This window comes from Salmo salar, chromosome 21 (genome assembly GCF_965601325.2).
Source record: "Salmo salar chromosome 21, fSalSal1, whole genome shotgun sequence".
Taxonomy (NCBI): domain Eukaryota; kingdom Metazoa; phylum Chordata; class Actinopteri; order Salmoniformes; family Salmonidae; genus Salmo; species Salmo salar.
This window is the reverse complement of record NC_138311.1, coordinates 29,211,398-29,333,293: the sequence shown is the minus strand read 5'-3', so window position 1 is coordinate 29,333,293 and position 121,896 is coordinate 29,211,398. Positions and strand designations below refer to the sequence as shown.

General features: G+C 43.4%; 5 protein-coding genes and 1 long non-coding RNA gene across 10 annotated transcripts; 4 read left to right on the top strand and 2 right to left on the bottom strand.

The window, feature by feature from the left end:
* Window positions 1-802: 802 nt before the first annotated feature.
* On the top strand, window positions 803-24,413 carry LOC106582119 (putative G-protein coupled receptor 156). Of its 3 annotated transcripts, XM_045704635.2 has the most exons (9): window positions 803-1,142; window positions 7,735-7,887; window positions 19,482-19,609; window positions 20,095-20,230; window positions 20,318-20,428; window positions 20,527-20,748; window positions 20,881-21,117; window positions 21,548-21,706; window positions 22,027-24,413. In XM_045704635.2, exons 2-9 carry the CDS (start codon window positions 7,771-7,773, stop codon window positions 23,506-23,508), a joined length of 2,592 nt encoding a protein of 863 aa, XP_045560591.1. In that variant the 5' UTR covers window positions 803-1,142; window positions 7,735-7,770; the 3' UTR covers window positions 23,509-24,413. The 3 variants fall into 3 exon arrangements, with proteins under 3 accessions (XP_045560591.1, XP_045560592.1, XP_045560593.1); XM_045704636.2 differs by lacking the exons at window positions 19,482-19,609; window positions 20,095-20,230; window positions 20,318-20,428; ... (2 more) ...; window positions 21,548-21,706; window positions 22,027-24,413 and adding an exon at window positions 17,419-19,239 and having other exon boundaries at window positions 804-1,142; XM_045704637.2 differs by lacking the exons at window positions 803-1,142; window positions 7,735-7,887; window positions 19,482-19,609; ... (4 more) ...; window positions 21,548-21,706; window positions 22,027-24,413 and adding exons at window positions 16,770-16,932; window positions 17,419-19,239.
* Window positions 14,069-16,527, top strand: LOC145862574 (E3 ubiquitin-protein ligase TRIM39). The gene is made up of 2 exons (XM_082967089.1): window positions 14,069-14,514; window positions 14,739-16,527. Exon 2 carries the CDS (start codon window positions 14,741-14,743, stop codon window positions 16,274-16,276), a length of 1,536 nt encoding a protein of 511 aa, XP_082823215.1. The 5' UTR covers window positions 14,069-14,514; window positions 14,739-14,740; the 3' UTR covers window positions 16,277-16,527.
* Window positions 24,414-26,932: 2,519 nt separating the features above from the next.
* Window positions 26,933-65,823, top strand: LOC106582120 (glycogen synthase kinase-3 beta). Of its 2 annotated transcripts, none has more exons than XM_014164873.3 (11): window positions 26,933-27,802; window positions 47,642-47,835; window positions 53,884-53,967; window positions 58,638-58,748; window positions 58,853-58,983; window positions 59,194-59,300; window positions 59,441-59,538; window positions 59,753-59,860; window positions 62,146-62,332; window positions 62,567-62,653; window positions 62,822-65,823. In XM_014164873.3, exons 1-11 carry the CDS (start codon window positions 27,715-27,717, stop codon window positions 62,890-62,892), a joined length of 1,266 nt encoding a protein of 421 aa, XP_014020348.1. In that variant the 5' UTR covers window positions 26,933-27,714; the 3' UTR covers window positions 62,893-65,823. The 2 variants fall into 2 exon arrangements, with proteins under 2 accessions (XP_014020348.1, XP_014020349.1); XM_014164874.3 differs by having other exon boundaries at window positions 26,936-27,802; window positions 59,753-59,848.
* A 15,509-nt stretch (window positions 65,824-81,332) lies between these two features.
* Window positions 81,333-90,103, bottom strand: cfap91 (cilia and flagella associated protein 91). Its single transcript, XM_014164875.3, has 17 exons — window positions 89,866-90,103; window positions 89,684-89,760; window positions 89,156-89,313; window positions 87,731-87,814; window positions 87,275-87,331; window positions 86,993-87,177; window positions 86,634-86,811; window positions 86,324-86,481; window positions 84,974-85,156; window positions 84,624-84,757; window positions 84,427-84,540; window positions 84,233-84,304; window positions 83,967-84,113; window positions 83,661-83,882; window positions 83,355-83,503; window positions 81,904-81,995; window positions 81,333-81,693 (listed from the first exon to the last, which is right to left on the bottom strand). Exons 1-17 carry the CDS (start codon window positions 89,951-89,953, stop codon window positions 81,449-81,451), a joined length of 2,343 nt encoding a protein of 780 aa, XP_014020350.1. The 5' UTR covers window positions 89,954-90,103; the 3' UTR covers window positions 81,333-81,448.
* Window positions 90,104-103,835: 13,732 nt separating this feature from the next.
* LOC106582122 (cell surface glycoprotein CD200 receptor 1-A) lies at window positions 103,836-116,303 on the top strand. 2 transcript variants are annotated; one of them, XM_014164876.3, is made up of 7 exons: window positions 103,836-104,319; window positions 106,566-106,652; window positions 107,068-107,373; window positions 107,505-107,759; window positions 115,398-115,506; window positions 115,602-115,617; window positions 115,731-116,303. In XM_014164876.3, exons 1-7 carry the CDS (start codon window positions 104,250-104,252, stop codon window positions 115,821-115,823), a joined length of 936 nt encoding a protein of 311 aa, XP_014020351.2. In that variant the 5' UTR covers window positions 103,836-104,249; the 3' UTR covers window positions 115,824-116,303. The 2 variants fall into 2 exon arrangements, with proteins under 2 accessions (XP_014020351.2, XP_014020352.1); XM_014164877.3 differs by lacking the exon at window positions 106,566-106,652 and having other exon boundaries at window positions 103,846-104,319.
* Window positions 116,304-118,935: 2,632 nt separating this feature from the next.
* Window positions 118,936-121,362, bottom strand: LOC106582052 (uncharacterized). Its single transcript, XR_001323234.2, has 4 exons — window positions 121,135-121,362; window positions 120,632-120,651; window positions 120,481-120,524; window positions 118,936-119,772 (listed from the first exon to the last, which is right to left on the bottom strand). It is a non-coding gene; the product is annotated as an uncharacterized LOC106582052 (long non-coding RNA).
* Between the last annotated feature and the right edge of the window lie 534 nt (window positions 121,363-121,896).

The following is a 121,896-nucleotide window of genomic DNA, read 5'->3' as shown; positions in this document are numbered from 1 at the left end:
CAGCTTCTATCCCCAATCCTGAACAGCTTCTATCCCCTAGCCATAAGACTGCTAAATAGCTAATAAAATGGCTACACGGACTATCTGCATTGACCCTTCTATTTAATTTTTACACTGTCGCTATGCCCACTTACACACTCACTCTATTCACACTCCCCTTACAGAAAAACCACATAATTTCACATGTGTAGTTTCATGTTATCACATGTTGCTTTACATGTTGTCACATGTTATCACATTAACTTCACATAAGATCACATGTGATCACATGAAAACATGTGTTTTTGGAACACTACATGTGATCACGTTAAATTCATGTGGTTTTTTCATAAGGGTCTACACACTCACTCACACTTACAGTCAAACACCCTCAAACAAACAAACACACGCACGCACGCGCGCACACACACACACACACACACAATCATTTTATAAGGTGCTGCTGCTCCGTTTATTATATCCTGATGCCAAGTCACCTTAGCCCTATACATATTTAATCCTATCATTCCAGTATCCCAGTATATTGTAAATATGGTATTGGCACCCAGGAACTGACCCTGTATATACTGTACCTTACTTACTGTACTTTTTCTTGTTCTTATTTCTATTTCTCGTGTATTTTTGTTCTACTTTACTTTGTATTACATGTTTATAGTACTACTGATATTGATTAATGCATTGTTAGGAAAGAGCAAGCAAGAAAGGCATTTCACTGTATTTGTGTAAATAAAAGCTTGAAACTTCCGCAGCGCGCTACCCGCTAATTAATTACAGCGAAACACACACACACACACACACACACACACACACACACCTTTCCCTCAATCTCCCACTCTCTCACACTCTATCTACCCTGCTCATGAAAACTTGTTGCAGACTATACTTTTTCTCCCTGACACCAGGAAACATTTTGGGATAGGCCTACTTTGGAGAGTTCTCAGTTGTCATAAAAAGGATTATTATTCTTCTGGTTGGATTTTTGGAAGGGATTCACTATAGGTCCCAGTCGTGGAGTTAAATTTCCGGGACAGTTTGTTTCACTTCGTGAGACTCCAGCGATGGTGCGAGGACAGCGGCTAAGCGGAGGGACTCTCCGCGCACCCCTCTGACATCCCTCACCGGTTATTTAGGTGCTCCGTCAGGTTGGTCTGCTGTTGTGTTTAGTCGTTTCTCAGAGACCTCTGTTCATATGATTGATGCGGTATTATCGTGAGGAGGAATCATAGCCCTTTAACGCCGAAATTAGCTGCTATTCTGTGGGATCGTGCTATTGCTATTTCAAAATCCCGACACAGACGTGTTAATACAATAACGATTGATTAAGATGTGCGTTAAAATGACATATTTTGAAAATGAAAAGTGATTTTAAATGTTTTTCATGATAACCTATGATAAACCACTGCATGTGAAAGAAAGTAGACAATGCCATTCATTGAGTTAGTAGGCTTTTGAGAGTGAAAGTTAGGACTTGAACCCTGTAGGTTATAGTCAAGTTCAATTTGTTCTTTTGATTCATTGTTTTTAGTTGAGATTTAAATATGTTTTGGCAAGAAAGACAAAGCAGTCAGTTTGAAAACATGCTTATGTTCAAGCAGTTTAAACTACAACACATTTAGGCTTTTATTTAAAGTTTAATAGGGGAGACAAGGGATGAATGTAACACAAGACAGCTGTAACACTTTCAATATCTCCAAGCAGAAACGAGTGATGTAACTGCACATGCATGTCAAGAAGGAAAGTTATACACCAAAGTAGGAAAATAATAATTGGCAAAAATCTCATAGAAGAGAAAGTTATAGGGATAATTCTTAATAAGAGCCTCATATGGAGTGTGCACCATGTGGCTAGTATACTATGTCTAGCCACTGGCTTGAGGCAAGGGCAAGCTATGCCAATAACTGCATTCTTACACTTGATTTGATCATCTTAGAATAAATTGCTAAACGGATTACAGTGCGAGGTGGAATGTTTCAATATTGCCCCTGCAGAACACTGGCTGCGCTTTGTCCAGCTTTGCTAACCGCATGCAGTTCACCCGCTGCTCCCCGTGCCACCCCTCTAATCTTAAAAGGGAAAGAGGGGATTGGGCCAGGCAAACTGACAGGGACAATGAATGGATTAAAAACAATTGAAAGTGGTACTGGGTGGACAAAAGGAGGCTCAAAGCCACAGGGTTACACCTATCCGTGACAATCCTACTGGTAATTGGTCCCTGACTGATCTTGATACCACATAATCTCTCAGGTGAACGGAGTAGATAGTGAGGCCACAAGTGAAAGAAAATAGGCTAACTATAAGCTTTTACAGTAAAGTTGTCTTCTCCGCCTAAGGCCACAGGAAGCTCAGAAATGATTTGTGGTTAAGGCCACATGAGTTTAAAGGACACATGTAGAGACAAACACACATTATAACCATCATGCACTGTCAAAACATGTCCGTCAAACTGCTGCGGGGCCAGGAACAGGCCTCATGCTCGGTGCTCACACCGACCCCTGTGGCTAAGTGTTGACTGACCTTTGTTGGCACACGTTTCAATGTGGTTGAAACCGGTGGAGAGGATTTTGAAAAAAATGCGTAAACGCCTCTCTAGTCCGGTTGTGCCTGCAGGAATCCGTAAAGCTGTGATCTAAACTGGGAAAATTACGAAAGGATACGAGGAAGGACACTACAGACATTTCCCAGACCCCCAGAAAAGAAACGGAAGAAGTCATTGTTCATTTTGACAAGACAATTACAACTCGTGTCATCCTAACAGGCCTACGTACGACTTAATTAAATAGCTATTACTGAAGATTTTCTCCAGAAAAGATACATATGCTGTTTGATATAAGGTATGGGTGTTTGTAGGCCTGCAGGCTTTAGTAGCATTATAGTAACTTGTGTCTTAAACTGGTAGCTTCTCGGAGTTGTTGACTAGCGAGGAAGCATCTAAATGGTGATCATCCTTGTTTAACCACTGAGATTGAAAAACAAAGACCTAGGATTAAGACCAATCAAAGGCACACCATAGTGAAAGTGCTCTGTCATCAGCCTGCGACTGCTTATACTGTGAGACGGTTACAGCCCTGGGGATATCTTAGTCAGCCCACAGACAGTGACATGGTGTGACACACACACACACACACACACACACACACACACACACACACACACACACACACACACACACACACACACACACACACACACACACACACACACACACACACTACTACTGGGCACACATAAACACATTCATTTAGACCCAGGTAAAGAAGGGCAGACAGACAGACAAGCGAACGGACAAACAGACTTAAATACCCACCCCTTCGTAAGCTCTCTATACACAAAATATGACAGACAGACGTACATATACATGTAGCTCATGAGACAGTGTGGTTATTAAAATGGTAATGTAGAAGACAGATCGAAACATTGTATGATGTCATGGTCGATCGTACATAATTATATCAGCGACATGTCAGTGCAACCCATTGCCTAACGACTCAAACAGAACTTTTCCACTGCTCTATCGTTCGCTACATACTTCAGTCTGAGACTGCCATCATTGAAGTCGTTTGTGGTGATGTCAGAATAAGAGGTGTTGTACAAAACAAAGTCATCAGCGATTGGATCATCTCTAACCAATCAGAGTATCAAAGCCAATGACACATTTTCAAAAAAACGGCCGCTTTACTCACAAGTGTTCTGGCTCGGCCCAACCCAAAGGTTTCTAGGACCAATCAGACGGTCTAAAATTGATTTTCGTTCTAGTAATCGTCAGGGAGGTACTCAGATCCAGACTCATTGCGGAGAAGAAACTAACGGACGTGTGGCTGTTGCGTAGCATTTGGCCGGAGCAAGGAGTTTGGGTAGCCAGGCAATGCAACCCAGATGCAACCTCATAAAAATGCACAATATAAACCTATAGTGCTTCTAGGTGCTGTATATTGTGATTTATGTATGGATTTGTTGTTTATTTGTCAGGGACTAAACAGCTCACTTATATGCAGACCCACTGGCTTACACTGTAAGTTACCTGTCAAGCTCATTAACATCTGTGGTTTCCAGGCAGGTCACAAAAGCTCTGATCAACTCAACATTCTATGCAATACCTATAATCTCACTCAGATTGTCAACAGTGTAACTAGGTTGAATATAAAATATCCTCTGAAATCCTCTTTGATTGATTTGATCTTAACCAATACTCCTCATCGTTTTAATGCTTCTGGTATTTTTGCAAATGACATAAGTGATCACTGTGCTATTGCCTGTGTGAGAGATGGTAAAATTCCTAAGAAATCTCCACGTGTCATTACGAAAAGAAACTGGAAGCGGTTTAACATTCAAGGTTTTTTACATGATGTATCTTGCATCGAATGGAATAGAATGGCATTAATTCCTGATGTTGAACTAGCCTTTTCTTACTTCCACAACGCATTCCAGGATGTATGCAATAGGCATGCCCCTTTTAAAAAATTCAGGATTAAGGGCAGAGAGAACCCTTGGTTTACTAAGGAACTTACAAAAATCATAAGGGAATTAAATGCTATGTGGGCTAATGCAAGAGGGACTGGTTTGGCAGATGATTGGATGGCTTTTAAACGTCTTCGAAATATGGGTGTGGCTATGATCCGTAAATTGAAAGCAGACCACTACCTGAAATCTACTTCACATAATTTAAATAATCCACCCAAATTCTAGCAAATAGTGAAAGATTTGGAGTGCAAAAAAGATACACAGCTTCCCAAACAATTGTTGGTAGACACACAGATTGTAACTGAGAGAACCTCCATTCTGAAAGCCTTGAATCAGCATTTTTTAGATGCAGGCAGTTTATTTGAAAAGGTCAAAGGTATAATTGAGCCCCCTATGAATTTACCTGACACCCCTGTGCACTCCTTCACCAGGTTCTCCTTTTCATCCTTCTCTGTTTCAGAAGTGTGTAAAGCCCTGAAATAAATTTATGAAAAAATATCCCCTGGCCCTGATGAACTAGATCCCTGCTTCCTACACCTAGCTGCAGACATTATTGCTCCCCCTTAACATGTATTTTTAACCTCACGCTTGATGTTAAGGAAATCCCCAAGTTATGGAAATCTGCTTTTGTACTGCCTCTCCTGAAAGGTGGAGAACCTTTGCTACTTGACAACTATCGACCCATATCAAAATTGTCTGTACTGTCTAAGGTACTGGAGTCCTTAGTTAGTAGGCAGCTAAAGGCCTACTTCCAAGAAAACAACATCTTAAATGGAATGCAACCAGGTTTTAGGTCTGGCCACAGCACTGTTTCAGCAACATTGAAGGTTTTAAATGACATCCACTGTGCTCTAGATAAGAAGTTACATTGTGTGTCTGTCTTTATTGATTTGTCAAAGGCTTTTGACACCATGGACCATGCTGTGTTAGTGCAAAGGTTAAAATGTTGTGGAATTACTGGTCATGCTCTAGATTGGTTTATAAATTACCTGGTTGTAAATCTGAGTCCATAGAGGTGTGCTCAGGTGTTCCGCAAGGTTCTATTTTGGGCCCACTGTTGTTCATTTTGTATATCAACAACATTGGGGATCTTATTGAAACAGCGGGTGTTCATTTTTATGCAGATGATACTGTTCTTTATTCAAGTGGTAGTAGTTTATTTTTAGCTTTTGAAAATGCCCAAAGAGCATTTAACATCATACAACAGAATCTGTATGATTTAAAGCTGGTTCTAAATTTGGGTAAAACAAAATGCATGGTATTTTCAAATGCCAGGCATGTTACTAATCATGTCATTGCTACATTGGCTGGACATACTATAGAGCAAGTTAAAGTGTACAAAGATTTGGGTGTGTGGGTTGATGATAAGCTGAGCTTCACTGTGCATGTAGAGAACTTGATAAGGAAGCTCAAGCTGAGAATAGGTTTTTATTACCGGCATAAAGCTTGTTTTTCTTTTGAGGCCAGGAAGGAGCTGGTACGATGTACATTACTGGCGCTTTTAGATTTTAGTGATGTTACATATATGCAGGCCTCAACCACTACCCTGAGAGCACTTGATTCAGTATATCATGCAGCCCTCAGGTTCATTACAATTCAAAATCATCTAACACATCATTGTGATCTCTACAGCGCTGTTGGCTGGTCGTCATTGACCTTGCGTAGGCTAAACACTGGTATACACTGATTTATAAGGCCATGTTGGGTCAAATTTGATCGATGTATATATCATAGAAGAGTGTAATTGTCTTTAGGCCAGCTGTTTTTAGTCAAGACTCATGTTTGTTACGTAAAATGTTTTTGTTGTACTTTATGTGTGTTTATAGTTTTGTTTATTGTTGTGTTAGTGTATGTAAGTTGTTTTGTCTGAAACGTTGTTCCCCCTGCTGCTATTGGACCAGGTCTCTCTTGGAAAAGATATGTTATCTCAATGAGAAAAACCTGTATAAATAAAGGTTAAATCAAATTTAAAAAAACTAACAAAGAACATTATGATATTACAGTGAAATTGGTACACAATGAATACACTTAATATACTCTCTCTCTCTCTCTCTCTCTCTCTCTCTCTCTCTCTCACACTCTCACTTATTAATTCACTCACTCACTCACTCACTCACTCACTCACTCACTCACTCACTCACTCACTCACTCACTCACTCACTCACTCACTCACTCACTCACTCACTCACTCACTCACTCACTCACTCACTCACTCACTCACTCACACACTCACTCACACACACACACACACACACACACACACACACACACACACACACATTTTGTTCTTCTATCCTCGTGGGGACCTAAATTGATTTCCATTCAAAATCCTATTTTCCCTAACCCTAAACCTAACCTTAACCTCATCCCTAACCTTAATACTAAACCTAAACCTAACCTCTTACCCTAATTCTAACCCTAAGCTTAAAATATTCTTTGTCCTCATGGAGATGTCGTAAATGTCCCCATGAGGGAGACTATTCCTTGTTTTACTATCTTTGTGGGGACTTTGGGGGATTTTAGGTTCCCACAAGCATAGAAGAACCAACCAACCAACCAACCACCCACACACACACACACACACACACACACACTAAATCTAGATGATTTGGTCTGAAGTGTGGTCATGTATTGTGTTGTTCAGCTCTGTGCTGTCTTGTAGAGACTGAGGACAAGCAGAAGCTTGCAAGCTTCCTCTCAAATTGGCCAGATCCTGTGCTCTTTTGGGTTTGGTCAAACCTCGCTGTAGCCTTCTATGCATTGTCTTTCCCTGTAGCTTTCTTGCAGTTTCTGTGGGAATTGTTTGTCCAATCTGCCCTTATTAAACTTAGTCACGAGACTGGAATAGTTGTGTCATTTTTCTGTCACACTGATATATGAATCTTATGTTTTTATATTTTCCCCACTCCAAGTTCACTGTCTTGTGTTTTCCATGAGCAGTGTCACAGGCCCCTGCTAAAACCACTTCTGTTCACTGGGAATATTTGTAATGGCGCCACCCTGTGGTGAGTGCTGAACAGTGATCCTGTATTCTGTGGTGTGAATAGGAGAGACTTGGGTATAGTTGTTCTATCTAGACTTCTGCATTCCTGTATATTAAAACAATGTGGTGTTGGTGGGAGAATGGGAATAGAGAAAGAGAGTTTGTGTGTAATAATACACATGTAAGCGTGGTATTAAATATATGTCTGTATTTCTCCCCTCAGTGTATAAGTATCTGTATGTAGTATTGTAGTGTGCAGAGATAGTTCATGACAACTGTATCTTATTCTTCAGGATGTGTGTGTGAGGGCTGACGGTGTGGGTCTAGCCATGGAGCCAGAGTTGAACTGCAGCTCTCACTGTGACTCCGGACTCTGCCTCATCCACCCTGGAGTCAATACACAGGAGGACCTGGAGATACTGCAGAGACTATGTACCCTCAGCACGGTAAAGTAAACATGTAAACATGCACACATGCACACACATGCACGCAGGTTCAGGGTTCAGGGTCAGGTTTTGCATCGTCCCGCAACAAGCCATTGTTTACAGACAGATGGCTTGTTGCAGAAGCTTCCGTAGCCTGGCGTCCTTTATCAACTTGGGGGGACCGAGTGGCACAACGGTCTAAGGCCGTGACCGGGAGTCCCAGCGTCATCCAGGTTAGGGGAGGGTTTGGCCGGGGTAGGCCGTCATTGTAAATAATCATTTCTTCTTAACTGACTTGCCTAGTTAAATAAAGGTTAAATAAACAAATGAAATAAACCTTGGTTTGGTTTCAACAAAATAACATTTCCTGCCACCAGAGGCATATCCATTACGTCTAGGAACAATGCTTACTATTCGTCGGGTTGAACGTGTCCTTAAAACACGTTTTTATCCAGGGTCTGCTATTTTTTACCTGTGGGCTGCAATTGTAGTCCATTCCAGACTACACAGTTACGCGAGAGTAAGCTACCACGTAATCTCTCGTATCAATAAGTAACTTTCCACACACCTAGTTCCTCTTTACCCTTCCTTGACCCCGAACACACACATTCCTTATACATGTAATCAATAATATTCCCTCCTTTTTGAATAGTAACTCCATACTGTTCAACATTATACAAACTTATACAAAATGACTTATAAATGAACAGAAGAGAAAACATGATTAATATTCTCAATTGATTTGTATGTTTACACCTCCAAGACTTATGGCCTCTGACTATGTAGTCTTCTTCCATGGCTTATGGCCCTGGTCTCAAACTTATAATTATACTATATACACTCTCACCCCCCCCCCCCCCACACCTCCCTATCTGCCATTACCCCTCCTGTTATACTATAATAATGAAAATGAATTTCAGCTGGAGCTTGTGACTTTCTCTTCCTCCTTCGGGTTCCTAAGAGAGTGATAGCAAAAGTCTTGAAATGAACAAGAAAACACAAAATATGACAAGTATTAGTAATGCGTTAAGCTATGCATAAAATGTATGGCAATAACCGAAGTTTGATAACATGACGATTCCCACTCTCCCTTAGCCTGACTCTAGACCTTTGGGATACTATTCTGCTGGGGTCCACAAAAATGAAGGCTCTGTACATCTCATGATAATAGGCAGACTTCCCCCGTCAGGCTGCAGGTTTACAGGAGGTGTTCCCACGCGATGTCATCATCACTTTGCCCTCTGTTTTCCCAGACAAGTCCTACCCCCTCCTGAGTCTAGTATGTACAATGAATCTCTGTGGCTAGGCAGGTGGTGTTATCGTCCCATCCCGAGTCCTGAACCTTTGGTACTCCTCCACACATCTCCCGGTCTTCTTATCACTAGGTAGTATAAATTCTTGCACATAGCCTCAGTCCATTGTACATTTTCCGGACTCATACACAAAGAGTTATTTGAGAATAAGCAACCCATTCATACTCAAGTGAATATCATGATGCAAAACATAGAGAGAATACAATAATATAAAACAGGGAAGCTATAAGTGTCACGCCCTGACCTGAGAGAGGGTTTGTTTCTCTATGTGGTTAGGGCAGGGTGTAGGGTGGGCATTCTATGTTTTTGTATTTCTTTGTTTTGGGCCGAGTATGGTTCCTAATCAGAGGCAGCTGTCTATCGTTGTCTCTGATTAAGAATCATACTTAGGCAGCCTTTTCCCCACCTGTGTTTGTGGGTTATTGTTATTTCTGTGCGTGTACGGCATAGTGCGTTACGTTTCTTCCTGCGTACCTGTTTATTGTTTTGTTTTCGGTTTCCTTATATAAAGATGTGGAATTACCGGCACGCTGCGCCTTGGCTCCTTTATGACAGGGAATTTGAAGACAGCACTCGTGACAATAAGACCTATTATAAGGCAATAGTTCACAATATATAGTATTATCTCTATCATATGACTCCTATCTCACCCTTATGGAAACATTCTGTCTCAGAGACAGGCCCCCTTTGTACTTTGCCTCCGGCCACAAATACATTTGCACATAGATCATTCCATCTAACCCATAACACATTGATCACTACTGCTAGGCCACTTATGTAGTTATAAACATACTAAATTGTGCTCAAGTCAATTAGTCAGTCTCCAACAGTCCATCAAGTGGAACAGTGATCACCCCCCTCCCTCCCGGCTCTCATTTGTCTGGCGTCTCTTCATTTTCATCTTTGGATAGCTTTACAGTTCATACTCCCAATGGCACACATGTAACTCATGCCTGTCAAAGTGGATGGCCCTTGATAATGTCCCCGATTTCAATATCTGGGGAATAATCTGATTTTCCCAAGCAGACGAAGCACACGAATGTCTCACCACCAACGTTTACGGTCCATTCTGTCTTGTCCATTTCTGTCTTGACCATTTTCCAACCAGTACACCAGCAGCATGAGATAAGTTTGGACATGATCTCTCTCCATGCTCACTCCACATGGACGGTCTCAGGAATCATGCTGCGCTCCTGAGAGAAAAGGCATTGATAGCTTCGACTGGATGCTGTACACCGTTTGCTGGCTCGGACTCATGTCTCAGGTAGAGGTGGTGGAGGATAGGGTCATAGTGAACACCATTGTCACCATTTCTTCAGCCGGTTAGAGTGGGTAAGGCTCACACTGTTCTCGGTCGAATGATCCCTTCCATGCATCTAGATACAGACTGGGGTCGCTATCACCATAACCTTGAGAGAGGACAGACCAGAACAACAGTTTAGGGCATTTCTGATTCAGGAAATCCAGACAAACTATTCACTGTATGACTAATTATTACATTCCCAATTTTCTTAATATAAATGTCTAAGACAAATGTCAATGAGAATAACAACATACTGTTTTGCAAATTGGCTTATCATATTGCCGATCTCACCGCAGAGTTACAGGGTCAGGGAGTTAGAGGGGTAACCTTTAGAGAGAATTCCTGACCATACAGCAGACTCAATCTGGTGAGATTTGTATTGAAGCAAAGACAAAAACAAAACAAACAAAACAACAACAGCAATACACTTCTTCATATTTACCAACATGTACATATTATACTTAAATCTCAGGGTGATCACGCCTCACCAGAAAGTCAGAACAGAGGTCACCATTAAGTGAGTCTGTTCTTTCCCTTTTCTTTCCCTGTATTTCAGACTAATTATTTAAAGAAAGTTCAAACATTCTGTGTACCAGGTTTGTATTGGGTTTTTCAGTACATTTCTAATGTACTCGCCACCGAGTCTAACGATTAACTTCAGTACATGACTGGTCTCTCTTTTTCCCTATAATTTTGCGTAACCACCTCACTACAATGCCCTTCTTGCTCATGAACTAACATTTAAAAGGTAATTTTAGGTTTGGTAACCCCAATGCTGGCACTTGACACAATTGCTTTTTTAAAACTCTACAATTATAATTGTTTCCAATATTAACTACACTCTAATTTCTCGCAAGGACCCCTCCTCCCTTTTGTCAATTCTGTAAAGCTATTTCAGAATAAGATGGAATGAAGTGTCAAACGAAATTAAAAACCCCAATGTTTTTCTAAGCTTGCGAGGACTGTTTGGCCGTGCCAATTGTCATTTGTTACCTTTTATAATCCATTGCCCTTGCATTTTGCAAAGATTATCCAAACCCCAAATCGGTTCTACCACAGCTACCATAAATAATGAGCCCGGTATTGTTACTGGACCCATTGTACACAGCATGGGTAGTAATTGCATAGCTTTAGATTCTGTCCCTGTTACTCCACTGAACATAATGTTTTTTCGCCATACATTTTGCCAATTTGACGACCTCACAGAGGCCAAATAAACCTATGCGTTACTCCCAACTCCGGCCGCTTTCAGGAGTGCTTCCTGTTGCTCACCAGTCAGTGAAGAAAATGTCTGCACAGCCGCACTTACCCTGCAATAGCCGTTTTGATGGTGGGTTTCATCCCTGCCAGCAAAGCGGAGGTACAAATTCCCGCATCTTGATTCAAATGATCTGCTAGTGCCAGATTACTGCGCAATACATCTTCCATCCTATCAACGTACTCACGTACCCAGTCCTTTTGATGCTGAGTACATCTGCTAGTTTTGGTTCTATTGGTTTTGCTTTTCTGTTGATAGAACGCTGACATCAAAATGCCAGTTTATTGAGATTTTTATTTTGTATTTTATGTCATTGTGCCAACTCACAATAGCATCTTTGAATTCTTTATTGGATTGGAATTTTCTGTCAGCAGGGAAGCTGACCAATTTCATCAATTTTGCAAAAAATGCCCCATATTCAAGCCGAATTGGTAGATTGCTCATGCGTCTCTTTCAGCTCCTCTATGGGTTTTTTAAAGGGAGGATCGGGGCCGTCGGTCACCATTTCAATAGTTATTATTCTGGCGCTGTTACGTGGAGTGGAACAGGGAAACCCAAGAGCAGACTCAGACGAGGAGACTCGGATGAAGTAACTAAGGTTTTTATTGAAACACAGGGGGAAGATGGAGTGCAGGCCAGGGGAAGCTCGGGCGGGTTGCAGGAAACCAGGTGCGGAGGCTGAGGTTGGAGCGAGAGGGATTGAGACAGGGTAAGCAGGTCCTGAGGGGAATCCAAGGGAGCAGCAGAGTGGGGAATCCAGGGCAAAGTAGCAGGATGAGGAGATGTGAGACTGGAGACAGGGACCAGAGTCAGAGCGGGCAGAACTGTAGCGGAGCGGAAAACTGTGTCAGGCAAGGAAAACAGGCACAACAGGATAACAGGATCTAAATAGTAACAAACGGCTACAAACGTAGACTGACTGAGCAGAGATTATGATCTGGCAGTGTGGAAGTGGCAGGACTGAGTATTTGTAGAGGTCTTGATTATGGAACAGGTTGCAGCTGGTGGGGATCTGCTCTGACTCCAGCACACCTGTCTCTGCCCACACAATCACACACACAGAGAGAGAGGGAGAGGGAGAAGGAGAGAGCACTGGGGGAGTGGCGGCTGGTCAAGGAGACACAGGATGAGCAGTTGAGGTCGTGGCAGGAGCAGATGTAACAGACGCTTCTCCCGACGGTGTCTAGGGTGTTTAGATTTCCTCACCCACGGCTCTAATACACAACAATTTAAACTATTTTTCCAGGTAGTGATACCCACTTCCCGGAGAATACTTACAGTATAGGTGCTTAATAATTTGGTCACCGAACCTGATACCTTGTTTTAAAAATGATACTGAAGCGTCTGACATTTTACTACTGGAGAATACAGGAGACCTAATGCCTTATACCAGTGTCACGCCTCAAATATCACTGTTGTTGACAACACACACAAAATTACTCAGTTGTCCTCCTATTTCAACATAATCTGTCACGGTTCCCCGCCCCAGTAAGGCATTAAACCAACCTCTCTCCTTATTGTTACTGCTAATACACACAAATCACTTTAAAACAACGTTCTAATATCCCTTTGCTTTTCCAACCATGGATGAGGCTATAGGAAACCTTCTATCACCATCCACATTCCCACTCACTGACAATGTTTCATCTTTAAGCACAGATATCCTCGGATACCTCCTATTCTCCACCGAATGCACTTCCTGCCTTTGTTCTTCTACATGGACTACTTTTCTACAATCTATCATACAAGCATGCCAATTTCTCCATACACTATGCAGGTAATAACAAATGATTAAACAGACATGTCATAGGGATGGCCACTTCCCCCGACCCTCCTAAGGGACTTCCACCCCCTAGTCTAATCTTCTGGTGGACAGAGTGCCTAGTCGAACATTCTGGTGGCTAAACCCCCCTAGGGGCCCCAGCCCCTAGGTCTATCAGTAGTACATACAGTGGGTCTACTGAATAAACTCAGGCTTTCCAGATCTGTATCCTTTCATTTGTATTAGAATCTCACCTCCCCAAGATGTCAGAATGAGTAGTAACAGGTAGGATCTTTACCTACCTTGTTTTTAGGTTCCGGCTCCTGTTCCACTGATTTGGACTCTCCAGTTCAACTATACATCTTGGTTAATCCTGCCAACATTGGCAACTGTTAGGGTCTGTACAAACAGAGTAAAAACTCACGGATGACTAGAAAAAGCTCAAACCAAGTTTATTCAACCACTGGGTCATACAGCTGCAAAGACAACATACAAGTCACACAAGCACATCTTTATTCCTTCCAAATATGCGGAGTCATCTCCTATCATCTCCTATCTAAGATAGACACTCCTTCTCTGTATATAGGCAGAAACAGAGTAGGTTCCTCTTACTGGTATTGTCATGGCCATGGCTAAGACTAGGACCCTCATGGGCGTGGAAATGTGCATGTGTGTGAGATAGGACTATAATCAGATGGTCTTTGGGGTGGACCCCTGTGGCCCCCCTCCCAGCAGTGTCTTCTCTCTTCATCTGTTGACCTTAATGTTTTGTACACTCAGTGTAGGAAGATCTGCTCCTTTAAGAGATGGAGAAGAAAGCTCAAAGTCTTTCAATATGGTGCTGGGAGGAGCCTGTTTCTGAAATGAAACTAAACAGCAGAGCTGAATGTTGAAGACCTGAAGACACTTTCTCCTTATACATTTTTCTGAACACTTGCCAGTCCCCTGAACTCAGTCTTACTTTGGGATTCAAGAGAAAAAAAAGATAATTCAACAACACACATCATCTCAGGTAAGAAGAGATAGAGAAAATCTTAGAATTTTTGTATTTTATCGTAGCTTCTCTTGTTTGTAGTGTATGTTTGAAGTTTATTTTTGTTAAAGAGTATGTTTAGAAACGATAGCATTCAAGAATTGAAAAGAAAATACATAAGCATAATTCTGGTATGAATGCCAAGATAACACAGATTGTTGATTCATTCAGGAAAGTTGGTTTCACTTTCTGTTTGTTCCCAGGCATGGCATCAGCTAACAATCCACAGTCTGAAATGCAGTTAATATGCAGTATCTGTGAGGAGGTGCTCAAGAAACCAGTCACAACCCCATGTGGGCACAACTTCTGCATGGATTGTATCAGAGAATACTGGAAAAGCAATGTCCTGTGCCAGTGTCCACAGTGCAAGGAGAAATTCCTTAACATATACGAGCTAAAAGTCAATACTCAATTATCTAAAATGGTTGATGAGTTCTGGAATCCATTCGTGGTAAATAACACAAGCCCCCAGGACCAATGCCTGGACCATTCTAGAGAGGTGTCCCATGATATCTGTGTTGGGAGGGAGGTTAAGGCTGTGAATTCTTCTTTTGAGGCCTCTTACTGTGAGACTCCCCTGGAGCCCAATCAGAGAGTCGCAAACTTGAGGAGACAACAGCATGTAGAGAATCCTGAAGAACATATGTGTGAGAGGCATGGGAGATGTCTAGAGTTCAAGACCGACTACAATACCCACAACACTGTCCCTCTTGAAGTGGAAACCAGAAAGAATAATGTACAGTTAGGAAAGGCTGAAGTGCAGCAGATGATTCAGGGCAGACAGCAGAAAGTTATTGAGATCAGAAATAGACTACAATCTAGCGGAATAAATGCAGAGCAAGAGGTAGAGAACAGTTGTCAGATCTTTAGAGCTTTAATGCGCTCCATTGAAAGAAGCGAGGCTGAACTCATTGAGGTGATTTCAGAAAAGCAAAAGGAAACCAAAAGGCTGGCTGAAGGGCTCATTAAAGAGCTGGAGCAGGAAATCACTGACCTAAAACTCCTCCAGAGCTCACCATCCCTGTGCACCTCTCCACCCACCAAGGACTGGTCTGAGATCAGGGTTCAGAGTGTTGAGAATGTCGGCATGGTGAGGAAAGCTGTGAAGAGAGCTGGCTCTCAGTTTGAAGACGCACTGAAGAGTGAATTGAAGGGGTTGTGGGAGGCTGAGCTCAAGGTTATTCAGCAGTGGTCAGTGGATGTAACTCTGGACCCTGATACAGCTCATCCCAATCTCACTCTTTCTGAAGATGTGAAACAACTTAGACATCCCGGTAGACGACAAAACTACCCTGGCAATCCAAAGAGGTTCTTCTATGTTGCCAGCATCCTGGGAAAGGAGGGCTTCTCCTCAGGAAGATTCTACTACGAGGTGCAGGTGAAGGGAAATACTCTCTGGAGTGTAGGAGTGGCCAGAGAGTCCATTAAAAGAACGATTCATACAGCAAAGCCTGAGAATGGACTCTGGACTATCCAGCTGGGGAAAGGGAACGTCTACAGGGCCTGCACCACTGACCCTACCACCCTCTCCCTGAGTGAGAAGCCCCAGAAGGTGGGGGTCTATGTGGACTATGAAGATGGTGAGGTCTCCTTTTACAATGCCCAGGCCAGGTCTCATATCTACTCGTTTACCGATTGTTCCTTCACTGAGAAACTTTACCCGTACTTCAACCTTGGGGTTTGTGGCATTGACAAAATGTCAGCACCGTTGATCATCTCTCATGTGAGCCAATCAGATTGAGATTTAACTTGTATTGATTACATTCTAAAGAAAACTGAAAATTCCATGCATTGATTTATATTGAATATTTAGAGAGGTATATATTGTATCTTACCAGGAAATCTAGAATCCCATTTGCTGGGCTGTATTGTGATGTCCTTTACGATTGTATGATGACATACTGAAAATGCAGCTCATTACTAATCCTGCCCCAATATGTCTCTGTATCTAATTTATGTGGAAATATTAAATTGAATCCTCTTTGCATTGAACTGATCTGAAATGTGCATACTTTTTTCAATGGCTTTGTTATTTGGGCAGGTCCTCAGTAAATCTTCTGGGCTACAGCACAATAAAAGCTTTGTGAACTCCTACATAATATGAACAGGAAGTGTGAATGTATTAGATGCATGGCAACCATAGTACATGGTTCAGCTGAGAGATTCCTGTCATGTTAAGGGTTAATTCAGCCATGTACTGTACCTTTAAGAGCAGCTGCATTTCAGCTTAGCAGTAAGGGACCGGGACAAGCCATGGTAATGTCACCTTCTAAAATGAGACTAAACTAGAGAACTTTGTGCTTTAGCATGACAAAATTCCCTCACAAATCTCTCTACACAGCCTAATAGAGTACAAAATATATCGTCTTTGACATTGCTGTTCTTCTGAATACAGAGGTGAGTAGAGGTTCTTTCATTTGTGCTGTGTTGTCTGTTACGTTAGGTTGTTTATTCAAGTTTCAACACCTGTCCCTCCCAGCCCAGTTATAAATATAATCAAGGGGAAGAATACAGTTATATATATTTAAAAAAAAAATGTATTACATTACTTTTAATGTGTATACAGTAGGCTTGATTTAGAGACAGATTGAATTTGACATGTGAGGATGTCATCACTGTCCCTTTTAATTTCTTTATCTGTTAGGCTGTATTAGACTTTTCATCATATGTTTATAAATGCATATTTCTGAATGAAATATAAAATCATATGATTGGTACCATTGGTTACATGTATTGAGAAAGCTATTTGGGTGTGCTGTAACTGCATAGAGCTTGGTGGTCTACTGTAAGCTAGAAAAAAACATTCCAGTAAAGAAATTCCAAGGTCGAGAGCCAACTGATTCCATGAAGTCCCATGTGGTTTATTTTTGGATCTCTTCCCAGACCCAGACATGGCTTCCGCCAGCAGCCTGCTGTCCGAGGAGCAGTTCCTGTGCCCCATCTGTCTAGACGTGTTCACCAGCCCAATCACCACCCCGTGTGGACACAACTTCTGCAAGGACTGCATACATGGCTACTGGCATGTCACCAGCCCGTGCCAGTGTCCCATGTGTAAGCAGAAATTCGGCAGAAGACCTGAGCTCAAAGTCAATACTTTCATAGCTGAGATGGCCGATCAGTTCAGAAGGTCAGTTGAAATTAGGGCTACTGCTACTAGTACACAGGACCAACCCCAAGCAGCCCAACCTGGAGAAGTGCCCTGTGACGTCTGCACTGGGAGGAAAATCAAGGCCTTGAAGTCCTGCCTGGAGTGTCTGGCCTCTTACTGTGAGACTCACCTAGATCCTCACCATATACTGGCCACCTTCAAGAAACACAATCTGATTGAGCCTGTGATTAACATAGAGGACAGAGTGTGTAAGCGGCACCAGAAAATTCTGGAGCTGTTCTGTAGAAGTGACCAGACGTACATGTGTCAGGTTTGCACTGAGAAAAGACATAAGAGACACAATGTTGTCCCTTTGGAGGAAGAAAGCAGAGAGAGGAGGGCTCAGCTGGGGAATATGGAAGATGTAATGCAGCAGATGATTCAGGGTCGACTGCAGAAAGTGAAGGAGATCAAACACACAGTACAATCAGGCAAAGAAAATGCAGAGAGAGAGATTAGGGAGAGCTTGCAGGTCTTCACTGCTCTGGTGCGCTCCATTCAGAGAAGCCAGGCTGAGCTCATTGAGGTGATTGAAGAGAAGCAGAAAGCAGCAGAGAGGCGGGCTGAAGGGCTCATTAAAGAGCTGGAGCAGGAAATCACTGAGCTAAAGAGGAGAAGCACTGGGGTGAAGCAGCTCTCACTCACTGAGGACCACCTCCACCTCATCCATAGCTTCCCATCCCTGTGCACCCCTCCACCCGCCAAGGACTGGTCCGAAATCAGAGTTCAAAGTGTTGTGTACGTAGGAACAGTGAGAAGAGCTGTGAGGAGAGCTGGATCCCAGTTTGAGGAGACACTGAAGAATGAAGTGAAAAGATTATGTGAAACAGAACTTACAAGAACTCAGCAGTGTGCCGTGGATGTGACCCTTGACCCTGATACAGCTCACCCTAAACTTATCCTCTCTGACAACGGTAAACAAGTGGCCCACGGCAATACAGCGCTGAACCTCCCTGACAACCCCGAGAGGTTTTACCCTGGTATCAGTGTCCTGGGGAGGGATGGCTTCTCCTCAGGGAGGTTCTACTACGAGGTGCAGGTGAAGGGGAAGACAGAGTGGGACATAGGAGTGGGGAGAGAGTCTGTCAACAAGAAAGGAGGGAATACCCTAAACCCTGAACATGGCTACTGGACAGTAGGCCTGAGGAACAGGACTGAGTACTGGGCTCTGTCGACCCCTCCTGTCCCCCTGCCACTGGTCGATAAGCCCCAGAGGGTGGGGGTGTACGTGGACTGGGAAGGGGGGCAGGTGTCCTTTTACGATGTGGATTCCAGATCTCATATCTACTCGTTCACCGGTTACATCTTCGCAGAAAGACTCTATGCATACTTCAACCCCCGAAAGAATAACGGTGGGGTCAACTCAGCACCATTGGTGATCTCTCCTGTCAGTGACGTTACCTCCTCACCTTAACCTTTCACCTATCACCTCTTCTTAAAATAGGACACTGTGTTGTGTCAGTTTTATTTGTTAAAGAAGCTTGTGCCAAAATATATTTTCTCTATCTCTTGTATTGTGTGGTTGATTTAATAAAGATATAATTAATATTAATAAAGGTTCATAAAAGTTGTCTGTATGCAATATATTTATGAGGCGATACAAAGAAACCACCAGGTTGAAGGTTTTGGGCCTACTCCAATCATTCCAGAATGCAAATGATAGCAACCAAAACACATACAATACTCTTAACATGATCAACACATACACAAACACACAAACACAAAGTTACTGTATTTACTCAAGTGTTTCCCATTAGTGTAGATATTCTAATTGAAATGTGATTGACATCTACTGTAGATGGGAGTGGAGCTGCAGAGGCAGTCTCTCTCCCCAGTGCTCTGTGCAGTGGTCTGGACTATTCTCTCCTGTGGCATCCTGCTGGCATTCTGCTTCCTGCTCTTTACCCTGCGCTTCAAGAACAACAGGTATACACATAGACACACTACAGTGCCTTCAGAAAGTATTCAACTCCCTTGACTTTTTCCACATTTTGTTGCGTTACATATATATATATATATATATATTTAAATAAAATACGTTTTTGCTCAAAACTTTGGGGGCAAAATAAAATCCCCTGAGGGCCGAATTTGGCTTTGTGTCGCCTATTGGGAACCCTGCTGTACAGGCTTCCTTCTTTTCACTCTGTCATTCAGCTTCATGTTTAATTAATTATAAAAAAAATCTAAAAACTAAATTCCACTTTGACATTATGGGATATTGTGTGTAGATTAGTGTCCACAAAAATCGGAATTTAATACATTTTAAATTCAGGCTGTAGCACAACAAAATGTGGAAAAAGTCAATACTTTGAATACGTTCTGAAAGCACTATAAAAGCATATATACATGCTCAAATCGATACACAGACGTGAACATTCTAACTTTTGTGTTTGTTCCTCTCTCTGTCTCAGGATAGTGAAGATGTCTAGTCCTAACCTCAATGTGCTGACTCTGTGTGGGAGTGTCCTCACCTACAGCAGTGGATTCCTATTCGCTTTTGAGGAACGCGCCCACCTACAAGGGGGAGGAGTGAGAGCTATACTACAGGTAAGAACACACACACACACATTGCTCTAACGGTGCCGTGCTGTGTGATATTATGGGATGTCCTGATGTTATTGTGGTGTATCCTAGGCCAGGATCTGGATGTTTTGTATCGGCAGCACTCTGGTATTTGGGCCCATCCTGGGGAAAACATGGCGGCTGTACAGAGTATTCACCCAACGCGTACCTGACAAGAGAGTGGTAAGCAGGCTGCTGCTCTCACTGTCTCTCTGGTTGAAGTGTGTAGTAGAGTAGGTGTGTTGCACGGTGTATTACTGAACTCTATGTGCGTGTTTCAGATCATCAGAGACATCCAGTTGATGGGCTTGGTAGCTCTGTTGATTCTGCTGGACCTGCTGGTTCTGACCGCCTGGAGTCTAACCGACCCGGTCAAATGTGCACTGTCCATTGGGGCTATGGTCAAGGTGGTGGAGAGGGAATTGTCCTACTCTCTGTCTCAGCTGGACTCCTGTTCCTCTCTCTATTCAGACCTGTGGGTTATCCTCCTCGCTGTGATGAAGGTAAAGCATACAACTGGGAGAAAGGCTCAGATAAACATGAGAGCACATTATAGCTGTTTCCTCTGAGTTTGTGTTGGTTTGTCATAGTAAACATGTCATGAACGTTATGTGGTTATGTTGCGTTCTCTCCAGGGTAGCCTGCTCCTGTATGGGACCTACCTGGCCGGTCTGACCAGCAACGTCAGCCTCCCTCCGGTCAACCAGTCCCCCACCATCATGACCGCGGTCAGCCTGGTCACCCTGTCCACGGCGGTGGCGGTCCCAGTGTCGCGGTTCCTGCAGGCCTGGCCTAACGTGGTCTATAGCGTGGTAGCTGGAGCCATCTTCATCTGTACCCTCGCCACCAACTGTATGCTGTTTGTACCTCAGGTGAGAGAGACAGTTAGCACACATCACAAAAAGACGGACAGAGCAGAAACCCCTATCATTTATGACAGGCCCAATTCGAGTGGCTACATGAGTGTTTCCCATACCTCACCGTAGTGTGTGTGTGTTAACAAGGCTGTGTGACTCATACAAAGACACACATTGATCCATGAGTCAACACGCTACAGCCTCCGCCAACAAGTTAATGACTCCCCATAAGTAACTGGTGGTGAGCTGATGCTATGATACAGGAATGCATCCTGGACAGAAAGAAAGGAAGTACTTGAACAATGAGCAACACACACACCTGGAGATTCAAGGGTATGCTCAAAGACTGGCACATTTGTCTGACAGTTATCTGACTATCCATCACAATCCCCCTCTTCCTCTCCCCTCTTTCCCCTTTCCACCCCTCTTGGTCCCCTCTTCCCAGTTAACCCAGTGGCGTCGGTTTGAGGAGGAGCACAACAACCTTAGCCAGATGGCGAAGTACTTCAGCAGCCCCAGTAAGAGTGTCCACTCTGTCTACAGCCAGGATGAAGTCTACTATCTACTGGGGGAGAACAACTCTATGAAGAGGCTCCTCAATGAGGTAGTCAGTGTGTAGGCTATGTATTATTTTAACCCTCACTCGCCCTCTAATGGTTATAAAAGGTAGTGAAATACTCTCCTTACTGACTAAAATGGTCCCTACATGGTCCTGTACTCAGAATAATCTCTGTGACCCCTCAACACTATAGTATATACCTAAACTTGTTTACTTTGTATTCTGAATACCCTCCTACTCATCACTAACTTCACCTATAACCTTTAACCCGGCACCAATCTTTAGGTTAACCTTTAACCTGACTCTTGTTGTTGATGTTTTTTGTTTTGAAGGGGATTTAAAAGTTTGTTGTTGTCATTTGGCAGAAGAATGCTGTAATTGACAGTCTGCAGGAGCAGGTGAACAACGCCAAAGACAAGCTATTGCGCCTCATGTCCAATACCCACCCCCACGAGGACCAGGAAATGGACTCTTCCACCACCAACCTCCACTCTTCCTCCACCCAGACCACAGTGGTGCCGTCCGACTGCTCTCCAATTCCCCTGCCACAGAGAGACGTAGCAGAACCTACCCTCTCTTCTCCTCCCTTCTCTCCACCTCCTCTGTCTGCTCCTCCCACTACATCTGCTCTCTGTACACCTCCTTCTGAATCGACCTCTGCTCCTCTCTCTTCTCCTCCCCCTCCTGCCCTCTCTTTCTCCCCAGGGGATTGGGTGAATGTTAAACCGTGCAGTGTAGAGTTTGGCCCATACATCCAGGGTGCAGGGATGGAGACAGAGGCAGGGGGGCGTAAGGTTGAGGGGACTGTGTCCCAGCAGCAGTGTGGAGAGGAAAGGTCTCACCTCCCAGTCTCCCCTCAGCCCTCTGTTTCTTTCAAGACAGGAGTCAGAACACCAGGGGAGATGGGAGGGACACAAACCACACCCTCCTGTCAGTCAAACTATGTCATTTCCTCATCCACTCTCCCCCCGGTGGGTTTGGCCCCTGCTCAGTCGGAACTGTCAGGTTGCCATGGCGATACCACATCGCCGTGGATGGCAGGTGTCAGGCAGGCAGGGTTTGTGAGCAGTGAGCAGCTGCAGGAGATACTCCAGGAACTGAGCGTGGACACTGTCATGGAAACGGCCCTCCGCTCACCAAATCACAGCAGGGGGTTCAGGAGACCCTCTCAGCCCTCCTCGACCAATCCCTCTGTCCTCTCTCCTCTCTCCCTCTGCACTCCTCATTCCCCCAATCTCCCTCTCCTCTTCCGCTACCCCAGTATCTCCCCCTACGTAATGAGGAAACGCAGACCTCCATTCCATTCCCCCAGAGGGGGGCCTCCGCCCTGTTACTACCCAGGCTCCGAGCCTCCTGGTTGGGGAAGGAGGAGGGACACGGGGCTCTCACAACCAGACAAGCACTCCTCAAAAACACAACCTCTGCTCAATCCTGTCGCCACAGAGACTAATCATCTCTGCCCCGACGACAGTGATGGAGAAGAAGGGGTAGAGGCGTGGCATAGGGTAACAAACAGGTGCGGGAGGCGCGGCTCAAGGTGGGAGCACCGGCCACCACCCCTTCGAAAATGCCCTCCAGATGGTTACGGGGGGGGTGAGGGAGGGCCAGGCAGAGAACATGGCAGGGACTCGTATGGTTACTGGGACTCAGACTCCAGCAGCTTGGCTGACTACTCCTACTACCATCGTCCCTACTGCGACGCCTGCCTGCAACACGGCTCCTACCCCTCCAGCGACAGCTCCTCCTCAGACTCCTCGGACAGTGAGTATGGCGGCTTCACCAGTCTCTGCCGCTCCACACATCCGGAGGTCAACTTCAAGGAGGACCTCAAACCGACCTTCGTATGAGCCTGTCTGGAACCTAGACTGAACCGGTGCTGCGGAAGAATCGTTTAAGTCAAACTGTGTTGTAATTTACTTTCAATGGCCAGTTCACGGCAGAACATTTGAGTTTACACACTGTTGTAACACTATTTAGAAGTGGTAAATTGAGCAGGAACTAATGCTAGAAAAGCTTGCCTTGTACCCATCCAAGATGGCTAATTTGAAGGCAAAACATCTGATTTTGAATTCAACAATGTATCTTCCTTATCTATGTGTGGAGTACGAGTACCCTAGCAACACATTACCTCACAGCAATCACATTACAGGCTTTTTAATTGGTTGCAAGTGCTTTAGAAATGGGACCAAGATGGAGTGTGTTGTTCAAGGGGTCGAGTTTGCTGTATGATGATTGGGTTCTGATTTTAATTTATTGACTTTGTCTTTAACTTATTGCACTGACTGCCATTGTCTCTAGGTCATGTTAAATAAAATGTATATTTGTAGCTAAATAAGATACAATATTTAGATCATATAGATTGTTGCATGTTACAAAAAAACACTGGATTTTATTGATCTGTTACCACCTCTTTTAATTCCCCCTACATTGAATAGAGCCCACCAGGGATGGAGTGCAGCGTCACCATTGTAAAGAATACTATTATAACCATTTTGTTTGAGTTTTTATGATCTTTATGCTTTTGTTTACCTTTTTATACATCAAAATCCCTCAATGCACTACGTTGGTAATGTTATTAATTTGAGTGTTATGTGTGTGTGAGTGCGTGCGTGCGTGCGTGTGTGTGGTGTGCATGTGTGTGTGCACAATGTACTGTATTCATTGCATTTTAATTGGAAGCTCTGCCTCCAATTCTATCAATTGTAATTCTCTGTGTGCTGATTGATTATTAAATTACCTATTGGCCTTTGCCCTCCGGTCCCCTCTGGTCCCAATTCACCCAGTCTGCCTGTAGATTACTTCTGTCTCCCTCTTCTGGCTCTCAATGCTTCTCATAAGAGGATGCAACTCTATTCATTTTCAGAATGAATGAGTTTATGTAATTAGATGTTTTTCTCTGGTGTTAATGATACAGTATGTACTGAAGACGCAGGGAGTCAGAAAGCAGGTGCAGTCGGTGAGTTTAATAGGAACGAACATAGAGTGAATACAAAAACCGGAGTAGCGTCTGAACATGTAAACAAACAATACTGCCTGATGGGTGATACAACGGGGGAGCGGGAGTAGACGTGACACAGTAACTGCATAGTATAAAAGCTGATTTGCTACTGTGTATTGTACCTTTTAGACTTTTGTAAGCGCTCTAAACTCATAAATCCAATGCTAAACAGTGAAAATGCCACCATAAGACTGTTCCCTGTTGGATTATTTGGCACTGAACTAGCTCATAAGACCATTAAGAATTAATAAATAACATTCTTTATGTTGCATAATTCCCTTATAGCACCAACCTGAGATAGACAAAAGAAGAGCAAAACATTTTGAGAAGTAGTGCTTTTTCTCCCCCATTCAATCATCTCTCGCCTTTCTTTCCTTAAGGCTCTTTCATCCCAGTTTGTCTTTAACACACTGATTTGTGTGTGTGTGTATGTGTGTGTGTGTGTGTGTGTGTGTGTGTGTGTGTGTGTGTGTGTGTGTGTGTGTGTGTGTGTGTGTGTGTGTGTGGTGTGTGTGTGTGTGTGTGTGTGTGTGTGTGCGCTCCAGCGCCCCGGGAAGTGTTTGCTTAAAGAGAAAGCAGCATCTCCCATTATTTCTGCACTACTGCCTCTGTTTCTGATGCTGGTCTTCTTTATCCTGCGTCATCACTGCTGAAAGACCACCCCGGGAAAAAACTCCCTTTGATACAGCATCCTCAGATGAACATAAATTACATAAAAGAGTACAAATAAACAGCACATAAGCCCCTTTAACTTAGACAGCAGATGACTTGAGTAGGGTTCTCCTGTGGAGCAACCATCAAGGATGACTCATTTCTATCCTTCTAGACGGTTTTATGTTCAAGATCACATATTGTGTATAATAGTGTACCAATCATGGTGACCTGGGCTCTACAGCCTTAATGAGGATAAGTATAATGTGTGTGTGTGTGTGTGTGGCTTCACATACTTTAGGCCTACTAATGTAATGACATTGTAATGACATAATAATAGCCAATGATCCCTTACCCTCCAACTACACACACACACACACACACACACAATGACAAACATTATGTGTGGAAATCAATACCCACAGCTGGAAAATCTGCACACCCAGTCAGAGAGAGATGCAGAGAGGGAGGGAGATACAGTGTGTGTGTGTGTGTGTGTGTGTGTGGGTGTGTGTGTGTGTGTGTGTGTGTGTGTGTGTGTGTGTGTGTGTGTGTGTGTGTGTCTGTGTGTTTCTGCAGGTGGCCCAGTCAGACCCAGAGCAGGTCTAATTGCTGTGTGTGAGTGTTGTCTTTTATCGGCATAATTACTGCTGTTTAATCTTTCCTCTGGCTGGCACACACACACGCTCGCACACACACACATATTAGAGAAATGTTTTAGTATCAACTGAGAGTAAAATGGAACCACTCTCATTTGACTGTCATGGGTTGTGTTTAAAAGTATCAGTTGTTGCCTACCTCATGCTATTGGGTAGATTACAAGAGTTGACATAGCAACAGTGAGGGAGATCTTTTACGTTGGCCCAACCAGTCATGTCATCTTGCGAAAACGGGGAGGAAGGAGCACCCTTCTCAAATCCAACAGTAATCTGCACCTGCTCGGTCATTTTGTCAACAATGCAGCATGGTGAATCCTCCAGAAACATAAAACATATGTTTTCCATCAAATAATGTTAGCATTTTCTAACTAGTTTTCATTGGGAAGGAAGATAAAGCGCTTTTATCAAAAGCATTAACTTTTGCATGGAAAAACACAAAATCCTACTCATTACTTTGCTTGTGCTTCAGCACTTCTGTTTTGTTCCGACTTCGTTGTTCGCTCACGCCCGGGAGGTAGCCCGGTTCCAAATCAAATGCAATCAACTTTTAACGGTGCTCATCTCTCGGGCGTCTGGTTGAGATTAATCGAATCCCCGCATTGCAAAAATGCTACCGGTGCACTGTCGGTAGCAGCGGTTTAGCCATTGGTGCAAGTAGTGTGTCCCTGAGTTGGATTGGCTGAGACTGCTATCAATCCCTCTGACTACACCCGCCCATTTCCCCAGTGCCCATAACGCACGGACACGAGCCTCTGAACACCAGGGACGGTGTCAGGGACATTATGCCATGTGTTTTACAAGAACAGCGTCCTTATTGGTCTACAGTACGGGCTATCTGCCCATCGCCAAGGGATACGCTTCGGATTGGCTGAATCGGCTACCCTAGATTCACCCTTGCGCGTGCACAATTCTCAGATTCTCTACAGTGGTTTATTTGCGTAACCCTGTCGCCACGCGCATCTACACATAAAACCAAGGCTCACAATTTACGCAAATAGCGTTACAAAGGTCCGTAGTGACAAAGACAGCGAGCTGAGGAGGAAGGAATAAAGAAGAATTTCAGGCTTGGACTGCCACTTCCCGAAGAACGAAACGCACAGGGTTTCCTCAAGACCCGATACTAGAAGATCCGTATTTGGACGTCGCCGTGTATGGAGTTGGGACAAATTTGAAGGGCCGTAGAAATCGTTCACGTATTGATTGGGCAACTGGCAGATTTTTCCGTTTGAATCGTCCGTAGGGTAGGAGAGCGAGCAGCCATGGCGGTCGGGTCATTGAGTCTTCACATCGGAATATAAAGAGGAACTGCATGGCCCTGCATCTATAGGAATATACAGCAACCATTCCCCATGTCTGATCTTCTCACTTTTGTCATTTTGTGTTCAACTGTGACCACGTTAGAGAAATCAAACCAGCAGTGCAGTGGGTTTATTCGGAGGCCAGCTTCATGATTATTTTAGTTGGAAGACGTGTCTCCAAGGCCTAACAACTGAAGGAAAACGAGGGCTCAATGGGAAATAGGATGCTTTGAATTACTGTTAGTGGACGAAAAAGGGTGATTGATAGACTAAATAACGGCTGTCAAGGCTCGTGGACAGAGGAGTTGATTTAAAAAATCATATTGTGAATAATCAAACATTCAGATTAAGGAACTGTTATTCTTTGGATGCAAAGGTTTAGAAAGATAAACCTACCAAGACATCTACACTCACGTAGCCTACAGTATTTGATTCGGGGATTGGATCATGTCTGGTCGGCCCAGAACCACCTCCTTCGCAGAGAGCTGCAAACCAGTGCCGCAGCCCTCGGCTTTTGGCTCTATGAAAGTCAGCAGTAAGTCTACCATTTTTAATCATCTAACTAACTTGCCAGCCTTTTGAATAAAACCAATTTTAAACTAACCTAGCAGTCTCATTGTTAAGCACATTGACTCGATGCTAGGTCTGAAAGGACAGGCAGGCTTTTCCTTCTGTGTCCTTGCTGAGATTCTCAGGCATAGAGTGACACCCTGGTTTCTGTGGGGAGGGAGCACTGTGACGTGGGGAAGAGGGGCAGGGCTGGCAGCCACGCAAACCAGCATCGTGGCAAGTGGGTCAATCTGATTTGCCTCATCATTTGCAGATTTTTCAAAGTGTCTAGTCCATCAGATCACCAGAATAATGCTAACCGATTACTGATCTCTCCAGATCAACCCAGCGCCAGGATAAAGTGACTAAGGGGGCAGTTGAAATTGCAAGGGTGTTTCTAGGATTTGAAGATATTTGGGGCTTAACCCAAAGCCAGTAGGAGGGTCCGGGGGCAATCTCCCATGTCAAAAAAGAAAAGGGAATTTCATCAGTAAAATGCATGAATGTGGTGCACTTTGAGATTAACATTGGGGAGAGAAATTACAACAATGAGAGATTAGATATTTTTTCAGGTAACTTGCACCTTCCCACCTGCCACAGCAGACACTGCCAGTACTCAGTTATAATAGCTACTGTGGGTATCTTCTCTGGAACACATACATATACAGTGTATTGCCAAAAAGCACTCAACTTTTTAAATTTATTTTATTTCACCTTTATTTAACTGGGTAGGCAAGTTGAGAATAAGTTCACATTTACAATTGCGACCTGGCCAAGATAAAGCAAGCTGTTTTACACATACAACAACACAGAGTTACACATGGAGTAAAACAAACATACAGTCAATAATATAGTAGAAAAATAAGTCTATATACAAAGTGAGCAAATGAGGTGCGATAAGGGAGGTAAAGGCAAAAAAGGCCATGGTGGCGAAGTAAATACAATATAGCAAGTAAAACACTGGAATGGTAGATTTGCAGTGGAAGAAAGTGTGAAATAGAAATAATGGGGTGCAAAGGAGCTAAATAAATACAGTAGGGGACGAGGTAATTGTTTGGGCTAAATTATAGATGGGCTATGTACAGGTGCAGTAATCTGTGAGCTCCTCTGACAGCTGGTGCTTAAAGCTAGTGAGGGAGACAAGTGTTTCCAGTTTTAGAGATTTTTGTAGTTCGTTCCAGTCATTGGCAGCAGAGAACTGGAAGGAGAGGCGGACGAAGGAGGAATTGGCTTTGGGGGTGACCAGAGAGATATACCTGCTGGAGCGCGTGTTACAGGTGGGTGCTGCTATGGTGACCAGCGAGCTGAGATAAGGGGGAACTTTACCTAGCAGGGTCTTGTAGATGACCTGGAGCCAGTGGGTTTGGTGACAAGTATGAAGCGAAGGCCAGCCAACGAGAGCGTACAGGTCGCAGTGGTGGGTAGTATATGGGGCTTTGGTGACAAAACGGATGGCACTGTGATAGACTGCATCCAATTTATTGAGTAGGGTATTGGAGGCTATTTTGTAAATGACATCGCCGAAGTCGAGGATCGGTAGGATGGTCAGTTTTACGAGGGTATGTTTGGCAGCATGAGTGAAAGATGCTTTGCTGCGAAATAGGAAGCCAATTCTAGATTTAACTTTGGATTGGAGATGTTTGATGTGAGTCTGGAAGGAGAGTTTACAGTCTAACCAGACAAAATCAAATCAAATGTATTTGTCACATACACATGGTTAGCAGGTGTTAATGCAAGTGTAGCGAAATGCTTGTGCTTCTAGTTCCGACCATGCAGTAATATAGTAATATAACCTAACAATTTCACAACAACTACCTTATACACACAAGTGTAAAGTAATGAATACGAATATGTACATAAAAATGTATAAATGAGTGATGGCCGAACGGCATAGGCAAGATGCAGTAGATGGTATAGAGTACAGTATATACATATGAGATGAGCAATGCAGGGTATGAAAACATTATATGAAGTGACATTGTTTAAAGTGGCTAGTGATACATTACATCAAGATGGCAAGATGCAGTAGATGGTATAGCGTACAGTATATACATATGAGATGAGCAATGTAGGGTATGAGAACATTATATAAAGTGGCATTGTTTAAAGTGGCTAGTGATACATTTAATTATATCAGATGGCAAGATGCAGTAGATGGTATAGCGTACAGTATATACATAAGAGATAAGTAATGTAGGGTAAGTAAACATTATATAATATAAAGTGGCTAGTGATAAATTGATTACATCAATTTTACCATTATTAAAGTGGGTGGAGTTGAGTCGGTATGTTGGCAGCAGCCACTCAATGTTAGTGATGGCTGTTTAACAGTCTGATGGCCTTGAGATAGAAGCTGTTTTTCAGTCTCTCGGTCCCCGCTTTGATGCACCTGTACTGACCTCGCCTTCTGGATGATAGCGTGGTGAACAGGCAGTGGCTCGGGTGGTTGTTGTCCTTGATGATCTTTTTGGCCTTCCTGTGACATCGGGTGGTGTAGGTATCCTGGAAGGCAGGTAGTTTGCACCCGGTGATACGTTGTGCAGACCTCACTACCCTCTGGAGAGCCTTCCGGTTATGAGCGGAGCAGCTGCCGTACCAGGCGGTGATACAGCCTGACAGGATGCTCTCGATTGTGCATTTGTAAAAGTTTGTGAGTGTTTTTGGTGACAAGCCGAATTTCTTCAGCCTCCTGAGGTTGAAGAGGCGCTGCTGCGCCTTCTTCACCACGCTGTCTGTGTGGGTGGACCATTTCAGAGTGTCCGTGATGTGTACGCCGAGGAACTTAACACTCTCCACCCTCTCCACTACTGTCCCGTCAATGTAGATAGGGGGCTGCTCCCTCTGCTGTTTCCTGAAGTCCACGATCATCTCCTTTGTTTTGTTGACATTGAGTGTGAGGTTATTTTCCTGACACGACACTCCGAGGGCCCTCACCTCCTCCCTGTAGGCCGTCTCGTTGTTGTTGGTAATCAAGCCTACCACTGTAGTGTCGTCTGCAAACTTGATGATTGAGTTGGAGGCGTGCATGGCCACGCAGTCATGGGTGAACAGGGAGTACAGTAGAGGGCTGAGAACGCACCATTGTGGGGACCCAGTGTTGAGGATCAGCGGGGTGGAGATGTTGTTACCCACCCTCACCACCTGGGGGCAGCCCGTCAGGAAGTCAAGGACCCAGTTGCACAGGGCGGGGTCGAGACCCAGGGTCTCGAGCTTAATGACGAGTTTGGAGGGTACTATGGTGTTAAATGCTGAGCTGTAATCGATGAACAGCATTCTTACATAGGTATTCCTCTTGTCCAGATGGGTTAGGGCAGTGTGCAGTGTGATGGCGATTGCGTCGTCTGTGGATCTATTGTGGCGGTAAGCAAATTGGAGTGGGTCTAGGGTGTCAGGTAGGGGTGGAGGTGATATGGTCCTTGACTAGTCTCTCAAAGCACTTTATGATGACGGAAGTGAGTGCTACAGGGCGGTAGTCATTTAGCTCAGTTACCTTAGCTTTCTTGGGAACAGGAACAATGGTGGCCCTCTTGAAGCATGTGGGGACAGCAGACTGGGATAAGGATTGATTGAATATGTCTGTAAACACGCCAGCCAGCTGGTCTGCGCATGCTCTGAGGACGTGGCCGGGGATGCCCTAGGTATTTGTAGTTGTCCACATATTCTAAGTCAGAACCGTCCAGAGTAGTGATGCTGGACAGGCGGGCAGGTGCAGGCAGCGATCGGTTGAAGAGCATGCGTTTAGTTTTACTTGTATTTAAGAGCAGTTGGAGGCCATGGAAGGAGAGTTGTATGGCATTGAAGCTCGTCTGGAGGGTAGTTAACACAGTGTCCAAAGAAGGGCCAGAAGTATACAGAATGGTGTCGTCTGCGTAGAGGTGGATCAGAGACTCACCAGCAGCAAGAGCAACATCATTGATGTATACAGAGAAAAGAGTCAGCCCAAGAATTGAACCCTGTGGCACCCCCATAGAGACTGCCAGAGGCCCGGACAACAGGCCCTCCGATTTGACACAATGAACTCTATGTGAGAAGTAATTGGTGAACCAGGCGAGGCAGTCATTTGAGAAACCAAGGCAGTTGAGACTGCCGATAAGAATATGGTGATTGACAGTCGAAAGCCTTGGCCAGGTCGATGAAGACGGCTGCACAGTACTGTCTTTTATCGATGGCGGTTATGATATCGTTTAGTGCCTTGAGCGTGGCTGAGGTGCACCTGTGATCAGCTCGGAAACTGGATTGCATAGCAGAGAAGGTACGGTGGTATTTGAAATGGTCAGTGATCTGTTTGTTAACTTGGCTTTCGAAGACTTTAGAAAGTTAGGGCAGGATGGATATAGGTCTGTAACAGTTTGGGTCTAGAGTGTCACCCCCTTTGAAGAGGGGGATGACCGCTGCAGCTTTCCAATCTTTAGGGATCTCGGACGATACGAAAGACAGGTTGAACAGACTAGTAATAGGGGTTGCAACAATGGCGGCGGATAATTTTAGAAAGAGAGGGTCCAGATTGTCTAGCCCAGCTCATTTGTACGGGTCCAGGTTTTGCAGCTCTTTCAGAACATCTGCTATCTGGATTTGAGTGAAGGAGAAGCTAGGGAGGCTTGGGCAAGTAGCTGCGGTGGGTGCGGAGCTGTTGGCCGGGGTTGGGGTAGCCAGGAGGAAAGCATGGCCAGCCGTAAAGAAATGCTTATTGAAATTCTCGATTATCGTGGATTTATCGGTGGTGACAGTGTTTCCTAGCCTCAGTGCAGTGGGCAGCTGGGAGGAGGTGCTCTTATTCTTTATGGACTTTAGTGTCCTAAAACCTTTTGGAGTAAGAGCTACAGGATGCAAATTTCTGTTTGAAAAAGCTAGCCTTTGCTTTCCTAACTGACTGCGTGTATTGGTTCCTGACTTCCCTGAAAAGTTGAATATCGCGGGGACTATTCGATGCTAGTGCAGTCCGCCACAGGATGTTTTTGTGCTGGTCAAGGGAAGTCACGTCTGGAGTGAACCAAGGGCTATATCTGTTCTTAGTTATACATTTTTTGAAAGAGGCATGCTTATTTAAGATGGTGAGGAAGTTACTGACGGGATGAGGTCAATATCCTTCCAGGATGCCCGGGCCAGGTCAGTTAGAAAGGCCTGCTCGCAGAAGTGTTTTAGGGAGCGTTAGACAGTGATGAGGAGTGTTTGTTTGACCGCGGACTCATAGCGGATGCAGGCAATAAGGCAGTGATCGCTGAGATCCTGATTGAAAACAGCAGAGGTGTATTTGGAGGGCAAGTTGGTCAGGATAATATCTATGAGGGTGCCCATGTTTACGGATTTAGGGTTTTACCAGGTGGGTTCCTTGATAATTTGTGTGAGATTGAGGGCATCTAGTTTAGATTGTTGGACTGCCAGGGTGTTAACCATATCCCAGTTTAGGTCACCTAACAGAACGAACTCTGAAGATAGATGGGGGAAATCAATTCACATATGGTGTCCAGGGCACAGCTGAGAGCTGACGGGGTCTATAACAGGCGGCAACAGTGAGAGACTTATTTCTGGAGAGATTAATTTTTAAAATTAGAAGCTTGAACTGTTTGGGCATAGACCTGGAAAGCATGACAGACCTTTGCAGGCTATCTCTGCAGTAGATTGCAACTCCTCCCCCTTTGGCAGTTCTATCTTGATGGAAAATGTTGTAGTTGGGGATAGAAATCTCAGAATTCTTGGTGGCCTTTCTAAGCCAGGATTCAGACACGGCAAGGACTTCAGGGTTGGCGGAGTGTGCTAAAGCAGTGAGTAAAACAAACTTAGGGAGGAGGCTTCTGATGTTAACATGCATGAAACCAAGGCTTTTACGGTTACAGAAGGCAACAAATGAGAGCGCCTGGGGACACGCAGGGCCTGGGTTAACCTCCACTTCACCCAAGGAACAGAGGAGGAGTAGGATGAGGGTACGGCTAAAGGCTATCAAAACTGGTCGTCTAGTGCGCTGGGGACAGAGAATAAAAGGAGCAGATTTCTGGGCGTGGTAGGATAGATTCAGGGCTTAATGTACAGACAGGGGTATGGTAGGGTGCGGGTACAGTGGAGGTAAACCTAGGCATTGAGTGATGATAAGAAAGGTTGCATCTCTGGACGCACTAGTTATGCTGGGTGAGGTCACCGCATGTGTGGGAGGTGGGACAAAATATTTATCTGAGGCATGTTGAGTGGGACTAGGGGCTCCGCAGTGAACTAAAACAATGATAACTATCCTGAACAACAATATACAAGGCATATTGACATTAGAGAGAGACATAAAGCGAGGCATAAAGCAATCACAGGTGTTGATTGGGAGAGCTAGCTAAGACAACAACGGGTAAGACAACAACAGCTAATCAGCTAAGACAACAACAACAGGTAAAATGGCGATGAATGGGCAGAGAGGGTCGGTTAACTACACACAGAGCCTGAGTTCGAGGCTGGGGCCGACAGATAAACAAAATGGAGTACCGTGATTAATGAACAGTCCAGCAGGCATCCGCTATGTAGCCAAGTGATCATAGGGTCCAGTGAACAGCAATAGATGGAACAGGGAAGCCGCTAGGTAGTCGTTACTACGCTAGCAAGCGGGAGACACAGCGTTCAGAAATTGCTGTTCTAAGTGCTCCATTGGCCTGCTGTTCTCATGTGTCCTCCTCCTGTCTCATTTTAAAGGTAGCACGTTGGAGGTGCAACATGTCATTAGTTTGATTCTAAAGGGAAACTGCACTTCCTGATATGGCCTCGTTTTAGGTTTGGTTCATTGACTGACGTGAGTTGGTTTTGGGGTGTGGTTTGATGTGCGTGTCTCGTGTGTGTTCGCAGGTGGGAATTGTTAGCCAAATTATTTAGCCAATTTCCTTCAGCCTGCTGGCGTGCGACCTGACATTGACTTTGGATAGCCTATCTCTGGGACTAGTTAGGGACCGTCAATAAATTTCACAATGTAAATGAGACAATATTTTCATGTTGCATGCTTTCAATATTTGTATATGAATTTCTACCGTTTATATTTGGTTTGGAGCTATAGTATTTTAACATATCGTCCCATGTACATTGTGTAATTTACAGATGGTCCCTATCCACAGGGATATCCAAAGTCAACACAAATTTACGACACGCATTACGATCAGGTCGTATGCAGCTGCACTCCGAATTGATGATTACTTGTGTTTGGTGGGCAGGATTGAAACAGACCAAGCCTTCATTTACATTGTGATGCAGTCACGACCACAAGTCTCACAAAACTCTGTTTTGGATGAGACTGACTTTATGACCAAAATTATTCTATTTACACTTTGTAGTCAATTTTGACAGTAGAATAAATGTTTCTGATGCATATCAATGCCATGTAGTCTGTTTTCTAAAGGATAAGTAGTTTTTTAGGGGCATTTGATCTTTAAAGATACTGTACAAGACCAGGGCAACCCAACTGTAAAGAAAAACTAGAGTGTCCGTATAACAGCGCAACACAACTCCAAACATGAGAGATAAGAAGCAACATAGCCCCTAAGGCTGTATGAATATTAAGAGATATGAGGAAAAAAATGTACCTGTATAATGGAATAAGTTATAAAACCTCTTCATTTAATCAGTTCTACCAGCTGTGAGATTTTTGGATTACGTAACATTTGAGGACAAATAATTTCAGGGCATATGCATTTTCAATGTTTGTTCACGTACAATCTAACCACAAAGCTGGCCATCTTTTCCTCCCATCTTCCTGGCTGCCCTCCCCTTCTAAGTTCATGTTTGTTTATTTGTCATATACATGTAGTACACTGTTTTAATGAAACGCATACTTGCAGGTTAAACTCTCGACAATTCAACAACAATAGAAAAGTAAGTAGCTAAGTGAATAAAATGATAAAATAAGAGTGTGCAAAGCTGTCATCAAGGCAAAGGGAGGCTACTTTAAAGAATCTCATATAAAATATATTTTGATTTGTTTAACACTTGTTTTGGTTAATACATGATTCCATATGTGTTATTTCATAGTTTTGATGTCTTCACTATTATTCTACAATGTAGAAAATAGTAAAAATAAAGAAACAACCTTGAATGAGTGTGTCCAAACTTTTGACTGGTATTATATATATATATATAATATATATATATATACACACACACACACACAAAGTTTTGATTTCAAAATGTCAGCATTCAAAAGAAAAAGCCTCTCATCAGGCAAAACCTGTCTCAACCAATAAAGCAGAGGTGGGCTCTACCATGCTCAGTTTTCTAACCACCCCCCTTACACACACACACTACCCAAGTTAATGGACGTGACAGCAAGGCAGAATGGCACATTCCAGATGAGCACTGGGTCATGATACATACAGTTGAAGTCGGAAGTTTACATACACTTAGGTTGAAGTCATTAAAACTCATTTTTCTACCACTATAGTTTTGGCAAGTCGGTTAGGACATCTACTTTGTGCATGACACAATTGCATGACGCGTTCTGTCTCCTAGAGATGAACATACTTTGGTGGAAAAGTGCAAATCAATCTCAGAACAACAGCAAAGGACCTTGTGAAGATGCTGGAGAAAACAGGTACAAAAGTATCTGTATCTACAGTAAAATAAGTCCTATATCGACATAACCTGAAAGGCCGCTCAGCAAGGAAGAAGCCACTGCTCCAAAACCGCCATAAAAAAGCCAGACTACGGTTTGCAACTGCACATGGGGACAAAGATCGTACTTTTTGGAGAAATGTCCTCTGGTCTGATGAAACAAAAATAGAACTGTTTGGCCATAATGACCATCATTATGTTTGGAGGAAAAAGGGGGAGGCTTGCAAGCTGAAGAACACCATCCCAACTGTGAAGCACGGGGGAGGCAGCATCATGTTGTGGGGGTGCTTTGCTGCAGGAGGGACTGGTGCACTTCACAAAATAGATATATTGAAGCAACATCTCAAGACAGTAGTCAGGAAGTTAAAGCTTGGTCGCAAATGGGTCTTCCAAATGGACAATGACCCCAAGCATACTTCCAAAGTTGTGGCAAAATGTGTTAAGGACAACAAAGTCAAGGTATTGGAGTGGCCATCACAAAGCCCTGACCTCAATCCTATAGAAAATTTGTGGGCAGAACTGAAAAAGCGTGTGCGAGCAAGGAGGTCTACAAACCTGACTCAGTTACACAAGCTCTGTAAGGAGGAATGGGCCAAAATTCACCCAACTTATTGTGGGAAGCTTGTGGAAGGCTACTCGAAACGTTTGACCCAAGTTAAACAATTTAAAGGCAATGCTACCAAATACTAGTTGAGTGTATGTAAACTTCTGACCCACTGGGAATGTGATGAAAGAAATAAAAGCTGAAATAAATTATTCTCTCTACTATTATTCTGACATTTCACATTCTTAAAATAAAGTGGTGATCTAACTGACCTAAAACAGGGAATATTTCCAAGCATTAAATCAGGAGTTGTGAAAAACTGAGTTTAAATGTATTTGGCTAAGGTGTATGTAAACTTCGGACTTCAACTGTATGTTTGTGCATGTACATTGATTGATTGTACTGTAGTGACCAACTGTATTGACCAACATGGTATGTCCATTTTGTGAATATATAGATTGGCGGAGCAAATAAAGGAATATCATAGCAGTTTCCCCCGAGGCAGATGAACACTTTGCCCCTAAACACTATCCACTAACCTTTTGGCGATGCAGGGGCACAAACTTCCCCACATGGGCCTTTGTTGAAGCAGGTAAGGGAGCATTCTCTCCCCCGAACAATGCAGTGGACACTGGGGTTGTATCCAGACCCCCCAGCAGTGACAACTTCTGTGCCACATCCAGGAACATTTAGCTGTGCAGTCATTTTCTCTCCAAGTCCGGGGAAAGTGTCAGAGCACATTCTCTCCATGCTCCGGAGAGAGCTCGGTCATAATCAATTCAGTGTCAGTCAAATGTCGGGATGAAAACCTCACACCTCATCATAGGGCAGACACTCCTGCAGAGCACCACCAATAGCAACAGCAGATGAGTAGTAAGGAGGGAGATGAGTTGTAAAGAGGCCTCCAACACTGCGTCTTCACCAGGGCCCGACGGGTAAACTTGGCCCTGCCCTAATAAATCAAATATTACAGGCGGAGATGTATCACATTATTCACTTACGTAAAAACAAAAAACAAATTGTTATGGGAAACCCAAAAGTTTTGTACCTAACCGCCTCAGTGGCTTTCCATAGCGCCCCCTAGACACACCGCGGCATAGCCCCCCCCAGACACACCGCTGGCACGCTCTGTCAATTATGCTGACGCAGCGGAGACACAGATTTTATCTTGCGCCAACCTGTCACTCAATCATTTGAACTTTTTTGCTATTTTTATATAGGGACATAAAACCAAGCCATATAGCTGAGAACCCAATGGGACAATATGAACTACAATCCCGATCTTCAGTTTTAAAGTTGAGAAACGTCAATCATCTCTTGCAGTACGGTTTTCGAAACATACGGGACTTGTCTTTCATGTCAGCGAGAAATAATCTGTCAAATTAAAAATATACTTACTGTAGGAGGTTTGCACAGATGCGTACGGCTGTGAGCCTCCAGCCGACGAGCTACACTTCCACTACACTTCCTCCTTAGTTACACTAACACACAGGTGTTGGAGCATGCTAGATAGAGGCGACCACCTGTGCTAATTAGTTGTCCATCGCAAATGATGTGTGTTACGAGCGTTGGGGCACTAAACAAAACTCCCACGGCCAGAAGATACCTTCATGAATAGACACTAAAGGCAGTTTGCGTCTATGAATGGGCTCAGTTGGAGTAGGCCTATGTGTCACAATGTATAAGACTGAAGATGCTGCAATACATAGTTCAACCCCAGCCTTGCTCTACATACAGTACCATTAGGCCTGTCACCTTCTGCACTTCTGTAAGTCTGTGTGTGGGCTACTCAGAGAGAGAGTGATGTGGCAGTGGTGACGGATCTCAGATACTGTTTCACGATGCAAGTTTCCCTTTCACTGGATGATTGACCCTATTAGTGTATGGAGAGTGTATGGAGAGTGTATGGTTGAGAGCGTGTGTGTGCGTGCAGATGGGAGTAGAAAGCATTATTTAGCACTTACAGCGCTGCAGAAGAATGCCTTTCCCTCCCCTCCCCCATCTCTCTCCCCATCTCACGCTCCCTCTTTGTGCCCCCACACCTGTGTTATAAATAGTGATGCGTGTTATTGGGGCGAGGCTGCAGGCTGAGACTCCTTTTAAGTCTCATCACAGAAAATCACCCACCGGACCATCAGGATTACACACAGCCAGACACCAGGCCTCTCTCTTTCTCTCTTTCTCCCCCCCAGGCACGTGCGCCAGTGTGTGTGACTAACTTGGCCGATGTTCTGAAGCAGCTGTAGCCAGAGTGTATGGTCCTAGAGTGAACGTCGCCCCCCCCAGCAGCTGGCCAAGAAAAATGGCAGCTGGCCAAGAACAATGAGCAGCTTGTTTAGCATTTCAAAGCTCTTTCTTTTTCTCTTTCTCATTCTCTCTTACTCTATTTCCTTCGGTCTCAATGAAGACCTGAACAAAATGAACAAATTGAACATGATGTTCAATTTAAATTGCCGGTTAACGTGCAAAAAAGGACAGAGCGTGTTAAACCAACTGAAGAACAAACAAAGAAACTGACAGACTGAGCATCAGAGAGAACTGAGAAGAAAGAGCGAAAGGGAGAGAGGGATGTTAAATATTGGGTCTGAGTTATTACTCTAATGTAATAGTTATTTCCTACATACTGACAACCCTTCTACTCCTCCCATTAAGGCCTGTGGTAGGTGATGACTGATTAACAAGGTGATATCTAGGGTTGATCTATGATTAAATCGAATATTGTGAGATTTGACATTGATGAAATTTCGTGACGTTCAAGATGATATATCGTGAAGACTACTCTATTTGAACTTTTACAAATCAAAACGATTCAGTTTTATCAGTTAGGCTGTATCAATATGTTGAAAATTAAGTCAAAATGTATGAACTAAACCTTATCTTTTTCTCCATACTAAGATTATTGAATGAGAATGTGACTATAATATCGTAAATAAGCACAAAAGTTGCACAGGCTGGATTTATCTAGTCAATAACAGCGCAAAAGGATTATTTGGGATATCGCGATATTTGGAGTAGCATATCATAGAAGAGGCCCAAATATTGCCCAACCCTAGTGATACCCAGATGTCTCTGCCTTAGGCCACACCCATTAGATAGTACTGCTCCACAGGTCTTCTTTAGGGGAGAGAGAGATTTGGATTCATTCAGAAAGTCTGCCTGCTTCCCAGACAGCCATACAATGGAGACTGTTGACCCACTCCCACACCACCACAGTGAGTGTGTGCTGTGTGTGTTTCAGGGTTTTCATTAGGAAAATGTGACGCCAGACAACATGACCGGGAAGATTAACATTTACCGTCCATTTGAGAAATTTACCAGACCCATATGCATTGTGTGCGTAACCCAATGATTGTCTGATTGTCTTAACTCACCACATCCACCACTAATAAGCTTAGCTTCTGTCATTTCTTTTCTTCACCTCACACAGTAAGTCACCAAAGTCCGTTTTTTTTTACATCCATTGTGAATGATAAATATTTCCAACAATCTCTGCCTCTTAATTACCAAGTCTTAGTGTGAAAGACCAAAATATCATGATCTGGTGATCCCATATAAATAACTGAACATTTTTCCTTGGTGCAAAAACAGCTGTCTGTCCCGAGCTCACTGATGCGGGAAACTCTGAGGGCCCAGAATAGGCTAGTTGATACAATGTTACAAGTACACTAGTGACAGCTTCGGGCCGGACCCACACTGAAAAAATATCAATTCTATTTAATATTGTGTGTTTTAATTAACTACATTTTAATAATATTTATTGTGGGTAATTTAACACTTTCAGACTTTCTGCTACTTTTACTCAACGTTATCTGCAAGTATATTTATATATTAGTATAAAGGAGTTTGTTGCGCTATGAGGTATAATGGATCATAATGAACGGATATCAAAACTGTCGTTCAACGATGAGACCCCCCATTCCCACCATCAACAAGGTCACGTGCACAACTGCTTGCAACCCTTAATGCTAGAGGCACATGCAGCATCATACAATGCTTGCAGTTCTACCTCTACTGACTGCTAGTGGAATGAGCACTGTGTTCAGCAATGCCTGCTAAAGTGGGTTAAAATGGCAAAGAATAGAAGACATCATTTTTTGGGGAACATTAAGACATGATCACCCAAAGTACCTGATCATGAATATTATAATAACCGTTTTGGAATTGATACAATTCAGATGGATTTAAGCCGTCTTTTAGATTTTGGAAGTAATATACTGCTCAAAAAAATAAAGGGAACACTTAAACAACACAATGTAACTCCAAGTCAATCACACTCGGTGAAATCAAACTGTCCACTTAGGAAGCAACACTGATTGACAATAAATTTCACATGCTGTTGTGCAAATGGAATAGACAACAGGTGGAAATTATAGGCAATTAGCAAGACACCCCCAATAAAGGAGTGGTTCTGTAGGTGGTAACAACAGACCACTTCTCAGTTCCTATGCTTCCTGGCTGATATTTTGGTCACTTTTGAATGCTGGCGGTGCTTTCACTCTAGTGGTAGCAGGAGACGGAGTCTACAACCCACACAAGTGGCTCAGGTAGTGCAGCTCATCCAGGATGGCACATCAATGCGAGCTGTGGCAAGAAGGTTTGCTGTGTCTGTCAGCGTAGTGTCCAGAGCATGGAGACGCTACCAGGAGACAGGCCAGTACATCAGGAGATGTGGAGGAGGCCGTAGGAGGGCAACAACCCAGCAGCAGGACCGCTACCTCCGCCTTTGTGCAAGGAGGAGCAGGAGGAGCACTGCCAGAGCCCTGCAAAATGACCTCCAGCAGGCCACAAATGTGCATGTGTCTGCTCAAACGGTCAGAAACAGACTCCATGAGGGTGGTATGAGGGCCCGACGTCCACAGGTGGGGGTTGTGCTTACAGCCCAACACCGTGCAGGACGTTTGGCATTTGCCAGAGAACACCAAGATTGGTAAATTCGCCACTGGCGCCCTGTGCTCTTCACAGATGAAAGCAGGTTCACACTGAGCACATGTGACAGTCTGGAGACGCCGTGGAGAATGTTCTGCTGCCTGCAACATCCTCCAGCATGACCGGTTTGGCGGTGGGTCAGTCATGGTGTGGGGTGGCATTTCTTTGGGGGGCCTCACAGCCCTCCATGTGCTCGCCAGAGGTAGCCTGACTGCCATTAGGTACCGAGATGAGATCCTCAGACCCCTTGTGAGACCATATGCTGGTGCGGTTGGCCCTGGGTTCCTCCTAATGCAAGACAATGCTAGACCTCATGTGGCTGGAGTGTGTCAGCAGTTCCTGCAAGAGGAAGGCATTGATGCTATGGACTGGCCCGCCCGTTCCCCAGACCTGAATCCAATTGAGCACATCTGGGACATCATGTCTCGCTCCATCCACCAACGCCACATTGCACCACAGACTGTCCAGGAGTTGGCGGATGCTTTAGTCCAGGTCTGGGAGGAGATCCCTCGGGAGACCATCCGCCACCTCATCAGGAGCATGCCCAGGCGTTGTAGGGAGGTCATACAGGCACGTGGAGGCCACACACACTACTGAGCCTCATTTTGACTTGTTTTAAGGACATTACATCAAAGTTGGATCAGCCTGTAGTATGGTTTTCCACTTTAATTTTGAGTGTGACTCCAAATCCAGACCTCCATGGGTTGATAAATTGGATTTCCATTGATTCTTTTTGTGTGATTTTGTTGTCAGCACATTCAACTATGTAAAGAAAAAAGTATTTAATAAGATTATTTCATTCATTCAGATCTAGGATGTGTTATTTTAGTGTTCCCTTTATTTTTTTGAGCAGTGTATATTATAGTGCAGGACTTCAACCCTGTTCCTGGAGACCTCCCGTCCTGAAGGTTTTGGCTCCAACCCGAATCTAGCACACCTGATTGTAATAATTAGCTGGTTGATAAGCTGAATCAGGTTAGTTACAACTGGGTTTGGAGTGAAAACCTTCAGGAGGGTATCTCCAGGATCAGGGTTGGAGAGCCCAGTATTACTGTTTGTGAAACACAAGTTAATTAACTTAAGGATCCACCCCTTTTTTTTTACATTTTCGCCTAAAATGACATACCCAAGTCGAACTGCCTGTAGCAAGGATATGCATATTCTTGGTACCATTTGACGGGAAACACTTTGAAGTTGGTGGAAATGTTAATGGAATGTAGGAGAATATAACACGCCGTCTATGAAGTCTTTATGAAAGAATTTCCTCCACGTTTCTATAGTCTGATTTTGCCTAGGCTAATTTGAAGCAAGGTAAGACATGCTTCATAATATGAAATAAAACATTCCGTTTTCAAACAATTAGGCCTAAGTATGTTTTCAAAATGCATAGCTCACATTGTAAAGTGGTGGGTGATGTGCTGATAGCCTGCCTATCGTTGCCTTCACTTGAATGGGAGGCGTGCTTCAATTACCAACTAAAAATAGTAGCTCTTTTTAATCGTGGCCATCAAAACAGTTTTTAACACTTGATTGCATTTAGAATTGTTGCGCAATGACGGGGCTTATAAAAGCGCATGTTTCACCCAGCAGCAACCAGCTGAGGAGCTGCTGCAGAAATCCCACTCAAAATAGGCTCTGTAGGCCTATGCTGTGTGCGTGTGATAGTTGTGTTGGATAAATGATACATGACGACTAACAAAAATACACATGACAATTTAATTCCATAAAATTATGCAAATTACCCAATAGACCGATAAGCATGATGGTCAAACATATTTGTGATTTGTGTCTCGTCTGTCTGTTTGTCTGTGTGAATGAACAGTGTGAAAGCCTTCTCCGTGTAGTCTGTCATTTCCTGCTCTTGAATGTGTGTGTGTGTGTGCTGCACTGTGGTGATATTCCTACTTGGCACTAACACTATCTGCATTGATGGAGGTAGTGTGCTGAGTCGTACATTGTCCAAGTGAAAGTTGGGTCAACATGGCATCCCTCTTAGCAGAAATGTAGAAGTAGGAGATGTGGGGGAAAAGGGAGGATACCTAGTCAGTTGTACAATTGAATGCATTCAACTCAAATGTGTCTTCGGCATTTAACCCAACCCCTCTGAATCAGAGAGGTGCGGGGCTGCCTTAACCTGTTGAGGACAGACGTTCCGCCAGCGGAACCCCTAGCCAACAGCCAATGGCATCGCACTGCGCGAAATACAAAACCAACTAAAATACCACAATTCAATTTTCTCAAACAATCAACTATTTTAAACCATTTTAAAGATAAGACTCTCGTTAATCTAACCACATTGTCTGATTTCAAAAAGGCTTTACAGCGAAAGCAAAACATTAGATTATGTTAGGAGAGTACATAGACAAATAATCACACAGCCATTTTCCAAGCAAGCATATATGTCACATAAACCCAAACCACAGCTAAATGCAGCACTAACCTTTGATGATCTTCATCAGATGACACTCCTAGGACATTATGTTATACAATACATGCATGTTTTGTTCAATCAAGTTCATATTTATATCAAAAACCAGCTTTTTACATTAGCATGTGATGTTCAGAACTAGCATACCCACCGAAAACCTCCGGTGAATTTACTACCGTAATTTCTGGACTATTAAGCGCACCTGAATATAAACCGCACCCACTGAATTAAAAAAATATATATTATTTTGAACATAAATAAGCCGCACATGTCTATAAGCCGCAGGTGTCTACCGGTACATTGAAACAAATGAACTTTACACAGGCTTTAACGAAACACGGCTTGTAACAAAAATAAATAGGCTTTAACAAAACACGGCTTGTAACAAAAATAAATAGGCTTTAACGAAACACGGCTTGCAACAAAAATAAATAGGCTTTAACGAAACACGGCTTGCAACAAAAATAAATAGGCTTTAACGAAACACGGCTTGTAACAAAAATAAATAGGCTTTAACGAAACATGGCTTGTAACAAAAAATAAAAAATTAGCAGTAAACAGTAGCCTACCAAGAAAGTCATTGGTCACTATCTTCCTCCTCCTGTGCACTGAAAACATCTCCTTCGGTGTCAGAGTTGAATAGCCTCAGAATTGCTTCATCCGATATTGGATCGTTTTCATTGTTGCTCTTGTCACTTTCATCCGGAGGCAAATCCCCCGCTGAGCCCTCTTCAACACGCAGCAGTCCAGCCTTTCGAAACCCGTTGATGAAAGTGGATTTTTTGACAATGCTCCACGCTGTCAGGACCCACAAATTTGAAAGCGGGAAAAATCCATATATTAGCCGCGTCATTGTTTAAGCCGCGAAGTTCAAAGCGTGGGAAAAAAGTTACAGCTTATAGTCCGGAATTTACCGTAAATTACTCACGATAAACGTTGACAAAATACATAACAATTATTTTAAGAATTATAGATACAGAACTCCTTTATGCAATCGCTATGTCCTTTTCGGCGAAAGCACATTTTGCAATATTCTGAGTACATAGCTCGGCCATCACGGCTAGCTAATTTGACACCCACCAAGTTTGGGACAACCTAAACTCAGAATTACTATTAGAAAAATTGGATTACCTTTGCTGTTCTTCGTCAGAATGCACTCCCAGGACCCTTACTTCAACAACAAATGTTGTTTTGGTTCCAAATAATCCATAGTTATATCCAAATACCTCCGTTTTGTTCTCACGGTCCCCAGGCTGACCACTCACAAACAGAGCTGCTGTACTTTGCCCAAAGACAGCAGACACCCCATTCCACTTTCTGGCGGCTTTAGAGAGCCAATGGAAGCCTTAGAAAGTGTCACGTTACAGCACAGATGCTGTAATGTTGATAGAGATGCAACAGAACGACAACAAATTGTCATACAGGGCACTTCCTGTATGGAATCTTCTCAGGTTTTAGCCTGCCATATGAGTTCTGTTGTACTCACAGACACCATTCAAACAGTTTTAGAAACTTTAGAGTGTTTTCTATCCAAATCTACTAATTATATGCATATTCTAGTTTCTGGGCAGGAGTAACCAGATTAAATCGGGTACAGTTTTTATCCGGCCGTGAAAATACTGCCCCCTATCCCAAAGAAGTTAATCAACATCCACGTCATCGGTTACTGGCCCAACGCTCCTACCCGCCAGGCTACCTACCTGCCCCTAAGGGCTAAGGTCATGTGTTTGTGTGTGCGGCTGATGTGTCCGTTTCTCACGGTTTCAGGAAGTGAAGAGGCGTTCATGAAACGATCCTGCTGGATTGTGTAGAAGCTACTATTCTCTCGCTCTCTCGCTCTCGGAGGGAGGTGCATTAGTGTGTGTGTTTCTGCAGGTCTAGTTGCTAAGTGTGTGAGACTGCATCAAGGCTGCTGGAATAATTACTGCTGTTTAACCTTTCCTCTGACACAAAAACAATTGACCAAGTGAGTGTACTCCTTTTTCAGCATAGCATTCATCCACTGTCTAATTTTGACAGGTTCAGAACCAGCAGGCGTTTGGTATAGAGAGTCTGTCTGTTAGTGTTGGCTCAGCAGCATTAACACACCACAGACTCATCCAGCTGATCTTTTCATTGCCCGCCTGCCTTTCAGCACTGCAGCTACACTCACCACAGAAGCAGCTGACAGTAGTCCATGTCTTGCAGTAGAGTGAATTCTGCTGTGATAGTTAGAACAACTCTGTCATGTCTCCCAAGCAAGTTGGAAAAGGATCCAGACTAATATGGAAGAGTTATTTTTTTTTTTTATTTTATTTAATCTTTATTTAACTAGGCAAGTCAGTTAAGAACAAATTCTTATTTATAATGACGGCCTACCCCGGCCAAACCCTAACCCGGACGACGCTGGGCCAATTGTGCGCCGCCCTATGGGACAATCATGGCCATTTGTGATACAGCCTTGAATCGAACCAGGTTACATATTTAGCAAATGTGTAACCTAGTTTCCCTGGGTCTTGTGTAAGGGATGGGTCATGTTAATGGCATGTGACTGTCTGTGAGGGAACTAACTATAGGCTATAGGAACCAAGGGTTTAGGTGGCTAGGGAGAGTCAATCGGTTTATGGATGTGAGTGGGATCATGATTCAGTATCTATGTCATTGTAAGTGTGAGTGAGAGTCATTTTATTATCTTGGCTTTGACACCCATGGATGATAATAATATGAACAGATTTCACTCCTAGCTAAATGTGTGTTTGGTAGCAGGGGTTGGGGGTGGTGGTATGGCTACGGCATGCACCACGGCACGCGACACCCACCACGGCACGCGACACCCACCACGGCACGCTAGGCAGGTCTGGTTATCCTTTAACAAGGAGTTAACACAGACTTTAACCCTGACACAGACACACACACACACACACACACACACTCCAGCGCACTTCAGTTTAAACCCACTTAAACAGGAGTAGGCCTCCCAATAATCCCAAGGGAAAGGGCTGCTGTGCAATTTACTGTAGAGGAAGGAAAGTGAGGAGAGGGGGAAGGGCAGAGGAGGAGAGTTATATGTGAATCTGGCTCAATTCCAGTTTATGGATCCTGACTGTACCAATCGTCTTGAATCATCTAATTCATGCAAGTCACTGGCTGAGATTCAAACCCAGTCCCACTGCTGTTTAGTAATGTATGACTGTTATAATGTGTGTATCATATCTTAGTAATAAGATCGTGTAATAACGTGTGTGTCAGGCTTAGTAAAATGACCCTAACAGTGTGATCATCTGATGTGCCGTATCTAGTCTCACTTACTGATTTCCCCTACGGTCACTGAACTATCTCACCCCTTCTTTCCCCTCCTCCTCTCTCTGTCCTCCCTCCAGGGGACAAGGATGGCAGTAAGGTGACGACGGTGGTGGCCACCCCAGGCCAAGGGCCCGACAGGCCCCAAGAGGTCAGCTATACAGACACCAAGGTGATTGGGAACGGCTCCTTCGGAGTGGTCTACCAGGCCAAGCTGTGTGACTCTGGAGAACTGCTGGCGATCAAGAAGGTTCTGCAGGACAAGCGGTTTAAGGTGAGCGAAACTGCAGTCACAGACACACACACACACGGTTTCTCTGATCTCTCATGAAACTGTAACATCCTTCAATCATCTTTCAATCTTTTTCTTCCACCTTTTCTTTGTAACGGATTACTTTCATTCAGAGCGTGTGTGAGTGTGTTCATCTGTGAAGCATGACTCCATCTGTTCACACTACTGTTGTCTTGCCTTTTGTGAATGGATCACAGGCACCACGTTAGAAGAGCAGAGCGAGACAAACACACTCACTAAGTGTCAGTCAGTTCACCACCACTCTCACTGACTACTACAGAAACAAACTCCTAAATCCAAATCTGTTCATATCTGCTCAGTTGTAGCAGTGAATGCAATGATGGCTGCTCTGCGTAGCATTGTGTGTGTATGTGTGTGTGTCAAGTTCAGGATCGTCGCCATAGTAACCAAATTTCTCCTAGGCCTCAGGATACCATCAATATCCCTATGTAGGTCTGTGAATAGGATTGACTGATGTGTTGTTGTTGTCCCTTAGAGGAGGGAACATGTCCCAGCGCCTTGTTGTGTTGACAGCCAGGCCTGTTGGTGATGTCACCATTAGAATGGTGGCACTGGCCAGTGTCCTGCTGCTAGCTGAGAGCCTGAGGACAAAGACACAGACAGACAGTCCTAGAGAGAGGGAGAGTCTTCTTTTTTCTGTTTACATTAGCATTAGTTACTAGCTTGGGATTTTCATTAAAGTCACTAGCTTTGGAGTGTCATTGTCAGGAAACTAGCTTTGGAGTGTCATTGTCAGGTCACTAGCTTTGGCTTTGGAGATGTAGATGTACTGAACAGTTGGACAGAAGTGATATGTTGGTTTGAGGTATTGTCTTATTCAGAGTTCAACATAGGCTAAGATTAGCAGCCTAGCTAGCAGTCTCTGCCAGACAGGCTCGCCAGACAGGCAGACTTAGCTTCTAACACATTTTTCTCACTCTTTAGGTGTTCTGTTTTCCCTTTATAGCAGCCAAACCCCATCTTTTTCTCTCTCTCCCTATGTAGGGGCTGTTAGGAAGAGTGAACTCGATGACTGTTGAGCGCTAAGTCTCCTCACATGACTGCTCCACACACACACACACACACACACACACACACACACACACACACACACACACACACAGTGCATTCGGAAAGTATTCAGACCCCTTAACTTTTTCCACATTTTGTTATGTTACTCCTTATTCTAAAATTGATTAAATAAAAATGTTCTTAATCAATCTACACACAATACCCCATAATGACAAAGCAAAAACAGTTTAAAAAAAAGTTTGCTAACTTATTAAAAATACAAAAACAGGAATAACTTAATTACATAAGTATTCAGACCCTTTGCTATGAGACTCGAAATTCAGCTCAGGCGCATCCTGTTTCCATTGATCACCCTTGAGATGTTTCTACAACTTGATATGAGTCCACCTGTGGAAAATTCAATTGATTGGACATGATTTGGAAAGGCACACACTTGTCTATATTATGTCCCACAATTGACAGTGCATGTCAGAGTATAAACCAAGACATGAGGTCAAAGGAATTGTCCTTAGAGCTCCGAGACAGGATTGTGTCGAGGCACAGATCTGGGGAAGGATACCAAAAATGTCTCCTCAGGGAGGTGACCAAGAACCCACTCTGACAGAGCTCTGGAGTTCCTCTGTGGAGATGGGAGAACCTTCCAGAAGGACAACCATCTCTGCAGCACTCAGGCCTTTATGGTAGAGTGGCCACTCCTCAATAAAATGCACATGACAGCCCGCTTGAAATTTGCCAAAGGGCTCCTAAAGGACTATCAGACCATGAGAAACAAGATTCTTTGGTCTGATGAAACCAAGATTGAACTCTTTGGCCTTAATGCCAAGCGTCACGTCTGGAGGAAACCAGGCACCGCTCATCACCTGGCCAATACCATCCCTACGGTGAAGCATGGTGGTGGCAGCATCATGCTTTGGGGATGTTTTTCAGCAGCAGGGACTGGGAGACTAGTAAGGATCAAGGGAAAGATAAACGGAGCAAAGTACAAAGAGATCCTTGATGAAAACCTGCTCCAGAGCGCTCAGGACCACAGACTGGGGCGAAGGTTCACCTTCCAACAGGACAACGACCCAAAGCACACTGCCAAGACAACGTAGGAGTGACTTTCGGACCATAATTTTCACTTGTCTGACCGCTTGCATGATGACAAATTTCTCACACAACTGGCCTATCTGGGTGATGTTTTTTCTCGCCTGAATGATCTGAATCTAGGATTACAGGGACTCTCCGCAACTATATTCAATGTGCGGGACAAAATTGAGGCTATGATTAAGAAGTTGGAGCTCTGTCTGCATTAACAAGGCCAACACACAGGTCTTTCCATCATTGTATAATTTGTTTTGCGTGCAAATGAACTCAAGAATATGGACAATGCCAAATGTGATATAGCGAAGCACCTGAGTGAGCTGGGTGCGCAATTACGCAGGTACTTTCCCGAAACGGACGACACAAACAACTGGATTCGTTATCCCTTTCATGCTCTGTTTCCAGTCCACTTACCAATATCTGAACAAGAGAGCCTCATCGAAATTGCAACAAGCAGTTCTGTGAAAATTGAATTTAATCAGAAGCCACTGCCAGATTTCTGGATTGGGCTGCGCTCAGAGTATCCTGCCTTGACAAATCGCACTGTTAAGACACTGATTCCTTTTTCAGCCATGTACCTATGTGAGAGTGGATTCTCAGTCCTCACTAGCATGAAAACTAAATACAGGCACAGACTGTGTGTGGGAAATGATTTAAGACTGAGACTCTCTCCAATACAACCCAACATTGCAGAGTTATGTGCATCCTTTCAAGCACACCCTTCTCATTAACCTGTGGTGAGTTATTCACCATTTTTGATGAACAAATAAGGTTTTATATGTAAGATGGCTAAATAAAAAGGAAAATGATTTATTATCATATTATTATTTGTGCCCTGGTCCTGTAAGAGCTCTTTGTTACTTCCCACAAGCTGGGTTTTGACAAAAACTTACACTCATTCTTATGTTTAATAAATTTATTGCATAGTGTGTGTGTGTGTGTGTGTGTGTGTGTGTGTGTGTGTGTGTGTGTGTGTGTGTGTGGGCAGGTTTACAATGATGGCAAAAAAACATTTGAGAGTGTGCTGACCCTGGTGCTAGAGGGGGTATCCAGCTGGAGGTTGAATGTTTGAAGGGGTACGGGACTATAAAATGTTTGGGAACCACTGATCTACACCGATTGAAGTGGATTTAACAAGTGACATCAATAAGGGGTCATAGCTTTCAACGGTATTCACCTGGTCAGTCTATGTCATGGAAAGAGCTTAATTCTTCATTTTTTGTTCACTTAGTGTATTCTGTCAATAAAAAAACAAGTGCCATTTAAGATACATTTTTTGAAACCCTAATATCAACTGGTTATATTAGACCGTGGAACACAATCTTCAAAAAGGCAGTAACCTCAGCAGTGATGCTTGTTTGTAGAAGCCTTAGGCTGTACAATGGCATAGCCTTGTTATGTTAATTTTCCAAGCCCTTATAAAACTTAAAAAAGTGCGCCTCTAAAAAAAAAATGGAACAGTTTTTCTCAAAAAGTGATCATTTGAAACAGGGCTCTGTTTGGCAAGTTGAAAGAGAATATCTTCAGGGTTACAAAACAAAATATGTTTTCTTTTTGACATACAGTCGTGCAATTTAGTTTATTCTGCCTGTTCTTTGGAATTTTAAACATAGATGAACAATTCCACAATGAAAGCTGTATGTTGATGAATTATGGCCACGACATCTGTCTAGTGAGTTGGCTTAATGATTCTGATGAAAATACGCTCTTTGTCTTTATCAAACTAATGTTGTAGCATATTTTCAGTGTGGAACCTGTCTACTGTATGTTTAGAGGGGTTATAGCCTAGGCCAGGAGTCACCAACATTTTCCCAAATTATGTTTTCTCCGTTTTATATTGCCTGGGTTTAGATTATATATTGGTTACAATGGTTCATAGAGGTTCTTTGGTCTGGAAGAAAACTTTTTGTGTAATTCCCCTTTAATTGTGCTACTGGCCCTTTAATTGCGCATTTAGCGAGTGAGGAATATGCCATCTAATGTGCTGGTCTTCTGTACTGCTGCTACTCATTTCATGGCAAAGTTAGCAAATTAAAGATACAAATATACTTACTCAAGATATACTTCTGCCAGGTTAGCCAACTTTGCAGTTAACATTTAATAGAGAAGGTTTTGGGGGAAAGTATTTCTGTCAACCCACAAGATGGTTATCACATCAACTGGCTACACATGAAGCGATAGACAAACGTGCGCACCACACAGACAGAGAGGGGCAATGTTACTAGAAATTAATTGACAGATATTGTTAGGTTTGGTTAAGCCAATAGTTGGTAACTAGGGGTGGGATAATGTCAATGTTGCTAACATTAGATCATAGCCGAGAGCTTGCGGTGTCTGATACTGTCAGATTTGTTTATGACAGTTTGCGGTGGAACACGTGAAAATTGCATGTACTTTCAGAGTTGTTTGGTGAGCTACGAGCTACTGGTAGACCGCGATCGACCTGTTGGAGACCCCTGGCTCTAGCAGTTGGCGAAGTAGCTTAAAGGGATACTTTACATCCCTAAGTATCCATTTAAGCGGAAAATAGACAGGATGCAATTATTCCAAAACTGCAGCTCGTTGTTGGAACACATTTTACCTACTTCAATCAACCAGTCCATTTTGAATGTGTGATAAAACTGTTTTTATTTGTAGCTTGTGTATCACATCAGTTAGATACTTTTTTTTTAATAGGCATTTATTTCTGTAGGCCCATGGGAGCTTGCGTGCACACTCAGCAGCACGAGTGTATAGAGGGAGTGGTCGTATAGAGGGGAACGGGAGTTTAGGTGGAAGAGCTGTGTGATGCTAGGCTTGGTTTCTTTTTTTGTTGTGCTCTGCCAATGCACATGTACAAATGGAACACTCGAGTCAAAACAAGTTAATGTTGTCTTCAAGACATTTCAGTTTCCCGTTCGGGCAGGCACAAAGCACATTCCACCAAATAGTTTTACAGTATTTGAAGATGTTTTTATCTCTGGATTAAGATAGAGTTTTGACGTCCGTTCGAGTACTTGATTACTCATGCCCATCCCAAGTGCGTGTGTTTGTAGGATGTTCTGATGTGTGTGTACTCTGCTTTACCATCCTGTTAGTGTCTGTCTGTATGACAACTTCCATGTTGGTTGTGTGTCATGATGTCACTGTGGTTTACCAGTCTCTGTCTCTATCCTCACCATGTCTCTGTCCCAGTGCAGTATATGACAGGTCAGCAGTAATGATTGCAGTGCCATCTTCTGCTCTGCTCTGCTCCGTATGGCACTACGTCCTCTCCTCTCCCTGGCGATGGGAAAGAGGGCGTTGCCTGTTTGCAATGCATGCTTGTCTGCTGGCCTGTCTGTCTCTGTCTGTGAGAAACAGGAAACCACATTGGAGGATGGGGATGATGTCACTGGCTAGTTGAGGGGGTGTCTCAATGGTAGATGAGATTACAGTAGTAGGCTAACATTGCTCATACGTGTCCCTCCATACAGTACCCTATGCATGTAGTTTGTGTTTGTCAGAGTATAAGATGGTTTTGTCTCTGTCAGTGTACTGCCCTCTCAGTGGTCTTGTTCTTTCTTAGTTACAGGATTACATCCAAGTCGTTCCCAACCTCCACTCCCAGTCACACTCAAATGGCTGCGTATCCCAGGGACATTTCTGTAGTTCTGTTGAACACTCCTGGCTTTCCCGCTTTCTCTCTCTCTCTGCATTCCAGTGTGGATCAGAGCTGTGAGCTCTGGCTACTCATCCTCTGTGGGTGGCTACTCCTTCTTTTGGCCTGTTTGACCTGGAGTTCTCCAGATTGAGGGCCAACATTTATTGTATATTGATGGGAGTCAAATCTCTGCTGTGTTTCTGTAGTCTAACCTGGCTCTCCATCTGCTCATGCTGTACACTGTTGAAACAGTAAGTAGTATTGACTGACATCTGTCTCTCTCTCCCCGTCAGAACCGCGAGCTGCAGATCATGAGGAAGCTGGACCACTGCAACATCGTTCGCCTGCGCTACTTCTTCTACTCCAGCGGAGACAAGGTCCATCTGTCTGTCTGTGTCCCTCTGTCTGTCTGTGTCCCTCTGTGTCTGTCTGTGTCCCTCTGTGTCTGTCTGTGTCCCTCTGTCTGTCTGTGTCTGTCTGTCTCTGTCTGTGTCCCTGTGTCCGTCTGTGTCCGTCTGTGTCCGTCTGTGTCCCTCTGTGTCCGTCTGTGTCTGTCTTTGTCCCTCTGTGTCTGTCTGTGTCCGTCTGCGTCTGTCTGTGTCCCTCTGTCTGTTTATCTGTATGGCTGTTTGTCTGAATGTCCTGTTCCTTCTGAATATTCCTTCTCTCAGTATTCATAACCCATGAATGGTTGAGTTCGGAGAAGCTGTCATTCGGATGGTGATAGGGAGAGCACTGACAAATATAGACCACACTCGTGTGTCCAATCTGTCAGAGTGCACGTATGCAAGCACTCACAGAATCAGGTCCATGACAATGCAGAAATGAATCCTCCCACCTAGGAAACCTAGTCTGGACTGGGGTTGGGGTGCCCATGCGTGAGGATTAGAGAGAGAGGCTGGGGGAGAGGGGAGAGTGCACAGAGCAAGGGGGTTGCCTGACTAAAGGCCACCTGCTAATTTTAGGAAACACCAGCTGCTAGGGGCCTTCTTGTGAGCCTCACTCTTCTCGTCTCTCTTCTCCATCTCCTCTCATTTCCTCCTACCCCCTTATTTCTCTCTGTTCTAATTGTGGATAGCTGGCATAGGGTGATTCGGCTGGGGATTACAGTTTTTAGCAGTTGTGTTAGCAGTAGCAAAAGTGTTAGCAGTAGCGCTAGCAGTAGAAATAGTGTTAGCAGTAGCAATAGTGTTAGTAACAGCAGTAGCGTTAGCTGTTAGCAGTAGTACTAGTAGCAGCAGTAGCAAAAGTATTAGTAGCAGCAGTAGTATTAGTAGTAGCAGTAACGTTAGCTGTTAGCAGTAGTATTAGTAGCAGCAGTATTTTTTTTTATTTAACATTTATTTATCTAGGCAAGTCAGTTAAGAACAAATTCTTATTTACAATGAAACAGTAGAAACAGTAGAGTTAGCTGTTAGCAGTAGTTTTAGTAGTAGCAGTAGCACTAGCTTTAGCAATAGTATTAGTAGCATCAGTAGTATTAATGGCAGCAGCAGTAGTGCTAGCTGTAGCACTAGTATTAGCTGAACAAGTGTTATGAGCAGTAGTATTAATAGTATTAGAAGTATTACTAGCAGCAGTAGTATTAGTAGCAGCAGTAGCACTAGATGTAGTGTTAGTAGTAGTAGTGTTAGAAGCAGCAGTAGCATTTGCTGTTAGCAGTAGCACTGTTAGCAGTAGTGTTAGGATTATGTGGAGTTATGCAAGGTCGGAATCTGGACTGATTGAACACTTCTCTGGTTCACTCTTAACTCACGTGCACAACACACCTGAAACACAGTTCAAGGGCTCTATTTTTGGCAGGCGTTAGTTTCAAACGCACGTTAGTTTTCAATTTAGTCATGTAAAAACTGCCGCACTGGCTTTTTCCAGCCATAACGCCAGGTTCCTCAGTTTACCTGTTTAATATCAGCTAGCTTGTGCTCAGATGGGAGGGGTGGATATATTTGAAGTGTGTCCTTAAAAACATGAGCCAAAGTGCTCATTTCAGGCAGTGCTGGTAGGGATATTTAAACCAACCAAAGCAGATTTTAGCGATAACGCAGTTGGTTATGGCATGAATTATGACAGCGGTAATCCTTGACGCACCCTTCCCATATGCACATGGAACAAGATGTGGTTTCGGTACCTGTATACTTCATGAAACACTTAATGTTTTTTTCCCCCATTTTGCTTTATTTGATTAAAAACCAAGCATAGCCTTGTCTGCTTGGGGATATGATCCAGCAACCTTTCGGTTACTGACCCAACGCTCTAACCACTAGCGTGTTTGGCTTGTGAGACTGCTTGGAAATAATTCTTAATCACCAAAGCTGTATTAAAAGATAAAGTTTGAGAGGAGCAAAAACAGTGAGCTGACGTTCCCCTTTTTATTTATTGTAGGCAGGCCTGCATTATTTTAGCCATGCTTGTACGTACATAAATCCTCCGTTATGTAGGTTACATCTGTCCATGCCCATCATGAAATGAGAGATGGGAACCTTGGTGAACCTCGCATTTAGAAGTTATTTTCCAGTAATAAATGTTTATTTTCCGTTTCATATTTTTAAAACCCCAGCCCCTGGTAGGCTACTCTTACACTAGGCCTTCTATAACGAAGGTTGATTCAACAGCAATGCCTCATGTTTTTTTTTTTATTCCGGTGATTTTATGATATCATTACATTTGACATGTATTTATTGTTGTTGGAAATAAAAACGGTGCTTGTTTTTCATTTAATTTGATTAAAACCAAACTTTCCCTGGTTTTATGGTGAGAACGGCCGTGGCGCGCATGCAATGACAGTATGGATGCGATCTGTAGATGGTTCCAATATGCCGATAAAACATTATATTTTGGAGCAGTATAAGGGTGACTGGATATTCTCCCTTTCTCTTTATATTGGTTCTTTGTCCTGCTACTGTGTGAAGTTTGGATGTGTGTAAAACCCTCCATAGTCTGCATTGTTTTAATATGATGTGCCCACAGGGAGAAATGATGGTGCCTGTAAGTGTATTTAGACATAAAGCCTGATTAGAATTGAATTAACATTATTCACTTTCTTTTTAGGCCTTATCAATAATTAATTGAATCTTGCTTATTGACAACGTTTGGGATGTCCATGCACAGCCATAATGCAATTTACAGTAGTCCTAGCCCTACATCAGTGCTAATGCTATGTATATATTTCCACATTGAATCCATGAAATTACTTAGAACAATGTGGACTGCAAACAGGTTCATGTTAACATGTTTAGCAAAGATGGGATAGGTCTACATTTAGTTATTTTGTGTCTGTAAGCTGTTTAACAAACTATAATGGACTAACATTGGAGTTGATTCCAAGGCAGTACATAAAAGACTAAATACACTACTTGAATCAACCACATATTTAGCCATGGAGCACATTCTGATTGGCCAGTGAGGGGCCAAGCCTTGACACACCCACAACTTGTTTGTTCATCTACACTACCGGTCAAAAGTTTTAAAACAACTACTCAAGGGTTTTTATTGATTTTACTATTTTCTACATTGTAGAATAATAATGAAGACATCAAAACTATGAAATAACACATGGAATCATGTAGTAACCAAAAAAGTGTTAGACACATCAAAATATATTTTATATTCGTCACGTCTGCTCCTCCCCTCCGGCGTACAATTATGCACACCTGGCACTCATCATTACGCGCACCTGTTAGTCATTATGATTCACTCCGGGACTCCATTACGTAATCATTTCCTCCCCTTTATATGTCACTCTCCCAGGTTCACTCACCAGTTGGTATTGTTCTTGTGTAACGGGGTACTGCCTTATGTTAGTGTCTTGGTTTTGTTGTTTTATTAAAACGTTTCCCCTGCTTCGACTCACCGCCCCATCATTACAATATTTGAGATTCTTCAATGCAGCCACCTTTGCCTTGTTGACAGCTTTGCACAACCTTGGCATTCTCTCAACTAGCTTCACCTGGAATGCTTTTCCAACAGTCTTGAAGGAGTTCCCACATATGCTGAGCACTTGTTGGCTGCTTTTCCCTCGCTCTGCGATCCGATTCATCCCAAACCATCTCAATTTGGTTGAGGTCGGGGGATTGTGGAGGCCAGGTCATCTAATGCAGCAGTCCAACACTCTTGGTCAAATAGCCCTTACACAGCCTGGAGGTGTGTTGGGTCATTGTCCTGTTGAAAACAAATTATAGTCCCACTAAGCCCAAACCAGATGTCAGTGCTAATATCTTTATATGTCTTTGACAGGATGCCAGGCTCATGCTTTTTAAGTGCTCTAGTCTTCCTAGTTGAATATGTACAGACTTGTAGTGTGAATTATTCTGAAATGAGTGCTTGTGCTCCCTCTCTCTCTCTGGGCTCTCTCTGTGCTATCTCTTTCACTCTTTCTGTCTGTAAATCCTACTGTTATCGATAAATTATGTTGAGGTGTGAGCACCATCACCTTAACCTGTAAAAAACATTTATTGTCAGACTGGATGCCATGTCTTGGGGTGTTTGTGTGTGTACGTGCGACGGTATGTGTGTCTACGGTATGCGTGAGAAAGAGAAAAGGGTCAGTCCAGACAGATCTATTCTAGTAGACAGAATTGTGTCAGATTGGCAGTCTCTTCAGACTCCATGATAACACTAGCTCACATGAACAGCCAGCTAGCTTCTCACGCTACAACCTGTCTCCTCTGGTTAGTTTGCTGACTGGCTCTGCTAACAGAGGGAGGGAGAGGAGTCTAATAGGTGAGAGAGAGAGGAGGAGTGGAAGCTTCGCTCCGTCCTTCTTCAGGCACCTTCAAGGGCAGTATGGATGAAGTCTGAGCTCAGAGATGAGGAACGGCTGGCATGTGACCTCACGGCAGACTGTTGACCTCCACCAATCAGATCAGAGGAAGAGGGATTGAGTGGTAGGCTTGCTATAGGGGCAGCGCCCAGCCCCCTGGTGCCCTCGGAAGGAAATGACATCACTGTCTGCGGCAGTGAGCGAGAGAGTCACTGATAGTCAAACAATAGTTACATTGTGCGTGTGTGTTGCCTAACCCCCCCCCCCCCCCTTGTTTCTGTGTAACAGAAGGATGAGGTGTATCTGAACCTGGTACTGGACTATGTTCCTGAGACGGTCTACAGAGTGGCCAGACACTACAGCCGAGCCAAACAGACCCTACCCATGGTCTATGTCAAGGTACCTGTGTGTGTGCGCGCGTGCACACTGTTTCCATCAAGTGTGTCCTTGTCCTCTGCTCTCCATTTCTAATGTGTGCATGTTCTCCTGTGTGTGTGTTGTAGTTATATATGTACCAGCTGTTCAGGAGTCTGGCCTACATCCACTCGTTTGGGATCTGCCATCGGGACATCAAACCCCAGAACCTGCTGCTGGACCCCGAGACGGCCGTGCTCAAACTCTGTGACTTTGGCAGGTCAGTTTAAACTATGTGAAAGAATCTGCAGTTCTCATTAGCTTTGATTGGCTTTGATGATGATGATTATGACAGTGATGTTATTGATAATGAAAATGATGATAATGATATGACTGATGACGAGGACGTTGAACATGGGGATGATATTGATGACTACGATGATGAAGAGTGTGTGACTGACAGTATGTTGTGCTGATGTTGTGTGTCCAGCGCTAAGCAGCTGGTACGCGGAGAGCCCAACGTGTCCTACATCTGCTCTCGCTACTACAGAGCCCCCGAGCTTATCTTTGGTGCCACCGACTACACCTCTAGCATAGGTAGGCTAACAGCCAACTGCTAAATCCCAATTTAAATTAATATACACCCTAGCATGGATAGGCTAGGGTGTAAAATTACACCTCTAGAGCAAGTATGCAAATCACAACATCTTCCTGTTGATGCTCCGCCCCCTCTACAGATGTGTGGTCAGCTGGTTGTGTGCTAGCAGAGCTGTTGCTAGGGCAACCAATCTTCCCCGGCGACAGTGGAGTGGATCAGCTGGTGGAAATCATCAAGGTACTGATACCTGCCTGTCAGTTCTGGTGTTTGCCACCCAATTCTCTCTCTTTCATCGAATGAAAGTTGTCTCTCTCGCTCTCTCTCTCCCTGTTGTTCGCAATTGACCCTCTCTTCACGGCTCACGCTCTCTGTCATCTTCTCTCCCTCCCTTGTCTCTTCCTCCCCCTGTCTCCCGCTCACCCTCTTCTCCTCTGCTGTCTCTGTGCTATAGGTTCTGGGGACCCCAACACGGGAGCAGATCCGAGAGATGAACCCCAACTACACTGAGTTCAAGTTCCCCCAGATTAAGGCACACGCATGGACTAAGGTGAGTCAACAGGTACAGGAACTATTTTACTACTCTACAATCCACCCCCTCCCCTAGCATCATTTCTCTGTGCTCGTCTCGTCAGCCTGCCAGGCATTCATCTCTGCCATCCCATTTAATCTCTATCCCCCAATTATGAAAATCAATTCACCTAGGAACTTCATGATGGGCCCCACCTAGATCTGTAAGGATTGGATAGGTGTAAGCAATATGGTAACAACTCCATCTATCCAGTAGGCTAGCTGGGGTTTCTACCTAATTGCTTACAACCATCAGGTTCTTTCTAATCTGCAAGGGCACATGAAGAAGTCATCAGGGCCCGGTTTCCCAAAAGCATCTTAAGGCTAAATTCATCGTTAGAACCTTCGTAGGAGCATCGTTAAATCTCCGAGCTGTTTACCAAAACCATCGTTATTAACGTTGCACTTGAAAACGCTTGTAATCTAACGCCTGCCTCAGACCACTGGTAATCTAACGCCTGCCTCAGACCACTGGTAATCTAACGCCTGCCTCAGACCACTGGTAATCTAACGCCTGCCTCAGACCACTGGTAATCTAACGCCTGCCTCAGACCACTGGTAATCTAACGCCTGCCTCAGACCACTGGTAATCTAACGCCTGCCTCAGACCACTCGAAGAACAGCTAAGTGCGTTGTTAGATGTTTTTTTTGCCCTCCCGCATCACTTTATACACAGATCTCTGCTAAACATAGAATCACATGGTTTATCGTCTCTCTGTGACCACCAATAACTGCAGAACAAAGTTGATTACAAATACAAAGTTACCAATGTCTTTGCAATTGATACAAACAAGCAACGTATAAAAAGATGCTTCAAATTAATGACTGCATTCAAATATAAACAGTAGGCTATAGGCCTATTTCAATCATATTGAAATAATGTACATTTCATGCTCAATTGATTGCTTTTTGTAGGTTACTGTCTGCAATTTATCTTAATATATTTCATGATGTGTAGCCTAAGGTGTGCAATGATGTGCCGATTTGGTGCATTTTTATTGGGTAAGCATTAGAATAAGCTGTCTTCGATTTGCAGCTGTAGGTTTTAATATCTCTCTATGAACTGATTCGTTGTCAGTATTGTGAAATATTTATAGTGTTAAGGAATGATTTAAATGTAAAAAGCTGATCCGAGCGCAGCGCCCCCTTTCTTTGCTTAGCGACCGTTCTCTATGTGTGGTGTTTTGGGAAACACATGTTACATCTTCATCTGTTGTAGGAAAGATGCATCGTTAAAACACTTGTAAGCCTAAGTTCCATCACAATTGGGAAAACGGGCCCTGGTCAGGTCAGTGACAACTACAACGAAGGGAGTTAGGAAAGAGGACATTGTACAGCATTTGAACAGGGCCCAGCCTTGCCCACTGCTCCAGCATTGGATAACCCCTTTAGCCAATCAGCAGGCAGTGTTGTAGAGCAGGTCCTTGTGGTGGTGCTCCAGACTCCACCTTGTGGTTGTTCTGTAGTACTGCAGCCCCCCTAGCCACCCAGTCTCAAATCAAATTGTATTAGTCACATGTGCTGAATACAACAGGTGTAGACCTTACAGTGAAATGCTTACTTACAATTCCTTAAGCAACAATGCAGTTTTAAGAAAATACCTAAAAAAAAAGTAAGAGATAAAAATAACAAATAATTAAAGAGCAGCAGTAAAATAACAATAGCGGGGCTATATACATGGGGTACAGAGTCAATGTGTGGGGGGCACTGGTGTCGAGGTAATTGAGGTAATATGTACATGTAGGTAGAGTTATTAAAGTGACTATGCATAGATACTAACAGAGTAGCAGCAGGGTAGAAGAGAGGGGCAACGCAAATTGTCTGGGTAGCCATTTGATTAGACGTTCAGGAGTCTTATGGCTTGGGGGTAGAAGCTGTCTCTGTGCTGATCTAGAGTCTCCTACCCTGCCGCTGTAGGGCTGGGCCCTTTACACTTGAACTGGAAAAATATAAAGGACAATTTATGGACAAACTATTTTAATATAATTTATCCAAGCGTACTAACCCCAATAGTTAAGTTTATACTATATTTATGTATACCACCCTCACCTTTGATGACCTCAGGCAGTTAAGATAATATCTGTAACATAGGAAGTAATAATGACATTCTCCATTTCATATCGTTAATAGTCTTTACACCCCTCTCACACCTGCTATCATGACAACATACATCTTTGTGTGCATGATACTAGCTTTAAATTGATTGGTTAACTGATTCCAGTCTTGTCTTTGTGATTGGCTCCTTGACTCTTGTCCTTGCGTGTGATTGGTTGCTAGGTGTTCCGGCCCCGTACGCCGCCGGAGGCCATCGCCCTGTGCTCTCGGCTGCTGGAGTACACGCCCACCTCGCGCTTCACCCCCCTGGAAGCGTGTGCACACTCTTTCTTCGACGAGCTGAGGGACCCCAACGTCAATCTGCCCAACGGGCGAGAAAAACCCTCCCTCTTTAACTTCACCACCCAGGGTAATGCACTCTGTCTGTCTGTTTACCTCTCTTTCGCCCCAGTTTCATTGGTAGTACAGAGAGACTTGTTTTAGTGTTTGAGTTGACGTGAAGACAGTTACTTCTCCTTTATTTATAATGATGTGGTCTCTACTAATGCTACCTGTTGTCACCTGTGCTTGTGGTGTGTTTTGATGTGTTTACCTGTGGTGGGTGTAATCTGCTGTGATCTGGTGTATCCTGTCTCTCTCACAGAGCTGTCCAGTAATCCCTCGCTGGCCAACATCCTAATCCCCGCCCACGCCTGCACTCAGGCCTCCACCCCAACCACCGCCACCACAGGTCAGACCCACACGTCTTCATTCCTCCATCCCTCTCCATCTTCCCTTTCATTTCTCTCTCGTCTCTCAGGAAAATCTCTTATTAAAACACCTGTTTTATCATTGATAAACGTATGAATGGATGTGTAAATTAGTGAACAATCTTTGTCTCTCCTGTCGTCTTCCCTAGATGGTAACAGCACAGATCGCAGCCCTAACACCATTACTGCCTCGGCCTCCGCCTCCAACTCCACCTCCTGAACCCCCCGCCCCAGCCAGGGGTGATGCCAGTGGAGGGATGATGACATGGCAGGGTTTAAAGCAGATGACAACTACAACAACAACCCCAAGTCACCCATCTAGGTGTTTGATTTCTGCAACCTACTCCACTGTGGACATCTTTATTGTCTGTTAGAAGGAAGGAGTGGTGGGGGGCAGGGGGAAGCTGATGAAATATAAGAGTATTCATATATAAATGTACCCTATATACACAATACTAGCCTGCTAATGTTTCCAAGAGGACAATCCTACGTATCAAAGTAGTTAGCTGACCCCACACCCTCCTCCTCTTCCCTGTCCACAATGAAGCCCCCCACACACACACACACACATTCACATGAGGGATCAGTCCCTTCCTCATGCCCTCTCCATACCCCACCCCTTCATGTTCTCATCACTTCCCCTCTGACCCCTTACCTCTGACCCCCTGCTTGGGATGTCTACCCTGGCTCCTCCTCCTGTAGTGCATGGCCTGAGTAAGGTTAGGAGTGACCTTTCACCTTTTACCGCTGCATCGACCTCCACACTTCTGCTAATTAGGCTTAAGGCACACACACACACACACACACACACACACACACACACACCCCATGCATGAAGGTCCTGATATATGTGGACACGGATGTCAGAGGTTTGCTCTGGGTTATTTTTAAACGGTTAGCGAACAGTTCTGTTCTGTTTTTATTTTTGTTTTATATTCTCTGGGCTCGGGTTGGGCGGGATCATTTAGATTGATATGTGTGACATGTCTCTGGTTCTGTGTGCTTGTGTTTATATATATATATATATACACACACAGTTTATATTATGTTGCATTATGTACAAAAATATATATATATAGATATATGAAACTTCAATGGTTCAGAATCCATAACGGTTAGTTGTTGGCTCACAGAGCAGGGGCAATATTTGCTGCTGCCTAAAGACATGAAGAGGCAAGGTGGTGTGATCTCTATTGCTGGAAAAGCCTTTTTTCAGCAGTCACTTTACTATTTCCCTGTGTGTCATCATTTGTATGTTAAGGCTGTAGACCGGACTACATATTGTTCTATTCCTTAACTTTCTCTCTCCATTGATCATGTCACTGTGTAGTCGTGCTGTCAGTTTCTAGGGGATGTCTCCCCCACACATGCTCTGTCTTTAGATGAAGACATTTTAAAGTCATGCATACTTTTTCTTCAACTCGTGTGCCAAATTCCAAATCAACAGCTAGCTTCTACCCTCTAGGCACTTGATTTGGAATTTCAAACATGGTTTCTGGCTGGATTGCGAGAAGTGTTCTTATCTAGGCCTCTGTCACTCCTGGCTCTCTCTTATTGTGACCACTGACTCAGTGTTTGTCTAATGTTAATCTGTTGGTCCAACGTTAATTTAACGTTAGTCGAGTGTTCTTCTGTATCTCTCTCCACCTGGACCACACAACCACCTCACTGGTACAGGCTGAGTCGAGCGTCACCCAGACATATTCACAAAGGTTTAAAATGACAACACAACTACACAATGTGTATATGTACAGTTAATATGCTCCTCACCAAATCCTGACTTGTTTATGTTGTATTTTATGTTGTGATCGTGGTATGTGTGTATATATGCAGACCCATGTACTGTTTATGAGCAAAAACAAAGATATGGAGGAGAAAAGAAATGAAACGAAAATAAGAAAAAATCAGGGCAATATGTTGGAGATTGTAGATGATGATGATGATGATGCTATATCCAGCCATATAGTTCAACCTTTACCTGTACAGTACAGTAGATAACAAGTGTATTATTGTAACAATAACTAGTCATGTATAGTGTATCTATAGTTTGGAGTGCCTTTGCTTTCATACACCTTCGCCTTGCCCCCTCACCTCCTACCCCCTTCCACAACACAACCTTGCATCCCTCTTCGGTGCCGTTGAATGACTTGCTGCCCCCCTCTGAGCTCAGTTTCAGTCTAGCATTGTACCAATGTTAGATCAACTTTAGCATTTTTCTCTTTCTCTGTATGTACACATTCTCCTTGGTGTCAACATCTTCCTCTTCTGTTTTCCCCATGTTAAGGTTATGACAAATCTGTAAAAACATACATATATTGTTCGAGATTATCGACCTGATTTGAAGCAAAGTTTGCTTGAGTTCAATGTTTTTTTCTGATTTCACTAGGATGCACAAATATTTTACACACGCACACTGTATCCAGGGTTTAAGTAGGGGTAGGGGGATTGCCTTTTAGGTCAACAGTGTCATATACACATACATTAGAGTACAGTATGTATTCAGTTAAAATGTTGCTTCTGGTATCAAAGCCATTAAGCCAATTGATGATATTGATTTTGTGACAAGCCATTCTCAGAGGAAATGCAGTACATTCTCTTTTCTTTACCTGCTTCCCTCCCTCCGTCTGAGGGATATTCAGTATCACCCAAGGGGCTTGTCATGCCTCACACCCGTCCCGTCCCGCTTGCTGTAATATTTGCTTTCATTGACGTGTTGCTATCTATCCCATCGCCAGGTCTGTGACCACTCCCCCAACTCCAGTTCAACCAGAGTGAACCATGTCAAATCACACCAAAACCGTTTCAAACAGTTACCAAAAAAAGAACAAGGATAGTGGACTATAAAATATACAGACTATGGCTTCGCACACACTCTCGTGGCTGAAGAATATGCTATCTGGGTTTAAAGAAAAAATAATAAAAGATGATAAAAAAAAACTGTATAACAATACTACTACTACTACTACTAGTACTACTTGAATGCCTCTGTTTGTGACTGACATTTTTATTTCATTTTGAAATGTTTGTTTTTATTCTGTGAAGGTATGCTAAATGTCCACCCCTGTAAATACGTTCCCTTGCGTGCCCTGAGGAATAGTTCCCTGGTACTGTCATTTGCATTAAATAAAGAGTAGGATAGCCTGGAAATGAACTAGTCTTTGCCTCTCTCCGTGTGTGTGTGTGTGTGTGTGTGTGTGTGTGTGTGTGTGTGTGTGTGTGTGTGTGTGTGTGTGTGTGTGTGGCTGTCTGCCATTGCAAATGGTGGCTACTCCGGTTAACTCTTACTCCAGGTAGCCTCAGCTGGTTGATCCAGTGGCAATGCCCTGTTGTGATGTCTGGTGTAGAACCAAGTATGTTTAGTAGAACAGCAGGCTGTAATGACCAACAGCCCAGTACATGACTGACCACAAGAGGGCACTGCCCATCCACTCAATCCAGCCACACATTCTACACTTCTGTGATAGTCAAACTTGCTCTTTATTTGACGGTTAGATACAATAGAGCACTTCAGGTTGATATGACAATTTAAATATAGAATTCATTTTTGGTCACATTTGTTTTACATATAACAGCTTTCCAACAAAAGAACGTAAGGCTAAGGCCACACAGACATTAAAACGCAAATGCATTTTTGTCGGTCAAAAGTTCTACTCATCTCAACTGTTTTCCGGACATCTTGTGTGTTTTTTGACAGATACTCATCTGGGTTGTCCATCATCCACTAACGGATGACTTTCATTGAAAAATTGTCACAATCAGTCAATTTCAGACAGAGTAAAATCTCTGTGTGGCTATACCCTAATTGAAGGACAGCCTGAGGAATTGTAGACCAGAGGTAATTGGTAGGCAGTGCTGGTCACAAGGCTGAGTTCCAAGGTGGCGAGTGCTGGCCATGAGTGTGACTGCAGCCCTGTGTCTGCTAGTGTTACACCACACAGGAAGATAAACATTTATGACAGAAAACAACATTGACCCAACACTCACAAAGCCAAACACATGTCCGTGTAATGTTCTTGTCAAGAAAACACAACCCAACCTTCACAGAATACATGAACCTGCATTTGTAACATTCTTCAATACATAAGATTATGTATCACACTTTGATTCTAATTGTTATTTTCACACACACAGTTCTGCAATGAGGGTAAATTGATGTGGACTAGATCAGGGGTAGGCAACCCTGTTCCTGGGATACTACAGGTACTGCAGGACTTTGTCTACGCACTTCACCAGACCAACTGAGCTCATTGATAAGTTCAATGATTGACTAAATTCAACACACCTGGTCTTCCACGTTGGTTAAATCAAAAACATGAAGTGTTTGCAGCCCTCCAGGACCAGCGTTGCCTACCCCTGGACTTGACTGCTGATTTTATCTCACATTTAAAGCTGGAATCCACAGTGGTGAAACTGCCACGTCCATTTCGCAATATTACAACAACAAAGACGTTTCTTCAAACAACAATGTTTTTTTCCCATGTTCTATATTTTTTTTACTATGATGCTGGATGCTCATTTCTTCAAAACAAAAACACTGGGGGGCGGCCAGTGGCGATGTTTCGCCTATCACGGATCTCGTCTTTAAGGAGGCACTTGACCAGATTTAAGGAACGAGATTACAGCAGCCAATTCGTGTTTTTCACAGTAAACAAAATCACTCCTTAAATTCTGTAGGAACAATAGGGCACAGATAAATCCCTTTGAATGCACATCATGTACTGAACAATGTCCTTTGTGCATTCCTGTATAAGAGGATTTTGGATTAGTGCTTTAAAAACAAGTCTGACAATTGTTTTGAATTAGCAAGATGCATACCGGTAATTGAATTATGGCTAATAGAAAAAACATACAAGCATGCACACAATGAATATGAAACGCATAGCTCTTTTTTTCGGCCATTTTCACAAACATAGTCAGATTTGAATTAAATAAAAGCTTAATTCTTGCCACATAGGCAGTTTTACAGAATTGTGGATCCTTGGTTTAGATGTCTCTGTTGATCCCTGTTACATTTATTTGGGCATCCATCCTATATCAGTCTGAGGATGGAGGATTTAGCTAGCTGTCAAAGTGATTTAGGTGTCCTTGTTGAAACCTGTCTGAAAGCGATTTAGGCATCCCTGCTGATGCCTGTCTGTGTGCATCTGTCTCAGGGGTCCTTGCTGACCACCTGCAGGATGAGTGTGTCAAATGAGTTGTCTGGCTGGATGTCCAGAATCTGCAGTACCTATTTGGTATACTCCTCATTCACAGTCCTCATATCCATCAGACACACCAGAATGTTAGGGTACAGCATGCTAGGGGGACAGGAGGCCACTATGAAGACATAGCATTACTACCCACTGGTCACAGACATCAATTCAACGCCTATACCATGTTCATTGAACATCATTTTATTGAAATGAAGTGGAAACAACGTTGATTCAACCAGTGTGTGCCCAGTGTGTAGGCGCATTATCCAACGGCATACTTTATGACACATGACTCTGTCTCATGTCTCAATGAAATCCAATATTTCAAATGAGACTCACTGTTTCTCAGGCTTGGGCCTCTTAGAGTCGATGTGGACCTTCAGCACAATAGCCAGCTTCTCCTGCAGTCAATCAATCACATTGTGACCGATCACACCCAGACGATCTGCCAATCAGGACACAGCATTTTCAACCACATAAGCATTTAGGGAGCAAACTATTACTGTCTCAGAAAGTCCTTTATAATTTAAACTAATTTCACTGTCTTTCTTCACTAGTTTGGATGTACTTAAATGTATTGAAAGCAGGAAGAACGAAGTCAGAGCATAGTAATGAGTGTGTGTGTGTGTGGCCTAATGTTTCCTGGAGAGAAGAGGGAGATGAGAACACTCCTGCAGCTGTAGGTTCCTCAGGGTGTAGTGGAACCGCATTAGAAGGTTCAACTTATCCAGAACAGTGCTGCCAGGGTCCTGGCCAGGACCAAGAAGTCAGACCACATCACCCCGATCCTGGCCCAACTCAACTGGCTACAAGATCGGCTACAAAATCCTCCTGCTTGTACTTATAGCCTTGAATGGATTGAGCTCCACCTACATCAGCGACCTCATCTCAATCAGCAAGCAACCTAGCACTCTCCGCTCAAGCCACTCTCTACTGCTTCAAGACCCCAAAATAAGCCTTCCGAATATGGAGGACCGAGCCTTGTGCTCCTTGCCCGTCAGCTATTGAATGCTCTCCCTGACCATCTGAGAGCTCACTCTGAACTTTTAAAACGGGCCTTAAAACCCACTTCTACAGAATGTATTTTTTATAGTGCTAGTCCCAATATAAAATGTATTTAGCACCTAGCCCACTATTGCTATTTTATCTGCCTTGATTCTAAATGTGTTGTTTTTATTGCCAATGGCAACGGTAACCAGGAGGCAGCTGTCCTCATCAGAGCATCTATAACTTCATGATGGGCAGCACAATTCTGATCATTTGCCACTAATTGGTCTTTTGACTGATCAGATCAAATCTTATGCCAATAATTGGGTAAAATATCAGAATTGGGCTGCCTGTGTAAACACAGTCATAGAGACGTAAACAAACAGTTGGAAGGGGAGGGGATCATTAAAGTCACCCTAAGGCTTAGTTAAATGAAAACATAAGGCTCTGTATCATGTCCTTATGATATTCTTATTAATAGCTTCTCCTAATAGTGAGGGCAATATATTAGCAAGAGCATTGAGGCTGCTAGTCAGGTGAGTAAAGATCTGTCTCCATGTACCTTCGCCAGTCTTAGAGCTCTGACTAGTCTGCATGGAACAATGACTACCTGTGCTGGTTAACTGTGGTTTGGGTTGGCCGGTCAGGCTAATGATATACACATACTGTACAGTGCATTCGGAAAGTATTCAGACGCCTTGACTTTCTCCACATTTAGTTACGTTACAGCCTTATTTTAAAATGTATTAAATAAAATAAAAACTCAGCAATCTACACACAATACCTCACAAAGCAAAAACAGGTTTTTATAATTTTTTTAATAATTTATATACAATAAAAAGTAATCAGAGCCTTTGCTATGAGACTCGAAATTGAGCTCAGGTGCATCCTGTTTCCATTGATCATCCTTGAGATGTTTCTACAACTTGATTAGAGTCTGTGGTAAACCCACTTGTGATAAATTCAATTGATTGGACATGAGTTGGAAAGGCACACACCTGTCTATATAAGGTCTCACAGTTGACAGTGCATGTCACAGCAAAAAGCAAGCCATGAGGTCGAAGGAATTGTCCATAGAGCTCCGAGACAGGATTGTGTCGAGTCACAGATCTGGGGAAGGGTACCAAACTGAGCAATTGGGGGAGAAAGGCCTTGGTCAGGGAGGGAACCAAGAACCCAATGGTCACTCTGACAGAGCTCTAGAGTTCCTCTGTGGAGATGGGAGAACCTTCCAGAAGGACATCTATCTCTGCAACACTCCACCAATCAGGCCTTTATGGTAGAGTGGCCAGACGGAAGCCACTCCTCAGTAAAAGACACATGACAGCCCACTTGGAGTTTTCCAAGGCACCTAAAGACTCACAGACCATGAGAAACAAGATTCTCTGGTCTGATGAAACCAACATCAAACTCTTTGGCCTGAATGCCAAGTGTCACGTCTGAAGGAAACGTGGCACCATCCCTACTGTGAAGCACGGTGGTGGCAGCATCATGCTGTGGGGATGTTTTTCAGTGTCAGGGACTGGGAGACTAGTCAGGATTGAGGGAAAGATGAATGGAGCAAAGTACAGGGAGATCCTTGATGAAAACCTACTCCATTAGCACTCAGAACCTTCCAACACTACAACGACCCTAAGCAAACAGCCAAGACAACACAGGAGTGGCTTCGGGACAAGTGTCTGAATGTCCTTGAGTGGCCCAGCCAGAGCCCGGACTTGAACCCGATCAAACATCTCTGGAGAGACCTGAAAATAGCTGTGCATCAACGCTCCCCATCCAACCTAACAGAGCTTGAGAGGATCTCTAGAGAAGATTGGGAAAATCTCCACAAATACAGGTGTGCCAAGCTTGTAGGGTCATACCCAAGAAGACTCGATGCTGTAATCGCTGCCAAATGTGCTTCAACAAAATACTGAGTAAAGTGTCTGAATACTTAAATGTGAATGTAAATGTGATATTTCAGTTTTTTTATAAATTATCAAAAAATTTCATAAACTGTTTTTTGCTTCATCATTATGGAGTATTGTTTTTAGATTGATGAGGGAAAGGGGGCAGATTTCTGTAAACTATATTCTTCCCTCCATCAGTCCTGTCCCCCTTCTACTCTTCCTCCTTCTACTCTTCCTCCTGCTCCTCCTCCTCCCCTTCAAAAGAACAGGAGGAAGAGGAGGTAGTGGTAGAAGTGGAGTAAGAGGACAACAAGTTATTTATTCTTCTAGTCAGAACTCTGATTCCACAAAGACATGGGGTTGAGGTCTCTGTCGATGGGCTGAAAACTGACACAAAAGATCAGACACACTTCATGACCAATGTATGTGGACACCTGCTCGTCAAACATCTCATTCCAAAATCATGGGCAGTAATATGGATTTGGTTCCCCCTTAGCTGCTTTAACAGACTCCACTCTTCTGGGAAGTCTTTCCACTAGATGTTGGAACATTGCTGCGTGGACTTGCGGTCACGGATGTTGGGCAATTAGACCTGGCTCACAGTCGGTGTTCCAATTGATCCCAAAGGTGTACGATGGGATTGAGATCAGGGCTCTGTGCAGGCCAGTCAAGTTCTTCCACACCGATCTTGACAAACCATTTCTGTATGAACAAGGGTATTGTCATGTTGAAACAGGAAAGGGCCTTCCCCGAACTGTTGCCACAAAGTTGGAAGCACAGAATCGTCTAGAATGTCATTGTATGCTGTAGTGTTAAGATTTCCCTTCACTGTAACTAAGGGGCCCGAACCATGAAAAACAGCCCGCAACCATTATTCCTCCTCCACCAAACTTTACAGTTGGCACTATGCATTGGAGCAGGTAGCATTCTCCTGGCATCTGCCAATCCCAGATTTGTCCGTCGAACTGCCAGATGGTGAAAAGTGATACATCACTTCAGAGAACCCGTTTCCACTGCTCCGGAGTCCAATGGTGGTAAGCTTTACACCACTCCAGCCAACCCTTGGCATTACGCATGGTGAACTTAGGCTTGTGCGCGGCTGCTCGGCTGTGGAACCCCATTTCATGAAGCTCCCGACTAACAGTTCTTGTGCTGACATTTTGTGTGGCCTACCACTTTGCAGTAAATATAAGTATCCTGTAAATATACTGTTGTGGAAATTCTTACACAGGGACACTCGAAGTCAATCTTAAATTAATCATTGTTTATTGTCAGCGTGCTGGAGAGGTTCCAATCAACTGAATGCACCATAGTACATATGTCAATCAGGAGCTCTGCCTGGGCAGTCCCAGCAGTTGTCTTATATATGGCTATACACAAGACAAGTTATATTTGCATGATTTAGCATAATTCATTAATCATTAGTGTTTTGTTTCAAATCAAATCAAATCAAATGTATTTATATAGCCCTTCTTACATCAGCTGATATCTCAAAGTGCTGTAGAGAAACCCAGCCTAAAACCCCAAACAGCAAGCAATGCAGGTGTAGAAGCACGGTGGCTAGGAACAACTCCCTAGAAAGGCCAAAACCTAGGAAGAAACCTAGAGAGGAACCAGGCTATGAGGGGTGGCCAGTCCTCTTCTGGCTGTGCCGGGTGGAGATTATAACAGCACATGGCCAAGATGTTCAAATGTTCATAAATGACCAGCATGGTCAAATAATAATAATCATAGTAGTTGTCGAGGGTGCAACAAGTCAGTAACACAAGAGTAAGTGTCAGTTGGCTTTTTCATAGCCGATCTTTGAGAGTATCTCTACCGCTCCTGCTGTCTCTAGAGAGTTGAAAACAGCAGGTCTGGGACAGGTAGCACATCCGGTGAACAGGTCAGGTTTCCAGCAGGTCTGGGACAGCAGGTCTGGGACAGGTAGCACGTCCGGTGAACAGGTCAGGGTTCCATAGCCGCAGGCAGAACAGTTGGAACTGGAGCAGCAGCACGGCCAGGTGGACTGGGGACAGCAAGGAGTCATCAAGCCAGGTAGTCCTGAGGCATGGTCCTTGGGCTCAGGTCCTCCGAGAGAGAGAAAGAAAGAAAGAGAGAAAGAGAGAATTAGAGAGAGCATATTTAAATTCACACAGGACACCGGAAAAGACAAGAGAAATACAGACTGACCCTAGCCCCCTGACACATAAACTACTGCAGCATAAATATTGGAGGCTGAGACAGGAGGGGTCAGGAGACACTGTGGCCCCATCCGATGAAACCCCCAGACAGGGCCAAACAGGTAGGATATAACCCCACCTACTTTGCCAAAGCACAGCCCCCACACCACTGGAGAGATATCTCCAACCACCAACTTACCATCCCGAGACAAGGCCGAGTATAGCCCGAGTATAGTATAGTTTCGTATAGTTTCATTCATGTGACAGACCAATACCTCACAAGGCTTCTTCTCTCTAAGCTGAGACCTTGAAACTGAGATATCTTTTGTTCGTTCTCAAAACAACGTCTAGGCGTACTGCCAAATTGCAGCTACTGATAGTGAGGATTTGCACAGTCAGCCACTTGCATGAACACAGAAATTGGTTTATAGAACAGCACATGAATAGGACACAGAAATTAGTTGTAAGAAAAGCACAAACATTAAAATTCCATTACAGTACTATATGTGGAAGAGGTGACTTTCAAAACCACAGCTTATAAACATGATTATATTTAGTTATGTTAAGCATGCTTTTTCAGAAAATATGTGTGTGTGTGTGTATAACAGAGAGAGATGTGTGTCTGCATGTGTTTTTTAACAAGGTAAATTGACATCTGTGTGTCTTCGTCACTGATGGACATGCTCCTAACCTATTTACCACTAATGAGTACCTGGAGCATAGAGACAATAGAGCTCAGGTAGCCTATAGAGCACTATTCTCTGTCTTTAACCTGCAACACTGCCCAGCAACAAAGAGCAATCAAGTCAACCAGAAAAAAGAGAGATCATATGATTGTCACTAGAATACAGAGTAGTTGTCACGCCCTGACCTTAGAGAGCCGTTTTATTTCTCTATTTGGTTAGGTTAGGGTGTGATGTTGGGTGGGCATTCTATGTTGTTTATTTCTTTGTTTTTGGCCGAGTATGGTTCCTAATCAGAGGCAGCTGTCTATCGTTGTCTCTGATTGGGAATCATACTTAGGCAGCCCTTTTCCCACCTGTGATTGTGGGATCTTGTTTTTGTGTAGCTGTCTGTGAGCAGCCCAGAACGGCACGTTTCGTTTTTCTCCTGTTTTTGTTGTTTGGTGAGTTTCAGCTTCATTAAAAGATGTGGAATTCCATGCACGCTGCGCCTTGGTTTATTTATGATCGGGAGTTTGAAGATAGTGAACTTGACAGAAGATCCCACCACAAAAAGACCAAGCAGTGTGCGCCTACTGGGAAGACAAGCTGGACATGGGAGGACATCCTGGACGGCAAAGGATCCTGGACGTGGGAGGAGATCCAGGCCGGAAGGGATCGCCTCCCATGGGAACAAGTGGAAGCAGCGAGGTAGGAACAGCGATGAGATTGGGAGTCACGGCAACGACGGAAGCCCGAGAGGCATTTTTTTTTGGGGGGGGGGGGGCACATGGGGAGATTGGCGGAGTCAGGGTTGAGACCTGAGCCAACTCCCCGGGCTTACCGTGGGGAGCGTGTGACCAGTCAGGCACCATGTAATACGGTGATGTGCACCGTATCTCCGGTGCGCATTCAAAGCCCAGTGCGCTCGTTGCCTATGCCCCGCATTTGCCGGGCTAAAGTGAGCATTCAGCCAGGAAAGGTTGTGCCAGCTCAGCGCTCCTGGTCTCCAGTACGCCTCCTTGGTCCAGGATATTCTGCACCAGCTCTACGCACTGTGTCGCCAGTGCGCCTTCACAGCCCAGTTCATCCTGTGCCAGCACCCCACACTTGCCGGGCTAAAGTGAGCATCCAGCCAAGACGGGTTGTGCCAGCCCTACGCTCCAGACCTCCAGTGCGCCTGCACGGCCCAGTATATCCTGTGCCAGCCCCATGCACCCGGTCTCCAATGCGTCTCCCCAGTCCGGTGAGACCTGTTCCAGCTCCATGGCACGAAGCCTCCAGTGATGATCCATGGCCAGGAGCCTCCAATGATGATCCATGGCACGAAGCCTCCAGTGATAATCCATGGCCCGGAGCCTCCAGTGATAATCCATGGCACGAAGCCTCCAGTGATGATCCATGGCCCGGAGCCTGTAGTGATAATCCATGCCCGGAGCCTCCAGTGATAATCCATGGCACGAAGCCTCCAGTGATGATCCATGGCCCGGAGCCTGTAGTGATGATCCATGGCCCGGAGCTTGTAGTGATGATCCATGGCCTGATGCCTCCAGGGATGATCCATGGCCCGGAGCCTCCAGGGATGATCCATGGCGCTGAACCTGTAGTGACGATCCATGGCACGGAGCCTGCAGCGACGGTTCCCAGTCCGGAGCTTCCGGCGACAGTTCCCAGTCCAGAGCTTCCGGCAACGTTTCACAGTCCAGAACCTCCCGAGACAGCCCGCAGTCCAGAACCTCCCGAGACGGCCCGCAGTCCGGAACCTCCCGAGACGGCCCGCAGTCTGGAACCTCCAGCGACGGTCGGCAGTTTAGAGCCTCCAGCGGGGGTTCCCAGTTCGGCGCTTCCTGGGATGATCCACGGTCCGGTTCCTCCGGCGACGATCCACGGTCCGGTTACACAAAAGAGGAGGGATCAGCGGGCGGAGCGGGGGCTACGCCCCGAACCGGAGCCGCCACAAAGGGTAGATGCCCACCCGGACCCTCCCCTATAGGTTCAGGTTTGCGGCCGGGAGTCCGCACCTTTGGGGGTGGGGGGGGGTACTGTAATGCCCTGACCTTAGAGAGCTGTTTTATTTCTCTATTTGGTTACGTTTACATACAACTGCAGTCAAGGGTGTGTGATGTGGGGTGGGCATTCTATGTTGTTTATTTCTTTGTTTTTGGCCGAGTATAGTTCCTAATCAGAGGCAGCTGTCTATCGTTGTCTCTGATTGGGAATCATACTTAGGCAGCCCTTTTCCCACCTGTGATTGTGGGATCTTGTTTTTGTGTAGCTGCCTGTGAGCAGCCCAGAACGGCACGTTTCATTTTTCTTCTGTTTTTGTTGTTTGGTGAGTTTCGTCTTCATTAAAAGATGTGGAATTCCATGCACGCTGCGCCTTGGTTTATTTATGATCGGGAGTTTGAAGATAGTGAACGTGACAGTAGTAGTATTTAGTGAAAAAATCCCTCTTTCTTCAACAATCTCTCTTTCTTCCTGACTCCCCCATCTGGCTCATTAGGTAAAGTAACCAAGCCAATATTGACAGTTTGTTGTCACGTTTCTCCTTAACACCCACAACACAGATGTCTACTGCTGTCACCTGTGAGCACCTATTGGCCACAAAGTATTAACCGCTTAATTTGTAAAACACAATCCCTCCCTCTCAAACACTCAGTTCCTAGTTTATGCTAACACTGTACTGAATGCTTCTGTGTGTGGGTTTATCTCACCTGAAGAAGCCCTTGCAGCGTTCACGTCATGGCATTGAAGTGGTAGCCTGTAGCCCGATCTCCACACCTGATAAACCTTGGGCTCCCCATAATTTTCCCCCTCTTGTTTCTCCTCCTCCTCTGCAGAGGTCTGGGAGGGCGGGCAGTCGCTGAGGTCCTTTTTACTCATTCGGACCTGATGGAGTTGCTATAACGGAGCCCGTAGCACTGTTACTAATGAGAATGGAATAGATTTGATATACTACTGCTAACAAATACAATCTATTCCAAATCAGACCAACAACTAACTGATCAATTTGACATAACATTTTTATTTATTTAGATACATATTTGTCAAATATTCAATTTAAGATAAACATCACAGTATGATCAGATCAAAACAGGTCAAAGATTTATATCAGGCATCTACAAAAGAGGTCTTTTTTTTTTTTACCTCCGCCACCCATCACCAGGAAAACAGCTAAAAATGTGTTTCCTTCAGGAAATCTGTTCCAAAGTACTTCCATGAATAAAAAAGAGACACACAGTGCCTTCAGAAAGTATGATTTTAATAAAAATGAAAAACGATTACATAAAAATGCTATATTATGCAAATTAGTCATATGTAATTACAGTCATTTAAGCACAATCATTTAAGGTAGGGGGGTCATATTATTAGCAAATCATGCTTTATGCAAAGCAGAGTTTGTAACAATTCATGAAATTAGAATACAACTTTTGTATACTTTATGCAAATGCCTTACTTAATCCACACACAACACAAAGCACCCGCACCAAAACACTCAGACACAGCACCCGCACCAAAACACTCACACGCAGCACCCCCACCAACATACACAGCACCCTCCACCAACACACACACTCACACAAAGCACCCCCACCAACATACACAGCACCCCCTACCAACACAATCACAAACAGCACCCCCACCAACACACACAGCAGCCACACCAACACACACAGCCCCACCAACACATACACCACATCACAAATAGCCTAACACAGACACACACAGCCTAACACAAATAACACTTCTCACTAAGTCTGAACTGTAACACAGAAGGCTGCTAGTCTAATAACACAGCTTACTTTTAATAAGATAGGCCTACACCTGAGTTGGATGACATTGGAATGTTATTTTTGGTGTTGTTAAGTTACTCTGGTGATCGGAGGATAAACTGCAGCAAATAATTAGCCTTGGCACAGAAGAGACAGAGTGAGCTGCCTGCTAGTGTTGTGGAAAATGTTTAATGAAATACTTCTCAGATACCGGAGTTTGTAAATTCAATTAGACTTTTATTACAAAAGTAACAGAAGCCGAGCAGTTCCATGGAAGAACTGAATCTTCATTCTTAGTGCTTGGTTTTTATACAGTCTTACCCTTACATAACGTCATCACCCCATTTTACGAATCTTGTTTTGTTACATAGTTTCCATTCTCTTATTGGCTCAGATATTGGGGCATAGATTCTATTGGTGGCATGACATGCATACCCCTTAGCTAATGTTCCTGTCCAAAGGTCTTTATAAGTTCAGGCTGAGGTTATCAATGTTTGATTACTCATGTGCGTGTCCAGTAGCCTTCACAAGATTAGATATGGCCCAGACCAGTCAATCTTGTTAGTTTACCTTGCCTCATCTACACAGATTCTGCTTACGTTCTGTTTTTTACATGTCCAATGGTCAATTCTGTCACGTTTGTGTGTAGAGAAGGACCAAGGCGCAGCGTATCATTCCACATCTTTATTAATATGTGAAACTTAGCCAAAATACAAAACAATAAAGAATAAACAAAATGTGACTAAAGAGGTGCTGCATGCACTAACTCAAAATAATATCCCACAAACACAGGTGGGAAAAACAACTACTTAAATATGATCCCCAATTAGAGACAATGATGACCAGCTGCCTCTAATTGGGAATCATACAAAAACCGCAACATAGAAAAAAGAAACTAGAACCCAACATAGAAATAAATAAACTAGATAAACCCCCCAGTCACGCCCTGACCTACTCTACCATAGAAAATAAGAGCTCTCTATCTATGGTCAGGACGTGACAAATTCGATGTTGATCTAGCTTTGTACACTCACATGGGCTTCAGCCTTCATTCTGCTTACACATGTCTAATATTTAAACTTATATTGATTATTCTTTCTACTTCAAAAGAACAGTATAGTTACTGAGAATCACCAGATGACTGGAAAATGCTACCACACTAGCCAGCTGCACAGAAAGACAGATTGGATATTTTCACTGGTATTTAACTATGTTTTTATCTATTGTAGGGCTGTAGCCACTAAATTCTTTTAGTTTTTACTTGAAAGAATAAAACCACCGATCCCAAATTAAATTCGCCACTGGTACAATACAGCCAATGCCGTGCAACGCTGCCATTCGCCCGGCTCGTTGCCTCAGCGAACAGAGTCAGGCACCCCGACACAGCTAGCAAGCCAGCACTCATCATGGAAATGGGGATGGCAAAACAAGATTTTGTACCAATCCCTGACAACCCATACATCAAAACGTAGCTATAGAGTACCACAGTATGAATCATAATACCCATAAAACTTAGCAGTCAAATAGGGAAATGGTTCCAATCAATAAAAGTCACCTTGTCCTACACAGTTATTGAAATGTCATACCAGGGTAAGCCTACATGAAACACAGCTCTTATTTTAAGAGTTTCTAAAATCCCCAATGGGAAAAACAATTGGAACCATTTCGTTGCCAGCAGCAACACAAATGAGGATGAGCATAAACATTTATTTTTATTTGATCAAAATGTGTTTTTTGGCAGAAATGCCTTCTGGAACATGTGAACTTTCATGTGCCTTAATAACAAACTTGTATTCTATACTTAAATAAGGATAAAATTGTTAAATTATGAGTCTAGCTGGTTTAGCCACAGATAAAGAAGGAACCTTGAGTGTGCTGTCCTTGGCCAGCTCTCTTGCTATCTCTCTCAGAATGACCTTCTTGATCCAAATCAGTCAGGTTTCAAGACTGGTCATTCAACTGAGACTGCTCTTCTCTGTGTCACGGAGGCTCTCCGCACTGCTAAAGCTAACTCTCTCTCCTCTGCTCTCATCCTTCTAGACCTATCTGCTGCCTTTGATACTGTGAACCATCAGATCCTCCTCTCCACCCTCTCTGAGTTGGGCATCTCCGGCGCGGCTCACTCTTGGATTGCGTCCTACCTGACAGGTCGCTCCTACCAGGTGGCATGGCGAGAATCCGTTTCCGCACCACGTGCTCTCACCACTGGTCTCCCCCAGGGCTCAGTTCTAGGCCCTCTCCTATTCTCGCTATACGCCAAGTCACTTGGCTCTGTCATATCCTCACATGGTCTCTCCTATCATTGCTACGCAGACGACACACAATTCATCTTCTCCTTTCCCCCTTCTGATAACCAGGTGGCAAATCGCATCTCTGCATGTCTGGAAGACATATCAGTGTGGATGACGGATCACCACCTCAAGCTGAACCTCGGCAAGACGGAGCTGCTCTTCCTCCCGGGGAAGGACTGCCCGTTCCATGATCTCGCCATCACGGTTGACAACTCCATTGTGTCCTCCTCCCAGAGTGCTAAGAGCCTTGGCGTGACCCTGGACAACACCTAGTCATTCTCTGCTAACATCAAGGTGGTGACCTGATCCTGTAAGTTCATGCTCTACAACATTCGCAGAGTACGACCCTGCCTCACACAGAAAGCGGTGCAGGTCCTAATCCAGGCACATGTCATCTCCCGTCTGGATTACTGCAACTCGCTGTTGGCGGGGCTCCCTGCCTGTGCCATCAAACCCCTACAACTCATCCAGAACGCCGCAGCCCGTCTGGTGTTCAACCTTCCCAAGTTCTCTCACGTCACCCCGCTCCTCCGCACACTCCACTGGCTTCCAGTTGAAGCTCGCATCTGCTACAAGACCATGGTGCTTGCCTACGGAGCTGTGAGGGGAACGGCACCTCCGTACCTTCAGTCTCTGATCAGTCCCTACACCCAAAGAAGGAAACTGCGTTCATCCACCTCTGGCCTGCTCGCCTCCCTCCCTCTGCGGAAGCACAGTTCCCGCTCAGTCCAGTCAAAACTGTTCGCTGCTCTGGCACTCCAATGGTGGAACAAGCTCCCTCACGACGCCAGGACAGCGGAGTCAATCACCACCTTCCGGAGACACCTGAAACCCCACCTCTTTAAGGAATACCTGGGATAGGATTAAGTAATCCTTCTAACTCCCCCCACCCTCCCCCCCAAAAAAGATATAGATGTACTATTGTAAAGTGGTTGTTCCACTGGATATCATAAGGTGAATGCACCAATTTGTAAGTCGCTCTGGATAAGAGCGTCTGCTAAATGAGGTAAATGTAACCTTCCCTCTAGCCATGATTGGCTGAGATAATGGATGGGCTGGACATGTCGAGAGTTTGGATTGGTCTGCCATGCAGCATGCTTCTGTCTATAACTTGAGCTGCTCAGTATGTGTTGATAGTCCTTTCTACCAAACTTTAGCCATCAAGAACTACAAAATGTTTGCTACTTTTCTCAACATTGATGCCCTGAATTTAGCAGGCGCTATCGACAGATCAGTTGGAAAAAGGGATGGGCTACTTTTTGCACAAGCCATGGTCAGTGTGAACCAAAGTGACTTGACACAATGCTGTCCAAACAAGATGTGGCTACAAACAAAACTGAGTTAAACGGTTCCAGTTTTTGGTCTTGATTTACGGTTAGGCATAAGCTTAAGGGTAAGGTTAGGTTTAGGTTTCACATTTTAAGAAGATAAATTGTAGAACTAGGTGAGGTTTATGACTTTGTGGCTGTGGTAACTAGTGACAACGACAGCCTCCCCCACACTATATTCATGGGACGACATGTTTTGTACACAGTAGCCTGTAGTAAGAGCCTTTAGTAACATGACCCATACAATACATATATTTGATCTAGTCAACTTCTGACCCAATGACCCATGAAAAAATATCTTAGACTCAGCTTTTTCAAAATTCTTATCAACTCACTTTATCAAGCACAGCACGTAAGAACAAGCCAAACACAATGATAATGAAATACAATCTCAGTTTTATTTTAGCAAAAGCATGACACTGCATTCTTTGGAAATGCATTGCTTGAAGAAACACTAAGTGTTTTCTCTACTGTTGAGAAATTAATCTATTCTCAGCTGGTTCTTTTCTGCTGTGCCTCTCCCGCCTCCCTACGCTCCTCCTCTCCCCTGCCTGCTCCCTCCAGCTCCTGCTCCACATGGGTTAGCATCTCCTCCAGGAGCTGGCTGGAAGCCCTGTCTGAGGGCGAGGGGGGGCGCTGGGCACCAGGGGAGCCAGGAGGAGGGGCCACGGAGCTCTCTTCACCCCCGTGGATGATCTGGTGAGCCGCCTGGAGGTGCCTGCGCTGGCTCTGACGCACTGGAGGAAGGAAGGGGAGGGAGAGAGAGAGAGAGAGAAGGGGAGGGAGAGAGAGGAAAGGAAGGAGAGACAGAGAGGAAGGTGGATGAAGAGATAGAGAGAAAGACAGAAGAGACTAAAGTATTATTATGTAATTATTATTGTGTTACTACGCTATCATGTATTATCATCATGTGATGGTACTGGGTGCTTTGGGAATAAACGGCCTACCTCTGTCTCTGACGTTGATCTTCTGCACCTCAGGGATCAGGAAGCTGTACACCAGCTCTGCTACGATCTCCTCTGACTGCAGGCTGCTCCGACTACACACACACACACACACACACACACACACACACACACACACACACACACACACACACACACACACACACACACACACACACACACACACACACACACACACACACACACACACACACACACACACACAGGGACAGCTTTTACAATGTGCAATACAAAGATACAGTGTGTATGGATGGTATGGTAGATGGCGTGTGTGGCAGGGTTTCAGTTAGGAAAATGTGGCGCCGGACAATTGAGAAATCTGCCGGACCAATATGCAGTGGGTGCATAACCTGATTAGGGTGTCCACCCACAGCACTCAGGATGACAGAAATCACATTTAGATTATAGCAATTCATATTAACAGAACATGCAAGTTGAGGATACAACGATATGCGGTCCTTTTTACTGAATTCTGATGTGCACTTTGAGGATGTTAGAATAACTGTCCACATTTACTTTTCCTCAAACAACAAGACCAGTAACCAACAGCAACATCGCCAGCCTGTCAATCTACTATCCCCAGAGTAGAAAGGTTTACATATTCTATTGGTCAGCTTGTCGAGAAAGAAATAGCCTATTCAAACAGACTATGGGACAATAAAAAGCAATGAGCCTGTGCAACAGATCAGAATGTTTAGCTTAAAATGTTGATAAACTATTATTTCTTCACATTATAAGCGATGTGCACAAGGCAGTAGGCTACGTGCAAATGTTCATTCCATAATGCAATTAGCTGGAAAACACTGTTGTCTAAAGAGCACCTTACATGAGAGTTGTTTCATGTGACAGAGATGAAAATATCCGTTAGAAATGTAGAAAGAGAGGAGATCTAACAGGCTACTTTGAAGCAAGGTAAGACATGCTTAATAATATTTATTAAAATGTTCAGGTTTCAAACAATGAAGTATATGTTTCCAAAATGCATAGCTCACTGCAAGGTGGTGTGTGAAGCGCTGATGAAGCTTGCCTTCCGTTGCCATTTGAGATGCTGACACAGCAGCTCTCACGCTGTCTGACAGATTTTCCGCTCAAAGGCTCTGTATCTGTACGCTGTATTCGTGTGATAAATAAGATACACAGCAAATATACTGTAGCCTACACACGCCAATTTAATTCCACTAAATTATGCAAATTGACCTATAGACCGATAAGTATGACCAGTCAAATGTATTTACATTGACTGGTATTTCCATCATTGAATAGGCTAAAAAGCATTATATCACAATGGTATTTTTTATTATTCTTCTGGACAATTGGCTAGCGCCAATTTTAGTTATCAGCTTTTCTATGTTTTTATAGGCCAAAAGCCAGCTATTACCGACTAACGGAAACCCTGGTGTGTGTGTGTGTGTGTGTGTGTGTGTGTGTCGTACGTCTCCTCCATGGCGTAGGCGATGTTGTTGACGTTCTCTGCCACTCTGCGTATCTCCTGTCTGGCCTGTTGGTCTGCTGTCTGGTCCAGAGTCCCCAGGATGATGTCCTCCAGGTACAGATCTACTGTCTCCTGATGAACCCTCATCACCTACAGGACAGTACAGGCATTACACACACAAACACGACACACACACGGGCGTGCGCATGCAGGCAGACACATACACACACACGCACACGCACACACACACACACACACACACACACACACACACACACACACACACACACACACACACACACCACACCTGTTTGAAGATCTCATCCTCCTCTCTACGTCTCCTCTCTTCCATCTGTCTCCGTCCACTCTCCTCGGCCTCTCGGAGGCGCCTGTCTCTCTCGGCCAATAAGGTGAAAGCATGGATCCTGCGTTCCTCCTGTAGGCGAATCAGCTCCTTCGATAGGAAGTCCAGCATGTCCACAAGCTCCGCCCCTGCCACACCTGCCTGGTACCCCTCCACCAAGGATGCCTGGGACAGGAAGATGGGAGAGTGAGGGATGGGGGAGAAAAGAGGTGTCTGTACCTGTCTGTATCTGTGTGTTTTCTCTCTCACCTTGTGTGTGTGTTGTTCTCGCTGTCTCTGCAGAGCCAGTGTGAGCTGTGTGTCTGCTCTCTGGAGCTCCTGCACCTCTCTCTGCAGGGCATGAGTGGTTCTCAACTCCTGGATCAGCTCTAGACGCTTCTCCTTCCCCTCAAACATCTGACACACACACGTACAGATAGATAGCAGCGCACAGAGATGGCATCCCATAACATCAGACACACACAGAGAAAGGTTGGTTTATCATAGAGCTTATCATTCTCTTCATAAAAACACACCTGGTTCTGAATGCTTCTTCCCCTCAGCAGCTTCTGCAAGTAGATGACAGCCAGCTCTCTGTCCTCGTCCCCCTGGAAAAACACCGGAATGACAGGGTGAAGAGAGAATGAAGAGATGTGCTACAGACCACATAGTGAGTGAGGGGGGATAGTGTTCATCTCCAGACGGTGTGTTGAGACAGACTGTACTGTACCTCAGGGGGCTCGTCCACCACGGGAGTCTGTGGTCGAGGAACAGATTTCTCTGTCTTAAAGAGGAAGCGCAGGGTCTTCTTCTCCTCCACACGAGTCTTCTCCTCCTTCAGAGCCTGATAGATAGAGGGACAAAAAGAGTGTTATACATCTTTTGAGTGTGTGTGTGTGTGTGTTTGTGTGTGTTTGTGTTTGTGACCTGGTGTGTCTTCATGAGCTCTATCTCTCTGCGTGCAGAGCGTTTGACGAAGCCCTTGCTGACTTTGGGTACGGGGGCTTTGATACATGGCTCTGTCACTGAGACTGGAAGTCCCGCCTCCAGCTCCAGCAAACCTGTGATTGACAGATAGGAAGAGAGCTCACTACCTTCTACCTTTGCAATTTCGATGATCTGGCATTATTAAAACACCATCACTTTGAGATTCAGGGCCTGTATTCATTTTTCTCAGAGTAGGAGTGCTGACCTAAGATCAGGTCCCCCATGTCCATGTAATCTTATTCATAATGATCTTGAAATATCAAACTGATCCTAGATCAGCACACTCAAACCTTCGTAGGTATCAAGGTAGCGGCTCTTGACCATGTTGCGCTGGGAGTGGCGGTCAGGGAACAGGCCGATGCGGGACAGAGGGGCGTACGTCTGAGATGAGTAGTTGGAGTAGTCCTTGATGATGTCACGGCGCTTTAGCTTTCCCTCCACATTCTTTCTTTTCGCCGTCAGCTTCCTCATTGCTGAGGGAGGGAAAAGAGAGAGAGAAAGGGGGAAGGAGAGAGGGAGAAAGAGTGGAATAGAAGGAGAACGATAGTGAGACAGTTCATCTTTAAGCCCTACTGTTCTCATCATATTAAATCAAAGTTAAAGGGAAGGTTAGAGGCGTTTGAACACTTATCAGAGTATATCACAGTGATTTATGGCATACAAAATGTAAATACGCAGAATTTCTATGCATCATTGCCTTAGATAAAAGTCAGACGTTGGGTGTTCCTCAAAATGCATTCTACCGTCCTACGGGCACACAAATTGGACCAAGGGAGGGTTGGAGTATGAGTCCAAATCAACGTATGCTAAACGGAGCAGGGAGGGCACTTGTCGAATGCGTACTCCGTTTGTACATATTTTTAAGCATGCAACGATGCAGGCTTCAAAGGAAAGTATACAAAGAAATATGACACAACCACCTAAAAAATTACGCAAAATGTATTGAAATTACTGGTAGCCATTATTTGAGCTGAAGCGAAAGAAAATACACTTCAACTTCAGAATGAAATGTTGCCTATTCACATCTCATATGTTGCCTGACTACAATATTTTATCTTGATATGTTAATAAATACATGCTGTGTTAATTTTGGCATGTTTACCTGCCTACGTACCGTAGATCGCAAGCCCATAATAAGTCAATAGGGCTAACTGGCTAGCTACTACTCTTTGAGTATATCTTGTTTTGTCTCCATTGCCATTGTCCTAGCTGGAAGACGGTTAAGTGAATGAGTAAGTCCCAAATCCATATTAAGTCAATAGGGCTAACTGGATAGCTAGCTGGCTAATAACATTTGTTTTAGTTTTTTTTTTGCCTGTTTAACTAGCTGGCTAGCTAGATTATGACGATGTACATATCTAGCTGATAATTATGAAGTGAAACATTTGCTTTGTGTATATCTTGTTTTGTCTATTGTTGCCATTGTCGTGGTTGGAAGAAGGTTCAGTGAATGGGGAGGTGCAGCGTGAGTTAATACAGTAGGGGGAGTGCGTGTGCTCCTCAAATGTAATGTTTTATACATTCTCTACACTCTCATCCCCATAAGAACGTATTCAAAAGAAAGTCGTCGGAGAATGCACTAGGATCATGAGAGTGTGGAGCACGGTAGAATGCATATTGAGAAACACCCATTGTCTTACAGATGATGTAGTCATTGCGTATCTTGCTCAGCTTGCTCTCCTTGTCTCTCTGGTGCTGGGAGTACTTGAGGTCCAGCCTGTCCACCGTGGCCTCTTGCTGAACCTCCTCCCTCTGCCTCAGTAGACCCATCAGCAGGGCCAGGCGAGCCTCCTGCAGCCTGGGGTAGAGGGGGGAGAATGACAGTGGGGCAAGGGGAGGGAGAGCAAGGATGGGTGGACAAGGGCAGGAGGGAAATAATAAAAAAAGATGGTAGAGTAGTTGAAGCTGCTTGTGTGGTGCATTCCTTCCTTTATTCTCTCGCTCACTCACTTCTGGATCTCGTCCTCCCTGAAGGCCCACTCCTTCCTTTCCATCTCATCCATCATCCTCTTCCTCTTGTCCAGTTGACTCAGGTCGTCCATGGGGGGCAGGGTGGCCTCCCACGCCCGCTTCACCCTGGTTCGCTCAATCATCTCCACCTCCGCCAGTCCCGCTGGAAGACCACGACCTGTGGGGGTAGAGGGAGAGAGATAGGGTCAGAGGAGTCAAGGTGATGAGGGTAGGGTGAAGGGAGTTGTGTAGTGTTGGAACATGTGTGAGGATGGGTCAAAATGGCCTGTCCTGCAGTATAAGTATTGTAGAGGTGCAACAGGAGGTGAAGCGGTAGGGTCTCTGAAGCTCGTATGTACCCCATGTCAGTGTGGCCAGTGTCAGCAGCTCTGGGGGGGTTGTCCCGGGCCGTACCACGTATTCGGGGGTGTAGGGGTCCGTCTGGGCCTCACTGTCCCTGTAGTCAGTCTGCACTCCCATGGTGCGCTGGAATGGAGTGGGCAGCTGCTCATTACCCCCCTCCACTGTAGAGTATGGGTTAGCTCTGAGTGGAGGGAGGAAGGGAGAGAGAGTGATAGAGAAGAGAGGGGTTCCTAATATGTTTACAGCATTTTTCAGGGGACTTTGGCAGCATGACTTACTTGGGCAATGCAAAGACCACATCGGGGGGAACCTGCTGTGCAAAGGGGATCAGGGGGCTGAGGGAGGAAAAGGAATACAAAAAACATAATCAGAAACAATCAATGTTTTACTTTATTAAGGGATAAGGCTTCAACACTACACACTCAGAGTCAAATCCATCTGAACTGATACAAAAATCATAATTACTGGTTTTAATTGGTTCTATTTTTTTTACAGAGAATGGTAACACATTAGTCTGCTGACATTCTATCCAGTGACCATGCCGCTGGTGCTACAGTGAGGATAATGACGGTTGTGTGATTTCACTCTCATGATACAAATGACCTCTGATGCTGTCATGACTTGATGCCTGAGTCTTCCTTCAGGCCCTGGTGTCCTCTCTGACACCATTCATTCTTTAACACTTGATCCCACAATGTCCTGCTGCCACATTACGGGTATGTGCTCTCTCTCACCACTTGAAAAACTTCCAACGATCAATGCCTGAAACGCTGCTGTCTTTGCGCCCTCTGACCTGAAACTGAGCACCAGGAATGACCCTAACAATGGGAAAAAACAAAAAGACAAACATATGCCTTAATAATCAAGTAAATAAAGTATATGAAATACAGTACATTACCAAAAGTATGTGGACACCTGCTCTTAAACATCTCATTCAAAAATCATGGGCATTAATATGGAGTTGACCCCTTCTTTGCTGCTATAACAGTTGTTGGAACATTGCTGCAGTGACTTGCTTTCATTCAGCCACAAGAGCATTGGTGAGGTTGGGTACTGATGTTGGGCGATTAGGCCTGGCTCGCAGTCGGCATTCCAATTCATCCCAAAGGTGTTCGATGGGGTTGAGGTCAGAGCTCTGTGCAGGCCAGTCAAGTTCTTCCACACCGATCTCGACAAACCATTTCTGTATGGACCACGCTTTTTGCACGGGGGCATTATCATGCTGAAACAGGAAAGGGCCTTCCCCAAACTGTTGCCACCAAATTGGAAGCACAGAATTGTCTAGAATGTCATTGTATGCTGCAGTGTTAAGGTTCCCCTTCACTGGAACTAAGGGGCCTAGCCCGAACCATGAAAAACAGCCCGCAACCATTATTAGTCCTCCACCAAACTTTACAGTTGCCACTATGCATTGGGGCAGGTAGCGTTCTCCTGGCATCCGCCAAACCCAGATTCGTCTGTTGGACTGCCAGATGGTGAAGCGTGATTCATCACTCCAGAGAATGTGTTTCTACTGCTCCATAGTCCAATGGCAGAAAGATTTACACCACTCCAGCTGATGCTTGGCATTGTGTATGGTGAGCTTAGGCTTGTGTGCGGCTGCTCGGCCATGGAAACCTATTTCATGAAGCTCCTGACGAACAGTTATTGTGCTGACGTTGCTTCCAGAGGCAGTTTGGAACTCGGTAGTGATTTTTGCAGCCGAGGTGTTTTTTATGCGCTACGCGCTTCAGCACTCGGCAGTCCCGTTCTGTGAGTTTATGTGACCTACCACTTCGCGGCTGAGCTGTTGTTGTTCCTACACGTTTACAATTCACAATAACAACACTTACAGTTGACCGGGGCAGCTCTAGCAGGGCAGAAATTTCACGAACAGACTTTTTGGAAAGGTGGCATCCTATGACGGTGCCACGTTAAAAGTCACTGAGCTCTTCAGTAAGGCCATTCTACTGCCAATGTTTGTCTATGGAGATTGCATGGCGGTGTGCTCAATTTTATACACCTGTCAGCAACGGGTGTGGCTGAAATAGCCAAATCCACTAATATGAAGTGGTGTCCACATACATTTGTATATATAGTGTATGAATTTAACTTGAATCTATCTACTTCAGTATTTCTCCTCTGTAGGGATAGCATGTGTGTGTCTGTGTGTGTGTTACCTTGCCAGCTGCTGAACTGCCTCTCTGCGCTGCTCTGTGTACCCTCGCCAGCGGCGGTCAATAAAAGTGGGCACAGGGTCAGTGGTGTCCAGACGCAAGGCGTAACGAGGGTGGTGAGGTAGGTGACTGAACATGGACCCATACTCTGGAACCTTCCTCTAAGCAGGGGGACATGGAGAGAGGTCTTTCACAGGGTTAAGGCTGTTACGGTGACCGTATTTGGGTTACAGGGTTACTGTCAGATTATTGGGTTAATAATATTAACATTATTTCACCAGGTGTGAATTGAATTTCTTCTCAAAATAAATCCTTGCAGTTATGCATGATATGAAAAACTGTCATGGGAACCGGAGGTCAGGAAAAGTCCTATTAGGTATTGTATTAGAGTCATGGACACATGTGCCATTACTGACAAATTAAGAGAGAGATAAGCATTGATTGTGAATCTGTAATCACATGAAAGGTCATTTGAAAGTAAGGGTTTAGGTCGAGGTTGCTATGCTAGCTAGCTAACGTTGATTAACTTACCACCCGGTCCACGGATGCATGTGCCTTGAAGCTGGCCCTTGCATGGTCCATTTCACCGGACACAGTATATACGGGGTCTGTAATGCAACATCCACAACAAAAACAGTTCATGTTCGGCTGCAAACTGTCTAGATAATTATTGCAAACAAGCTAACTTACCTAGCTAACGTTAGCTAACTCACCATATAGATAGTCGTGTACCCGCTGTTGTGTAAAACCTTTGTTGGTTTCATTTTGCTTATTAAATGTTCGAGTTACTGATAAACTCATTTTTGCACCGGTTTAAAACCACTTCATCTAAAAAATAAATAGCAAGAGGATAGATAGAAAGCTATCAAGCAAGGTAGCTAGCTACTGTAGTCAGCTGTCAAACTTCAAGAGCTGGGCCACATCGTAACCATGGAGATTGTAAACTGCCCTTCCTCGAGACGCTGATCATTTTTGCCAGCTTGGGGGCAGTATTTCACATAATTGCAGGCTTGTGTTTTGGCCACCATTTCATCACTCTTGGTTAATCATCTTAATTTAAAATCAGATGCGGGGGAATTGTATATTTAAAAAAAAATTATATTATATTATTGAATAGGCTTCTCTTCTAACTTTCATTCCTTTATATCTGATGTCAGAAGAAGCCTACATGATAGAAGAATTCCATACTTGAAGACATATTATTACCAAAAGAAACAAATGAAACAACCTATCTTGATATTTTCCTTTCCATAAAGCAACAGTTCTGGACTGATGTATATGGGTCAGTGATGCCTTTGTCTTTCCCACAGTTTGGCTAAAGTAATCAGGAAAGAAAAGCTGTCAGTGCAAAGAAAAAGGAGGCAGAGTGGCAACCAAATGGAAAACATGACTAATTAGGGTTTATGCATCTATGCAACACCACATATGGCCTTTGTGGATCATGTGTTTGAAAAGAACAACACACACAACCACCTACTCACCCACCCGCACAAAGACACAGACACAGACACACACACACCATACTACTATACTATACTACATCTACTATACATCTACTATACTTCTGGGGACCTAAAATTGATTTCTACTTACAGCTCTTACCCTAATTCTAACCCTAAGCCTAAACCTAACCCCTAAGCTTAAAACAGCTTGTGGGGGTGTGGGAAATGTCCCCACGAAGGAACATTTTCAATGTTTTACTATCCTTGTGGGGACTTTTGGGAATTTCTGGTACGAGGATAGTAATACAAGCCGACACACACACACACACACATTTTTCCACTAACACTTTACCAACAAATGCTATGCAATTACTGTAAATGACAACATATAGCGGTGATCGCAATCAGGGACATCAGGGTAGAATTGGCATAGTCTGTCCACAAGGCCGCGGTCGGATGTCATCATTTTGACAGTTTGCTGCGTCTTATTTTTTTTTCAGAAGTTATAGGTGCTTGTCATAGCTGATTTCAGGCCACCGTTTATGTTAGCTCCTTGGGGACTCTCCCCATGTCCATGCAGTTGTATTGTCACTATGGCTTTTGTGATTGTCACGGCAGACTCCACTCAAGGCACTGTGTCAGTTCTGGGAATGGACTGTGACTCTGCCTAACTGACAGGAAACTGCCAAGCTCTATCAGAGAAGAGCAGAGAGCATCCACACACACACACACACACACACACACACACACACACACACACACACACACACACACACACACACACACACACACACACACACACACACACACACACACACACACACAAACGCATGCACACATGTACCCAAATGAATGCGAGCAGTGGTCATCGTGAATGAGAATGTGTTGACAGCACTGTTAGGTCCAGACTGATCTATACAGGACCAGTCTCAACACAGACTTGAAACCCTAAAAGAGAACTGAGCGTCAATACATATGAAACATGATGTTTGAAACCTGCTGATTCTAAGACATTGGTTTGAAAAGTGGTCAGCAAGAACAAAAATGAAAGCCAAGTTTACTCTAATTAAATTATTATCTTCATCTGGTTATGTTGATCATTGCCTGTATGCATAGAGGATCAAACGACACCAAAATGTACAGCCAAGGAAAGGGCTTAGGACTATATAGTAATGGTCTGACGTGTTGGTGGGTATGTGTGCGGTCTACAACAGAAACATTTCCACAGGCCAAATTACAACAGTTCAGCCACAACATTAACATCATAAATCAAACCACAAGGTCAGGAGAGTCATCTCTGTAATCACATGGACACACACCAACCAGACAAACAGTTGATGTGAGTGAATGACGTGTGTGTGTGTGTGTGTGTGTGTGTGTGTGTGTGTGTGTGTGTGTGTGTGTGTGTGTGTGTGTGTGTGTGTGTGTGTGTGTGTGTGTGTATGTGTGTGCCATGAGTCAATCAGAGGAAGCTGTAGGAGGAGCTATCGGAGGACAGGCTCATTGTAATGGCTGGAATGGAATCTATGGAACGGAGTCTAACATGTGGTTTCCATATGCTCAATGTGCTTGATACCGTTCCATTTATTCCATTCCAGCCATTACAATGAGCCTGTCCTCCTATAGCTCCTCCCACCAGTCTCCTCTGGAGTCAAAATACCAGATAACACAATATATTACATGGAATTTAAGTGATATCAGTGTGAGGATAATGGCTGTATTGTTTTGAATTGATATGCCTGTCTAATTTATTTTCAAGCTACTGTATAGCAGATAATAGCCTTTAACATCACTGAGACTATGCACAGCAAATTCTTGTGTAAAAAAAATAAATAAGTGTGTTAGACAGTGTCACGTCCTGACCAGTATAAGGGGTTATTGTTTATTGTAGTTTGGTCAGGACGTGGCAGGGGGTATTTGTTTTATGTGGTTCGGGGTTTAATGGTATATGTATTTATGTAAGAGGGGTGTTTGATTTATGTGTGCCGGGGTTTTTGGGTAATGTTCTTGTTTTGTATTTCTATGTTTTTCTATGTTGTGTATTTCTTTGTTGGCCTGGTATGGCTCTCAATCAGGAACAGCTGTACATCGTTGTTGCTGATTGAGAGTCATACTTAAGTAGCCCTATTTCACCTGTCCCTTTGTGGGAAGTTGTTTGTGCATTGCTGTGTGTAGCCTGCATTACTGTGCGTTCTCTTGTTTTGTTTGTGTTCTAAATTAAAAGTTAAAATGAGCACTCAACCTGCTGCGCCTTGGTCCATTACGTACAACGACCATTACAGAACTTCCCACCACCAACGGACCAAGCAGCGGGCCCAGGAAGAGGAAGGATCCTGGGCCAGGGAGAGAAGGGAGTGGAGGACATTTTGGACATGGGAGGAGGTAATGGCAGGGGACAAGACCCTGCCATGGAAACAGGTGGAGACAGCGAGGGAGGAACAGCGAAAGTGAAGCGAAGAGCGGGCCCAACGTAGGATGCATGAGAGGCAGCCCCAAGAAATTTTGGGGCTGCCTGGTTCCATCCTCGGCTCCGCCGACACAGACAGATCGGCGGAGCCGAGGATGGAACCAGAGCCAGTCGGGGTAAAATTGGAGGTGAGCGAAGCAGAGACTAAAGGAGTTGATTGGAAAATTGGAGGAGAAAACTATGAGAGAGCTACTGTGTTGGTGTTTTAGGCACGACATTCGCCCTACGGAGTGTGTCCTAAAATTGATGTCACCTGAGTCAGCTCTCCATACTTGTCCTGAGGTGCGTGCTAGCCGTCTGGTGAAGACAGTACCAGGCCCACGCGCCAGGCCTCCAGTGCATCAGCCCAGTCCAGCTCGTCCTACTCCTGCTCCTCGCACTAGCCCTGAGGTGCGTGTATCCAGTCTGGCATCTCCAGTACCAGCCCCACGCACCAGGCATCCAGTGCGTCAGCCCAGTCCAACTCGTCCTGTTCCTGCTCCCAGCACTAGCCTTGGGGTGCATGTATCCAGTCTGGCATCTCCAGTACCAGCCACACGCACCAGCACTCCAGTGCATCAGCCCAGTCCAACTCGTCCTGTTCCTGCTCCCCGCACTAGCCTTGGGGTGCGTGTATCCAGTCTGGTACCTCCACTACCAGCCCCACGCATCAGGCTCTCAGTGCGCAGTCCCCGTCCAGAGCTTCCGACGACAGTACCCCGTCCAGAGCTTCCGGCGACAGTTCCCCGTCCAGAGCGTCCGGCGACAGTTCCCCATCCAGAGCGTCCGGCGACAGTTCCCCGTCCAGAGCGTCCGGCGACAGTTCCCCGTCCAGAGCGTCCGGCGACAGTTCCCCGTCCAGAGCGTCCGGCGACAGTTCCCCGTCCAGAGCGTCCGACGACAGTTCCCCGTCCAGAGCGTCCGACGACAGTTCCCCGTCCAGAGCGTCCGACGACAGTTCCCCGTCCAGAGCGTCCGACGACAGTTCCCCGTCCAGAGCTTCCGACGACAGTACCCCGTCCAGAGCTTCCGGCGACAGTACCCCGTCCAGAGCTTCCGGCGACTGTACCCCGTCCAGAGCTTCCGGCGACAGTACCCCGTCCAGAGCTTCCGGCGACAGTTCCCCGTCCAGAGCGTCCGGCGACAGTTCCCCGTCCAGAGCGTCCGGCGACAGTTCCCCGTTTCAGAGCGTCCGGCGACAGTTCCCCGTCCAGAGCGTCCGATGACAGTTCCCCGTCCAGAGCGTCCGACGACAGTTCCCCGTCCAGAGCGTCCGACGACAGTTCCCCGTCCAGAGCGTCCGACGACAGTTCCCCGTCCAGAGCGTCCGACGACAGTTTCCCGTCCAGAGCGTCCGACGACAGTTCCCCGTCCAGAGCGTCCGACGACAGTGCCCCGTCCAGAGTGTCCGGCGACAGTGCCCCGTCTAGAGATGGCCCACAGTCCGGAACCGAGTGAGTCGCCCTACAGTCCGGAACCGAGTGAGTCGCCCTACAGTCCGGAGCTCCCAGAATTGTCCTTCTGCCTGAGGTCTACAGCGAAGTGCTTCAGCCCGAGGTCTACAGCGACATACCTCAGCCAGAGGTATTTAGCGGGGGTGGACAGGTTAGGTGGTGGACTAAGGCCAGAGCCTGAGCCACCTCCACAGTAGGGGGATTGGGGAGGGGGGGGGGGGGGGTGTAGCACGGGAACCGTCGGTGACAGTAGCCACCCTCCCTTCCCTCCCTTTAGTTTGGGGGGTGTATTTTGTGTTTATTTTTGTGTGAGGTGCATCCGGGGTCTGCACATACTTAAGTAGCCCTGTTTTCACCTGTCCCTTTGTGGGAAGTTGTTTGTGCATTGCTGTGTGTAGCCTGCAGTACTGTGCATTCGTGCGTTTTTCTTGTTTTGTTTGTGTTCTAAATTAAAAGTTAAAATGAGCACTCAACCCGCTGCGTCTTGGTCCATTACGTACGACGACCATTACAGACAGTGTTAAATCAACACTGAAAGTGTTGAGTCTGTGGACCCACACCGGAACAGACACACTGCTTAGTCGCAGAGCTCTCCAACCCTGTTCCTGGAGCGCTAACATCCTGTAAATTTTCACTCCAACCCTAATCTAGCACACCTTATTTTAATACTTAGCAGGTTTATCAGCTAATGGGTTAATGTAAAGCCTTAAAGTGTGGGTGGCAGAAATATTCACACTTTATTGTTGCACTGTGCGCATCCTCTGCATTTATAGCTACCATTTGGTAGAGGGCGTAAAAGAGCCTGGCTGATTTTCTTTTGTGGCTGGCAGTTGGCATGAACCAATTTATCGTGTAAATTGTGACCTCTCCTATACACAATAAGTGGTGGATTTTTAAATTCAGCCGGAAAAGCTGGGTCCGATGATAAAATATTCCAGTGTTTCTTGACCACACCTCCCACTTCGCGAATTCAAAGTATATGTAGTTGTGAACATTACGGAGTGTTCAATTTAGTCAAAAGGCACTCTGAAAAATATTTGAATAAGGCTTTACACTAAGCAGTGTGTTAAATTAACAATGTTGCTTCCAGTGTCTATATGGGTCCATAGACTGAACACTCTCAGTGTTCTGTTTATTTTTAATACTGGAGGATTTGCTGTGTGGGCAAAAAATGACTTCCTCTAGGTTGTCAACTCACCCTCGTCTGATCTACAGCTATGACCAAATCCTGTCATAGCAAGACTCATTTTAATCCACTGAAACAAATCAGGAAGATAAAAACAGACAATAGTTGGATTATTAGTTGCAGTGGCTCTTCACAATGTGGCTGTCGTATAGGGAAAAAGCAGGCAGGTGACATTTTGTGAAGTGCTTAAAACAAAGTTCAGGGCTGCCAACTTTTCAAGAAAGCTTGGAGCGAGATTTGCTATGTGATAATCATTTCTACCTCGCAAAACCCCTAGAGTGGGGTCTGGTGGTCCTCCCCCAGGAAAATGTGACTGTTTTAAAGCTAATTTCCTGCAATTCTACATATTTTGACATGGCTTAGACCTATGACCAAGGTAGAATGTAAATGTAAACCACAGGTCAGGGCCCGGTTTCCCAAAAGCATCTTAATGCTACTTTTATCATTATTTTACTTTTATTTAACTAGACAATTCAGTTAAGAACAAAATTGAATTTTCAATGACAGCCTAGTAACAGTGGGTGAACTGCCTGTTCAGGGGCAGAATGACAGACTTGTACCTTGTTAGCTCAGGGATTTGAACTTGCAACCTTTTGGTTACGAGGCCAATGATCTAACCACCAGGCTACCCTGCCACCTGAAACCATATCAACCTGTTGGGGTTAGGGGGCAGTATTTTCACGGCAGGATAAAAAACGTACCCGATTTAAACTGGTTACTACTCTTGCCCAGAAACGAGAATATGTATATAATTAGTAGATTTGTATAGAAAACACTCTAAAGTTTCTACAACTGTTTGAATGGTGTCTGTGAGTATAATAGAACTCATATGGCAGGCAAAAACCTGAGAAGATTCCAGGCAGGAAGTGGCCTGTCTGACAATTTGTAGTCCTTCTGTTGCATCTCTAGCGAAATTACAGCATCTGTGCTGTTACGTGACACTTTCTAAGGCTTCCATTGGCTCTCTAAAGCCCTCAGAAAGCGGAATGACGCATCTCCTGTCTCTGGGCAAAGTACAGCAGCAGAGTTTGTAAGTGGCCTGCCTGGGGACAGTGACACTGGAGATGCGCGGTCACGAGACTTCGCCATTTTTTTCTTTCTCTCTTTGAATGAATACAACATTGTCCGGTTGGAATATTATCGCAATTGTACGAGAAAAATAGTATAAAAATTGATTTTAAACAACGTTTGACATGCTTCTAAGTATGGTAATGGAATATTTTGACATTTTTTGTCACGAAATGCGCTCGCGCATTACCCTTCGGATAGTGACCTGAATGCACAAACAAAACGGAGGTATTTGGATATAACTATGGATTATTTGGAACCAAAACAACATTTGTTGTTGAAGTAGAAGTCCTGGGAGTGCATTCTGACGAAGAACAGCAAAGGTAATCCAATTTTTCTAATAGTAATTCTAAGTTTAGGTTGTCCCAAACTTGGTGGGTGTCAAATTAGCTAGCCGTGATGGCTGAGCTATGTACTCAGAATATTGCAAAATGTTCTTTCGCCGAAAAGCTATTTTAAAATCTGACACAGCGTTTGCATAAAGGAGTTCTGTATCTATAATTCTTAAAATAATTGTTATGTATTTTGTTTATCATGAGTAATTTAGTAAATTCACCAGAAGTTTTTGGTGGGTATGCTAGTTCTGAACATCACATGCTAATGTAAAAAGCAGTTTTTTGATATAAATATGAACTTGATTGAATAAAACATGCATGTATTGTATAACATAATGTCCTAGGAGTGTCATCTGATGAAGATCATCAAAGGTTAGTGCTGCATTTAGCTGTGGTTTTGGTTTTTTGTGACATATATGCTTGCTTTGAAAATGGCTGTGTGATTATTTTTGGCAGGGTACTCTCCTGACATAATCTAATGTTTTGCTTTCGCTGTAAAGCCTTTTTGAAATCGGACAACGTGGTTGGATTAACGAGAGTCTTATCTTTCAAATGGTGTAAAATAGTAATATGTTTGAGAAATTGAAGTTATAGCATTTTTGAGGTATTTGTATTTCGCGCCACGCGATTCCACTGGCTGTTGAATAGAGTGGTACGTTAACGTCCCACTGGCCCAGAGAGGTTAAAACCATATCATTAAAATCTCAGAGCTATTTCCCAAAACAACCGTTACTAAAGTTGCTCTTGAAAATGCTAATTTTTTAACAACTGTCTCAGACCACTCATAGAACAGCTAAGTACATCATTAGATGCTTTTTTTGCCCTTCCGTATCACTTTATACACAGAAGCTCTCCGTTAAAAACAAAATAATGATGTTTATCTGTCTTTCTGTGACTGGTGATAACTTCAGAACAAATGTGACAGTGACAACAAATAAAGTTTTTCAATAGTTTGCATAACAAGCGAAGTGTATACAGACTCTTCAAATCGAAACCAAGATTACTGTATTAAAAAATAAATAGTAAAGGCTACATAGACCTATATATGAATGATATTGAAATATATTTAATGTTAATTAAATTTAGTTTTATTTAGCTATTTGTATGCCACTGTCTGTACATTATTCTATATATTTCAAGAGGTGTAACGTGCGAAATTATGTGCCAAATCTTGATTTAGTGCATTATTATAAATTTAAGGTAAAATCTTCCCTGTGGCTCAGTTGGTAGAGCATGGTGTGTGCAACGCCAGGGTTGTGGGTTTGATTCCCACGGGGGATTCACAGTACAAAAAACAAAGAAAAAAATGCATGAAATGTATGCATTCACTACTGTAAATTGCTCTGGATAAGATCGTCTGCTTAATGACGTAAATGTAAAATGATAACGCTGATCCGTGAGAAGTGTTTCCTTTCTTTCCATCCTATCAGTATCGACACATGCCAGAATGACGCACTTAACAAATATTTTCTCTGCTTGGTGTTTTAGGAAATACTTTACATCTTCGGCCGTTGTAAGAAAGATGCATTGTTAAAACACTCGAAAGCCCCTAAGTTCCATCGCTGTCGGGAAACTGGGACGAAGTGTATTGATGCTTTGAACATTAAATGAACACTCAAAATTTAATTACTTTGTTACTTTTAGATTTTGGGGGATTACATTTTAAGTATGCTAATATTTTTTAGGTGGTTTGACACTTTATTCAGACAGAAATGAAATGGGGAGACAGGCAAATGGGAGAAACAGTGGGAAGGTTGGAAGCAACGATTGATCCCTGTTCTCAGGTGGAAAGTTGTATGTGACACATGTTATCACTACACCAAGGCTCCGCACAGGACATACTAATATTAATGGTTGATGGCAGTGGGTAGCCAAATCATAGATTGCAGTCCATAGACTGCTTACAAGGTAAGGACACAAACATTTTGATTTTGTAATTTGGGTAAACTATCTCTTTAAAATATGTCTGGAAGAAAATCCTGTTTCCTCTCCAAGAGTGTTGGCCACCCCTGATCTATGTTTCACAAGTGCTGGGTGTTTGAAAATGTCTTTGTTATAACAACGAATTTCTCAAATCACCCAACCATCAAGAAACATCTAATGAATATCAATATTCAGGTGGTTTAGGCCTAGAAGTCCTTACCATCAACTTACTCTACATAGACAAAATAGGATGCATTTATGCGATGTGAGTCCACTTACCATCTCTGCCTAGCATGTGCAAAATACTAAAATGCCAAAACTTGTATTTGAGGGCTGGAGCATTTACTATCCAATGCATAACTGTCAATGAATGGCTGCAAAAATACACAACCTCATATAAGTCATTTTCAAAGACCCAGTCATTTTCAAAGACCCAAGTCATTTTCAAAGACCCAGATTTCAAATATGCGATTACACTGGAATAATTGGAAAAAGTGGAATAATAAAAAAATGTGTGGGAAATAACACTAGTATTCTTGCTTACAAGCACCCTAATTACCTTGTATTTTATCACCCATTGTTAATAATGAGATTTGTTCCACTGATCAGACGAATTAAAGTAAATAGATAATAAAGTCGCCTGGAGAGAAGATTACATAAATCTGCCCCTACACACTACCCAAATTAATGTTTTATTTATTGTCCCCCCTCTAGAATCAAGTTTACACTTTTTGGTTTACAATCTGTTTGGCAAAATTATTTTCATTGTTAAATTTACCCTACCAAACATCCATGCTAAAACATACACTACGTCTGTCTGCTGCCTTTGAGTTGTCACAGACTAAATGCCAATCACCAAACGAGGAAACTAATGCATTTGTAGATTACATCGAACTTTATGCTGTCAAAGGCTGCATTCTGCAATACGGACGGGAGTTACAGCAACCTACATTTGTTGACATCCTTGTACATAAAACAGCGCTACAGTGCTGCTGTTTTTACGGTTTAATAAACTCAGCAGAGAATGTTCTCTCTCCATTCAGCTCCACTCTTCTTGAGGAGCGTTTATTTAAAACGCGCATTCAATCCCCTTGATCTCTTACACAACTAGCCCAATCATGCTTCAATGGGCCGCGATTCACAGTGCGTTGGCAGGACATGACAATGACAGAGGTTCCGCTCGTGATGTTAAATTGCAGGCGCAGATGCTCCGATTTCAAAACGATTTGGAGCACAGTTGAAAAGTTAACACATTGACTATACAATGGACTAATTAGACAAATAAAAACAGTACTTTTCAATGCTTGAGGTATAAGCGGTGTGGCGTGTGATGGTAAAATGCATGTCTCACCGCCAAAGCGTGAGAGTTGGCAGCTCTGCTGCTTTGACATCTGTGACATCTGATCGATATGCACTATATTACTGTAATGTACTGAATCTTAAATCATGTACGTGTATTTATTTATAAAACAGTTGTACATTAAGTATCCGTTTTGAACACAGTGCCATAAGGAATATTATTGATATCCAACTTTACTCCTACCTATACCCATCCTTAGTTAGAACACAAGGCATTGTTGAACATTAGTTCACATACAATATAGTATTCGAATTGAGTGGCCATAGTGTTCAGCTTTTGATCAACTTTAGATTCATTCATTATCATCAGCTCTTTTTTTAATTGTCCTTTTTTGCCAGCTTGCACATAATTAAGTTTCCAAAGAACATACAGATAAGTGGCACAGACAAAACCAATGCCCTTCCTCCCCACATCCTCCTCCTCTCTCCCCTCTGTGGTTCAGACATTTTTTACTGATGTCAACAGGATTGCAAGGGGTAAAAGGTAATGGTTGTCGTTCTGCTAGACTACATCATATCTGTTTGGGGGTATTTGTTCGACCACACCCTGAATGTGCTAAATGTTTGTTCATGTCAGTTAATCTCCCATTTGAAAAGCTCAATGTGATGAAGGAGTCATCAACATCTCCCCTCTTATGTTGAGTGTGATGGCATCTCTGCAGAGCGAGATCATTACAGTCATATGGAGAGTGTTAGCACATAATACAGACCATCTACACATCTATTAGCTGGTAATGAGTGTTCACTCTGAGCCGATTAGTAATTATAAAGCCTTACCAATAATTATGTATCAACATGAAACTAGGAACATTTTGACTTAAAGTAATGTAAGGACCTCAAAGACCTGTTGGCTGTTCTGCCACCCGCACAGCACATTATCCAGTGTTAAATCAACACTGAACGCTAGTCCAGTGTCCATACTGATCCACACTTTTCAATGTTACATTAATCTTACATTTAGACGTTCCGCTAGCGGAACACCTGCTCCAATATCCAATGATGGGCGTGGCGCGAAATACAAATTCCTCTAAAATCCGAAAACTTCAATTTTTCAAACATATGACTATTTTACAGCTATTTAAAGACACGACTCTCGTTAATCTAACCACACTGTCCGATTTCAAAAAGGCTTTACAGCGAAAGCAAAACATTAGATTATGTCAGCAGAGTACCCAGCCAGAAATAATCAGACACCCATTTTTCAAGCTAGCATATAATGTCACAAAAACCCAGAAGACAGCTAAATGCAGCACTAACCTTTGATGATCTTCATCAGATGACACACCTAGGACATTATGTTATACAATACATGCTTGTTTTGTTCAATCAAGTTCATATTTATATCAAAAAACAGCTTTTTACATTAGCATGTGACGTTCAGAACTAGCATACCCCCCGCAAACTTCCGGGGAATTTACTAACAATTTACTAAATTACTCACGATAAATGTTCACAAAAAGCATAACAATTATTTTAAGAATTATAGATACAGAACTCCTCTATGCACTCGATATGTCCGATTTTAAAATAGCTTTTTGGTGAAAGCACATTTTGCAATATTCTAAGTACATAGCCCAGCCATCACGGGCTAGCTATTTAGACACCCGGCAAGTTTAGCCTTCACCAAAATCAGATTTACTATAAGAAAAATGTTATTACCTTTCCTGTTCTTCGTCAGAATGCACTCCCAGGACTTCTACTTCAATAACAAATGTTGGTTTGGTCCAAAATAATCCATCGTTATATCCAAATAGCGGCGTTTTGTTCGTGCGTTCTAGACACTATCCGAAATGGTAAATCAGGGTCGTGCGCATGGCGCATTTTGTGACAAAAAAAATCTAAATATTCCATTACCGTACTTCGAAGCATGTCAACCGCTATTTAAAATCAATTTTTATGCAATTTATCTCGTAAAAAAGCGATAATATTCCGACCGGGAATCTGCTTTTCGGTAAATAGAGGGAAAAACAGAAAGACGGGGGCGGCCAGTGCACGCGCCTAAGCCCTTTGTCCTCTGATAGACCACTTAGCAAAAGCGCTCGTGTGTTTCAGCCAGGGCTTTGAATTACGTCATTCAGCTTTTTCCCGGGCTCTGAGAGACCATGGAGGCCGTAGGAAGTGTCACGTAATAGCAGAGATCCTTTGTAATGGATAGAGATGACAAAGAAGGCAAAGAAATGGTCAGACAGGGTACTTCCTGTACAGAATCTTCTCAGGTTTTGGCTTGCCAAATGAGTTCTGTTATACTCACAGACACCATTCAAACAGTTTTAGAAACGTTGGAGTGTTTTCTATCCAAAGCTAATAATTATATGCATATTCTAGTTTCTGGGCAGGAGTAATAATCAGATTAAATCGGGTACGTTTTTTATCCTGCCGTGAAAATACTGCCCCCTAGCCATAACAGGTTAACACACTGCTTATTTCCCACAGTGCCTTACCTTTTGAGTAAATTGTAGAGTTACCACCCATGACTGTATTTCTTAGTGGCAGAGACATGGTTGTTACATTCATCCATTTTTTGTCCTGTGGCCTTCATCAAGTGAGTTCCTCATCAAATAGGCTATCATTCAAATTCAATTCTTAAACACAATACAGGTTTTAAAAAGGTATTACTTTGAGGGCCTAGTTTTATCCTAATACAGTGGCATGAAACTGATGGTTTTCAGGCCTGCAAGTCACATTATGATGGCTTGCAAAGTGATGTGTAATTACTATTGGAATCCAACCAGCGTGGGAATATGCAACATTTTGAATTTCTACTCACCTGCATTCAGAATGACTGCCGGGTTGTTAAGAATAAGAAATGGGACTATCTAAACCATTTAAACTGGAACAACCATTTCAGTAATTGGTGCAATAAGTCCAAGTAACAGATTGGATTAGTTAAAAACAATCTATGTTATTTATATTTGAGTCGCATAAGATGAATTAGTCAATTAATATACTGTACATGCAAAAACATAGATATTGAAACAAACACAAATCAACCTGTAATAGAGCATACTGGGAAAAATTATAATGATGGTCATGGTTTTGGTTTAACACTGGTTATTAATGCCAACACTGGGGTTATTTTAAATCAATGACTGTTAATTTAACACTTACAGAGTTCATTACACTGAAAAATCAACAATAGGGAACATTAGACAATTTTCTGTATGTGGTTTTTGAGTTTACAATCTGATATTTTCTATTACATAAATAGTAATATTTATTTACGAAGATAATTATTGTGGGGGCGATAGCAAGTTAAAAAAATAACTTAAGAAAGAGGAACTACATGTTAGGGTCCATTGGACAAATTAAAATCCGTGACTTGGAACAGAATGACAGTTAGAAGTATGATAACCAGTGTTTTTAAGAGTTTTAGCAGGGCACCTGCAGTTATTGCTGTTTCAGAGACTTTAAAGACTGTGTGGCACTCTGTGGTTATGTGACAAGCGGGAGAGGAAACAGGCGTCTGAGTCAACAACCGTCACCGTGTGTGGGAGAATGAGAACGAGAGAGCTGTACAGAGGAAGTAGGGGAAGAGAGAGGGAGGGATTATTTAGTTTTTTTAGGGGCTTGTTACAGTAACATCAGTAAAGGAGTCAAATATGTAGATCAGGACAGAGCCAGAGAGCTGATATCAACTCAGATTTAGAGATTGGAGGAAAGAGAAGAGAGCATTGAGACAGTTTAAACAGTACAGTTATAACACATTGAGACAAAAGGAGACAGAATGGAACAATAATACAGCCAGTTTTAGGGTTCAGGGACAACGGTATTGTGTCCAAGGGGGGAGTTTAGGAATTTGTTTTTTGGGGGGGACAGGTGGAACGAGTAGCAGTGTCTTGAGGAGTCCAGAGTATTGTCAGGAGCCATATAGAACAACCAGAGAGATGGGGAAGACATCGATAATAGGAGTCATCTCTCTTCTGGCTGTTTCTGCATCCTGGAGCTTAGAAACAGGTTTGAGAATCTCATCATTTCATTTTGATCTCATCACTTCATTTTGTTTATCTGGCTGGTTTTGGTTTATTTTGAGTCCAGTTTAAAGCAGTGGTCACCAACCTTTTCTGAGTCAAGATCACTTTCTGAATCAAAATGCAAACCGCTCTGTTTTTTAAAAAACATTACTTAATAAACGTAAACCTATTCAACATTAACCAAATAAGTACAGTTCTGTAGCAACAAGGTTTGTGCAGTAGGCTATAGGCCCAATATATTACCACTGCATATCGGCTATGCTTGAATTGCCCTGCCAATGTTGTTCTTCTCAGACCATTTTGAAATTATATAAAAAAATGTTAGGCATATGATCACTCTGGTAATATATAATCCGTTGTATTATTATAATTATATATTTTCTTTTACTGAACTAATGGCCTTGCTCTAATGGTCAGTCTGAGGGGAGGGAGGGAGCAGCAGTGAGGCTGCCTGTCACCCAACTCACCGTCCCTCTGCTCTCCCTCCGCTGAGATAAAAGGACACAGTCTTCAAACTGATGGCAAAAATCAAGTCACATTGCCTTATTTCTGCCTCATGCACCAATTCATGTTGTTACTCCTATGACCAGAGAAAGTTAAATATTCCTCGATATTAAAAAAGACACAAGCCGCTAATAATAACCCAAGCTTATTGGAACACTTTGTTATACTCCTTCATTGCAGCTGCAGCGCTGGTTGTAGCGTGAGTGAAAGTAGGGAGAACATGCATGTTATGGCTTAAATTGTTGACAATGCTCAATAACAACTTAAACATGAACTTACTCATAAAAACAGCAGTCTCTCTCTAGTCATGGCTTTAAACGTTTTTAAATCTCACAGTATCAACTTTGCTGTGCATCCAATGCTTCTTTTTACAGTCTATTGCTCAAGGAAACTGTGCAGACACGGTGATCTGAGCTATCTGATTGGCCAGTGGTAGGCCTGTAGGTAGGCCTGTAGGTGCATATACTCTCCACCTACCGCCAACAGTGCAATTTAAATAAATCGGAAGTCAATTATTTGCGTTGGGTTTTTTACAAAAATGTTTGGGGATCGACTAGGAATGCTTTGGAGATCAGTTAGTGACCACTGGTGTAAAGGGTTAAATTATTCATAAAACATTCAAAGCATTTTATCTATAGATACCCTAAAATAGATATGATTATATCATACAGTCAGAATATTTATTTTATGACCAAAACAAACGGATAAAAAATAATGTTTTATATTTTCATACTGCTCTGCCAGCTGCTGGTAGAATCCCCAAGGGCTCTAGATTTCTATGCCATGTGTATCGAGAGTTCTGTTCTGACTACTCTGTTGAGGTCAAACTGAAGACAAAGTCAGTGGAACAGATTTGGGTGATTATACAAAGATGTTTTAAACAAAAGGTTCCATTGTTTTCTACCACGGGAAGGAACATGCAGCGTATCACACGGTAGAGACTAGTGTGTGTTGGTGTGGCATGGTTTACAGATGAACTAACATATTTTCCCCTGTATTTGAGAGGAGATTGATTTGAGGCACGTTAGGGGGAAAGTGACATTACTAATCAGGCAGTGTATGGGGGTCCTGTGGGTTTCTGTAACCACCACAGAAGTTATACACTTGTCTAAAGTAAACATCAACAAGAATGAAAGAGCAGTGTGTGACCCAGAAAACGTCCCACTTCAGAAACTTCCGTAAACTAGCAGTCATCCTCCCATGATATCACATCTTATGATAACATTGGGAGCTGTTTTAAGAGTGGAAAGTTTTATGTTCTGCTTTTTTTTTTAAACACTTAACTAACAAACCAAACTTTATAATAATGACTAATAACCTCCAACTGTTCAACTATCACTTTTTTGTAAGACAAATTTTATAAGACATTGGCTTTCAAATTACCGACAACCCACTTTTCTTCCTCAAGACTGTTTTGCTGATCAACTAAGACATTTACATTTACGTCATTTAGCAGACGCTCTTATCCAGAGCAACTTACAAATTGGTGCATTCACCTTATGATATCCAGTGGAACAACCACTTTACAATAGTACATCTATATCTTTTTTTGGGGGGGGGGGGGGGTTAGAAGGATTACTATATCCTATCCTATCCTATCATAAGACATGCTTTTCTATTGATTGAACTTACACTTGATGAAATCATGTTTAATTGATGATGTTGAATGCTTAACATTTTGCTAACATGATCTGCCACTAACATGCACTTTGATCATTCTCTCAGGATATAACCACAACATTTCTGTGATCTCTCACACTTCCCCTTTCCTCACCTCCATTGTTCCTCTAGTCCAACAACACGGAGTCATTGGTAAAACATACATTTTCTTTTTACCAAACCTATTTAATCGCCACTATGAGCCTGCATTACCATGTTGCCACATTTTTGGTCAGAGAGAGAGATAGGGCTTTGTGTTTTAGGAGAGGAGAAAGAGGAAATGATGCATAAAAGTTTCCTGTTCCTTGGAATGAGGCCTGATAGTCTGCATGACTCTGATAGGTCTGAATATCCGACATAGCCACATCAAGCTCCTCTGTATGTATTGTATGTATTGTAAAAAGATAATGATACATATATGTAGGCCTTTCATAATACTCATACAACTGTATCACACATGCATTTGATATGAAACCATTGATTCATTTACCGTCCATTTATCCAAAAGTATTTTTTATTTACATAAGTACAATTCTTTGAATTAGTTATTTTAATAGTATTTCTTTAGATGCCAGGAGTGAACATTTCCACCTGGGGAGTAATGCCATCTTAAAGTGCAGCAATAAGACTTGGAGTGAGATGATCTACACCATCTGGAAACTAAACCTGGATGGAATAATGTGTCAAATATCATCTAGTAATGATAACCTAAATCTGAACACATGCAATGATGGAAAAGCCATGCTCAACACATCCAGGGGTGAATCCTACCTGCAGATTCCAGGGTTCTCAAAGAGAGATGAGGGAATCTACCACTGTGAGTCGGTGTACAAAGCAGGAAGCTACACTTCAAACATTGATGTATCGCTAATAGGTAAGAAACCTTCATAGATTTGTACAATTTAGCATGACTTCTGTGTGCTTTAATTTCTCTATACTGCAAAATACAAAATACCTGTGTTGTTCTCAATATGCTTATTTCCCCCCTATTCCCCCTGTGTGCAGCCCCTCCCAGTGTGTCTGCCTGGCTAGAGTGGGAGGGCAGTAGGCAGGTGGCTGTGTGTTTAGCTGAAGGGGGGAAACCAGCTGCCTCCATCTCCTGGAGTGAAAAATGGAACTCTACTTCAACCACCACATTGAACCTAGATGGCTTCAACAAAGTAGAGAGTCGATTGGTCCTGCCTGAGGGGATTGCTACGGGCAACCTGACTTGTGCTGTCATACATCCCTCCTGGGAAGAGGTGCATATGGTGACACCAGGTACAGACTGACTATTTAGAATTTAGAAGGACACTGTATGACTAATATCTCACTCTTTTAGAATAGGAGTGAACATCGTAGCTTTTTTAGTCAATAAAATCCTTCAGAGTCTATTGACAAAGTTTACTTGTGATGTAGAATCTACATGGAAAATACATTGGAATTGAAAAAAGTAACCAACTTGTTTTGAGGGTGAAATTTCAACCAAAGAATCCCCAAGGGCTCTAGTCATCATTGTAACCAATTTTCAGCATAAAAAAACCTTGTATAAAATATGTTGAATATGTACCTTTGAAACAATGTCAGATCTTCAACGTTATGTCCACTATCCGAAAAAAAACTACAGAGTTGATCTATCTAACATCTATCTAACATCTATTCATTTAGTCTCCCATCCAGGGTTTTAACCAAACCCAGGCCTGCTTATGCTTTGATATTTGCCATTGACTACTACCAATGTGCTACTGTGAGAATGATTATAAGGAGATCTCTTAATAACTAAATATTTTCATTGTTGATATCGAAGTCATTCCAAAGGATATGTGTGACAGAGCAAATGAAATGTAACCATACTTTATAAGTCATACACTGTATCATAACAAATTAGATTTAGGCCTATATATATTGTATAGCATTTGCAAAGTCATCAACAGCTATTGTTTCAATGCAACCCAGCGTTAAACGAAAAATAGACAATACTTATAGGCCTAGGGTTTCAATCTTGGTTTGATTTCAAATTTAATCATTAATGTGTTGGATTCACGTCTCCATCTCATCCAAAAATCAAAGTTAAAGAATATGACTAAATCAAATGAAACTTTAAATGCACTTTAAATAAAGTTTGATTAGATTTAGTCCTATTCTTTAACTTCGATTCCGGTTTGAGATGGAGACATGAACCCAACATACCAATTATACATTTGTAGACCTACTGGAATTAAACCCAGACTAAGGGCACTATTCAATTTGTAAAGCTGAAGCGTTATCCACTCTGCGCTAGAATTTCTTATGTAATTTTCGATTGAGCCAACATATGCAGTGTTTACTGTGAGTGCAATCTCAGCCAAAGTGGGAACATTGCCTCTAAATTTCAATCGCACTGTAAAGCTGAACTTCCACAATGCGGATTGAATAGAGCCCTAAGTCAGTGGCACAAAATATACACTGCCTTCTGTAAGTATTCAGACCCCTTGACTTTTTCCAAATTTTGTTACGTTATAGCCTTTTTCTAAAATAGATTAAATAAAATACAATTCTATGCAATACCCCATAATGATGTAGCTAAAACAGAAATGTATTACAAATAAAAAGTATTCAGACCCTTTGCTATCAGACTCGAAATTGAGCTCAGGCGAATCCTGTCTCCATTGATCATCCTTGAAATGTTTTTACAACTTGATTGGAGTCCACCTGTGGTAAATTCAATTGTTTGGACATAATTTGGAAAGGCACACACCTGTCTATAGGAGGTCCCACAGTTGACAGTGCATGTCAGACAAAAACCAAGCCATGAGGTCAAAGGAATTGCCCGCAGAGCTCCAAGAAAGGATCGCGTCAAGGCACAGATCTGGGGAAGTGTACCAAAACATTTCTGAAGCATTGAAAGTCCCCAAGAAAACAATGGCCTCCATCATTGTTAAATGGAAGAAGTTTGGAACCAGTAAGACTTCCTAGAGCTGGCCGCCCAGCCAAACTGAGCAATCGGGGGAGGGAGGGCCTTGGTCAGGGAGGTGACCAAGAACCCAATGGTTACTCTGACAGAGCTCTAGAGAACTTATCAGAAGGACAACCATCTCTGCAGCACTCAACCAATCAGGCCTTTATGGTAGAGTGGCCAGACAGAAGCCCCTTCTCAGTAAAAGGCACATGACAGCCCGCTTGGAGTTTGCCAAAAGGCACCAAAAGACTCTCAGACCATGAGAAACAATATTCTCTGTTCTGATGAAAGCAAGATTGAACTCTTTGGCCTGAATGCCAAGAGTCACTTCTGGAGGAAACCTGGCACTATCCCTACAGTGAAGCATGGTGGTGGCAGCATCATGCTGTGGGGATGTTTGTCAGTGGCAGGGACCTAGGAGACTAGTCAAGATCGAGGCAAAGATGAACGGAGCAAAGTACAGAGAGATCCTTAATGAAAAATCTGCTCCAGAGTGCTCAGGACCTCAGACTGGGGTGAAGTTTCACCTTCCAACAGGACAAAGACCCTAAGCACACAGCCAAGACAAAGCAGGAGTGGCTATGGGACAAGTCTCTGAATGTCCTTGAGTGGCCCAGCCAGTGCCCGAACTTGAACCCGATCAAATATCTATGGAAAGATCTGAAAATAGCTGTGCAGCAACACTTCCCATCCAACCTGACAGAGCTTGAGAGGATCTGCAGAGAAGTATGGGAAAAACTCCCCAAATACTGGTGTGCCAATTTTGTAGCGTCATACCCAAGAAGACTTGAGGCTGTAATCGCTGCCAAAGGAGCTTCAACAAAGTATTGAGTATTGGGTCTGAATACTGATGTAAATGTCATATTACATTTTTTTTATTTTAGGAATTTAGCAAAGATTGTACATTTTTGCTTTGTCTTTATGGTGAAAAAATAAAAATTTAATCAATTGTAGAATAAGGCTGTAACCTAACAAAAAGTGTAAAAAAGTCAAGGGGTCTGAATACCCCTCAAATGTTGCGTTGACAACCAAACACAATTCACTTTTGTAATATAGTAAATAGCCTATTAAATTGTTGACAAGTTAACAAATTATATGTTTGATTTAGGTCCCCAACTAAACCAAAAATAATAGTTAAAGAATAGGATTGAGCCAGTTGCTCAGATAAAACTATCCTTTGTTTAGATTTTCTTTAAATCAAATCAAATGTTATTTGTCACGTGCGTCGAATACAACAGTGAAATGCTTATTTACAAGCCCTTAACCAACAATGCAGTTTTAAGAAAAATACAAAAAAAAGAAAAAAAGGTACAAATAATTAAAGAGCAGCAGTAAAATAACAATAGCGAGGCTATATACTTTATAGGGGTTCCAGTACAGAGTCAATGTGTGGGGGGCACCGGTAAGTCGAGGTAATTGAGGTAGTATGTACATGTAGGTAGAGTTATTAAAATGACTATGCATAGATAATAACAGAGAGTAGCAGCGTAAAAGAGGGGGGGGGGGGGGGGGCAATGCAAATAGCAGAGAGAACAGTCTATGACTAGGGTGGCTGGAGTCTGACAATTTTTAGGGCCTTCCTCTGACACCTCCTGGTATAGAAGTCCTGGATGGAAGGAAGCTTGGTCCCAAATAAAATAAAATAAAATAGTATTAGTCACATACACATGGTTAGCAGATGTTAATGCGAGTGTAGCGAAATGCTTGAGCTTCTAGTTCCGACCATGAAGTAATATCTAACAAGTAATCTTACCTAACAATTTCACAACAACTACCTTATACACACAAGTGTAAAGGAATGAATAAGAATATGTACATAAAAATATACGAATGAGCGATGTCCGAACGGCATAGGCAAGATGCAGTAGATGGTATAGAGTACAGTATATACATATGCGATGAGTAGTGTAGGGTATGTAAACATTATATAAAGTGGCATTGTTTAAAGTGGCTAGTGATACATTTATTACATACATTTTTTCATTATTAAAGTGGCTAGAGATTAATCAGTATGTTGGCAGCAGCCACTCATTGTTAGTGATGGCTGTTTAACAGTCTGATGGCCTTGAGATAGAAGATGTTTTTCAGTCTCTCGGTCCCCGCTTTGATGCACCTGTACTGACCTTGCCTTCTGGATGATAACGGGGTGAACAGGCAGTGGCTCGGGTGGTTGTTGTCCTTGACGATCTTTTGGCCTTCCTGTGACATCGGGTGGTGTAGGTGTCCTGGAGGGCAGGTAGTTTGCCCCCGGTGATGCGTTGTGCAGACCTCACTACCCTCTGGAGAGCCTTACGGTTGTGGGTGGAGCAGTTGCCGTACCAAGAGGTGATACAGCCCGACAGGATGCTCTCGATTGTGCATCTGTAAAAGTTTATGAGTGTTTTTGGTGAGAAGCCGAATTTCTTCAGCCTCCTGAGGTTGAAGAGGCGCTGCTGTGCCTTCTTCACCACGCTGTCTGTGTGGGTGGACCATTTCAGCTTGTCCATGATGTGGACGCCGAGGAACTTAAAACTTTCCACCTTCTCCACTACTGTCCCGTCGATGTGGATAGGGGGCTGCTCCCTCTGCTGTTTCCTGAAGTCCTCAATCATCTCCTTTGCTTTGTTGACATTGAGTGTGAGGTTATTTTCCTGACACCACACTCCGAGGGCCCTCACCTCCTCCCTGTCGGCCGTCTCGTCATTGTTGGTAATCAAGAGGGCCACCATAGTTCCTGTTCCCAAGAAAGTGAAGGTAACTGAGCTAAATGACTCTGTACTGGGCCGTACTCATTACCCTCTGTAGTGCCTTGCGGTCGGAGGCTGAACAGGTGCCATACCAGGCAGTGATGAAACCAGTCAGGATGCTCTTGAAGGTGCAGCTGTAGAACCTTTTCAGGATCTGAGGACCCATGCCAAAACTTTTCAGTCTCCTGAGGGGAAATAGGTTTTGTCATGCCCTCTTCACCACTGTCTTGGTGTGCTTGGACCATGTTCGTTTGTTGGTGATGTGGATGCCAAGGAACTTGAAGCTTTCAACCTGCTCCACTACAGCCCCGTCGATGCGAATGGGGGCGTGCTCGGTCCTCCTTTTCCTGTAGTCCACAATCATCTCCCTTGTCTTGATCACTTTGAGGGAGAGGTTGTTGTCCTTGCACCACACGGTGAGGTCTCTGACCTCCTCCTTATAGGCTGTCTCGTCATTGCCGGTGATCAGGCCGACCACTGTTGTGTCATCGGCAAACTTAATAATAGTGTTGGAGTCGTGCCTGGCCGTACAGTCATGAGTGAACAGGGAGTACAGGAGGGGACTGAGCATACACCCCTGAGGGGCCCCCGTGTTGAGGATCAGCATGGCGGATTTGTTGTTACCTACCCTTACCACCTGGGGGTGGCCCGTCAGGAAGTCCAGGATCCAGTTGCAGAAGGAGGTGTTTAGTCCCAGGGTCCTTAGCTTAGTGATGAGCTTTGAGTGCACAATGGTGTTGAACGCTGAGCTGTAGTCAATGAATAGCATTCTCACATAGGTGTTCCTTTTGTCCAGGTGGGAACGGGCAGTGCGGAGTGCAATAGAGATTGCATCATCTGTGGATCTGTTGGGGCGATATGCAAATTGGAATGGGTCTAGGGTTTCTGGGATAATGGTGTTGATGTGAGCCATGACCAGCCTTTCAAAGCAATTCAAGGGCTACAGACGTGAGTGCTACAGGTCAGTAGTTATTTAGGCAGGTTACCTTCGTGTTCTTGGTCACAGGGACTATGGTTGTCTGCTTGAAACATGTTGGTATTACAGACTCAGACAGGGAGAGGTTGAAAATATCAGTGAAGACACTTGCCAGTCGGTCAGCGCGTGCTCGGAGTATATGTCCTGGTAATCCACCAGGCCCTGCGGCCTTGTGAATGCTGTCCTGTTTAAAGGTCTTACTCACATCAGCTTCAGAGAGCGTGATCACATAGTCGTCCGGAACAGCTAGTGCTCTCATACGTGTTTCACTGTTACTTGCTTAGAAGCGAGCAAAGAAGTAATTTAGTTTGTCTGGTAGGCTTGTGTCACTGGGCAGCTCTTGGCTGTGCTTCCCTTTGTAGTCTGTAATTGTTTGCAAGCCCTGCCACATCCGATGAGCGTCGGAGCTGGTGTAGTACGACTCGATCTTAGTCCTGTGTTGTGGCTTTGCCTGTTTGATCGTTCGTTGGAGGGCATAGGAGGATTTCTTATAAGCTTCCGGGTTAGAGTCCCGCTCCTTGAAAGCGGTAGCTCTACCCTTTAGCTCAGTGCGGATGTTGCCTGTAGTCCATGGCTTCTGGTTGGGGTATGTACGTACATTCACTGTAGGGACGACGTCATCGATGCACTTATTGACAAAGCCAGTGACTGATGTGGTGTACTCCTCAATGCCATCTGAAGAGTCCCGGAACATATTCCAGTCTGTGCTTGCAAAACAGTCCTGTAGCTTAGCATTTACTTCATCTGACCACTTTTGTATTGACCAAGTCACTGGTGCTTCCTGCTTTAATTTTTGCTTGTAAGCAGGAATCAGGAGGATAGTATTATGGTCAGATTTGCCAAATGGAGGTCGAGGGAGAGCTTTGTAAGTGTCTCTGTGTGTGGAGTAAAAGTGGTCTAGAGTTGTTTTCCCTCTGGTTGCACATTTAACATGCTGATAGAAATTAGGTAAAACTGATTTAAGTTTCCCTGCATTAAAGTCCCCTGCCACTAGGAGCGCCGTCTCTGGGATGAGCATTTTCCTGTTTGCTTATGGCCGTACACAGCTCCTTGAGTGCGGTCTTATTGCCAGCATCGGTTTGTGGTGGTAAATAGACAGCTACGGAGAATATAGATGAAAACACTCCAGGTAGATAGTGTTGTCTACAGCTTATCATGGGATACTCTCAGGTGAGCAAAACCTCGAGACTACCTTAGAAATCGTGCACCAGCTGTTGTTTACAAATATACATAGACTGCCACCCCTTGTCTTACCAGAGGCTGCTGTTCTATCCTGCCGATACAGTGTGTAACCCGTATAACCTGTATTTTATTGATGTCGTCGTTCAGCCACAACTCAGTGAAACATAAGATATTACGGTTTTTAATGTCCCATTGGTAGGATATACATGTCACCCCGACCTCTCTTTCTCCTGAGAATGACGGGATAAGGGCCTGTTCGGGTGTCTGGAGTAAATCCCTCCCATCCACCTCATTAAAGAAAAATGATTTGTCAAGTTCAAGGTGAGTAATCGCTGCTCTGATGTCCAGAAGCTCTTTTTCGGTCATAAGAGACGGTAGCAGCAACATTATGTACAAAATAAGTTACAAACAATGCGAATAACAAACAAAATAGCACGGTTGGTGAAGAGCCAATAAAAGGGAAGCCCTCCCCTGGTTGCGTTGTCAATCAAACACTATTCAATATAACTATACAGTAAATACATAGCATATAGTTAAGGCTGTCTTACAAACTAATGTAGGCCTAACAGTATTTATTCAACCTTAAAATGAGTAATACATCCATTGCCTACTGTAGCCTAACTATAAATATATTCTTACGTAATCATAGAAAGCGTGCATGATCGAGATAGCATGCAAAGATCACAGGTCTGTGGAGATCTTCACAATTGCTATAATAATCTGGGCAGAATCTCAAACAGCAGTAATCACTTGCACTGTGTACTTTTGTATAAATACAAAATATCTGACATTGTATTCCCATTTAAATGTTTGAAAGCTCAGTGATAACACATTTAGATGACAACTAAACCAAAAATCAGACATTGTTTTTCCATTGGAATTTGGTTGTGCTTTTAGATTGTTAAAATCATAGTGATAACACATTGGGTATTCATCAAATTTATGGCTGTCTTTTTGAGTAGGTGAATAATCGTTGAAATCTCATTGATTAACGTCTCAACCAAATATTACCCACATTTCCATGTTGAAATTACGTGGTGTGCCCAGTGGGAAATGTATTCTGATTCTGATTATTTATAATTTTCTCTCCCTGTCAGAAATCTTCATACCCTGGCGATTAGTCATAATCTCCGTGGGAACTATAAGCTTCATCATGGCTATTCTGGGGGGTTTATACTTCACACGAAAACACCCATGCAGAATTAGGTATGAATATTCATTATTCTAATGATTTTGATCTTTTATGATTTGGTTCAATGTTATTGCTTGTATAATAAAGAGCTGTATCTGTGTATTCACAGCCCCAAGGCTCCTCAGGTATGTATGAGCTATATCCTGCGTTGTGTCACGTCACATTACCTTAATACCTGTATGTTTTGCGTAGATAGCAGTTTACTGTAAATAGTGATGAGTCTCTGTTTCTCTCTCAGTCACAGGACTATGTAGAGGAAGTAGAACCCTACGCCAGCTATGTACAAAGTGTCAATTCAATCTACAACTCCTCTGCAGACCTGTTCACATAACACACACACACCTCTGCACGCCACTCTGAGAACTTTGAGGTTGAAGAAACTGATCCAGTAAACAGGGGAATGACGGAGGACATGACACAGGGCTTCTGTTACAAAAGGAAAACCTCACAGATCTGATCACTCCTGACTGACGTGAGAAAATGGCCAAAAACAGACATTTCTACCACCAAAGAGATGTGGGCAGATGAGAGATGATCTTTCCAGTTTAGCATTTTCACAATTTGCACAATGAGAACTATGACTTGCTGTGTAGTTAGCACAACTGTATACCACTGATCTCATAACACACGTTTGACTGTTCCCACACTCCTGTCATCTGCAAATCATGGGGAAGAGTGCAATTTTGAGATGTTTAATCAAAATCTCAATTTATATAATACTGATGTGTAATTACAGTGTTTTTGTTGAGTTTATATTTATGATTGAATTTAAATATCAAGTTTATTATATATTAAAAACAGATTCTTTACATTTGAAACCTACATCCAGAGTTAATGAGGAAAGGATTTGAAGCATTCTCTGTGTTTACATTCATGAGACAAGAGTTTGACTCTGAGAACTAAGATAACAACTAAATTCTTGAATTTAATCAATTGCTTTTGAGTTGGAAAATGTGTTTGCAGTGGTGGAAAAAGTACTCAAATGTCATTCTTGAGTAAATCTAAAGATACCTTAATAGAAAATGACTCAAGTAAAAGCGAAAGCCACCCAGTAAAATACTACTTGAGTAAAAGTCAAAAAGTATTTGGTTTTAAATATACTTAAGTATCAAAAGTAAAAGCATTCATAATTTCAAATTGCTTATATTATGCAAACCAGGGGCACACTCCAACAATCAGACATTCACTTACAAACAAAGCATTTTTGTTTGGCGAGTCCGCTAGATCAGAGGCAGTAGGGTGTCAGGGAAAATGTATGGAGTAAAAAGTGCATTATTTTCTTTAGGAATGTAGTGAAGTAAAGGTTGTCAACAATATAAATAGTAAAGTAAAGTACATATACCCCCCAAAACTACTTAAGCAGTACTTTAAAGTATTTTTACTTAAGTACTTTACACTACTGTATGTTTGTTTGTATTGGTCAATTTCATAGGATGTGACATGATACTGTATACTCACAAACAGAATGGGGTACCCCAGACACAACACAGGGGCTATAAAGCTGAAACATCTGTCTAGAACGTTTTATCATCACCAAATATGGTAGTGAGAGAAAGTCCAGTCACGGATTGTGGGGGAGGTTGGAACTAGCTGAAACTGGCTCGACATTCTGCAAATGTTCTCATTGATGAAACATTTTTCTGTTCCTAAAACTAGAATATGTTATGAACACAGCGCACTAAGTTTTATAGACTTGACGTTTTGTCAAAGTTTTTTTTTAGATTGCATTGTTTTAAAGGAGTGCAAAGTCTATTTGGGTTTACCCACACGCACACTTCACATTGGAGGCGTTCCCTAATGGAAATATGCAAATACATGCTACAATGCGCTAGTAGGATCTCGCTAGCTCGTGCATGACTTTGTCCACCTCATTCCTTGTTCTGCCCATTATGCATCATTTGCTCCCACTGTAAACACAGATTAACTATCTGTTGGCATACTGTTGAGTGCTTGCCATAAAGCAGGGGATGTGCACCCTCTGCTGGAGAATATTGGTGAACTAACTTTATGAGAAAGAGGGTATGTTTAGGGCTGCATTCCAAATTCAAAGTAGACAGCCCTCAGCCCTTGAATGACGTTTTACATCTTCACATCCGAGTGTACCTTAAATGTCCCTTACCCAAGCGACGGCGAGTGATGATCGGAGAAGCAACGTCCATGGTGGAAATCTTGAAATTGAGCATAAAAACAACCAACCTAAAGCTATTAATGTACCTTGCAAGCTAACTTAGCTAGCTAGCACTCCTGTCAGCTACAGTTGGCTAGCTAGTTTTATAGTAACGTATTCCAATACATTTCAGAATTCCCAAAAATACGTTTATGAAGGTAGCTACGTTCTACAGGGTTCTCACTAGGAGACTAAGCCAATTTACCAATGCTAAAATAAATGTAATCTACAACAAAAAAAATAGCAAGCTAGCTCCCTGGCCCCCGATTAAAAATAAAAAAAATAAATACAATATAAATATAGGACAAAACACACATCACAACAAGAGAGACAACACAACACTACATAAAGAGAGACCTAAGACAACAACATAGCAAGGCAGCAACACATAACAACACAGCATGGTATCAACACAACATAACATGTGACTACAGTTATCATTAAAATGTAGGTCATAGCAACCCCACAAGTGATCAAAGTTCTTCACTCGCTACCTCAAGCTAAATCGAGGGCCGAGGGGGCAACATTAGTGAATTGGACCTCCACTTAAGATGGCAATCAAACTGCATTCAGTTTCAATGGGGATTCCCCAAAACGAAAGTAGCTAGCGCAAGGGCTGAGGGGTTAAAAATGACGTACTTGGACTGCAGCTTAGATCTCCTTTCCATGAAGACGTTTTCTATGAGTTCACCTCTTTCCTAACCAGAAATCTCAAAGAAGAAGGACAGGGGAATACAATAATGTGAAAACTCATGCTGGACTTTCCTCCATCTTGCTATCACAATTTTAGTGATGTTAGAAACCCAGTTATAACAAATCAAGGGAGTAGTGTAGGAGACTAGTAAAGGAAGTCCAGTATAAGTAGGCCTAGTGATACAGAGTGACAAAGCAACATACAGGTTGAATCTACAATGTGGCTCACATAGGATTTGAAACAATCACCTGCTGATTATCAGTCCATATGATCCATTTTGATGAGCATGGACCTTGAATTGAAACATGTTTTGGTTAACATACTTAAGCTGTAGGCTATTATGTGATTTGTGAATAATGCTGACTAAAGAGGAAGCTAAATTGATCTATTTTGACAGAGGTTCTATTTTTTACCTCCTAAGGATCCACATTATTGGCTATATGTCTTCCACAGCTACTCTTTGTTTTCCTCTCTTTAGTTTTAAAGAAGCCCCAAAATATTAATTGATTCAATCTTGAAGTTGCAGAAAATTGTCTGCCGTTGATTGTTGCCATTGATGTTATAAACGTCAGGATACAAAAGTGGCATTTTCAAACAATGTTGATTTAATCCATCTTTGCATCCATCATTGATAGGATACGATTTACGATCGGACAGATCCTGGTGATTTTGAGAAACAACTAAGACCGGTTCACAAAACAACAGTATCTCCAATCCCGCTCTCACCTTACTGTATCTCATTCAAATAGATTTGTGCAAAGAAAATATTTCGCATAAAATTCAAACACGTAATTCTATCACAAACATCTCATCTCTCTCTTTTGCGGTACTAAACATTATCTTAGGCACGAGCCCAGGGTGTGTGTGTGGTGTGGTTGGTAGTTGTATCTCAAGGGTCAGTATGATAGCGATAGCATTTGAATCTCTGGCCTGTATGTTCCCTCTGTCAAGAGGCCAAATAAACCACATAGAAAGTCTGAACGAAAGCATCCATTTCTCTTAGTAGAAAAGACGTATACATTAACATAGGCATAATGTGACTGTAAAACATAATTAAACACAACTATAGAAGCACATAATTCCTGCAACCACACTGCATCAAGAAAAGTTCCATTTGTGGGCGCTATCATAGTCATATCTAGGGTCCTTTGGTTCAGAAAGGTGCTGTCCAGCTTGCCCCAGGCCTGTGTCCACCTTGCATCTCCATTGTCCCCCCCCCTCCACACACACACATTGTACATGAGGTCAGCCCATGAAGACATAGTCATCTGCACAGTCTTCTTTAATTAATGACTGGTGGGCGGGGCAAGTTGGAAGTTTAACAATGGCGTAGTCACAGTCGTTAGCGTAAGAATCTACGATGACTCCTGTTGTCTTGGTGTTGCTATGGTCAATGGTGGCGTATGTCACATCCTCTTCCTGTCACAAAATAGAAACAATGGGGTAAAACAAAAGTTATGTTGTAATTGTCTTAAATAAGCTTCCTTTCCTTGAATATTTCCCTTTATGATAAGGGCCAGGAATTATCCTTGACCATGTGACCTGATCAGGAAAAACTTGTTGGCTAAAATAGAATATACATTTTTTTAAATAACTCCTCTCCCCCATGACCACTGATCTAGTGTGAATGTATCACAGGTGAATTGGATAATTTTAGACTGATAAGGAAGCTTCTGTACTTGTTGAATTCTTGAATATGTAACACACAGACACACATTATCTGTGTATATCAGACAGCGGTTTTGATTTGACTATGATCTACTTCTGTGCACACTTTTTGAACCATGAATACAGCCTTTTACACCATAGAATCCACCTCTCACCTGACAAGCAAAACAAATATGCTGTGAACTTTATCTAACATACTTATTATAAATCATCCATATCCCTTACAACTTTCACTACTTGTTTGAAGAGCCCCAAAAATTATTTTCGAACTGTGATCCAGCGAGAGACAGAATTATACACACACACACGCACATGCATGTATTATTGAAAAGCATTGAAAATAATTGGAATTTCAGTGTACTTCTTGAATATAAATGAAGTTGACCCTGACCCTGTACTCAACTCAGTGTCATATCATCCATGTGTTTGGACATGCCAAATATTGTTTGTACTTCATACCTTCTTTTCTGCGTCTGGGCTGCTATGATCATCACTGTCATCTCCTGAAGAGAATCATACACGTAGCCATGTTTTTATTTAATTTTAACAAATACTTTAAAGCATAACAAGAAAATGTGACGTTCTTTTCTAAAAGAAATAGAAGTATTACCATCTTTATTTTTCTTCTTCCTGAAAAAAGGAAACAGAGGACAAAGTTTATACATGTAATTCACAACTCACTCTAACAGAGAAGAGTGTAAATTGAATTGGTCACCCAACAGAAATGAGAGAGAGTGCTGTTACAATGTGTGCACTTCAAATGAAAACATATTGATATTAAAGAGTTTAATGAGTATTCACTGCAAAGTTATTGTTAAAAATAACTTCCTGGAAGATGCTGCTAGACAGGAAGCCCTACTCAACACTATTGCTGCAACAGGAAGCTCTGTACACATGCTTGTATATGTATTCAGACAGAGGCCATATTCCCTGTCAGCTACAGGCCATCATCTCTCTGAGACCAACAAGAAAGTCATGCACACTTACAGCCACTTTTTCAAAATAGATCAACTACTGCAAGACAGTTTTGAAAGAAGCAGAACACACTAACAAGAACAAACCATGTGTGTGCGTGTCGGGTGTGTGTGAGCATATTCCTCAGTAAGTGCTCACCTCAGTGTACTACACATATAGTTTCCCATGGTGAGTCAGCTGATCCGAGGTGCCCGGGTTGGAGGGCGCTCAGAACATGTCAGGTGTTGAGGTCGTGGTGCCACGACAACTCTGCTCTGTCGCCGTTAACTATTAACTGACACAAGATAGCGTGTGGAAGAACACTTGTCAGTCAGAGAGAGAGAAGGAGAGAGACAACGGTATGTTTGATATACTGATTTCCTGTGCTCTGTGGTTTACAGCAGCACTACACACACACACACACACACACACACACACACACACACACACACACACACACACACACACACGGTAAGATAGCATGTTTTCTTTATTTAACTAGGCAAGTCAGTTAAGAAAAAAGTCTTATTTACAATGACGGCCTAGGAACAGGGGTGTTAATTGCCTTGTTCAGGGGCAGAACGACATATTTTCACCTTGTCAGCTCAGGGATTCAATCTAGCAACATTTCAGTTACTGACGTTATAACGCTCTAACCACTAGGCTACCTTCCGCCCCAGATAGCATATCTGTACAGCATGCAAATACAATTATCCTTGATGATATTTGATGGGAGCTCAACTCAACAAATATCCAGTCATTTATATAAAAGTGGGAAAAACCCCAATTACAGATGTAGGATCTTAATTTGAGCCAGTTTGCTAAACCAGGAAAAGAATCCTGCAGCAACAGGAAATGTGAATTATTATGTGGATTATAATTAACCTGTTTAGGATAGGGGGCAGTATTTTCACGGCCGGA

What these genes read in the sequence shown, in the direction of transcription:
- LOC106582119 (XM_045704635.2), top strand. Translation starts at nt 7,771, where the DNA reads ATGGAGCCAGAGTTGAACTGCAGCTCTCACTGTGACTCCGGACTCTGC. An exon ending in GACTATGTACCCTCAGCACG is followed by an intron (nt 7,888 to 19,481) that starts GTAAAGTAAACA and finishes CATCTACTGTAG; the next exon opens with ATGGGAGTGGAGCTGCAGAG. An exon ending in TGAAGAGGCTCCTCAATGAG is followed by an intron (nt 21,707 to 22,026) that starts GTAGTCAGTGTG and finishes GTCATTTGGCAG; the next exon opens with AAGAATGCTGTAATTGACAG.
- LOC145862574 (XM_082967089.1), top strand. Translation starts at nt 14,741, where the DNA reads ATGGCATCAGCTAACAATCCACAGTCTGAAATGCAGTTAATATGCAGT.
- LOC106582120 (XM_014164873.3), top strand. Translation starts at nt 27,715, where the DNA reads ATGTCTGGTCGGCCCAGAACCACCTCCTTCGCAGAGAGCTGCAAACCA. An exon ending in TGGCTCTATGAAAGTCAGCA is followed by an intron (nt 27,803 to 47,641) that starts GTAAGTCTACCA and finishes TCCTCCCTCCAG; the next exon opens with GGGACAAGGATGGCAGTAAG. An exon ending in TGCAGGACAAGCGGTTTAAG is followed by an intron (nt 47,836 to 53,883) that starts GTGAGCGAAACT and finishes TCTCCCCGTCAG; the next exon opens with AACCGCGAGCTGCAGATCAT.
- cfap91 (XM_014164875.3), bottom strand. Translation starts at nt 89,953, where the DNA reads ATGAGTTTATCAGTAACTCGAACATTTAATAAGCAAAATGAAACCAAC. An exon ending in GCAGTTCAGCAGCTGGCAAG is followed by an intron (nt 87,815 to 89,155) that starts GTAACACACACA and finishes TCCCATTGTTAG; the next exon opens with GGTCATTCCTGGTGCTCAGT. An exon ending in TGGTGGACGAGCCCCCTGAG is followed by an intron (nt 84,305 to 84,426) that starts GTACAGTACAGT and finishes GTGTTTTTCCAG; the next exon opens with GGGGACGAGGACAGAGAGCT.
- LOC106582122 (XM_014164876.3), top strand. Translation starts at nt 104,250, where the DNA reads ATGGGGAAGACATCGATAATAGGAGTCATCTCTCTTCTGGCTGTTTCT. An exon ending in CCAACAACACGGAGTCATTG is followed by an intron (nt 106,653 to 107,067) that starts GTAAAACATACA and finishes GTATTTCTTTAG; the next exon opens with ATGCCAGGAGTGAACATTTC. An exon ending in CATTGATGTATCGCTAATAG is followed by an intron (nt 107,374 to 107,504) that starts GTAAGAAACCTT and finishes CCCTGTGTGCAG; the next exon opens with CCCCTCCCAGTGTGTCTGCC.